Source organism: Adiantum capillus-veneris, chromosome 26 (assembly GCF_014529385.1).
Source record: "Adiantum capillus-veneris isolate H3 chromosome 26, ASM1452938v2, whole genome shotgun sequence".
Classification (NCBI taxonomy): Eukaryota; Viridiplantae; Streptophyta; class Polypodiopsida; order Polypodiales; family Pteridaceae; genus Adiantum; species Adiantum capillus-veneris.
The window spans coordinates 12,961,846-13,086,694 of NC_140956.1; the positions used below are offsets into that span (position 1 = coordinate 12,961,846).

The 124,849-nt window shown below is 45.3% G+C and overlaps 1 protein-coding gene across 6 annotated transcripts; it reads left to right on the forward strand.

The window, feature by feature from the left end:
- Nucleotides 1–17,946: 17,946 nt before the first annotated feature.
- On the forward strand, nt 17,947–104,308 carry LOC147423018 (translocator assembly/maintenance protein). 6 transcript variants are annotated; one of them, XM_086502036.1, is made up of 11 exons: nt 17,947–18,246; nt 18,811–18,933; nt 19,218–19,274; nt 19,358–19,417; nt 19,560–19,628; nt 19,764–19,856; nt 102,882–102,986; nt 103,355–103,432; nt 103,519–103,650; nt 103,736–103,832; nt 103,912–104,308. In XM_086502036.1, exons 2-11 carry the CDS (start codon nt 18,811–18,813, stop codon nt 104,064–104,066), a joined length of 969 nt encoding a protein of 322 aa, XP_086358162.1. In that variant the 5' UTR covers nt 17,947–18,246; the 3' UTR covers nt 104,067–104,308. The 6 variants fall into 6 exon arrangements, with proteins under 6 accessions (XP_086358162.1, XP_086358165.1, XP_086358160.1 ...); XM_086502034.1 differs by lacking the exon at nt 17,947–18,246 and adding an exon at nt 18,253–18,450; XM_086502035.1 differs by lacking the exon at nt 17,947–18,246 and adding an exon at nt 18,253–18,450 and having other exon boundaries at nt 103,915–104,308.
- The last annotated feature ends 20,541 nt before the right edge of the window (nt 104,309–124,849 follow it).

Here is a 124,849-nt window from a genome sequence, read left to right on the forward strand (position 1 = left end):
GTGGAAATTTGACCAAATTTTGACAGACAAAGCCAAAAGACGAGAATTGCCAGACATCCTACCCAAACTGTGTCCAAGGCATAATTTTTGAGACCAAGCCATAGGATTACTCCAAAGGCATGTTCTAAATGTTGTATTGAATGCATGTGAGAGTTTTCAGCTCATTTGGGTGAGAAAATTGGGTTCAAAGCAGACTTTAACACTTTTGACTGAAAAAAGGCAAGAACAGCTAAAAATTGGGACTTTTGAAATCCAAACCAAAATCTAAGCATACCACTGGGTTACTGACATCAAGGGGAAGCTGTGGGACAAGTCTGGGGTCAAACATGCCAAAAAGACATCCTACGCGTAGGATGTCATATGTGTGATTTTGCACTCCAAACTTAATTATGAGCATACCACAGTGATCAACACCTTAAGGAGAGTCTGTGGTTCAAATTTGGGGAAATTCTGAGCAGTTAGACATCCTACGCGTAGGATGTCTACTACATAATTCTAAAACCAAAATTCCACTGTGGACATAGCATGCTGTCATATAGCCTTAGGCAAGCCTCCTAGGCAAATTTGGTCCAATTTGGAGTTGATTTGACTTAGAAATTCATCAAAACAGACATCAGGCTTTTGGAACAGATTCTTGATCATTTGACCAACCTATAGGTGTCAGAATCAAAAAGTAAAAATAGCTGTGAGTTTAGCACATCAAGGGGAAGCTACAGTGCAAGTTTGAGCTGAAACAAAGCAAAAAGACATCCTACGCGTAGGATGTATCCAGTTTGATTTAGGACTCCAAACCAACTTATGAGCACACCATTGTGATCAGCACATTAAGGAGAAGCTAGGGTGAAAATTTCAAGTCATTCTGAGCAAAAAGACATCCTACGCGTAGGATGTCTCAAGGCCATTTTTAGGTCCAAATGAAATTCTGAGCATACCAATGTGTTGTTGGACTTAAGGGGAGTCTCTGGACCAAATTTAGTTAAATTCTGAGCATATAGACATACTACGCGTAGGATGTCTCTAGGCCAGTGTTAGGGTCCAACTGTACTTTTGACCATACAGAAGTGTTCACAGTGTCACAGAGATCCCAAATCTTTTTTCAAATTTGAATTGGGACTCATTTTGACCAGTCTAAACTGCATTTCACTGTTTTGGCCATAACTTTCACAAACGGTATCGGATCGGAAAAGTTTTTATATCAATACGTAGCCTGAGAGTAGCTCTACAGATCTTAGAGCAAAACATGAACTAAATGTATGCCGACGGCAACCATTTAGTTCTATTTTGAAAAAAAACGTCGTTTGAGGCCTCAAAATTCATCCGGAAGTCGGGGGTGTCTAAAAGCGACAATTTGCAAGAATTGTGACGAAACGGTTGCGGTTTTGGACATAGTTTCGACTTTTCCCTAACCAAAGCACTTGAACACAATGGACTAAGTCTACTTGAACCAAGCAAAAGCTCTTTTAAGCCTAGAAATCATGTCTACCCTACATTCAAACGCAGCTTACACAAGATTGGAGATCCCGACGATAGAGGAATATCCTCCCACAATGGATCTTCCAAACTTGCAATTGATAAAGACCCATCTTGTTGAGAGAGTCTGGATGATTGGTCATGAGAGTGAAGTACTATATAGATACATTGACGACAATGAGGTCAATCTTTATAGGTGCTCAGATCCATACCTAGAAGAGATAACGGATTACAAGCTCTTATATGTCTACATATACGGAGTCGACTGTCAATGGAGATCTATAGTTGTCGACAAGTATGGACGAGAATACAGAGTTGTAGAAAGCACAAATCCACAGACTGTACTAGAAAGAGGTGGATATTTGGTCAATGAAGGACCACAAATGCCTCCACCAAACACGAGAATTCCTATAGGAATTCCAAGAAGAGAGCCACCAGGATTCCCTTCAAGAGCGATAACAAGAGAAGGATTGGGAGAGTCTCTGGTTAGACTTGTAGACAATCGACGAGTTAGACCATCCCAAGTCCAGAAATGGGTAAACAGAAAATACTCCGGAGATGAAGATCCGAGAGATCACGTAGCGGCTTTTAGAAGAGTGATTAGAGCAGAGGAAGTTTCAGATTTTGCGACACAGTTTGCAGGATTTGGATTGACTCTAGAAGATGATGCAGCTACTTGGTTTGACTCGGTGGAAATATGGGATTTTGAGACCCTAGATGAGCTGTTTGAGGAGTTTATTGAAGAATTCTCGCCAAAAGGCATTGCTCACAACACTGTCTTGCAAATCCATAGATTCAAACAGAAAGAGGATGAATCAGTACGCAAAGCATCATTACGACTCAAGAGATATGTTAAGCTCTGTCCGAGAGCGGAATTACCTACGCAAGCACGACTGATGCTGATCTTTATCCAGGGAATGAGACATGCGGGCCCTCAGAAGGATCTGCATATGATAAGGAGGATGACGTTAAACGAGTTGATCAAAGAAGCTCTTTATCTAGTGGATAACTGTGGGGCATACAAAGAAAAGAACTTAAAGAGTCAAGGAGATGACACATCCTCTCAGCACAGTGTTTCACGGATAAGTGAGCCCATTGCCAAGCCAACGGCACCTATTGATCAAGAAAAGCTTATCGACGACTTGGTCAAGAGGTTGATTCCTCTTGTAAGGTATGATTCGGGAGAGCCTAAGTGGTGTGAAATTGAGAGAAAATGGAAGAAAATGGACGAACCATACGGGGGAAGTGCAATATAGTGCTATATGTATGTGAAACTAGGAGAGCAGGTATGTGATACAACCTGTTCCAGAAGCACCTACTCCACCTAGATAACGGGGAATGCGCAAGACCAGTAGGAGTTTTAAGGCCACAGCTTGAACAACAACTTCGCTGCCAGGTGCTAGACATGTGAGTGTGATAGAATGTAGATTGAAATGAAACATGCCAATGATGGAAGCATCAAATAAACCAACTGCCAGTACCTGCTACAATGTGGTATAGCAACCAAAGAGAGTACTACCTTCAGAGAAACAAAATGTGAGAGAAACACATGGAGTGGTGAGGCCGGTACAACCTCCACCTCCTGGGTTTAAGTCGAAAGAAAGAAGGTATGAAATGGACGAAAAGACATTGCGATTCATTGCAAATAGCGGCTTATCTAGGTCAAGGCTTGCTTATAGCCAAGAGGAAATACTAAAAGAATCTCCTCAACCAGAGACAGATTGTCACAAAAGTCATGACAACCGCTTGGTCAAACAATGTCCTCATACGGAGATCACTGAAGTAAATGCCTACTGTCTTGAGTGTGGCATCACTCACTTGATCCCCGATTGCACAAAAAAACCAAACCAAATCAGGAAAAGCACGACAAATGTATTAGGGATTGTTCAGCTACCTAGTAGCTCAGAAAATGAAAATGTCGTACCAGTTCAAGTGGTTATGAGAGCACAAGCCCAAAAGAAAGCTGATGAGAATCCAGAGACAAAGAACACGGAAAGTGACACGAGTCCAAAGACAGATGATGGACCAAAGACCTGGACCAAAGACCGACGCACCTGGTCAAAAAACCAAGGGCAAACGAAATAGTTGGAAAGCTAGAAAGACTAGGATGAAAGCACGCAGGGAACGAGAGCAAAAATCCCTAGCTGTGAAGCTTACCGAAGCTGAGGAGAAGATAAAACAACACGAGGAAAAGGAGGTACCTTCTCTTACACAGATGGTTAAACCTCTAGAAGAACCATCCACGGATGAGAAACCGAGAAGTGCTAGTTCAGGAGGATCTGTGTTGGTAGAGAAGGTTAATGAGACATTAGATGCCCTCTTGAAAGCCTATAATGCGAGGCTCAAAAACAACCAAACCCAAGAACAGAGGTGGATGACATATTCCTATGCGGAATTAGAAAAGCAAAGGTTGGAAATGTGCAGGAAAATGATTCAAACAACCCAACCTTTACTAGAACCACCAGGTGCAAAACCTGAGAATGTGATCCGTGTCATGCCTACACAAGTAATTCCACCAAACCAGAAACTAAAAGAGATAGATTCTAGTCATGAGCACAGACCAAAACTCAAAGACCTAGCATTAGAACCAAGGATAGTACTGAATACCACGGATAACTCTTCCGAGGGATTTCACCAAGCTATACTTGAGGATTGTAACGAGATAGATGGTTTTGACGAATTGTGGAAACAAGTCAGAGAGGCCAATGAAGCCGATGACCTAAGAAGACGAGTAGACAAGACTGGTGATGAACGAGGAGTGTTTCTACCACCAATAGAGGAATTTGAGACTAAATCTCAAATGAATCCAGACGTGCGATCGTATTGGGGCGACAAAGGATCTGTACAATCTATGGATAGTCAACCCCATTCTCTAAGAACACTACCGTCCTACATCGGAGAGTACGAGACCAAGTCAGATGTGGTTGCATTCCAATCCATCAAAGAGACTGTCTCCCAACAAGGCCATCGACTCAAAGGGGCTAGTAATATATTCTATCTACCCCAGTCACCTGTACAATAATGTTAGCCGAGTTGCTCAGAATAAGACCAAACATGTGGGCTAATGTGGGTAAATGTCTAGAGAAATTTGGTGTAAAAACCCCAATGACTCAAATCGAGGAAGGCATCAAAGAGCTTGAAATGCCTCTCAACTAAATACTAGGCCAGTTCCACTAAACAAGGTAGGCGAGTATTACGAGGGAGGAGAAGATGGAAACACACCCTTCCTGTGGAATTCAATGGTGTACAAACCATGGCAATCCTTGATAGTGGAGCTGGTGTGGCCATTGCAACCAAAGAGGTTTGGAAAAAATGGGGAAAACCTACCTTGAGATCCACACGAATGACCCTGCAGCTTGCAGACAGACACAAGGAAAAGCCCCATAGGACTGCTAGAAAAAGTACTTGTTACTTCTTGTGGCATTGAATATGAACACACTTTTGCTGTTGTTGACTTTGGGCAAGCAAGAAGAACTACTATGAAATCATTCTGGAAGACCATTCATGCGACAATTGAAAATGGTCCAAGATTGGGGTTATGACCATATATACCTGAGACATATGGAAACCATAACAAAGGTAAACTTAAACTTGAGGACCATAGCTACAGGGGATGTGACAAGAACCCGGTTGAGGAGTTTGATTCCGCCACAGTAGTAGGATCAGAACTTCCAGCTTGGTTAGGTAAGCCTAAAGAACTGTGGATGTGTGGAGCTTCACAATGTGGTAGCTTGAAACGTGAGGAATGTATCCTAGAGCGAGTTATAGAGGATATGGACTATATCCCAGAACCATTTCCTGAAGAAGAGTTAGAGCCTTTTGGATGGGAACACATCTTGGCTACTCTGGACGTGTGCGCCGTGGAGGATGCTCCCACAACAAAGTTTTGTGATGAAAATGGATATGATGTCGTTCCTTATTTTGCAGTGAGTCTAATCCAGGAAAACGAAGAGAACCAGACATCAACAAGCTCTCGAAATAAGGAGCAAACAAAGAAATGTGGAGAATCAAAAGATGAGGAAGACGACGAGTTCTATGACTCTGTAGAACACTTCGAGCTTCAAGAAGATCAACGACCCGGGAATCAATGTCATCGCTACACGAATAAAGTGCATCAAAAGTGGATTCCAAAGTCCTCGGTGAAGACACAACCACCACAAGCATCCTCATACATGGCTCCTAATAAGGATGCAAAGACTCAGCTAGGAGGAATACGACCAGAGCAAGGAGCTAACAATGCTCTAATCAATGAGCTAGAAAAGTCCTCCAAGAAACTACCACCCACGAGCAAACAGACAGTAACTTTCCACTACCAGCCAAAAAAATCAAGGGAAAGAAAGTACAAGAAGTCAACCTTGCTGAGGATAGTAGCGGATAGTGATGAATCTTACAACATTCCCTATCATCAACTCAGGCCATCACTATCACCAACCCCCTTCAACAACAACCATGACAGGTCCAAAGAATAGGACAACAAGTCAAAGCCAAAAAGCTCGACAAATCTGGATACCAAAAAGCCAGATCGGCCAAAAAACAGATATGGATCAAGAAGACAAAGATCTCTAATGACAAATCACAAGATCCAACACACAAAACAAAAACAAGGAAAGCGTGTGCACGAACGGGTAAGAATATCACAAAGTCGCAAGCTTTCAAAACTCAGGTTTGGGCTCCAAAGAAGTTGATTTCAAGTAGAAAAAAATCAGGAATTCATCGGAATTCATTTGGATTCCAAAACAACCACAGTATCAACTTTCAAAGCCTGAATCCCGTCACCAACCAAGCGTACAAGGGCTGAAGCAAAGACCACAGGTGACTCACACAACAAAAAGGTGGATCCCAAAGAAGTCTCTTCAAACACAAACGAAGCACGGGCAAGTATGGGTTCCCAAACGAGAGTCAGCAACAAAACAGTCAATCATCGCAAAGAAATGGATCCCAAAGAAAATCAACAAAACTGCTGTCAGTGCATCGCCGCTTGAATTCTTACAATTCTAATCAAGCAACGATACAGGAGCTCCAAAGACCATTACATTGCTTAGAATAGGAAGCCTCGCCAACAAATGCCAATAAGCAAATTGCTTATACCCACATCTTGCACAACATAAATCTTTTCCATGCATTGACTGTGTATGCATAATAGGGCTACATTACAAGGCCTGCATAGGCACAACTTTTAATTTCCCAAGCACAACACATACCCTTTGCGATACCCTATCGTAAAGGATGACTCCAATAGGAAAGGGGGGGGGGGGGGGGCAATTATGGATGCGGACAAAATCAGCATGGATGGCATTCTGAATGCGGATAGCATTATGACTATTGTGAGGGCATTGTTTTGTGGATTTGCATGAATTTTTGCGTTTTATTGTGATAATTTTTTGATGAAATTTAGAGTATATGCCCTCATAGTAGTGTTTTACAGAGAGTATGGGGACAAAATCCATTATGAGCCCCTAGGGACAGTGTGTTGTACATGTACATAGCATTTAGATTTCTATTTGAATGTTTTTTTTTTGTTGATTTGTTGTTGTTTGTTTTAGGATTTTCTTTGTTTATTATTAAGGAAAAAAATTTCCATAATCCACATGAAGAAAAGACTGACGAGAGGCTGAGCACTACAAAGAGAAGAAGGTACAGGAAAATGATGAAACTTCACGAAGTATGTCTCAGCAGCCACTACAACAGCCGAAGAACTTGTCACAAAGCAGTGTCAACAGGCAACTGATAAGTCATACAAGTCATAGTCGAGTAGCTAAGCCACAAAATGAGTGAGGTGTTAGTCCCAAAACTTCAAGTAATATTCTCTGTGGTCTAAGCGTCTTAGCTATTCTGGTACTACTCAAGCTGGAAGAGTTGAGCATATTTACGTTGTGTCGCTCATGCTGGTATAGGTGAGCAAAAGAGTCAAAGTCTACGATACTTAAGTCTGGTGAAGTGAAGGAGAAGGTCCAAAAGACACTCACGTACTGAGCACAGTTAGATATGAGTGGAGAAACTTCTACATCGAAAACCCTTCTTGGAAAGGTGGAAGCTATTGAGACATCTTTTGATGTCACATGTGCTACATTTATTCCTCGAAACACCCATCATCTCCTTCTTTCACATTGCATGCTTTTATTGACAAATTTCTCATATGCATATAGAGTGTCCTATAATTGGCACTTGCATCAGGCACTCTTTCCGTGTTTCACCCAAGCACTCACCTTTCATGAACATGTACTTCACGTTCAAATGCTCAACTCCAATAAGAGCGTATACCAAAGGCATTTTTTTCCCACCGGGTTTTTTCCCTTTGGTCATCCAGGTTTTAGACCCTAATCTAAAGACACCTATCACCATCCTCTTGTACATATTCCTTCTACATCAACAATAAGGAAATGCTACTCAAATCAATTGACAAATGAATTGGAGCACCAATTTCAGATCATAGCATACTTCTCCTCAATGGCGAGTCGAAGAATGGCCTACAATGACAAAGCTACAGACAACACTAACAACATGATTGCACATGAACAAATAAGTCCCTAATGAAAAAGAGCAGACATAAAAGTAATCAGGGGATCTCAAAAGATGAATGGTTATGCTGATAGATGTCCACTCTAATGGATCATAGTTCTTGTTGTGGTTCGACAAAGATACAAGCAGTGCAACAGATGAAGCCAAAACAACAGCAAAGTGTTGACCTCTGGGTCAACAACGCAACAAAATCCTTACAAAGTTGTCATTGGCTCACAAGATCAGAAAGCCAATCACTCAATTCTACAGATTGTAGAAGTTGTTTCTGAGAATCACAAATACTCTGAATTGACAGATTTGTTGGAGCAAGTGATGGATGGAGCTTTCTCTATCCATGATGATAAGAGTCAAGTTCAACGACATTGGGTTCTTTTTGAATTTAGATATGGCAGTAGACCTATAATGACAGAAACAGATGCTGCAGCTCGGAGCGTGGATGTGAAAGACATAAAGTTCGTCATCAATTATGATTTTCCTGAATCATGAGAAGACTATGTACATCGGATTGGACGAACAAGACAAGCTACTGCAAAGGCTTTAGTCTATACTTTCTTTCCAACAACAAAACGACAGCAAAGACCACATCGCCATCGACAATCAGGTCATGTCGGGGACGACATGAACGCGGAAGGGGGGAATGTTGACCGTTGGGTCAACAACACAACATAACTCAAGTTTCGTACCAAAGTCTTATCTTTTGCGAGTTATGAAATGTTGCGGATTATGGCTATAAACGTCATTTGTAATGAGTAGTTATTCTAGTTTCAGAAGCCGGGGTGCAATGGCACTTCCAGATTGTAAATACAAAGCCATTTGACCCTTTCAACCCCATTTTTGGTTAAACCTAAGGTAGCCTTAGTATATAAGGTACCTAGGTCATTTTGTAAAAGAAGACTTTTAATCATAATCAAAACTGAGCGCTACCGTCTACTGTGTGTGAGAGAGAAAGAGAGTGAGTGTGAGCTTCATCCTCCCGCTACGCCCGACTCGCTCAACGCATTGGAGATCCGATTGCACCATTGTTGTAGGCTCGAGGAGAGCTACGCGATAATGCCAAGCATTCCACGTGAGACAAAGCGCACACGCCGACGCATCTACGAGCTATTTGTGGTCGTAAGTGTATCAAACGATGTCTGTTTTTTGCGTGCTAGTAGTCTATAGAATCGTGGCGACATAAGCTACGCATAGGTACTCATAAATTTCAGTTTCGAGCACTTTCAAAATTCTGCTCTGTCATCCTATGCGTTTTTCGCATACGGGTTTAGAGTGAGGGTTTTGAGTGTAGAAGCTTAGGGATAGGTGTATCCTAGTGAGGGGATGGTGTTCCTTAAGTTTCGTATGAATCTGGCATGATTAGGTGAGTTACCTTCCGTATATGTGTATGTGGTTAGGTGGTGTAGTTGAGAGCAGTGAGGTTCTTGATTGTGGTTTAGTTGGCCTTCCAGAGTGTTGTATGTGTAGGATGGTCTCAGCCTGACAAGCTAAAGAGATTTCCTCCGTGTGCCTATCGTGTCATCTGTGTCCTCGATTGACATTATGTTGATCTAGGTAGTGTTTGCATGCACTTCATGGGTGTGTGAGTCTTTCCCGTCCAACAGTGAATTATCATCCACGAAGGTTAGATATGACCCATGGGACCATACAAAACATAACAGTGTCTCCTTCTAAGTGAAGGGGTTTTGGTAGGATACATATCAATTAAGGATTGAACGTCCACTAGGAGGGTAAAAGAAACGAAAAGCCTAAGGGGAGTCAGGTGAGGGGGGAGTCCCTTTAGGAGTTCGAAACTCCTGGATGATGGCTTTACCACCTCTGTAGACAACCCATTTTCCTTGCTTGCGCACTTCGTGCACTTTCTTGAGTTCTTGTTTTTTAAACTTGAGCTGATTTGTAGTCAGTTCCTGAGAGAGAGAGAGAGAGAGAGAGAGAGAGAGAGAGAGAGAGAGAGAGAGAGAGAGAGGCCTTCTAGAAGGAAGAAGAGAGAGAGAGAGAATCTCTGAACGTATCCCACATTTTTTGTTTTTTAGTATTGGGGCACCCATGTTGGGTTTCTTTATGCGCAGCAGAGAGGACTCCACGCCGTCAGTTTTGGGCGTCTGGTCTACGAGGCTAATATATGGAACATTTGTGTGTGTGTGTGTGTGTGTGTGTGTGTGTGTGTGTGGTGTGTGTGTGTGTGTGTGTGTCTTGTATGCATCAAGCTCTGAGAATGCCGATTGCCCTTAATCAGCTCATATGCATTAGACTACGGGATTAGCAATTACTCTTTGTTTCTCATATGCATCAGACTATGGGATTAGCGATTGCTCTCTCTCTCTCTCTCTCTCTCTCTCTCTCTCTCTCTCTCTCTCTCTCTCTCTCTCTCTCTCTCTCTCTCTCCCCCCTTCCTGACTATGGGATTAGCGATTGCCCTTAATCAGCATTATTTGCACATTTACAAGCGCTATCATGGCTCATTTCACATAGCAATTGCCCTGTGAAATAAGCTCTAACTATACTGTTGGAATTAGGGTTGTAGAGAAATGCACACAGCTTGGAGAAGATGAAGGAAGCTCAAGGCACACAATGGAGAGTGTATTAATTAGTGTGCGATGGAAAGATAGATGGCCCTAGAGTGATGGGCGTATATACAATGCACGCGGGAAAAAACCTCCTAAAGAGGGGAAAAATACCCCGACGGTCCTAGTGTGTTCACACACATCACTACCACATGTATATGGTAACAAATCCCCCCTGGAGTGATGCGGTGAACGAGAGCTGGCACATGAGTAAAGGGAAGTGCCATGCCCTGAGGACATGATCAGTCCACAAAGGGGAGTAAGCCCAAAGCTTTGCGGAAAGCTTCGAGCTCCTCACGAGACAATGCCTTTGTGAAAAGATCTGTAAGGTTGTCCTATGTTGGCACATAAGCCAAGGTGATCTCTCTTGCTTAGAGCCTCTCCTTGACATAGTGGTAATGCACCTCAATGTGCTTTGTGCGAGCATGAAAAACTGGGTTCCTCGCAACTGCCAATGCGCTCTGACTGTCAGTGTTGGCAGTGTCATGTCCAACACCCAAATCAGCCATAAGGCGTCTGAGCCATACACACTCAGCCGTAGCTGTGAAGACTGCCCTATACTCAGCCTCACAACTTGAAGTGGCCACAGTAGGTTGCTTCTTGCTCAACCATGATATACATGAACTGCCAAGCATGAAACAAAAACCACTTGTGGACACTTGCATGTCAAAACAACCAGCCCAATCTGAGTCCGAAAAAGCATGTAAGTATGGAGGCAATGATCCCCCCTTGGGATAAAACAAGCCAAGATGTAAAGTGCCAGCCTACCAATGCTTAGACCCTGGGCAATGCATAAATCTGTTGACCTGTGAGACTGCAAACTGAATATCTGGCCTCGTGTTGCATACATAAATGAGGCAGCCAACATCAGTTTGGTAAAGAGTGACATCAGCAGGATCGCCAACATCATGTAGACTCAATTTCAAACTTGTTTCCATGGGAGTGGCAATAGGTTTGCAATCCTCAAGTCCAAACTTACATAGCAATGTTTCTATGTAACTTTTCTGACACAAGGCAATACCACCATCACGCTGCTTAAACTGTATGCCCAAATAATGATGCAACAGCCCCAAATCTATTATCTTGAAAGTAGTCTTAAATTCAACAATATGTCTCTCATTTGGTCCAGTGATCAGCAAATCATCTACATAAAGAACCACAATGAGAAGTACATCACCCTCACGCTTTACATACAATGTGCTTTCTGTTGGACTGTTACGAAAGCCTCGTTTGACCAAATGAGTGTCAGCTTTCTCATACCAAGCATGAGGAGATTGCTTCAACCCATACAAAGCCTTCTTACATCTGCACACTTTGTCCTCTTGTTCTTTCACGACAAAACCGCGAGGCTGCGTTACATAAACTTCCTCAAATATGTCACCATTCAAGAAAGCAGTAACAATGTCTGATTGATGTACATCCCAACCAAAATGAGCTGCCAATGCACATAGAAAACGCACAGTAGTCATACGACAAGTGGGAGCAAAAGTTTCTTCATAGTCTATGCCTTTCTACTGTGCATAACCCTTTGAACAAGTCGAGCCTTATGGCGATCAACCTCACCATCCGACTTGCGTTTCAACTTGTAAACCCACTTCGTACCAATGGCCTTTTTGCCAAGAGGCAAATCACATAAAGTCCATGTGTCATTTTTTATAAGTGCATCATATTTTGATTGCATGGCAGCCATCCAATTTTTTGAATTTTGTGCTTCATCAAAAGACAGAGGCTCCTCAACATCATGTAAACTAGACATAGCCAAAGCATAACAATCTGATGCATAAGATGCATGGTGAGAGCCTGAACGAGTATGACTAGACAAAGGTGCATCCAATTTATTGTCACGCAAAATGTGCACCAGCCATTTTGGCATACCTCTAGCCTGCTCATTTTCAGCCCTTTCCTCATCAAGTACATCATGTACGTCTGCATCAGTAATAGGCTGATTTGTAACATTTTTGAAAACCCCCATAGGCTGTACATTTGCCTCATTGGAATTTACAGTCGAACTTTCACCACGAAAAAGAGGCAACAAAGTGTCATAAATGTCATGTGAGCTTACATTACTGTCTCTAGTACATGACAGTAAGGGCTGAACAGAATCTTCCACAAACACTACATCCCGTGAAACTAGAATACATTTTGTTTGCGGATGATACAACCTGTAACCTTTGCTTTCAGCACTATAACCAACAAAAATACATTTGACAGCCTTATTATCCAATTTTCTGCGCTGTGTTTGTGGCACCAAAGCATATGCCAAACGACCAAAAACACGCATGTGCTCAATAAAAGGCTTTCTATCATGCCATGCTTCATATGGAGTAATCGATTGCAAAGATTTCGTAGGACACTTGTTTAGTACATAAGTGGCACACATGATGGCCTCAAGCCAAGAGGAATGCGGCAAAGCTTGACTTTTGACCATACATCGTGCCATTTTCGTAAGTGACCTGTTTTTCCTCTCAGCAACACCATTTTGTTGAGGTGTATAAGGAACTATACATTGGTTTTTTATCCCACGAATAGCCAAAAATGCAGTAAATTCTTGAGACATATACTCCCCCCCTCAATCGGAACGGAGGGTGCCCATAGTACATTTTGATACATTTTCAGCCATAGCCAGAAATTGTTTGAAGCACATAAAAACTTCGGACTTTGCTTTAAGCGGAAATACCCATGCATGCCTGGAGTAATCATCAATGAAAGTCACGAAGTAAAGGTAATTACCCAAGGACGGAGTTTGCATGGGCCCACAAACATCACTATGCACAAGTTGCAACCTGCATGTGGCCGCAACTGAACCATCCTTTGGAAACTTAGAACGTTGCATCTTACCCAAAATACAGCCTTCACAAACATTTTTGACAGGTGCTTCAAGAGGCGGCAAAGAAGCAACCATATCAGATTTTTGCAAACGCAACAAATTGGCAAAATTCAGATGACCAAAACGTGCTTGCCAAAGTTTTGCATCTGAAATAGCCCTTGAATCTGCAACAACATTTGCAAAATTTTGTCCACACTTGTCATACAAAGTGAGCTTATATAGCCCACGGCACAAAAGGCCAGATGCAACAATTTCATCACCAAAACTGAGATCATGAACTGTACATCTGTCATCCACAAATTTGACTACAAGTCCAAGTCTAGCAAGTGCGGATACAGACAAGATATTCTTCTTGATCCCAGGTACATAAAGTGCATCAACAAGTGTGAAGGAACTACCATTTGCAGCAGTAAGCACAATCTTTACAACTCCTGAACCGGATAAGAGGCATTGTTGGCACAAGTGACTGAATTCCCATGAGGGACAGACTCGAGAGAGGTGAACAATTCACGATGTGAGGTAATGTGCCACACATGTGAATATGCAGTGACTGATATGCATGCATCATGGACAACAGGATTGTAAGTGCACTCTACGCTAAAAGCCCATTCTGCATCAACATCAGCATTACAATCTCCTTTGACAGAAGACTCAACAATGGCTGCATTTGTAGTGGAACCAACATTTGCAGTGGAACCACCCTCTTTCTTCTTAGCCTCTTTGGCCTTCAACTTAGGACACTGCTTGATCAAGTGATCATTAGCTTTACAATAATGACAACGCATCTTCTTTTTGCCCTTATCACCAGAATCGCCAAACGAAGTGCTGCCAGCAGAAGCATTGGGAACAGAAGTTTTGCCACTCGCAGAAGAACCATAAGAAGTGGTTGCATTGCTGTTACCACCCTTTCTTTGAGAAGCAATAAAAGCCTGTTCAACTGCACGCTGTCTAGTCCTGTTTTTTCTGGAAAGTGACTCTTGCAACAACAATGTGCATAATGCATCAAACTTGACAACACTAGGATTTCCTTGGGTCATATACTCCAAGTACTAGCAAAAGTCTGGTAAGGCATCAAGAACAGTCTGCACAAGGGAACTGTCTGAAATGACTTCACCTGCAAAAATAAGTTGCTCATTGATATCCTTGACACTATCAAGGAAAGTGTCCATATCATCTTCCTCATGCATAATCTTCGACTCCATCTCTTTACGCAACAAAGCGATTTTAGCCTCATTGCAACTTGCATAAAGACCAGCTAAAATATCCCAAGCCTGTTTTGCAGATTTTGTTGAACGGATGTGAGGAACAATGGTGCGCTTCACAGACAATGCAATCAATGCATGAGCCTGCGCATCCTTTACATCTCAACGAGATTGTTCTACCGTAGGCAAAACAAATCTAATAGCAACAACACCTGCAACATCCTCAACATCGCCTACATCGTCAGAACCAGGACGTACATCAATGCCCTGCACAATATTCTAGACGCCCTTTGACACAAGAACGTGTTGCATCATATAAGCCTACATAGGATAATTGTCCCCATCCAACCTGTCCTTAGCGGCATCAAACATCTTGAACGCATTTGTGTTGTTGTCAGCCATGGTAAATGCTGCACCTGATGTGAAAACAACCCAAAATTAGGAGAAACGAAGCAGGAACTACACGTGCTATATAGCACACACCGTAGAAGACTGTAAGGCACTTGTTATGCAGAAATCGGCAATGATAGAAATTTTGCACAAAATGACGAAATTGCCTGTGTAGACCTGCTTGTAGTGGAAACGGAGGCCGAAATGAGTCCAAATTAGAAATCTGAGCAGACTGAGCTCTACGAGTTTCTCCTGAATATTTGTCGACATGCGAAATGCTCGCCAAACCTCACTGTAATCAGAGAAAGTGAGCGGGCGTGTGCTGGAGCAGCTAGCGACTAAGCCCGGGAGGACACAACCTACTCTGATACCAATTGTTGGAATTAGGGTTGCAGAGAAACACACACAGATTGGAGAAGACGGAGGAAGCTCAAGGCACACAATGGAGAGTGTATTACTTAGTGTGCAATGGAAAGATAGATAGCCCTAGAGTGATGGGCGTATATACAATGCATGGGGGAAAAAAACTCCTAAAGAGGGAAAAAATGCCCCTGCGGTCCTAGTGTGTTCACACACATCACTACCACATGTATATGGTAACATATACATTTATGATTCATCCACACCATCATAGCTGCCCCTCGCTCCACTAGTGCTTCATCTATCCTCATCATCTAGAGATCCTGCTCGTGCTAAAGTCTTTGCTTCTGGTTGACACTCAAGAGAGACTAGGAGTAGCAATGAACATGGTAGTATAGCTTCTTTGATGTCTACCTACTGGACAAGTCTTTAAGTCATATTCAATATAGATATTAATATGCTACGAGAAGATATACGGCGTGGGCATGTTTGCAATGACTAGACATACCGAAGTCACAAATGAGATGTTTGCTTCAGTAGCTTAGGTAGAGGAATGCGTTAATGCCTAGCAGAGTCGATGCATCTCCTTATCATAGCAAAGTTGTTGGTTTTTGCCCCTCAATTGTTTCAACCCGTTGCTTGCCTCGCACCTCATGGATGGTACCAACTTGCCATTTTTATGTGATGCTACATAGCTTCTACATGCCATTGCTTAGCTTGACAACTTCCCAGAAGCCCAATCAGCTGCCTGCAAAGCTACACTTGCCATTGCCACTAGGACCAACCAGCTTAACTCCAACTTCTTTGCATTCCAAAACTTATGTTAGTGTCCTTGAGACTCTCAACCATGGTTCTGTTTCTTGTAAGGGTTTCTACACCTCGCCGCATGTGGCACCTTTACTCTGCTGCATTTTGAAGTGGTCTCATCCATGACTAATGTATGGACCCATCTAACATACAAACATTGGTAGGTGTCATGTATGGTACTTGTCTCCAATTCTTGTTTAAATGATGAAATTTGTAACACATGATATTTCTCATGGAGAACACAACTAGTTTTTTGCCACTTACATTCTCAGAAAGATTTACTCAGAAAAAGTACTTTTTCATTTTGTGCTTAAACAAGGGGCTAAATATATTGGTACCCATGTATTTTTTCATTTTGTGCTTAAACAAGGGGCTAAAATATTGGTACCCACGTTAGGCGATTAGTCTATTAATAGGTATCTTTGGAGATGGTCATGCTAAATAAAAACCATGCCTTAAGATTTTGGACCATGTTTAGGTTGCTCAATGCTTACATGTTCCTCCTCCTTCTCTCTCTCTCTCTCTCTCTCTCTCTCTAGAAAATAGGGTTCTTGTTGAGCATTGTCTTCTTGCCTAGGACTTAGTGCTTTTGCTAGCAGAGTATTCTCCTTGTTATGCAAGATTTTCACCTAAGAGAGGTGTCTATCTCTATTTTGTGACTAAACTACTCTTGGTGGCGAGCACGATGTACCCTAGGGTAGGGGGTATAGGCACCATGGAAAGGAGGTGTGGTAAGGGAGAGGAGGCCAAAGTTTCAAGCAAGGGTGCACTAGGTTGGACAAATGTTGAGCTAGTGCTTTCATGAAATGGTTCAGTGATATTGCACGGGAAAGAAAGAGGGGGACATGGGGGTGGATCAGGGAGCACGGAGCTACTCCATTAGCAAGTTGGTGATAAGTTGAGAATACAATGGTAGGAGGTGGCAAGAGGATGAGATGTAAATTGATCTCCCTAAGCCTCAACCTCAGGCTAAGTCCAGGTTCATAAGGGCCGAAAGAAGAGCATAAGTAATAACTCACTATATATGGAACTTTTCTAAATAAAATGTACCCTCCTACCCTTGTACAACCCCCCTTTTGTACACTCATATGGCACCGTACGGTAAGTGAATCCCTTAGGAGGGTGATAGCCCTTTTATTAATTAGCTTGAAATGATGATATCGCCCTTTTATTAATTAGCTTGTAATGATGATGTGATTAGCACAAGGTGTTACTTTTAGCTTTGGGTGATGATGATTAACAAGTTTTTATTTCAATAGGAAGACAGGCCTTGTGATTTTATCACTTGTTTTTTTTTTAAAGTTTAGAGATGTAGAGCTTTTAAAGTGGGATCTAGACTCAAATCAAAGCCTAAAAATGACACCTATTTTTTTTGTCAAGGACTATTTTACCTATCAATACAAGTGCTTAAAAAAAACCTCACGTCATTTGACTGCTAGAATCTTAAAATTACCTATCATTTTTTGTGTTTATACCCTTGAGTTAACGTTATATATAGAAAATTATATAAGTTGATCTCATTACACAAAGCATATGAAAGAGAGCTTGAAAATTTGCATGTCGAAAAAAAATCTCTATTATGCCTGGCAGCTTGGTGATTAGGTTTCCCCAATCTCAGAAAAGTGCATAAGTGAAAGGTGAGTTTAGGAAATGAAAAGACAGATGAAAGTGGAAAGCAAGCAGATATATGAAGGTGGAAAGTCGAAAGACATATGAAGATGGAAAGTCAAAAGACCTTTTGTGTCCATATAAAGAGGTGTTTCTCTTTTCTTTTAGCGTTTTCTTCTCTTCAAAGTGTCCTCTCTCTCTCTCTCTCTCACTCTCAATGTTGTATCCTTCTTTTATAGCTAACATTGTTGCAAATCTTTGTGCTTCAACATTGCCCTTTTAATTTTTTTATCACTTGTTTTCATTTAAGAGTTGTGGTGAACATATTGTTATGATTACCACCCATGAATGGCACTAACAGATAATTATGATTAACAATGCTCTTAAGCAGGGTGGTCTACTTAGCAAGCTTGGTCAAAAATATTGATCGTCACGAACTGTTGCTACGTGCCAGAAGAGTACCCGACCTTAATTGCAGGGCTTCAAGAACGTCTTCCCGAAGCAGGTCAAATCTGCACCTGGTTGTTGAAATTTCTAGTTGCTTCTTTTTTCTCCTTCAGAGGGATTGCTACCTTGCACTCACGCAGCGAGGGCCCAACACTCTTCAGCCAATCATCGTAGCATGCTGCCGTTCAGCTGGTGGCCAAAATACATACATTATGCTAAAATAGCTGCAGGCTGTATATACAATGACCCGTGTGCAAAACAGGTGACTGAAAAATGGGACAAATACCTACATTATACTAAAGTAGCTAAACTCAATATGCAAGCTGTACAAGTAAGCAATGCACCTAATTGTTGCAATCTGATATTCTTCTCGTCACTAGGGTTTGATCTGCCTCATGCCAAATTTTGTAAGTTGTTGACGGTTAAAGTACCCTTTTAGATACCAATGTCTTATATATTGGATTCTGCATGTAAACAGGGTTAATGTTCTTGTTAGTGCATGAGAATTCCATGCTTCTCTTTGATAAATTGTCGTCTCGTACAAGGGTTTTGTAAGCAATACGTTTGTAATAGTAAATGGGTTTTCGCCTGGCACTTTAACTATGTGGTAACCAACTTTTAGATGGCGGACATAAATGCTGCCTTGGTTGCACCGCTGCAAGATTTGCCCCCAGTCGAGTTTGCCTTTGCATATGGATCTGGAGTTTTTCAGCAGCCTGGAAGCTTGAATTTATCAAAGAATGAGGTGGGCTAGTGCATAATTGCTCGACATGCTATTAGCTTTGGTGAAGGGCAAGCAAATGAGTTTTGTATCTGTTTAATGCATTGTGTCAGCATGCTGCTTGCTTGCTATATGATTGTGATTTGGAAGACCCACCTATTTTATGATATAACAACATCAAAACTTCCCTTCAAATGTATCATAATGATGCATAACGTTTTTATGCTGCTTGCAAAACCGGTAGGTGAATACAAGTTGTCTTTAGAAAATAAAGCCTCAGAATGGGACAATCGATGTTGGTTCGACAGGCTCCCATGGTGGATTACATTTTAGGGGTCAAAGAGCCAGAGTTATGGCACTCAGAGGTGAACTCCTGTTTCTCATTTTTCTATTTTGAAAAGCCTTTGTGATATCAGACTATGTTTGCTAATTAGATCCCCCAATGCAGAACTTCAAGAGAAATCTTCATCATTACAGCTCCTGCCTTGCATGGTTTGGTGGAAAAGGGGTAAGGTCACTCACACGAACGCTGTATGTAAATGTCTGCTTTGTTTGATCAAGCCTTTTTTCAGTTCAAGAGCGACTTTGCAGTCTTCTTGGGACTGCTTCTCATAAGCTTCCCCATTTCTCTGTATTCTGGTTCTATGCAGGTGTCTTCTGTTGCTGAAAAAGTTGGTGCTGGTGTGCATTTTAACGCTTTTGTCCCATGGAGGGATAAGGTACTGGCTTATGTTGATGCTTAAATCGTGGTTTCTCTGCTATTTATCTGCTTAATTCTACAGGCCAAATGTTTCTGTTTTTGCAAATTTTCAAGATTTATTCCGGTTGCACTGTAATTTTTCATGGTGATTCAGTTGATCAAGTATGGGGTTATTGGCATGGATCATCTTGCTGAAGACATTCTATCATGGAAATCGTTATACATCAGTGGACGACTTCAAAAACCGGTATGTAATTCTTTATCTCTGCTCGCCTTTGCATTGCAATGCCCGCTTTCCAACATGGGCTTTAAGATGAAAAGTTTCCCATAACTGTTTCTTGGTCTTACCTTTGCAAAGTCAAGAACAATGCGAGTGCTTCTTGAGGAATCTAAGTAGATTGAAAATAGTTCACAATGTTAATATTGAATAGGGGCTGTAAAATAGAGGTAGACAAGTAGCGTTTCTTCGTGTGTCATCCTTGCAACCTATTTTTGATATTAGATTAGTCACTAGACTGCAGTAGCAAGATTTACCCTCCCCCCAGGAAATCTCACCCAATTAGGAATATTCAATGGTTGACTGATCACAATGCAACACAAATGCTCACATATGCATGTTACAAGACACAACGAACAGCTCCGCAGCTCCGCTGAGTACTCCTCCTATACAAACGGTCTTAGGCATGAAGCTACTCAATGACTACCTGCAAATAACCTAAAAAGGTCCGGGCCATGAGCTTAGAGGACGGATACAACCAAACGCTCCCTAGACCGAAGTCTGCATCACTTGGAGGTTTCAAGCATACAACTAAATGCCCCCCAGACACCCGGTGTACATTGTTCAGGAGTTTTCCAGCATACAACCAAACGCTCCCCTCCCCAAATACTCGGTCTGCGTCGTTCCGAGGTTCAAACATTATCAAACAGTAATTCTTCAGTACTCCACCCAGTAGTAAATCACAAATCATCGAAACCAGTAATAAAACCAGTGTCAAACAATTGCCAAATCGGCACCAAGTGTTACCAGGAGGTGTATTTTTCCTGGTGCCTTCTCTAAATATGTACTTCATATATTTATTTATTTTATTTTTACTTGTTTATCCCGGAACCTTTGAAAAGGTGCAAGTGGACATTGCATGGCCAGTGTGAAACGGTTGCGGTCGAACGGGTTTCTCACATCGGGAATTTAGGTCGGTCAGGGACAGGTCGGCATAGTTACAGGGAATGGCCATTTTCAAGTCTCTGTTTTCCCGTTCCCATTCCAACGTCCTGTTCCGAATCCCCGTTCTGTTATCAAATGTGAGTATTCGTAACAAGGAATGGCGTTTCATGCTCGTTGCCGTTCCCATTCCCCGTTCCGAAATCTCGTTCCGGGAAACTATGCAGGTCGGTTCGGTTTGCATTGAATTCTGATGAGTATGGAAGCCTGTGCATGCCAAATGGAATCTTGGCCACTCGGAAAGTCACTTACAATTTTACAAGTTGGTGGGAACTAGGGAATTAACTCAAAGGGGCAAACTGGACACTTGGCATAAGGAGAGCAACCTACAGGACACATCAGCAAGAGGGGTGGGCCATTTTGAGAGGCTGATTTTTGCTCATTCAGTGACCTACAGTGTGTGTGTGAGTAGTGAGTGCAGGTTCACAGCTTTAATGGAAAGCTTGCCTTCTCCTTTGTCTCATGTGCCGTGATGATTTGCTCTCGTGTATCTCTCTCTCCCCTTTGCAAATATGGTAATGCCCCACTAGTTGGGCTACTCAGATGATCATCTACAGTTCTGAGGGTTTATGCGCGTTTGCCAAGGCAAGAGCCTTTTGAACAGGAACCGGATTAGCTAACTGCTAATCCTCCATAGGTACGCATAGTTCCTTCGCGAAAGATTGCATGTTTGGAGAGTTTTCTCGCTTGAAAACTTGTCCAATTCACAGGGGAACTGTCCCATTGCATGCTGGAGCCACTGGGACACGCGTAGGCGTGTTCACTCTGCTAAAAACGATCCGAAACAGAGAATTACAGCCTGCTGTGTTTTTTTGCAGGGTTAGGGTTTCGCACCTAAACTGCAAGGGAACACCAAGGGAGCTCCGTGAGAGCCTTGGGATGTGTGTACAGCGTTTTGGACAGACAGCAGAAAAACAGAGAATTATAGCACGCTGAAATTCAGTTACAGCTCACCAGAAAGCTTCTAAATTGCAAGGGAATCCATTCTAGACAGTCCTTTTGACCTACAGGGGTTCTGACGTCATTATGCTGCCAAAATCAGGTTGGAAACCCGCGTTTTCAGCCCTCGCCAGGTTTGGACAGCTTTGTGAGAGTTTGGTCTAAGTGTGCGGATTGTCAATTGTTAATTGAATTAAGAAATACCGAAAGGGACGCCAGTTTTGGGGTCTACAGGGTGTCGATTTCGTGTGCTCAGTGACATTCTAGTTGCTGGACGCAACTATGTTCTCTTATCTGTGTAAAGTTAACGGGTAATTGAAATAGTACCGTCCTCTAGTGGTGGTCTCGTGTGTGCAGTGACATTCTGGTCGCTGGACACAATTGTGTTCTCTTTTCTTCACAGTGCTCTGTGTAAAGCTAACAAGTAATTGAAATAGTACCGCCCTCTACGTTGTACAGGCCTGTTATACCAAGACAGGTTTAAAAAATATAGAATCCATTTCAAACAAATTTCAAACAACACTTTCCCAAACAAAGTTTAAAAGTATCTAAATACAAAACAATTAGAAAATTCATTCAGATTTTTGTTCAGACAGTCGAACTTAGAGGACGCCTTGTGCAGCAATGTAATAGTACAGTTCCGGATCTCGAGTGTCGGGTCATTCTTGTCGTGCCAAGGCATGCCCAAGAGAGCGTCGCAATTGCCGAACTTCATGATGTGGAAATCGGCTTTTCCTTGGTATCCTTGTATAGTTATGGGAAGAGCACCAATGAGCGGTACCACTTTCTGAGTTTGCCCCGTGGCTAGCTTGGTTTTAAGTTCTCCACCCTGTGCATCATAGTCGAAATCCATCTGCTTGAGGAATTTGGGATGGATGAAATTCTTCGTAGCTCGTGGGTCAGAGAAGATTAGGGCTTTCAAGCTGTTGATTTTACCATAAGCTCTGTATAATTCATTCAAACTTTCAAGTTTAATGCCATAAATATCAATTACAAGTCCAATGATAGGTCTAGCTCTCTTAGTCGGAGGTGGCACTGCGGGTCTATCTGTTGTCTGAGTTGGAGGTTACTTTGAGGACGTCGAGGCTCTATGAGGACATGAATTGAAAGTATGCCCTGTTTGAAATCATTCAAAGCATAGGCCTTCTTGTAACATGGTTTCTCGTTTACGCTGTGTCAAAGGAGGCCTTTGAGGTTGACTTTCACGAGATTCTTGGGGATTTGTTTGTTGTTGCCGAGAGTTCCGATTGTTTGCCGGGGATGCTTCTGTAGTAAACTCTAGCTTCCCTTTCATAAGTTTGTAGCTTACCGCGGCATGGTCCATAATCTCTTGCATTGTCAATACTTGTTTAGACAGACATTATTCTTGTAAAGGTGATGGCAATCCAATGGTGTATCGCTCGCATTATTCTTGTAAAGGTGATGGCAGATATGTCGCTCGCATTGGTCCTCCAAGGGAATCATCGTGAAGAAAGACATCGGAAGGTAGACGTCGAGAAACCTTTGGTTCTAGTCTTCCATGTTCTTTATGGCAAGCATTCAAAAAATTTCAAATAGGGAGGTTATATAACTTCGTGCAAAAATTGTCTTGAAAGCTTGCCAAGTCCTTGGAGCATGTGGTTGGGTCACAATTTGAACTCCACCACTGCATAGCATTATCCTTGAGAAATCCCGCAACTTGAGAAATTTTTGATTCTTTTGTATATTTCGCCAAAGCATAGATATTGTTGAATTGTTAGAGGAATTGCAAGGCTTTTTTCCGATCTTTCACTCTAGAAAAGGTGAAAAATTTGAATGTCGTGCCGCCATCCTTGAAATCCTTTGGCTGGCTAGACACAAACCCCTGATATGGATAGTAAGGATATCCATATGGGCTCCAACCATTGTACCCAAGAGGCGGTGGTGGTGGGGAAGGTGGTGGCAATGACGGTGGTAGAGGCGGTTGCTCTGGACAAGGTAGATGGCTGCACCATGTTCCTAAAAACTCGCCCAATTGAAACGGACGGCTCGTCCTCCAGCACCAGAAAGTGCAAGAGCCTCTAACCAGCAGCCTCCCTGGGTACCACCTGGGGCATCAAAGGGGGTAACATGTAATTTTTGGTAGGGCTGGTATGCTTTTAGAAAAGCACACGATTGGAGCTTTGATACCACTGTAACGGAAAGGCACCACGTGCCAGCGAAAAAGAACAGAGGAAACAAACTTTTAAGCACTTCAATAACAACTGAACTGAAAGAGTTGCACGACACATGAGACGTGGAGTGGCGGAGTTTCACCCCAAGCGAGCACTGGCCTCAAACCTTGGTCTCCTTTCGGTATTTCCCTATATTGCTTCAACACTTGAGAGTTCAAGCAACACCTCTCTGCACCTTCCACGTGGTAAGATGCCAGAGTGAGTCCTATGGTCATATTTAAAGGCTCTTGGCCCGAGAAGCAGTTTATAAAAGCATCAAACTTAAAGCCTTTAATCCAAAAGCTGCCAGTGCAAATTCCGTACGACTGCCACGTCAGAAGGTCAATACAAAAACCTGATCGTTGTATGGTGCCACGTCAGCATGTTAGGGTGATTTGCGGATCAGCTGTTGTCACAAATTGGTGCCGTGTCATTGGCCCTCGGCAAGGGTGGCAACAGATACACACACACACCCCTGGCTAGCTCCCAGAAAACCTGCAGACATGCTGACGTGGCAGTGTACGGACCTCCGTGATTTGCGACGAGAATTGCGGAAAAGCAGGCTGACGGTAGAGCATTACGCAAGCTGAAAATAGAAGCTTTTGGGGGATTGCTTTTGTTTAAAGCTTAATCTTCAAAAGATGGCAGCTTTTGGGGCTCTGCTTTTGGCATCCCTTGTAAACAAATAAATAAGTGGTTTGGGCTCCCACTCTGCAGAGCATCTGGACGCAGAGTCTGAGAGTGAGAACCCTCCCACTCCCTTGTACTTTGAGCACAGATTAATATGAAAAGAAATACCGAAAGGGGTGCCATTCTTTGGGGCCAAGATCTCTAGGCATGGAACTCTGCCGGGCCATGTCGAATCAATTGTGAACTGTGAACTGTTTTGAAGCGAATCTCTGTTGTGGCGCGGCCGATTTCTCTTCTACCGGGAAATCCCATCCTTTTCTCGCGACACTTATGGATTCAAATAGAGATTCATCGACTTCCTCTGCATGTGGGGATGCGGGAAGAGATCACGAAGAAGATTCTCACGAGGAGTACGGCCCGCCTCGGCCTACTCAGGCGGAGATTGAAGAGATGGAGCGTCGACAATTGGTTGATGATGCGACAGAGATGATGTTCAATCTTGCGAAGGACTCGAATTTGTTAAATTTTTGACTCAGACATCCTTGGACGAAGTGCACTCTCAGTGGCGTAAGGCCACAGAACCACCTCTCAAACCGGCACTCAAGAAACCTCCTACTCCGAGGATGTTTACAAACCAAGAACTAGAAGAGGTGGTTGAGACATGGATTACCCAGCTTTTTGACGCAACCCAACAAAGCCAAAAAGCACGACAAAAAGCAGAAGAAAGGAACTGACTTCCTGGGTTATTTGGGTCGTCAATCTACTTTTGCCTCGACACGAAAGCAGAGGAAGCATGTGCGATTTGAAGGAGTATCCAGTTCTTCTTCTTCTTCTTCTTCTGACAGTTCTTCTAGCTCTTCTGACTCGAGCGAAGCAGACAGGAAAGGGAAAAAGCGAAGCAAAAAGCAAAGCTTCGGAAAGGGCAAGAAAAAGGCAAAGAAGCCTAAGTTTCGCCCAGTTTCTAACAGTTCTACATAGGACTCGTCTTCAGATAGTTCGGACTCCGATGATCACATATTTTATGCAAAGAAGAAGAATTTCTATAAAGCCAACCAGTATGACTTTCTGGAGGATAAAAGCAAGAAAGTTCAAGAATTTAAAGAAGGTGGACGGTCAGTAAAATTTGACACTTTTTCTGGATTCCGAGATGCTTCGAGGGCTTTGGCCTTCATACAACAGTTTGATATAGCTTTCTTTGGAGGACATTACTCAGAGCACTCCAAGATTCGGAGGGCTACCTCTTACTTCAAGAAAAATGCTCGAACATGGTGGTCCACTCTTCTATTGAACAAAAAAGCGCCAGTTAAATGGCTGAAATTTAAAAGGCTTTTTATTTCTTCTTGGTTGACTCGGGAGTACGAACACGACATATGAAGTGCTTGGAACCATCTCCGGATGACCAAGAAAGATACTTTGGACGCATATTGCGAGAGATTTTGGAGCTCTTTTCTACCCGCTTCTTCATTTAAGAAGATCTCGTTTAAAGAACGGATTGAGCCTACGGAGATCCGAGATCACTGCTTAGAGCAAAAGTCAGATTCTATTCAAGAACTGATAAGTCATGCAAAACGGGGCTTTGCCATACACCCTTGCAGTTTGGCTTACCCCACATATGAAATCATGACGCAGAAAACAGAGCAGACTTCTAAAAATGAAAGTAGAAAGAAGAAGAGCCCCCAAGATCAGAAAGATAAGGGTGCACGACCCCGGCTCACTCTTTAGAAGAGAGCCAACTACATCAAAGAGGGGAAGTGTTTTACATGCGGGGAACCTGGGCATATCTCCGCGAAGTGCCCTAAAAAGGCACAGAAAGAACAAGACGAAGGAAGGCCAGAAATTTCGACAGCAGCTGAGGAACGTGGACGAAAAGGCAAGATGAAAGCAGGACTGGTTCTTGATTGCATGGGTACTGACCCAAGCACGATTGATGAGAGTACAAAACTTTGCCGAGCTTGGGGCAAAGTGAAAGATCAAGAAGCCCTGATTTTCTTTGATGGAGGAGCCAAGGCCAACTTCATTTCACCTGAATTGGCGGCGCGGCTGGAGATTACACCCGATCGGATGGGACCACAAGTAGAGGCAGTTCTAGCGGCACCCGAGAGGGATGTATCCATTACACTTGTCATTGGCAAACTTCGGTTGCATTGTCAGGGGTATTTGGGGTACGAGGACTTCTACATAATGCCCTTGGAAGGTTGTGATGTCCTGCCAGGAATTCCCTGGTACCATAAGAATAACGCCGTGGTCGACTATCGGGCGAGAAAAGCGACTTTGACTGCAAAACTTGATGTGAAACTTAAGGGCGAATTTGTCCCTATTGTATCGGCTTTGGCCGTTTTAAAATTAATGAAATCCAGTCTGTTTGTTTACTCAATCTTTTTGAAAGAGTTTAATGATGATCATAGGACAAATATGTCTGATCTAGAAAAAGAATGCCAAGATTTTCTCCACACTCATGCCAATTGCTTTTGTGAGGGCCTGCCAGGCGAGTTGTCACCAGCTCATCCCGAGGATCATACCATTGATATGATACTTGGAAGCACACCATCGAATCGTCCACCTTACCGTGTGAGCCGAGCCCAGAATGAAGAGATTATGAACCAAGTGAAAGACCTCTTGGAAAAGGGTCTTATCCAACCGAGTACTTCACCTTATTGCTCTCCGGTGTTGTTGGTTTTGAAGAAAGACGGATCTTGGAGAATGTGCATTGACTATAGAGCTCTCAACAAAATCACCATCAAGAATAGATTTCCGATTCCTAGGATCGATGATATTCTAGACCGACTACAGGGATCCTCTTGTTTTAGCAGGATTGATTTGAAGAGCTGGCGACGGGAGATGTCTACAAGACAGCTTTTCGGACGACCTTCGGTTTATTCGAGTTTTTGGTGATGCCTTTTGGGCTTACCAATGCTCTAGCGACCTTTAACCGAATGATGGATAGGATTTTCAGAGAGTACAGATCTTTTGTGGGCACTTTCTTTGATGACATTATTGTCTTTTCCAAGGATGAGGCAGAACATAGAGAACATCTGCTACAGGTCTTTCAGGCATTGCGAGATCACAAGTTGGTGATCAATGCAAAGAAGAGTGAATTTTTCCTACCAGAGATACACTTTTTGGGACACATCGTCTCAGTAGCAGGAGTGCAGATGGACCCGGCCAAGATAGACACTATCCTTGATTGGCCCGATTTGAAGAATGTTCATGAAGTTAGAAGCTTCTTGGGCTTATGTTCTTACTACCGACGGCTCATTAGAAAGTTTGCAGAGTTTGCTTCCCCTTTGTATATGTTGACACAGAAAGGAGTCCCTTTCTCGTGGGGATCCATAGAGGTGATTGCCTTTCAAACATTGAAAGAGAAATTGTCTACAGGACCAATTTTGATTTTGCCGGATTTGTAGAAGTCATTTAAAGTATATTGTGATGCTTGTGGTCGTAGGCTGGGTGCGGTCTTAATGCAAGAAGGCCATGTCATTGCCTACGAGAGCCGATTGTTCTCAAGGCCGGAATTGACAGCATAGATATATGAGAAAGAGCTTTTGGCGGTTATCCATGTCCTGACTCAGTGGCGACATTATCTACTCGGAGCCGATTTTACGGTCTTCACAGATCACCAGAGTTTACGCTACTTCTTGTCACAGAAGCAGCTATCGGAAAAGGAGATGAGGTGGGCAAACATCTTGTCATAGTTTCACTTCCAGATTGTCTATGTGCAGGGACAAAAGAATTTGGTGGCAGATGCTTTGTCCCGGAAGCCGTTGGTTTTGGCTATTTCCGTGATACATCATAGGAGCTTCGAGGATATGGTCGATCAGTATGCCACAGATACAGATTTTGCAGATATTTTTACTCGGATATGGAATGGGAAAGTTGTAGCGGGATATTCCATTTGGGATGGCTACTTGATGAAGAAAACGATGATGTGCGTTACACACCCGTTGAGGGAAAAGGTTCTAACTGAATGCCACTATCCACCATTTACTGGTCACCGCGGCATTGCTACCACCTTGAAAGTGTGGAGAGATACTTCTTTTGGCCGACACTCAAAAAGGACGTGGACGATTTTCTACGTAGTTGCGTGGTATGCCAGAAGGTCAAGTTTGACAGGCATAAAGCATAGGGATTGTTACAGCCTTTACCCATATCCACCCGCCCTTGGGAAAGTATTGCAATGGATTTCATTTTTGATCTCCTGAGAACATAGAGTGGGCACGATGGTATCTGGACTGTTATTGACAGATTTAGCAAGCAAGCTCATTTCATTTTAGTGAAGAAGATAGTCAAGCTGGATCACTTAGCGAGACTATTCATTGCCCAGATATTCAGATTACATGGCATGCCTGAGACAATTGTCTCTTACAGAGATCCTCGATTCACGAGTTTGTTTTGGAAGACTATTTGGGAGAACATTGGCACGCAGTTGCAGTTCTCGTCATCTTTCCACCCGCAGACAGATGGGCAATCGGAGATTGCAAATTCAGTCGTATTGGATTTATTGAAGTCTTACATCTCGGATCAAAAGACTCAATGGGAAAAGTATTTGCCCTAGGTGGAATTTGCCTACAATAACACGATTCACTCTTCGACGGGGAAGGCGCCATTTGAGATTATTGAAGGTGCTACGAAGGTTCCACACTTCCTAAGCACGAAAGGTAAGATTTTTGAAGCCGACCAGCACACACGGGACTTGGACAATGCTTTTGCGAGGAATCTCAGGAAAGACAGAAAAAGGGAGCAGATCGACATCGTTGCGATTTGAAATTAAAGGAGAACGATTGGGTGCTCTTACGCTTTGAGAAGGCACGCCTGAGAAAGGAAAAGGAAAAGGAGCGGCTTTTTCGAAAGCTTAGCATGAGATACTATGGACCTTTCCAAATTTCCGAAAAGATAAATGATGTCTCCTTTAGACTGAAGCTGCCCGATACTTGGAGGATTCACAATGCTTTTCATGTGAGTCTCCTGAAGCCTTTTAAAGGCGATGTGCCCGATGATGGGGAGCTAGATGAGCAACCCGAAGTGGAGGAAAACAAGGAGATACTCGTTCCAGAACAGATTTTGGCACATAAAGATAGAAAGGTAAAAGGTAAAATGATAAGACGGTTCTTGGTTAAATTCAAGAACTATCCCGCATTGGATGCGAAGTGGATGGAGGAGGGGAGGACCTGGCAGATACTCCTGAGATTGTGAACCTTTACCTTGAAGCATTTGGTTTAGCATAGTCTATTCCAAATCGAACCCCGAACTCAGCTTGGGCGGAATTTGGTGCAGCGGGTATGCACAAGAGGGGAGTCGCTCCACTCCTTTGTCAATAGATTGCCCCGATTTTTGATACTAAAGTCACTGATGTCTCTTTTGAGTTTCAGGGATACTGTGGGCTGATAGTATTCTGCTGTATGACTTTATGAACTGGAATTTCCTATGATATGATACTGATTTGTTCTTGACTTGTCTAAGTGCAGGAACTGATAGATGAAATGATTGCAGCATTTCGGTTTGAAAGATCTCAATAGACATGGTTGCAATAAGGATTGGTTGATCGGGCATCTATGATGTCCCGAGTGGATCTGGATGTGATTGCTAAATACGTTGCCGATTAATCATGGTCTGAGATCCGAATGAAGTTTTGAATGTGATTTGTCATGTGATGTCCTATGATGTGACTGTCGATTGGTACATGTGCTAGATGTGTGTTCCTAGTGCGTCGGTACTAACAATCAGTGTTTGGTAAGACAGTTTATGGTTTCTGTCTGTTTTGCAGGCGTAATCGAGGGCGATTACAATACTTTCAAGAGGGGGGTATGTCACAAACTGGTGACGTGTCATTGGCCCTGGGCAAGGGTGGCAGCAGATACACATACTTACCCTGGCCAACTCCCAGAAAACCCACAGACATGCTGATGTGGCAGTGTACGGATCTTCGTGATTTGCGGCGAGAATTGCAGAAAAGCAGGCTGAGAGCATAGCGTACGGAATTCCGTGATTTGCGGGACTGTACGGACGTTGCTTTTGCGCAAGAAATCCTACGCAAGCTGAAAAGAGAAGCTTTTGGCATATTGCTTTATTTTTAAGCGTATTTTTAAAAGATGGCAGCTTTTTGGGCTCTGCTTTTGGCATCCCTTGTAAACAAATAAATAAGTGGTTTGGACTCCCACTCTGTAGAGCATCTGGACGCAGAGTCTGAGAGTGAGAACCCTCCCACTCCCTTGTACTTTGAGCATAGATTAATACAAAAAGAAATACCGAAAGGGGCGCCAATCTTTGGGGCCAATATCTCTAGGCACGGAACTCCACCGGGTTGTGTCGAATCAATTGTGAAATGTGAACTGTTTTGAAGTGAATCTGTGCTGTGTTGCGGTAGAATCTTGACTTGGAGTGTCCAAGTTTGTTACAGCCGAACAACAATGCCACGCCATCATCTGAATATGTTGGTCCTTTGTGTGTATGTGTGTGACTTGCTTTATTTAATTTGGGCCCCATCGGATGGGGTCCCATAAGTTGATAAAACCTCTTCTAATAATTGGGCCTTTCGGCGAGGAACTGCAAGTTGGTGAGAATTTCTTTTTCTTCTACTGCTTCTAGGGTTTAGGCCCCTCAACCAGGATCTGTGTAGTATTTTTAGCTACAACTACAGATAAATGAAAATGATTCATGTTCACATAGAACTTATTTATGAATTTATTGGCACCAATTACTAATTTAAATGAACGGGTATATTTTCTGGTGCAATGTGCCATTTGGAAATTTATTCATGTCTAGATAGTATAAGTAGAACAAAGCCGGATGTAGTGCATAACAGATCAAAGCAAGCACATGAATAAGATAGTGTCCCTAGTTCGCTTAGAAAAGTTGCGATTTAATATTTTCATTGAGGCCACCCAAGAAAGTGGCCGGCTGTACACAATGTAAACATGTCCCGATGGGAGCTGGTAGATTGAGCAAGGAGAACCATGGAAACCAACAGGGCAAACTTGCTGCAGAGTGGGCAGAAACTCTCGTTCAAACTCTTATTTTTAAATTCTAAGGTTTAAAACCTTTAAAAATGAGTGGCCGGGTCACTATGAAAGTGGTTAAATTTAATAACATTAAAATAACACTAAAATAATCAGCAACTAGCGTGAGATTTAGAAAGGGCGCAGCGTGGGCAACTTTGCGAGGCTTCTCTCTCTGCCCTAAGCGCCATTTGGCATGGAAACATCCTACGCAATGCAATCAGAGATGTAGTGCTACCAGTTGCAGGCCGTTGCTGACAATTTATACACATAGAGCTTTCTCTCTAAGCGCTTAGTTCAGCCCTCTCTCTCTCTCCCACCGGCAATTTCTTGCTCAGAGTTCCTGTGAGGGTCGTGCAGAACATATGCAGCTTGTGGTGGAGGTGATGGACAACCATAGAAGCTTGTGTGCGTTACCGCGGGGAATAGCCACACTCAGACAAGCGTAGTATTGGCTGTCCGCTCAGTTTTCAGCACTCTCGAATTTAAGTCGTGAATCTCAGCCAAGGCGCTTCCGTTCGGGTACCCCATAAGTGAGCAAACAATAGCAGAGATTGCTCCTGCCAAGAAAACTCTAGAACGAAGCAAAAATATTCGTTCTCGGCTATAAGTATGCCAAATTTCAGCCAATAGGTTCATGAACACATGCATTTTAATGCATCATAATAGACTCTGGGATAGGAAACAATGTGCCGATGTAACAGACTTGGACACCCCAAGTCTAGAATCTGGCACGACACATGAGAGAGAATCACTTGAAAATAATTCACACTTAATTCACAGTTCAATTGAGTCAACATGGCCCGGCGTAGTTCCATGCCCAAAGAGATTGGCCGCAAAGATTGGCGCCCCTTTCGGTATTTCTTTTTGTATTAATGCTGAGCAAAGTACAATTGCCTGCGGGTCTTCTCTGCTCACTGGCTAGTCAGCATATGTGAGCCAAGAGAGGCCCAGGGGTCTTATTTAAAGGCCCTTGGCCATGGAAAAGCAATACATGAAAAGCTTCTAAACTCAAAAGCACTTGGCTCCCCAAAAGCTGACGCTAAAATCAGCCCAGCGCAAATTATGAAAATCCGTATGCTGCCACGTCAGCACGGCTAGCGGAAATCACGGGTGTTCGTACTGTCAGTCAACGCATTTCGCAGGAGATCCGTACAGCAGTCCGTCAGTCCCTTTATTTGTGCTAGTGTCCCTAGGGCCCTGTCGGCAAGTGTCCATAAGTTGATTAGTGGTCCTTTGGTTTGTTAGGCATGCCACGTCATCAGTTTGTGACATACCCCCCTCTTGAAAGAATTGTAATCGTCCTCGATTACGTCTGCAGAACAGACAGAGGCCATAAACTAGTTCATTAGACACTCACTCTAAGTACCGACGCACTAGACAACTTAAATCTAGCACTTGCACAAAGACGACTCCGTCAGTGCACATTCATATCATATGAATCACATAAAAATTGATTCTAGATCTAAGACCATGATTTTTGGCAACGTATTCAACAATCGTATCTAGATCCACACTGGACCTCATTGATGTGGGATTAGCTAATTCTTATTGCGATCATGTTTATAGATTCTCAAGACCGAAATGTTGCAGTCATTTCGTCTTTCAATCCTTCACTCAAAGAAAATCACATGAGAGTACACATCAATCAGATTCAAATTCGGGATTTCCCATTCTTTAGTTTCCTTATTCAATGATAGAAGTGAGCATAATACCTTCAACACTTGAAGAGCGATGCACACTTCTATTGCACTGAATCCGCATTTACATTTGATGTGCTAGCTCCATCATCATCCCTTCTTTGAACACGTTGGGTTGGGGCATACGTAGGCTGTAACCCAAAGGCCTCAAGGTAAAGATGCAATACAATTGGTGACTACAGTTCATGCTCTTCCATCCACTTTTCATCCATAGGCGGATAGTTCTTGAACTTCACCAAATAGCGTCTTGCAACCTGTCCCTTAACTTTTCTTTCTTTATGTGCCAAAATCTGCTCAGGTACCAAGATTTCATCAAGTTCATCGACTTCTGGCTGAGCTTCCTGTGGCATATCTTCTGGCACATCACCCACAAAGGGTCTTAGAAGACTCATGTGAAAGGCATTATGATTCTTCCAAGTGTCAGGCAATTTGAGCCTATAAGCAACGTCGATGATCTTATCAAGCACTTGAAAAGGCCCATAGTAACACATGCCGAGCTTTGGAAACAACCTTTCCTTGCCCTTCATCTTCTTTAACCTTGCCTTTTCAAACTGTAAAAGTACCCAATCAATAGGTGAAAACAATAATTCACGACGGTGACGATCAACAACCCTTTTCTGCTTTGCCGGAGTCTTCTCCAAGGCAACTCTGATTTTCTTATACATTTCATCCATGTTTTCAACATATCGATCTGCCTCAAAGATCTTGTCCTTCGTATGCAAAATGGGAGGAACCTTTTGGCCACCTTTAACAATCTCAAAAGGTGCTTTGCTTGTGGACGAATGCACCGTATTGTTGTACGCATACTTAAGCATAGGCAAATATTGTTCCCACTTGCCCTTATTATCTGACACATAACATTTCAACAGATCCAAGACAATAGAATTAGCCTCTTTTGATCGTCCATTAGTTTGTGGATGAAACGAAGACGAGAACTTGAGTGAGTGCCCATGTTCTCAAATAATCCTCTCCAAAACAAACTCGTCATGCGAGGATCACGATCACTGACAATCGATTGTGGCATACCATGGTACTTAAACACATTGTACATGAACAACTGTGCCATCTGGTCAGATTTTATCTTCTTCCTGACAGGAATAAAATGGGCCTGCTTGCTGAACCTGCAAATAATGGTCCATATACCGTCATTCCCTGTCGGCGTTCTTGGAAGATGTCACAAGACGGGCACCACGTACCAATAGAAAAGAACTGACTGAACATACTTTTAGTACTTCAATAACAAGTGAACTGAAAGAGAGAGACGACACGCAACACGGAGTGGCGGAATTCCACCCCTGAGAGCATTGGCCCCAAACCTTGGCGCTCCTTTTGGTATTTCTTTATATTGCATCAACACAGTACAAGCCGGTACTCCACGCTCTGTACCTTCTCCCAGAAGAGTGCCAGAGAATGAGCCCTGGCCTCATATTTAAAGGCCCTTGGCCATTAAAAGCAGTTACAGTGAAAAGCTTCAAACTCAAAAGCAAATGGCCTAAAAGCTGGTGCTGAAAATCAGCCAGTGCAAATCACGAAAACTCGTACAAGCTGTCAGCGTGAAACGCGTAAATCCGTAAAGGTTGCCACGTTAGCAGTCATCGCAAAATCAGGGCTGTCCGTACAACTACCACGTCATCAGTTTTTGCGCAAGTCTGTGTGTGTGTGTGTGTGGATCTTGCTTTATTTTATTCTCTTGTGTCACTTGGGCCCCATCGGCATAGTAACAAGGGACGCCTTTTTCGGGTCCCGCCCTCTTTTTTACACTAAAAATCCATTTGAGCCCCGTCCCGCGTTCCCCGTTCCCCGTCCCGGAATGCGTCCCTTGTGACTATGCCCATCGGACGGGGTCCCATAAGTTGGTAGAAACTTCTTCTTCGTCTGCTTATTCTTAGGGTTTAGGCCCCTTGGCCGGGACCTGCAAGTCTGCTCAGTTCTTTAGTGGCTTGACACGTTAGCAATTTGTGACATCCCCCCTTCTTGAAAGAAAGTAATCGTCGGCGATTACAACTTATTTGCAAAACAACTCAAGCTAGCTCAAATTTTTTTACTGAGGGATATTTCGAGGGACAATCAATTTGCTTTTTTTTTTTGGTTAAGGAGTTGGCTTCTCCTTTCGGCTCTTTTGATCAAGGAGTTGGTTTCTCCTTACGTCCATATCGGAACTCTTGATATTCCGGCGTAGTAAAATTAGTCATCACACCCAGACTGCACCGATCTTCCACGGGTGTCTTGATGCACTAAAATTACATACCCAGGCAATCTCATCCAATAAGGAATATTCACTGGTTGGCACATCACAATGCAACACAAATACTCACGTATGCATGTTACAAGACATAACGAACAATGCCGTTGAGCACTCCCCCGAGACAAACGGTCTGCGGTATGAAGCTACTCAACGACCACCTCGTCACTCCCCACGTAAATAACCTAAAAAGGTCCGGGCCATGAGCTTAGAGGGCTGTACAACCAAACGCTCATTCAAGGTTTTGTTCAGACAACCGAACTTTGAGGATGACTGGCTTGCCCTTCTGTATCACGGTGATGGTTCGGTTTCGAACCTGGAGAGTCGCATCATTCTTGTCGTGCCAATGCATGCCCAAGTGAAGCCGGCCCGTAGGGCGGTAGACGTAGGCTTTCACCCGAAACTTTACTTTAGACTTTAGGACACACAGAAACTTTGCAAATAACAACCTGTAACGAGAATTGATACTTCAAACACACACGGCTTGGAAGCTAGAGTGCTACCATGCAGACGCCGACACCTGTTGGCCCCAAAGACTGGCGCCCCTTTTGGTATTTCTTTATTGTTATTGCGAATAGACGACCCAAACACTTTCACCTATCTCTCACCAAGCTGTCCAAACCTGTCCATGGCTGTGATTGCAGGTTTTGGACCCAATTTCGCCAGCATAACGACGCAAAATCCTCTGTAGGTCAAAAGTACACATCAAGGGGACTTTCCCTTGCGGTTAAAAAGCTTTCCAGTGAGCTGCAGGTCAATTTCAGCGTGCTGTAATTCCCTGTGTTAACACTGTCAGGTGCCCAAAGCCCTGTTTAAGCATTTCGAGGCTTTCTCGAGGCTCTCCCCACGTTATCCTGTAGTTTAGGTGCGAAACCTTAAACCTGCAGAAAAACACAGCAAGCTGTAATTCTCTGTTTTGGATCGTTTTGGGCGGAGCGAGCACGCCTACGTCCGTCTCAGGTGCTCCCGCACACAATGGAACAGTTCCCCTTTGAAACGGACGAGTTTCCACGCGAGAAAACTCTCGGTTTTTGCAATCCTTCGTGATGGAACTGTGCGTACATGTTGGGGACTAGCAATTAGCTATTCCGGTTCCTGTTCAGAAGGCTCTTGCCTTGGCAAACACTCATAAACCCTTAGAACTGTACGTGGTCAACTGAGTAGCCCATCTAGTGGGGCATTACCATATGTGCCAAAGGGGAGAGAGATGCGCGAGAGCAAATAGTCGCGCTACATAGAGCAATGGAGAAGGGAAGCTTTCCATTAAAGCTGTGATCACCTGCACCCACTAGTCACACATACACACACACTGTAGTCACTGTGTTGCAAAATCAGCCCCTCTCAAATTGGGCGCCCCCTCCGGCTGATGGATCCGGCAAATTGCTGCAGAGCTGCCATGTGTCAAGTTTGCCTCTTTAGAGTTAATTCCTAGTACCCACCGACGTATAAGTAGCGAGGGGGCCTAAATGACTTTGAGCTGAGCCTAGACACCCTTTTCCTGCTCGGATTCTAGTGCCGGTCGGCCTGACCAACTCGTGGTGACAAGGCCTTCTCGTCTGCGGGTGAAACTCTCGGCCATCGGCCATTTCACACTGGCCACACAATGTCCGGCCATTTGCAACTTCAAAAAGAGGGTCCCAAAAATTAAATAAAAATCATTGGATAGAAACCAACAACTAAGGTTAGTAGTTGCCACGTCCTCGTGATAGTAATTAGCAGTTGCCATGTCCTTGTGACACCAAGAGAACGTCGCAGTTGTTCAACTTCATAATGTGGAAATCGGCTTTTCCGTGATAACCTTGGATAGTCATTGGAAGAGCACCAATGAGCGGTACCACTTTCTGAGTTTGCCCCGTGGCTAGCTCAACTTCAATTTCTCGACCCTTTGCATCATAATCAAAATGCATCTGCTTCAAGAATTCTAGATGGATGAAGTTCTCCATAGCTCCGGAGGATTGGCCTTCTTGTAACCAGGCGTCTCGTTGACTGTGTGTCAGACGAGGCCATTGAGGTTGGTTTTCACTGGATTCTCGAGAATTTGTTCGTTGTTGTCGGGAGTTCTGGTTAGTGGCCGAAGTTGCTTCCGTGGTAAACCTTTCCTTTCATCATTTTGTAGCCGACCGCGGCATGGTCCATAAGCTCTTGCATGGTTGAAACTTGCTTGGACAAACAATATTCTTGCAATGGTGATGGTAATCCAATGGTGTAGCGCTCAGACTGGTCCTCCAAGGGAATGAATTTAAAGGACATCGGAACTTGGAAGGTAGACGTCGAGAAACCTTTGGTTATAGTCCTCCATGGTCTCTGTGGCAAGTATTTTCAAGTTGCCCCATTCTGACCTAATCTGGACTTCGAACATAGAAGTCATGTAACTACGTGCAAAAACTGTCTTGAAAGCTTGCCAGGTCCTTGGACCATGCGGTTGTGTCGCGATTGAGCTCCACCATTGCATAGCATTATCTTTAAGAAATTCCGTTGCTCGAGAAATCTTGGATTCTTCTGTATAGTTCCCCAAAGCATAGATGTTGTTGAATTGTTGTAGGAACTGCAATGCTTTCTTCCGATCTTTCACCCCAGAAAAAGTGAAAAATTTGACTGTCGTGCCACCATCCTTAAAATCTTTGGGTTGGTTAGACGCGTATCCTGGGTACGGATAATAAGGGTATCCATATGGGCTCCAACCATTGTAGCCTGGTGGTGGGGGAGGTGCGGGCAACGGCGGTTGCACTAGATCAGGGTCAGATGGCTACACCATATTCCTGAAGACTCCCCTGATCGACACAGACGGCTGGGAAGGTTGCCGATTGGAAGCGGGAAGGAGGTACCACGTGAGGCATCAGAGGGGGTAACATGTAATTCAAAAATTGTTGAAAACTTTGCAGCATCGGGAGGTGTAACAAACTTGGACACTTCCAAGTCACCGCGACATAGCAGAGATTCACTCCAAAACAGTTCACAAAAGACGACATGGCCCGGCGTAGTTCCGTGCCAAGAGGTATTGGCCCCAAAGACTGGCGCCCCTTTCGGTATTTATTTTTATATTAATCTTTGAGAAAAGTACAATGAGCCCGCGGGTGCTCACTCTCAGACTCTGTGTCCAGATGACCTAAGAAGTGAGGCCCTTGGGCATATTTATTCTTACAAGAGATGCCCCAAAAGCAGAGCCCCAAAAGCTTTAAAACTCAAAAGCAATTGATCTCCAAAAGCTTTAAACTTAAAAGCAAAAGTTCCAAAAGCAACTGGTTCCCAAAATCTGCCAAAAGCAGCCAGTGTAAATTACATAAATTCTGTACAACTGCCACGTCAGCATGTCAACGCGAATTGCGGGCGTCCGTACAACTGCCACGTCATCAGCCTGCCACGTCAGCGTGTCAACATCTTTTCCCGGCATCTGCCATGTCAGCAGCTGTGTGTGTTTGTCTCAGGGCCTGCCATGTCACCCGTTTGTGATATACCCCCCTTTTGACAGAATTGTAATCGCCCTCGATTATGCTTGCAAAACAGATAGAGGCCATAAAGTGTCTTAGTAGACACTGACTGTTAGTACAGACGCACTAGACACAACACATCTAGCACTTGTACAAATCAACAGTCACATCACCGGACATCACAGGACATTAGTTGACATCACAGGACATCACATGACAAATCACAACAAATTCATTCAAGTCTCAGACGAGGATCAATTGGCAACGTATTTAGTAATCGCATCTAGATCCATTCTAGACCTCACGGATGCCCGATTAACTAATCCTTATTGCAATCATGTCTATAGAGATTTATGAGACCGAAATGCTGCAGTCATTTCGTCCTTTAGTTCTTGCACTCAAACAAGTCAAGTACAAATCAATCATTTTCATTTTCGGGAATTCCCGTCATAAAGTCAATGAGCAGAATACTATTAAGCCCTTTACTATCCTTGAAACCCAAAAGGGACATCGGTGACTATTCAAAATCGTGGTAATCTGTTGACAAAGGAGCAGAGTGACTCCCCTCTTGTGCAAACCCGCTGCACTAGATTCACGCTTGCTGAAATCGGGGTTCTATTGGAGTAGACTATGCTGAACCGAATGCTTCAAGGTAAAGTTCCAGAATCTGAGGAGTATCTGCTAGGTCCTCCTCCTCCATCCTGTCACGAGGACGTGGCAAGTGTTAACTATGTCACGAGGACGTGGCAACTGCTAACCTTAGTTGTTGGTTTCTTTCCAATGATTTTTGTTTTATTTTTTAAACCCTCTTTTTGAAGTTGCAAATGGTCGGACATTGTATGGCCAATGTGAACGGTAGTTTCACCCGTAGACAAGAAGTTGGTTGGCACTGGAATTCGTACAGTAAGAGGATGTCTAGACTCTAGGCTCAGTTCAAGATCATGTAGGTCCCCCCGTCGCACTTAGCAAGTTGGTGGATACTAGGAAGTGAACTCAATAAAGGCACAAAGCCAAGGTGGGGTCACCAAAGGAAAGTACTCGACAGTTGGGCCACATTGCATTTTTGGATGTTGTCCCAATGGGGATAGATGGTCAGAAGACCAGTGGGAGCCCAACAGAAGCATCTCCTAAAAATTGGGGAACTGCTATTTTGGGCCATAAAACCTATTCATGTCAATGTTTTGAGAGCCATTCTCTGGAGAAGGCGACGTCAAATTGTATATGGCCAGGTCTATCTATACCCTTTCTACTGAGATGATGTGTCTCAAGAAATGTATCTCAGGCAAGAAAAATCCGCTCTTTTTTTTCACATTTATAAGCAATTTATGCGTCCTCAGTGTCTGGAAAACCCACAAATAGGTATTCTGTGAAAATCCAAAAAGTCGTCCTGAAAGCTGTCTTGTAGACGTCTCTAGGAGCAATACAAATCTGATGGTAATCACTCTTCATATCAATTCGACAAGTAGAATTCTGAAGTCTGTGGAGTATATCATTGATCCTCTGGTTCATTGTTTCTTTATCTTGGCCTCGGCTAATTGTGTAAGGTGGCCGGTTTGGTGGTGTACTACCACGAATCAATCATGTGATCTTCAAAACGTAAAGGAGGTAATTCGCTTTGTACGCCTTCAAAGAAACAGTCAACCCCTATTGCAGAAAATCTTGTCGTTCTTTTTTGAGGTCAAACATATTCGACCTTCAGTCATCATTCAGTTCTGAGTAAAGAAACTAAATTTCATCAAGTACAATCTCTTTGCCCTTCATTTGTCAAAGTCGCTTTCTCAGCACGATAGTCAACCACGGCATTGTTCTTATGGTACCAAGGGATTTCGAGGAGGACGTCACAACCTTCCTAAGGGCATTACGTAGAAGTTCTCTTGCCCTAAATACCCTTGACATTGCAAACGAAGTTTGCCAATGATCGGTGTAATGGCAACATCCCATCCGGGTGCCGCTAGAACTACCTCCGCCTGTGGCCTCAGCCTGTCGGGCGTAATTCCAAGTCGAGACGCCAATTCAAGTGCGAAGAAGTTGGTCTTGGCTCCTCCATCAAAGAAAATGAGGGCTTCCTGATCTTTCACTTTGCCCCAAGGGTGGCAAAGTTTTGTACTTTCGTTCATCTGATTCGGTTCAGGCCCCACTCAATGTGGTACCAATTTTGCTTTCATCTTTCCTTTTCTTCCGCACTCGGCTGTTGCTCTGTAACTCTCAAGTGTATCTTCTGGTTGTCCTTTGAGTTCTGGTCCATCTCTTTCTGTGTGTATAGGTTCCGCTTTTTTGCACTCGTCTGTCCTTTCGGCTTTCCTCCATACCTAAGAGGAGAAGCAATGGCTACATGCCATCTCGAGTAAATCTTATCAATCAGGCAGGTGTCTCGCCAATCTCGGGTCCCTGGAGTACTAAATCAATCTATTCACACATATGCCAATCTGTAGTTGACGTTTGTACTCCGTTCTGGCAAACGTGTCAGATTTTTTTTTTGGCCCAAATCTTCATTCTTTTCTTCAGTTCCCGTGCGAGATTTTCAACTTTTCTTTGCCTTCCCACTGAGAGGTGTCATCTCTGTTAGATTCTTCACAAGAACCCATGTGTAATCTGGGATTCTTTATGGCTTTATGCCCTGTACGAGAGAGCGATGAAGACGGGAGCGCGCCCGATGCGCGATGTATGAAGGGTGGGAGTGGTTAATAAGTCCGGCGTGCGTGTGTTGCAAAAAGGATCGGATCCTCCGTAGAAGAAGAATCTTTCTGTGCTCTGATACCACTGTAACAAACTTGGACACTCCCAAGTCAAGATTCTACTGCGACACAGCAGAGATTCACTTCAAAACAGTTCACAAAAGACGACATGGCCCGGCATAGTTCCGTGCCAAGAAGTATTGACCCCAAAGACTGGCGCCCCTTTCGGTATTTCTTTTTATATTAATCTTTGAGCAAAGTACAATGAGCCTGCGGGTGCTCACTTTCAGACTTTGCGTCCTGATGCCCTGAGAAGTGAGGCCCTTGGGCGTGTTTATTGTTACAAGGGATGCCCAAAAGCAGAGCCCCAAAAGCTTTCAAACTCAAAAGCAATCGATCTCCAAAAGCTTTAAACTTAAAAGCAAAAGTTCCAAAAGCAACTGGTTCTCAAAATCTGCAAAAAGCAGTCAGTGCGCAAATCACGAAAATTCCATACAGTTGCCACGTCAACATGTCAGCACAAATTGCCACGTCATCAGCCAGCCACGTCAGCCTGTCGGTGCCTTTTCCCGAGCATCTGCCATGTCAGCAGTTGTGTGTGTTTGTCTGGGAGCTTGCCTTGCCACCAGTTTGTGACAGAAGGTTGTGCTGAGGATGCCGCGAAAGAATGTCGTGAACTCGTTGAGAAGAAAACTACAAATATTCTGTTGAATCCATGAACGCCATGTCTTGGGTTCTTTATGGCTTTATGCTCTGTAAGATGGAGCGATGAAGACGGGAGTGCGGCCGATGTGTGATGAAGTAAGGGTGGGAGTGGCTAATAAGTCCGGGGTCGGAACACTTTAATATCAAATTCGAGTAGTCTCTGGTTTGCTCTGTCTACTCTTTTGTAGGACCAGTATGCTTTCAGAAAGGCACACGCCTGACGCTCTGATACCACTGTCACAAGACGGGCACCACGTGCCAATAGAAAATAATAGACTGAACTGACTTTTAGCACTTCAATAACAAGTGAATTGAAAGAGAGAGACGACATGCGACACGGAGTGGTGGAATTCCACCGCAGAGAGTATTGGCCCCAAGCCCCAAACCTTGGTGCCCCTTTCGGTATTTCTTTATATTGCATCAACATAGTACAAGCCGGTACTCCACGCTCTGCTCCTTCTCCGAGAAGAGTGCTAGAGAATGAGCCCTAGCCTCATATTTAAAGGCCCTTGGCCATTAAAAGCAATTACTTGAAAAGGTTCAAACTCAAAAGAAAATGGCCCAAAAGTTGGCACTGAAAAATCAGCCAGCGCAATTCACGAAAATCCATACAGGCTGTCAGCGTGAAACGTGGAAATCCGTACAGGCTGCCACGTCAGCAGTCAGCGCAAAATCTGGGATGTCCGTACAGCTGCCATGTCATCAGTTTCTGCACAAGTCTTTGTGTGTGTGTGGGTCTTGCTTTATTTTATTTTCTTGTGCCACTTGGGCCCCATCGGATGGGGTCCCATAAGTTGGTAGAAACTTCTTCTTCTTCGTCTGCTTATTCTTAGAGTTTAGGCCCCTCGATTGGGATCTGCAATCTGCTCTGTTCTTCAGTGGCTTGACACATCAGCAATTTGTGACAAAAGATCAAAGATAAAACCCATAGCAATGCTTTCCCAAGGCTTATCCAGGATTGGCAGTGGCTGTATTAACCCTAGTGCCTTTTGCCTGTCAAACTTGACCTTTTGGCAAATCACGCATGCTCGCACAAAGGCATCCACATCTCTCCTCAAAGTAGGCCAATAAAAGAACGTCTATACCGCTTTCACTATCGCATCAATTCCACGATGGCCTTCATACGGTGGACATGACTTTCTACCATGACCTTATGTCATAATGGCCTAGTGACACAAAGTCTTCCATGTATCATCATAAAACCGTTTTTGAGGAGGTAGTGCTCATGACGTTGCCCATCTTGCAACTGTTCAAGGATCCTTGCAAAATCTTCATCAATAGCATACTGTTCCTTCATGTCATCAAGCTCATGATGATAAGGAATTGACATAGCTGAAATTTGTGGCTTCCTTGATAACGCATCAGCCACAACATTCTTCTTGCCTTCCACATGCATATTCTGGAAGTGGAACATAGAAAGAATGTTTGCCCATCGCATATGCTTTTCGGATAACTTTGACTGTGTCAAGAAGTATTGCAAGGTTTGATGATCTATCTGGACAACAAAAGCAGCACCTTACAGGTAGTGCTTCCAACTAGAAAGCGCATGAATGACGGCCAATAGCTCTTTCTCATAGATTTGCATAGTCTTTTCAGACCTTTGCAAGATTCTGCTCTCGTAAGCTACTACCCGACCATCTTGCATTAGCACTGCTCCGATGCTATTGCCACACGCGTCACATTGGACCACAAATGACTTCCTAAGATCTGGTAAAACAATCATGGGATCTGACGTCAACTTTTCCTTTAAGAGACTGAAAGCTGAAATCTCTTTTTCGGTCCATCTGAAAGCGACCTCTTTCTTTTGCAAAGGGCGAAGAGGTGAAGCTATCTCTGCAAAATTCCTGATAAACCTTCTATAGTATGAGCACAATCCCATGAAGCTTCAGACATCATGCACAGTCTTTAAGTCTAGCCATGTCTTAATAGATTCAACCTTTGCGGGATCCATTGAGACACCATCCTTTGACACTATGTGGCCAAGAAAGTGGATCTCTTCAAGAAGAATTCACTTTTCACAAGTAACTTATGACTGCGCAGCTCTTCGAGCACAATGGTCAATTGACGTCTATGCTCCTCTTCATTCTTCGAATAGACTATCATGTTATTAAAGAATGTGCCATCAAACTTTTGATGCGAGCGGAAAATCTGTTCCATCATTCTATTGAACGTAGCAGGAGCATTTGTAAGACCAAATGGCATCACTAGGAACTCATAAAGTCCAAACGTCGTTCTAAACGCAGTCTTGTGCACATCCTCTGCCCTTATACGAATCTGATGGTACCCACTCTTAGGTCTATCCTGCTGAAAATTGCAGCACCCTCTAACGGTCAATAATATCATCAATCCTTGGGATAGGAAACCTGTTCTTGATGGTATTCTTATTCAACACACGGTGGTCAATAACATGCACCAAGAACCATCCTTCTTTTGCACTTGAATTGGGAGCAAAAAGGTGAAGAACTAGGCTGAACCAGCTCCTTCTCTAAAAGCTTCTCAACCTGGCCTACAATCTCTTTTTGTTGAGCCGCACTAACCCTGTAGGGAGGTCTGTTTGGTGGGCTACACCATGGCACCAAATCTATCGTATGGTACTCAAGCCTCTCCGGCGGCAATTGTGACGGTAATGAGTCAAAAAAACAGTCATTAAACTCTTGCAAAAATGTTGACCTTTCTTTATTAAACACATATAAATTTGACTGACAATTATCTGAAACATCATGTGTAAAAATCAAGTACGCAGAAAGATGATTTTGCATTACAGAAGTGATAGCCGAAGCAAATACAATAGGGACAAACTCCCCTTTGAGCTTTACATCCAAAACATGAATTTTGCCCCTATGCTGAAGGGCGATCTTTTTGTCGAAGACATCCAGCACGCCATGTGTTCGGAACATCCACAAAATTCTCAACAGTGCATCACACCCTTCCAATGGCATGACATAGAACTCTTCTGTGTCCACATGTGACTGAATATGCAGACGCAACTTTCCAATGATGGGAGTAACACACACTTTGAGTGGCCAAGACATGCCAACCCTGCCTCTGTCGTTTACCCCATCTCTTCAGCTCCGATGCCCAGCTTCATAGCTAACTCTGGTGAGATAAAGTTCGCTTTGGCACCTGGATCAAAAAAGATAAGTGCCGCTTGGTCTCTGAATTTACCCCATGCTCTGCATAACTCGCTGGCGTGCTTGGCCTGTCACCATGTGTGGCACTAAACATGCCGTGGGCTTGGGCTTCTTTCCTTTCTTGTGCTCTTTATCATCTGAGTCAGTTGGTCTTTTCCTTTGTGGACAATCTGCAACAAAGTCACCAGGCTGCTCGTATATAAAGCATTTATTCTCAGCCATCAAGACCTTTTCCTCGAGCGACTTATGCACAAAAGGCTTCCTTTTCTGTTTCTTTGCCTGCGCTCTAGAAGTCCCGTCTGAGTCCTTGTCCTTGTTGACCTTTTCTGACCCCTTTGACGCTTCAAGAGCCACAAAGGGCTTCTTTACTGAATTTTTCTTTTGCTGCCCCTATCACCAGCGTGTGACTACTATTCATCCTTTTTGTTGATTTCTTTCTTATTATCTATTTACTTTCACTTTTTGGAAACACCCCTCGGGAAATCTAACTGCCCTGCATTGCATAGCTAGTGTGGAACTGTCCAGAGGGAGTCCAGGACTGAGGGCAAGAGAGCACTAAGGTTGGACAAGGACTATGGTTAGCCAAGTGGGTCATTGACTAGCCAAAGTGGAATCCTTTGCTACAGAGGCTACATTTCAGTTCTGGATGTGGCCACAGTGTACAAAGAGGGTCGGATGACCTAGAAAGATACAATGGCAGCATCTCCTAAAATTTAGGGAACTGCTATTTTGGGACCTGAAAATGTGTTGGCGTCATTACATCCGGAATGACAAGGGGAACATTTTCTTACTCTGCCGTGAAGTCAACTGGGCAACCGGTTGGGAGATTTTTAGGCGGCAACCCCGAAACGGGAAAATGCTTGTAAATGTGCCAAGTGGCACATTCTGGTGCAGTTTCTAATGCAAGAGAGAGTTGGCGCTGAATTTTAAGCTGGGAGAGGCTCATTTGCAGCTTTTGTCACAGGTTAAGAGCTATGGAGTGCTTGCTTTCCCTCTTATGCACAGTGCGGTGCCAGGAGTGATGCCCTGCACGCTACGCACTGCCCTCTCTCTCCCCTTTGGCAGTATGTTATGCCCCTCTAGTGGGCTCTTCATTTGATCAATGTACAGTTGTGTGGGTTCATGCGCGATTGCCGAGGCAAGAGCCTCTTGCACAGGTACTGGATTAGCTAGCGGCTAATCCCCCCGCAGGTACAGGTGAATTCGGAGAGGTTTCACGCCAGAAATCTCGTCCGATTCAAAGGGCAAGTAGCCCTACAGGTGCAGGAGCTCGAGGACTTGCTACGGATGCGACCGGCACGTGAAACGGAGCCCAAAACAGCAAATTACAGCCTGCTGTGTATTTTTGCAGGTTTAGGGTTTTGGCCCTAAACGGACCCTAATACCCCCAGGAGGTTCGGGGACGCAAGGGGACCGCTGTACAGGTGATCTGGCGCAATTTCAGGGCTGAAAACAGAGAATTCAGCGTGCTGCAGATTCTCGCCAGGTTTTGCAAAGTGCCCGTATGCGTCGGGAAAGTCGGCCAATGCGTGGGAATACTGACTGTGAAGGGTTCTAGTACAGTTATGCTGCCGAAATCGGGCTGGAACAATGGAAATTCAGTCGAGTTTGTGCGGGGCAGCTTGTAGGGAACCACAACGTTTATTCCCTCTTTTGAACAATAAAGAAATACCGAAAGGGGCGCCTAAGTTAGGGGCCAATCTGGTGTCCGTCTACTCATACAGGTGCAATCTAGCAGCCTGTATCCCTCTCCCCTTTGTTGTGTCTTGAAAGTACAGGTACAATAGACGACTAATAATGGGTGAAAGCTAAATCAAGGTTTAAAGTAAAGTCTACCGCCCTTTTTGGATTGAACAGGCCGGTTTCATGGTTCCATCGACGGGATTAAATCACTTTTTCCCATAGAAGTGAGCCTTGGTCAGTTTTGGGCTTGAAGACACAGGGGATCATAGACCAGACACAGGGAATTGCAATTATGGCTGACAGACCAGATGATGTGACTGAAGAGGTTTCCTCTTCACAGGGTCAACAGACACATGAAGTGGGTGAGTCCTCAAGACCACCACAGACAGATGACGATATATTCAGGACCCAGTTGGCTACTGCTGTGGCTATGTTCACACAAGTAATGCAGAACCCGAGGTTTTTAGCCTTTCTGCAACCTCCTGTTCCGTCTCAGCAAGTTGGGTCACTGGATCATATTCAAAAGCCTGTTAAGGCTCGAGCACAGGTGATTCATACCGCACAGTCAATGGAAACACCTGTACACTTGACGGAGAACATGCAGTCTCCACAACCTATCCCTAAGGTGCAAGAACAGGTGGCTGAGATGCCAGTCTTTCAAGCTGCACCAGTTCAGCCCGCCACCTTTCAGCAGCCTATACCTGGTTCTAATGGGCAGGGAAGCAACCTACAGGCTATGCAACAGGTCTTCCCACCACCTTCAGTACACCCTGGCTATTTTGGAGGTGGATCCGTATTCCAGAGCATGGCTGGTCATGCACCTGGAAATCAGTTTTATACGCCAGGAACAGTGTTCGGGGGTGCTCAAACGATGATGCCTAACCCCATGTACAGTGTCATGGGTATGCAACCAGGGTTTCAGAGCACTCAGGGCCAATTTGGGATGCCACAGGCAAATTTTGGTATGGCTGGAATTACAAATCAGCAGCCAAATATGGCGTTTCTAGGTCAAGTTAATAGCGGCCAAGGAACACAGATGAACCCTAATAGTGTTCCCATGTTTCAGTCACTTCCATATGACAATTTAACGCCGCTGGAGAGGCCAACTCCGTACAAAGAAGGTGGCAAAGGTGTGTCATTCACGACCTTTACAGGGTTTGATGACAGGAAGAAGGCTCTCTCATTCCTCCAGCAGTTTGACAAGGCCTATGCAGGGGGAAACTTTACAGAGGCTTCAAAGGTCCGCAAGGCAACCACTTTCTTGACAGGGAATGCGGGACAATGGTGGACAACTTTATTGCTTCAAGGGCAAGCTCCGTCCACATGGATTTACTTCAAGCAGATTTTTGCAGCAGCATGGTTATCTGATGATTTCGAAGCAGATGTCATGACAGAATGGCACCAGCTAAATGCTGCCACTTGCAGAAATCTGGATGATTACAATCGGAAGTTTTGGAAAGCTCTACTTCCAGTAACTTCCTATAGGTTTGTGCCATTGACAGAACAGATTGAAAAATACTGTTGTGGCCTACCCAAAGGATTGAGAAAATACTGCACGAAGACAAAAGTCACTACTTTGACGCAGCTCATCGAGGTAGCAAACACTGGCAATGGTTTGCTCAAGGGAGAAGATTGTGAATTTAACACTGGCGTCAAGGCAGGATCAGGCAAGAAAAATTCAGCCAAGAAGCACGTTCCCAATGAGGCTCCTAAAGGGACTTAGGAGTCAGCCAACGCAGGGAAAGACAAAGCTATGGCTGAATCAGAAAAAGGACCAGCAAAGAAATGGAAAAGACGTTTTCCTCGCAAGTCAGAAGAGCAAAAGAAGGTCCTAAGGACAGAGAACAAATGCTTTATATGTGAGCAGCCTGGCCACATTGCTTACAATTGTCCTACAAAGAAAAGGCCAGCTGATTTTGATGACAAGGAAGACAAGAAAGGAAAGAAGCCCATGGCTGGTCTAGTGCCAGATATGGTGGGCGACAAGCCAAATTCAGATGCAAGTGAGCTTTGCAGAGCATGGGGAAAGGTCAGGGATCAAACAGTGCTTATCTTCTTTGATCCAGGTGCCAAAGCCAACTTCATTTCCCCAGAATTGGCTTCAAAGTTGGGAATCAGACCTGAAGAGATGGGGTATACAGCAGAGGCAGGTTTGGCATGTCCTGGCCATACAGAGGCTGTGACACCCATCATTGGAAAGTTGCGTCTACATATCCAGTCCTATGTAGATGCTGAAGAATTTTACATCATGCCACTGGACGGATGTGATGTGTTGTTAGGTATTCCTTGGTTGTTTCGTGTACAGGGAATCATGGATGCCTACAACAAAAAGATCACTGTACAGAGCAGGGGAAAGACTCACATTCTGGATGTAAAGCTTAAAGGAGAGTCTATTCCTACTGTATCAGCTTCTGCTATTACTTCTGTAATGAAAAAGCATCTTTCTGCGTACTTGGTTTTTGCACGTGAAGTGTCAGATTGTGATGAATCAAATTTAGCTGTGCTAGATAAAGAAAGGTCAATGTTTTTACAACAGTATAGTGACTGTTTTTCCGATTCATTACCGTCTCAATTACCGCCAGAGAGACCCGAGGACCATGCAATAGATTTGGTGCCAGGCAGTAGCCCACCAAATAAGCCTCCGTACAGGGTTAGTGCGGCTCAGCAGAAAGAGATAATGGGCCAAGTTCAGGAGCTGTTAGAAAAGGGGTTGATTCAGCCCAGTTCATCTCCATTCTGTTCTCCAGTGTTGTTGGTGCAGAAAAAGGATGGCTCATGGCGTATGTGCATCGACTACCGTGCACTGAACAAGAATACCATCAAGAATAGGTTCCCTATACCTAGAATTGATGATGTTATGGACAAATTAGAAGGAGCAGCTATGTTTAGCAGGATAGATCTAAAGAGTGGGTACCATCAGATCCGCATTAGATCAGAGGATGTGCACAAGACTGCTTTTACTTGGCCATTGTGTTCAAAGAGCTACGCAGTCATAGGTTGCTCATCAATGCAAAGAAAAGTGAGTTTTTTCTGGAAGAGATTCACTTTCTGGGACACATTGTCTCAAAGGATGGTGTCAGAATGGATCCTGCAAAAGTTGAAGCGATCAAGTCATGGCCAAATTTGAAGACGGTGCATGATGTCCGAAGCTTTTTGGGACTATGCTCCTATTACAGAAGGTTTATCCGAAATTTCGCTGAGATTGCTTCACCTTTACATGCTCTTCAAAAGAAGGCAGTCACCTTCAGATGGACACAGAAAGAGATTTCAGCTTTTAATCTCTCAAAGGAAAAGATGACTTCAGATCCAGTCATTGTGTTGCCAGATCTTAGGAAGTCATTTGTGGTCCAGTGTGACGCCTGCGGTAGTAGCATTGGTGCAGTGCTAATGCAAGATGGCAGGGTAGTAGCCTATGAGAGCAGAATTTTGCAAGGGCCAGAGATGACCATGCAGGTCTATGAGAAAGAGTTACTGGCTGTGATTCAGGCGCTCTTAAGTTGGAAACACTACCTGCTAGGTGCAGATTTCGTTGTCCAAACGGACCATCAGACCTTGCGATACTTCTTGACACAAACAAAGTTATTTGAGAAGCATATGCGATGGGCAAATATCTTGTCCATGTTCCATTTTCAGATTGTGCATGTGGAAGGCAAGAAGAACGTTGTGGCGGATGCCTTGTCAAGGAAGCCACAAATTTCAGCTGTGTCAATTCCTTATCATCATGAACTTGATGATATGAGAGAACAGTATGCAAATGATGAAGATTTTGCAAGGGTCTTCGAGCAGCTAATGGATGGACAACGTCATGAACACTATCTTCTTAAAGACGGGTTCATGATGATGCATGGTAGATTGTGTGTCACAAAGCCATTGCGACGCAAAGTTATGGAAGAGAGTCATGTCCCACCGTATGCAGGGCATCGTGGTATCGATGCTACAGTTAAAGCGGTTGAGACATTCTTCTACTGGCCTACATTGAGAAGGGATGTGGATGCCTTTGTGCGAGAATGCCTAATATGCCAAAAGGTCAAGTTTGACAGGCAAAAGGCACCAGGGTTATTGCAACCACTACCATTCCAGATAAACCATGGGAAAGTATTGCTATGGATTTTATCTTTGATCTTCCGAGAACGCAGACAGGAAACGATGGTATTTGGACCATTATTTGCAGATTCAGCAAACAGGCTCATTTTATTCCTGTCAGGAAGAAGATAAAGCCAGATCAGATGGCACGCTTGTTTATGAGCAATATTTTCAAGTATCATGGCATGCCACAGTCGATTGTTAGCGACCGTGATCCACGCATGACAAGTTTGTTCTGGAGAGGCTTGTTTGAGAATATGGGCACCACGCTCAAATTCTCTTCGTCATTTCATCCTCAAACAGATGGGCAGTCAGAAGAGGCAAATTCTACGGTCTTAGATCTGCTGAAGTGCTATGTGTCAGAGCATAAAGGAAAGTGGGAGCAGTATTTGCCATTGGTGGAGTATGCATACAATAATACAGTGCATTCATCAACTGGCAAGGCACCCTTTGAGATAGTTGAAGGTGGCAAGAAAGTTCCTCCCATACTGCATACAAAGGACAAGATATTTGAAGCAGATAAGTATGTTCAGGACATGGATGAAATGTACAAGAAGGTCAAAGTGGCCTTAGAAAGGACTCAGGCAAAACAAAAGAAAGCAGTTGATCATCACCGTCGTGAAGTAGTATATTCACTTGGTGATTGGGTGCTTTTACGCTTTGAAAAGGCAAGGTTAAAGAAAATGAAGGGCAAGGAAAGACTGTTTCCAAAGCTAAGCATGCGTTACTATGGGCCTTTTCAAGTGTGCGACATAATCAGTGATGTTGCATATAGGCTGAAATTGCCTGACAGTTGGAAGATTCACAATGCGTTTCATGTGAGTCTTCTCAGACCCTATGTGGGTGATGTGCCAGAAGATATGCCAGCTGAAGATCAGCCGGAAGTCGAGGAACTTGACGAGATCTTGGTCCCTGAACAGATTTTGGCACACAAAGAAAGGAAAGTGAAAGGCAAGGTTGCTAGGCGTTACTTGGTAAAGTTCAGAAACTATCCACCAATGGATGCTAAGTGGATGGAAGAAGGTGAACTTGCAGAGTCACCAACTGTGTTATCACTTTACCTTGAAGCCTTCGATTTGCAACCTACCTTGGCCCCTTGAGTTTCAAAGCTACATGGATTGTCAGTGTGACAATAGCTTCTGAAACAAATGATGTAATGGTATTTAAAGTGAGCTCAAATGAAATACCTGTTACATGAATGCTAGAGCTGTACAGATTGTCAGTTTGGCAATTGCTCTTATGGAATGTCCAAAAGTTTGGTTAGTGCTATAGAAGTGAGTATTTCTTGTCAGTTTGTCAAGGATACAGTAATTGCTTCTATTGAAGAGTACATGTGTAACTGCATTCTTAAACTGTCGGTTTGGGTATGCTCGAAAGTGTTACGGGATCCAACGTGTACTATAAGACAGTGGCAAAATGTGCAGCTACCATTTTATCATTGGAAAGTTAGTGACTCAAAGCAATGGCAGAGTGCGCAGCTACCACTATGTCATTGGGACAGGGTTCACAAGCAGGCAATAGATGAGTCGACGAGGTGTTGAATACACCAGGGTTGACAATGAGCATGTATGTGTCGTATATGTGTCGACAGGTGTTGAATACATCAGTGTTGACAGTAAGCATGTACGACATAGATGCAAACGAGGACGTTTGAGATTTCAAGAGGGGGGTATGTCACCAGCGTGTGACTACTATTTATCCTTTTTGTTGATTTCTTTCTTATTATCTATTTACTTTCACTTTTTGGAAACACCCCTCGGGAAATCTAACTGCCCTGCATTGCATAGCTAGTGTGGAACTGTCCAGAGGGAGTCCAGGGAGTCCAGGCCTGAGGGCAAGAGAGCACTAAGGTTGGACAAGGACTATGGTTAGCCAAGTGGGTCATTGACTAGCCAAAGTGGAATCCTTTGCTACAGAGGCTACATTTCAGTTCTGGATGTGGCCACAGTGTACAAAGAGGGTCGGATGACCTAGAAAGATACAATGGCAGCATCTCCTAAAATTTAGGGAACTGCTATTTTGGGACTTGAAAATGTGTTGGCGTAATTACCTCCGGAATGACAAGGGGAACATTTTCTTACTCTGCCGTGAAGTCAACTGGGCAACCGGTTGGGAGATTTTTAGGCGGCAACCCCGAAACGGGAAAATGCTTGTAAATGTGCCAAGTGGCACATTCTGGTGCAGTTTCTAATGCAAGAGAGAGTTGGCGCTGAATTTTAAGCTGGGAGAGGCTCATTTGCAGCTTTTGTCACAGGTTAAGAGCTATGGAGTGCTTGCTTTCCCTCTTATGCACAGTGCGGTGCCAAGAGTGATGCCTTGCACGCTACGCACTGCCCTCTCTCTCCCCTTTGGCAGTATGTTATGCCCCTCTAGTGGGCTCTTCATTTGACCAATGTACAGTTGTGTGGGTTCATGCGCGATTGCCGAGGCAAGAGCCTCTTGCACAGGTACTGGATTAGCTAGCGGCTAATCCCCCCGCAGGTACAGGTGAATTCGGAGAGGTTTCACGCCAGAAATCTCGTCCGATTCAAAGGGCAAGTAGCCCTACAGGTGCAGGAGCTCGAGGACTTGCTACGGATGCGACCGGCACGCGAAACGGAGCCCGAAACAGCAAATTACAGCCTGCTGTGTATTTTTGCAGGTTTAGGGTTTTGGCCCTAAACGGACCCTAATACCCCCAGGAGGTTCGGGGACGCAAGGGGACCGCTGTACAGGTGATCTGGCGCAATTTCAGGGCTGAAAACAGAGAATTCAGCGTGCTGCAGATTCTCGCCAGGTTTTGCAAAGTGCCCGTATGCGTCGGGAAAGTCGGCCAATGCGTGGGAATACTGACTGTGAAGGGTTCTAGTACAGTTATGCTACCGAAATCGGGCTGGAACAATGGAAATTCAGCCGAGTTTGTGCGGGGCAGCTTGTAGGGAACCACAGCGTTTATTCCCTCTTTTGAACAATAAAGAAATACCGAAAGGGGCGCCTAAGTTAGGGGCCAATCTGGTGTCTGTCTACTCATACAGGTGCAATCTAGCAGCCTGTATCCCTCTCCCCTTTGTTGTGTCTTGAAAGTACAGGTACAATAGACGACTAATAATGGGTGAAAGCTAAATCAAGGTTTAAAGTAAAGTCTACCGCCCTTTTTGGATTGAACAGGCCGGTTTCAGCCCCCCCTTTCACGTTGCTTGGAAACCCACTGTCCTCTCCCTTCAACAAGTCAAGACCAGTGTTGGCAACTTCCATAAGCTGAGTGAGGGTAGCCACTCTGTTCTTTGTACAGTAATCTCGAAGCCCTTTAGGCAGCCCACAACAATACTTCTGAATCTGCTCTGTCAGTGGCACACGCCTGTAGGAGGTTACTGAGAGCAACGCTTTGCAAAACCTTTGATTGTACTCATGTAGGTTCTTGCAAGTAGCCGCAGTGAGTTGGTGCCAATCCGTCATGACATTGGCTTCAAATTCATTTGACAGCCACGCAAATGCAAACATTTGCTTGGAGTATACCCATGTGGCAAGTGCCTGTCCTTGCATCAACAATGTCGTCCACCATGTAAGCGCATTGTCTTTCAAGAAAGTGGCAGCTTTCTTGACCTTAGAGGCTTCTGTAAAATTCCCTCCTGCATAAGCTGTATCAAACTGCTGTAAGAGCCGTTGCCTTATCCTCAAAGCCGCTGAAAGTGCTAAACTTTACAGTTGCACCACCTTCTTTATAAGCTTTTGGCTTTTCGAGTGCCCCCAAATTGTCATAAGGAATTGTCTTCAACATGGGCACTGTAATAGGGGTTATCGGCATTACTTGACCATTGACATTTTTCGTTGTAAGTGCCATATCTAGCTGCTTTCGAGAAAAACCAGCCATGCCAAAATTGCCCTGTGGCACCCCAAACTGGCCTTGATCGCTCTGAAAGCCTTGCTGCATGCCGATATTACCATACATGGGGTTTGGCATCATGCCTTGCATACCCCCAAACACTGTTCTTGGCATATACTGCTGGTTTCTAGGCGCATAACCAGCCATACTTTCGAACACAGATCCACCCTTGAATTACCCAGCATGTATCGTGGGAGGTGGAAAAACCTGATGCATTGCCTGGAAACTGGTTCCTTGTCCATTTAATGCAACATGTGGACTCTGAAAGGTGGGGGGCTGAACTAGCAAAACCTGTGGAATTGGCGTCCTAACCACCTGTTCATGGACGAGAGGAACCTGTCTTCGAGCCCCTGACTCCGCAACGTGGGAGTGCTCCCTATCCTGCTGAGACACATGAAGTACCTGGGCTTTAGCCTCATCGGGCTCTATTGGCTATGTGAGTTGCCTTGTCTGCTGTGGCACTAGTCGAGAAAACACATTCACAGCGGCAACCAGCCGAGTCCTGAACGCATCACCTTCAAGTTGCCTAGTCATAAAGCCTTGCACTAGTGAAGCATTCACATCAACAAGAGGTCAAGACAGACGTGGCCGTGAACTCTCGCCAACCTCAAACATTGTAGGAATTTTCTGCCTGTCCTGTGAAGAGGAACCCTCTTCCATAATGCCTTTCCCTTTGTCGGCCATAGTGTAATCCCACGTTCATGTACTCTGTGTCTTCGCCGCAAACCAATGGAGGCTCACTTCTTGAGGAAAAAGTGACTTTGTCCTAGCAATGGAACCATGAAACCACCGCAAACCAATCGAGGCTCACCCGAAACTTTACTTTAGACTTTAGGACACATAGACACTTTGCGAATAAAAACCTGTAACGGGAATTGATACTTCACACACACGGCTTGGAAGCTAGAGCGCTACCAAGCAGACGCTGACACTTGTTGGCCCCAAAGTGGCCCCCTTTTGGTATTTCTTTATTGTATTCAAAGAGGGAATAAGACCTATGATTTCCTACAAGCTGCCCCGCATAATCCGGGTTGAAAATGACCTGTTTTGGCCCGATTATCGATTACGGCAGCATAATAGTACTAGGAAGCTTCATGGATAGTATCTCCACGCAAAAAGTGACTTTCTTGACGCATACGGACACTTTGCAAAACCCTGGCAAGAATTTACCAGTGCGTCAAATCACTTGCACATCGGTCCCCTCGCGTCCCCGGACCTCTTGGGGGCATTAGGGACCGTTTATGGTCGAAACCCTAAACCTGCAAAAATACACATCAGGCTGTATTTCCCTATTTTGGGCTCCGTTTCGCGAGCCGTTCGCATCGATAGCAAGTGCTCCCGCAGCTGTAGGGATTCTTGCCCTTTGAATCGGATGAGATTTCTCGCGTGAAATCTCTCCGAATTCACCTATACCTGCGGGGGGTTAGCAACTAGCTAATTGAGTACTTGTGTAGGAGGCTCTTGCCTCGGCAATCGCGCATGAACCCACACAACTGTACATACAGATGAAAAGCTCTCGAGCGGGGCACCATGTTTTTGTATTCAAAAGGGGAGAGAGGTGCATGAGAGCAGAATCATCGCGCTACATAGTGCAAGGGAGAAGGCAAGCTTTCCATCAAAGCTTCATCACCTGCACCAACTACTCACACACACACTGTAGAGCTCACAATGTGTAAAATCAGCCTCCTCTCTTGATTTGGGCGCCCCCTCTGCCTTGTGGCTTGGCATGTTTGCTTAGGAGCCGCCATGTGTCCACTTAGTCTCTTTTGAGTTAATTCCTAGTACCCAATGACTGATAAGTGTAGTGAGGGGTCCTAAATGACGTTGAAGTGAGCCTAGACGCCCTTTCATTGCTTGGATTCTAGTGCCGATTTTGGCCCGACCATCTCGTGGCAACCTGCCCTTCCCAACTGCGGGTGAAACTCTCGGCCATCGGCCGTTTCACACTGGCCATGGAATGTCGGACCATTTGTGACTTAAAAAAGAGGGTCCCAAAAATTAAATAAAAATCATTGGAAAGAAACCAACAACTAAGGTTAGCAGTATCCACGTCCTCGTGACATTGGCTTCCCTACTTCATACAAGATGATCACGGTGCAGACAGCTTGGTCTGACCACACCTCTTCTTAGAGGCCCTTCACAGCGTAGACTGTTGAGTTTGGCTTTCCCCTCATACCCTACCTACTGACATGACACCATCCGATGGTGGTTCGTGCGGTCTATCTCGCTAGAATCCATGTGTGACGTAGAAAAAGCGATCGGATTTCTCGGTAGAAGAGAAATCGATTGAGCTCTGACACCACTGTAACAGACTTGGACACCCCAAGTCTTGAATCTGGCATGACACATGAGAGAGAATCACGTTAAAATACTTCACACTTAATTCACAGTTCAATTGAGTCGACACGGCCCGACGTAGTTACATGCTCAGAGAGATTGGCCCCAAAGACAGGCGCCCCTTTTTTTTTCCTCCGAGAAAAAGATCCTTCTATTTGTTAATGAAAGTGCCCATAGGGCTACAACCACCTCTACTAGAGAGGGCTACAACAATCATAAGGGGATACTCTCTCAATGAAAAAACAACATATGCACAATGAGGGCTAAATCAGGAGATGGGAGGAGGGAAAAGCCACAAAAGTGGACGGTAGTGCCATCTGAGCATACCTTGGACCATGGTGAAGAAAGGCCCAGGGCGCCAGAGTCGAAGGAACGCCTCTCTACGCTCCCGCATGCGGTCGGAGCTGCCCTGAAGTCTCTCGAACTGTCCCCTGAGAGTATGGATCAGCTCCAGCCAAAAATCTCGAACAGTCTCTGCTGGTGGCACAAGGCGAGCCTCAAAGAGCGGAAGCAACGAGCCCGCCAGATGAGCTAGAGTGTCAGGCCACAGATGAGCTCCCAACACACCTCTCTCTCACTGCACCACTTTCATGGAGTAAGGTCTGTAGCAGGCTGGAGTGTAGGTCGACCCCCCTTGTATCACTATCATCCTGCTGGTGGAGGATAGCTCAAACTGTAATGTAGGGCCCGTGAGAGTGGACCAAGCAGTTGCCCCCCAAGTGTACCGTCGTGCTGTGGAAAGAGCTAGCATCAGTCGAATGACCCGAAGCCACACCTGCTGTGCCATAGGGCAATCCCAAAGACGACGACGATGACTCTCCAAAGGATGGTCACAAGCTGCACATGCTGCGGAGAGGCCACTATGTACAAGCCAGCTCCCCACTGCTGTAGCTCTATGTGCAACCAACCACTGGAACAACCTGACTCGCCATGGCTGTTTGGCGTCCCACAACCTCACCCAAAAAACTGACAAGAACTCAGCTGTGAGACCCTCCTCCTGCCAATGAGGTGCTGTAGTAGGACGAGCCTGCCTCCGTGTTGCTAGTCTGTGACGTCCCAGTCGAACAATGTACTGAAAGAAAGGGACGCCTGGATGGTCGGCTGAGGAGAAAGGGTCCCTCCAAAACCACTCTCCAGGATCCCACTGCACTCGTGTCAATGGACAACTCTCCCAAGCCCACAGCCTCCAGTGGCCTCTCTCAAGGGCTACTGGGTCATGATCTATGACACAAGTCCTCCCACAGATGCCCACAACTCGGATCCTTTGAAAACAACACTCTCCAACCTATGGGGCCTCTACTGAGACTGTGTGTAATCGACCCTCGCCCTATAGCTCGAAAAACATGGAGGGTACAATCTCTGAGCAAGCCGGAACTGCGATGAGGACCTCCAGTCGCGTGAAGGCCCCCATCCATGTGGGGGCTGCTCACTCGAGAAGTGTACGCCACTCAATTGGTACTGCCTCTGTGATGTCCTGACACATGCTCTGCACCCCTCTCATGCCCTGTAGCTGAATGCTCTGAAGCTCCTTTGACAAACCTGAGAATTGTAGCCAGTCACCTAAAGTGCGTGCTTGTAAGGTGCATTGGAAGTGAATGTTGAACTTTGCTCCGAACTGTGCTCAAGGGTTCCTTTTACTTACGGAAGGGAGAGCCTTCTGTTCCTTTAGTGAGAGAGTGCAATGATCACAAACAAAGTGAATGACACTGTGAATGATGGTGTTGAGACTTAGAGAGAGGAAAGAATACGACACCAGACGGTTCTCAAACCCTCCTCCAAGGGCCCCCCTCTCTATGGCGAGAGAGGTCTATGCTATTGATTGCACAAATCTGGTACAATGGTCTAGATGCAATGGACTTGCCGACGATGTCGACGACAATGACGACGACGAGGAGGACGGGCTGAAATCTGAAAACGCTAGGGCTGAAAATCTGAAATCTGCTAACTGCTGAATATTGACACTGTGTCAGCGAGGACGACGATGGCGACAACGCGATGACGATGCGCTGAAAACGCAGATGCTGAAATTTGCGGACATCGGGCTGAATCTGAAAATGCTGGCTGATCTGACGGCACCACCTCCGTGCTTATCACCTTTACGCAAAGTATCCATTCCGCTTCAGGTGATGACCATACACTGAGATTTGGGTACATAAGTTCGTGAGGAACTTGGGGTCTTGAGGTTCTTGGGTTCTTGAGTTCTTGAGGTTCTTGAGGTTCTTGAGGTCTCGAGGTTCTTGCGGTCTTGAGGTTCTTGAGGTTGCAATCGGTGCTAGAGAAGGCTTTTCTCTTACGCGAGCTCGACTCTTCCTTGCGGGTGCACCCCTTGGTGGCCTTGCGCTCACACCAAGGTTGCTTTTTCCCACCTCACGTTGATTGGCCTGCCGCTAAGTGCACGATCCACTCTCAATGAGTGAAAAGAGGAACAAGGGGAGGCTGGACAAGCCTTTCCTTCTTCGGTTACTGTCACTATTCAAAAACACGATTAGGAATCGACACACCCAAGTGGACTTGGGTTACGTGCGACCGCTGTCACAAGACGGGCACCACGTGCCAATAGAAAAGAACAGTCTGAATAGACTTTTAGCGCTTCAATAACAAGTGGGCTGAAAGAGAGAGACGACATGCGACATGGAGTGGCGGAATTCCACCCCAGAGAGTATTGGCCCCAAACCTTGGCGCCCCTTTCGGTATTTCTTTACATTGCATCAACACAGTACAACCCGATACTCGAGACTCTGCACCTTCTCCAAGAAGCATGCCAGAGAATGAGGCCTAACCTCATATTTAAAGGCCCTTGGCCTGAAAAGCAGTTACAGTGAAAAGCCTTCAAAACTCAAAAGGTTTTGGTCCCAAAAGCAATGCCAAAAGCTGCCAACGTAATTTACGGAAATCCGTACAGCCTTCCACGTCATCAGCCAACGTAATTTCCGGAACTTCCGTACAGTTGCCACATCATCAGCTTTGCGTGAGTGTGTCTGTGAGTCCTGCTTTATTTTAATCCCTTTATGTCATTGGGGCCCCATCGGACGGGGTCCCCATAAGTTGGTGGGACTTCTTCTTCTGTCGTTGCTTGTTCTTCTTAGGGTTTAGGCCCCTGGGCCGTTATCTGTAAGTTGGCTCCATTCTTCAGGGCTTTGATATGTCAGCAGTTTGTGACATCCCCCTTCTTGAAAGAAAGTAATCGTCCGCAGATTACAACATATCTGCAAAACAACTCAAGTTAGCTCAAAAATTTCCGAGGGTCATTCTGAGGGACAATCACTTTGCTCTTTTTGTTAAGGAGTTAGCTTCTCCTCTCAGGTTTTTTGATCAAGGAGTTGGCTTCTCCTTTCGTCCATATCGGAGCTCTTGATATTCCGACGTAGTGAAATTAGCCATCACACCGAGACCGCATTGATCTTCCACGGGTGTCTTGATGCACTAAAATGACATACCCAAGCAATTTCATCCATTTAGGAATATTCAGTGGTTGGCACATCACAATGCAACACAAATGCTCACATATGCATGTTAGAAGACATAGAAACATAAAGCTGCCGATGAACACTCCCCCCGCAAATAACCATCCAGGTCCGGGCCGGGAGTTACAACAACAATTATTTTACAAGCATACAACCAAACGCTTCCGAGGCATCGGCCTGTGTCGTTCGGAGGTTTTCTAGCATACAACGGAACGCTCCAGACAATAGAAAAACAATATTTCTCACTTCTCTACCTGGGAGTAAAATCACCAATCAATGAAACCAGTATTAAAACTAGAGTCAAACATTTCAAATCGGCACCAAAACAGGTTCAAAACAGATACCATCCATTTCAAACAAATTCCAACAGGATCACCAAACAAGTTCTCAAACAGATTTCAAACTTAAAAAGCAATCTCGACATCACTCGAGCTTGAAAAGTCGACTGACTTCCCATCCTGAAACCTGCACAAAAAATTAGGGTTAGGTTCATTCCATATGGTCGTAGCTGAGCACAACATGGTCCATCAGCTCTTGGACAGACAGTGTTTTCTTTGGCGGCGATGTTAGTCCCAAGATAGCTATCACACTGGACCTCCAAGGTCATCTGCTCGTGAAAAGACATCTATTGGGAGATGTCGAGAAATTTCAAGTTATAATCTGCTAGGGTTTCCATGGCAAGCATTTCAGCCTTCAGGATACCCCACTCTGCGAGAAGTTGCACTCCGAAGGAAGATGTTAGAAACCATATAACTTCGGGCAAAATTTTTCTTGAAAGCTTGCCAAGTCCTTGGTGTGTGTGGCTTGGTAGCTATAGATATCAACATCTGCATGTCACTGCTAGAGAGAAAAAAAAAAAGTGACTTGAAACAAATCTTGGATCCTTCTCTTGCAAGTGATCTTTATGGCTTATGCCCTGTAAGACATGAGCGGTGAAGACGGAAGCGCGCCCGATGCGCGATGAAGTAAGGGTGGGAGTGGCTAATAAGTCTGGGGCTGGATCACGAAGCTAAAATTTCCAATGAGCTTTTGAAAGTGCAATCTTGCTCTGTCTGCTCTTTGGTAGGACCGGTATGCTTTCAGAAAAGCACACGCCTGATGCTCTGATACCGCTGTCACAAGATGGGCACCACGTGCCAATAGAAAAGAACAAACTGAACAGACTTTTAGCACTTCAATAACAACTGAACTGAAAGAGAGAGACGACACGCGACACGGAGTGGCGGAATTCCACCCCAAATAGTATTGGCCCCAAACCTTGGTGCCCCTTTCGGTATTTCTTTATATTGCATCAACACAGTACAAGCCAGTACTCCGGACTTTGCACCTTCTCCAAGAAGCATGCCAGAGAATGAGCCCTAACCTCGTATTTAAAGGTCCTTGGCGTGTAAAGCAGTTACAGTGAAAAGCCTTCAAAACTCAAAAGCTTGTGGTCCCAAAAGCAATGCTAAAAGTTGCCAGCGTAATTTACGAAAATTTGTACAGCTTGCCACGTCATCAACCATCGCAAAACACGGAAATCTGTACAGCCTATCACGTCACTAGCCAACGTAATTTTCGAAACTTCCGTACAGCTGCCACGTCATCAGCTTTGCGTGAGCGTCTGTGAGTCTTGCTTTATTTTAATCCCTTTATGTCATTGGGGCCCTATCGGACGGGGTCCCCATAAGTTGGTAGGACTTCTTCTTTTGTTGTTGCTTGTTCTTCTTAGGGTTTAGGCCCGTGAGCCGTTATCTGTAAATTGGCTCCATTCTTCAGGGCTTTGACACGTCAGCAACAGTTTGTGACAACCGCAATAAGCAAAAAATTTCTTGTCGTTCTTTCCTTGAGTGATACATAACACTGCCAAAGCTCTGATACCAATGTAAGGTGGAGCAGAAGTGAATGTTGAACTTTGCTCAAGATGAGTGCTCTGAACTTTGCTCACAAGTTCCTTTTACTTACGGAAGGGAGAGCCTTCCGTTCCTTTAGTGAGAGAGTGCAATGATCACAAACAAAGTGAATGACATTGTGAATGAAGGTGCTGAGACTGAGAGAGAGAGAGAAAAGAATACGACACCAGACGGTTCTCAAACCCTCCTCCAAGGGCCCCCCTTTCTATGGCGAGAGGTCTATGCTATATATTGCACAAATCTGGTACAATGGTCTAGATGCAATGGACTTGCCGACGATGTCGACGACAATGATGACGACGACGAGGACGGGCTGAAATCTGAAAACGCTAGGGCTGAAAATCTGAAATCTTCTGAATACTGATAGTGTCAGCGAGGATGACGATGGCGACGATGCGCTGAAAACGCAGTTGCTGAAATCTGCAGACAGCGGGCTGAATCTGAAAATGTTGGCTGATCTGATGGTACGGCGAGGATTTGCTGCGGGTAGGTGAGATCTATGAGGCTATGGACTGGATGAGCGGTGTCTAAGTGCTGAAAACTAAAAACGCTGATGCAATGGGGTTGATCTGACGCCGGAAAACTGCAAAACGCTAGGCAATCTGCAAGATGCAAAAACGCTAGGCCTGATCTGCAATTTGCTAACGCCAAGTGCTGGAATCTGAAAACGTTGGCTGATCTGGGATGTTCAAAAACGCCAAGTTTGTCTTGTGGCTGAAAACGGTAAGTCTCCTGCCGGTCTTGCTAAGAAGGTGCACTGCAAGTCACTGGAACTTCTGCTGCCTCTTCTGCCAGAAAGTGCTAGCGCTAGGTTTCTTATATACTAAATTAGCAAATTTGTCCTACCCAGTTTTCCAACAAAGGTCACTTATTAAATAACAAGTGAAAAATGGATAATTAGGGAAAATGGGTTCTGTGCACTATAAAATGCTCATGATGGGTGCTGACTATCATGTTGATGATCACACTGTGTGCAGCCAGAGGATATGCAACTACTCTAAGTGCCTGGACATGCACAGCTTGCGCATAGCATAGTTACATGGGACGGCGGGTCAGGGTCGAGAACGGGGACGGGACGGCAAAAGTCAAGAAACGGCGACAGGGGTCGGGACGGCAAAAAAAAGAAGAGAGTTTTTTTTGGCATTTTTTGACCTATACACATGCCACACACATAGAGCATCACTTTGACCACAAATTTACACTAAATAGACCAAAGAACATGAGTCATATAGATGCAAATGTGCTAATAAAACATCGAGAAATGAGGACCCAAAGGGTGGCTTTTATAGCCATTGGGGTGCTTGAAGTTCAAACATATGGCTATTGGAGAGAAACTAGCCTTTAGAAATGATCAGGTTTTCAAATTTTTAAAAAAGTCCCCTCCCATCCCCTGCCGTCCCCTCCCGTCCCCTGCCGTTCCCTGCCGTCCCCGGGACGTTTTGCCTGCATTCCCACTTGGTAGCTCTTTTTCCGTCCGTCCCCACCCGTCCCCATCCCGGAAATGGGCGTCCCCCGTCCCTAGGGTCCGTCCCCTCCGTCCCCTGTTACTATGGCGCACAGGCTCACAAAGGTTCCAGAACACTTCCTAAGATGACGTGAACCCTAGACCTGAGATAGCTTGTTCACATGACAGTGCCTTACCCTCTGCCATGGGACCCCAAGAAACATGAGGCCTATTGTCACGAGGACGTGGCAGCTGATAACTGTCACGCGGACGTGGCAACTGCTAACCTTAGCTGTTGGTTTCTTTCCAATGATTTTTTATTTATTTTTGAGACCCTCTTTTTGAAGTTGCAAATGGTCGGACGTTGTATGGCCAATGTGAACGGTAGTTTCATCTGCAGACGGGAAGTTGGTCGGCACTGGAATTCGTATAGTAAGAGGATGTCTAGGCTCAGTCCAAGGTCATGTAGGTCCCCCCGTCGCACTTAGCAAGTTGGTGGATATTAGGAAGTGAACTCAATAAAGGCATAAAGTCAAGGTGGGATCACCAACAGAAAGTATCCGACAGTTGGGCTACATTGCACTTTTGGATGCAGTCCCAATGAGGATAGATGGTCAGAAGACCAGTGGTAAGCATCTCCTATAAATTAGGGAATTGCTATTTTGGGCCGTGAAATGTGTTCGCGTCATTACCTTCGGAATGACAAGGGGAACATTTTACAACTCTACCGCAAAGTCAACTGGGCAACCAGTCATGAATTTTTAGGCGGCAACACCAAAACGGGAAAAAGCTTGTAATCGCGCCAAGTAGCAGAATTCATGCACTTGCCTCATACAGAAAAATGGGTGCTGATTTTTAAGCTGGGAGAGGCCTCATTTTGCAGTTTGTCACATGTTAAGAGCTATGGAGTGCTTTCTTTCCACTCTATGTACAGTGTGGTGCTAGGAGTGATGCCCTGCACACTACACACCGCTCTCTCTCCCCCTACATGCAGTTATGTAATGCCCCACAAGAGGGCTCTTCATTTGACTGATGTACTTTTGTGCTGGGGCAAGAGCCTTCTTGAGCAGGAATAGGGGTAGCTAATTGCTACTCCAAAGCAGGCACCGGTGTGGGTCATAACCTCACCGTATAGGTGCGTTTTCAGCGCTGTGTATGCGTTGTATTTTGACTGTTTTTCAGCCGTACGGACGCCAGAACCATTGGGAATAGTGTCCCACTGACAGAGGACATGACTGTTTAGGGCTGAAAACAGGGCAAAAACCAGTAAATACAGCGTTCTGAATTTACTGTTTTTGGACAGGAATCAGAGGGTTTATGCCAGTGGAAGTGAGTTCCAGCAGGGGAATTGGTTTCGCGCAAGTTTTGGGGCTGTTATGCTACCGAAATTTAGCCAAAACAGGTGGTATCTTGTTGGATACAGGTTAAGGATTTCCAGGACTCTACTTTGTAATTTACCCTCTCAAAGTATGAAGAAATACCGAAAGGGGCGCCAATTTTGGGGCCTACAGGTTGTCGGCGTCTTCTCGGAGCATTCTAGCTTCCAAGCCATGTGTGTGCTTAAGTGTTAATTCCCGTCGCAGGTTTCCTTTGCACGTTCTCTGTGTGTGTGTCTAAAGTAAAGAATTTCGGGTGAAAGCCAAAGCCTACCGCCCCATGGGCTGGTTTCAAGGTTCCGTTGCTGGGACATCAATCACTTTTTCCTCAAAGAGTGAGCCTTGGTTGTTTTGGGTAAAGACACAGAGTAAATGAACGCGGGATTACACTATGGCCGACAAAGGGAAGGGCATTATGGAAGAGGGTTCCTCTTCGAAGGACAGACAAGAAACTGCTATGGTGTTTGAGATTGGCGAGAGCTCACGGCCACGTCAGTCTGTACCTCCTGTTTATGTGAATGTCCCTCCAGTAGTATAGGGCTTTATGACTGGGCAACTTGAGGATGATGTGTTTAGGACTCAGTTAGTTACCGCGGTGAATGTCTTTTCGCATCTGGTTTATGGAGTTCTTGCAAGCGCCACCAGTGCAACAACAAAATAGGCAACCTACACGGCGTACAGAGCTTGTTGAGGCTCAAGCCCAAGACCTTCATGCGACTCAGTAGGATAGGGAACACTCGCATGTTGCAGAGTCAAGGGCTCTAAAACAGGTTCCTCCCGTGCTTGAACAGGTGGCTAGAACGCCTATTCCACATGCCAGTTCAGCCCGCCACCTTTCAGAGCCCGCATGTTGTCTTGAATGGACAGGGAACTGGTTACCAGGCAATGCACCCAATTTTTCCACCACCCACGGTACATCCTGGGTATTTCGGGGGTGGATCAGTGTTCCAAAGTATAGCTGGTAATGCGCCTGGAAGTCAGCTGTACATGCCAGGAACAATGTTTGGGGTATGCAAGGCATGATGCCAAACCCCATGTATGGTAGCATCGGCATGCAACAGGTTTTTCATTGCAACCAGGGCCAATTTGGGGTGCCACAGAGTCATTTTGGCATGGCTGGTTTTTCTGGACAGCAGCCAGATATTGCACCTCTGACGCAAAATGTTAATGGTCAAGATGTGTCGATGATGCCTACTACAGTGCCCATGTTGCAGACTATTCCTTATGACAATTTGGGGGCACTGGAGAAGCCGAAAGCTTACAAAGAAGGTGGTGCAGCTGTAAAGTTTAGCACTTTCAATGGCTTCGAGGATAAAGCAAAGGCTCTCACTTCCTCTAGCAGTTTGATACAGCTTATGCAGGAGGGAATTTTACATAGGCCTCTAAGGTCAGGAAAGCTGCCACTTTCGTAAAGGACAATGCGCTTACATGGTGGACGACATTGTTAATGCAAGGACAAGCACCCGCCACTTGGGTTTACTTCAAGCAAATGTTTGCATCTGCTTGGTTGTCAAATGAATTTGAAGCCGACGTCATGATAGATTGGCATCAGCTTACTTCGGCTACATGCAAGAGCTTGCTGGAGTACAATCGGAGGTTTTGTAAAGCGTTACTCTCAGTGACCTACAGATTTGTGCCATTGACAGAGCAGATAGAGAAGGACTGTTGTGGGCTGCCTAAAGGGATTCGTGATTACTGTACCAAGAACAGAGTGGCTACCCTCACTCAGCTTGTGGAAGTTGCTAACACTGGTCTTGCCTTGTTGAAAGGAGAGGACAGTGGGTTTCCGAGCAATGAGAAAGGAGGGCAGCAAAAGAAAAATTCAGCAAAGAAGCCCTTTGTGAAAACGGCTCCTGAAGCGTCACAGGGGTCAGAAAAGGCCACCAAAGACAAGGATTCAGCCGGGACTTCTGGAGCGTAGGCAAAGATACAGAAAAGGAAGCCTTTTGTGCGCAAGTCGCTTGAGCAAAAGAAGGTCCTAGTGGCTGAAAATAAATGCTTTATATGCGAGCAGCCTGGTCACTTTGCTACCAATTGTCCACAAAGGAAAAGACAAGCTGACTCAGATAATAAAGAGGACCAGAAAGGCAAGAAGCCTAAAGCCATGGCAGGTTTGGTGCCAGATATGGTGGGTGATAGGCCCAATACAGATGCCAGTGAGTTATGCAGGGCATGGGGTAAAGTTAGGGATCAGATGGCACTCATCTTCTTTGATCCAGGTGCCAAAGCAAACTTTATCTCCTCAGAGTTAGCTATGAAGCTGGGCATCAGAGCTGAAGAGATCGGGTACATAGCACATGCAGCGTTGGCATGTCGGCCACTCAAAGTGTGCTACTCCCATTATTGGAAAGCTACGTCTGCATATTCAGTCGTATGTGGACACAGAAGAGTTCTATATCATGCCATTGGAAGGGTGCGATGCGTTACTTGGAATTCCGTGGATGTTTAGAGTGCATGGCGTGCTGGATACCTTCGGCAAGACAATCACCCTTCAACATAGGAGCAAAACTCATGTTTTGGATGTAAAGCTCAAAGGGAAGTCTGTCCCTATTGTATCTGCTTGTGCTATCACTTCTGTAATAAAGAATCATCTTTTTGTGTACTTGATTTTTGCACGTGATGTCTCAAATAATTGTCATTTATTTGTGTTAGATAAAGAAAGGTCAGCATTTTTGCGAGAGTTTAGTGACTGTTTCTCTGATTCATTACCGTCGCAATTGCCGCCAGAGGGACCTGAGGACCATCGAATAGATTTGGTGCCAAGGTGTAGTCCACCAAATAGACCTCCCTACAGGGTTAGTGCGGCGCAACAGAAAGAGATTATGGGCCAGGTTGAGGAGTTATTCGAGAAGGGGCTGATTCAGCCTAGTTCTTCACCCTTTTGCTCTCCAGTGCTCCTAGTGCAGAAGAAGGATGGCTCATGGCGCATGTGTATTGATTACCGTGCGTTGAATAAGAATACCATCAAGAATAGGTTTCCTATTCCTCGAATTGATGATATTCTCGATCGTTTAGAGGGTGTTGCAATTTTCAATAGGATAGACCTTAAGAGTGGGTACCATTAGATTCGTATAAGGCCAGAGGATGTGCACAAGACTGTGTTTAGAACGACATTTGGTCTTTATGAGTTTCTAGTGATGCCGTTTGGTCTAACAAATGCTCCTGTCACGTTCAACAGAATGATGGACTGGATTTTCCGCTTGCACAACAGTTTGTTGTGACGTTCTTTGATGACATGATAGTGTGAGAATGGCGATGGAGAGAGAGAGAAAGTGCCAATGCTGGAATAGAGAGAGAGTGGGTAAACGGGTTCCCAATGGAACCTCTCTACTATAGTAAGTGTACAAAGATGTCGAATACATGTGGGGTGGGCCTAGCATATATACTAGGCCCCAAGGCCCCCACGACCTCATGAGATAACAACCCACGACCCAACAATGGGATAAATACCCTAAGGTATAAAACCATCCAAAGTGGGTGTGATGAATGAAAAAAGAAGTGACCATGTGCAATGTGCACATGTGACCCTAGGCTCTAGATGTGACATGGGTGGCCAACCCGGACCATACTAGCCGTACATAAAGTGTGTGATATGCAGCCGGAGATGTAATCTCTAACACCCCCTCTCAACACCGGATGCTGAACAAACAGAAAGAATGCGGTGAATAGAAGCCAAAATCTGCTGGGAAACAGCCTTGGTGAAGATGTCTGCAGCATTGTCCACCGTACGGACGTACTCCAATCGCAAATCTCCAGCCAGAATCCTCTCGCGTACATAGTGATACTGCACCTCGATGTGCTTGGTCCTCGCATGGAAGACCGGATTCTTGGCGATGGCGATGCAACTCTGGTTGTCGCAGGAAAGAAGTGTCGCTGCAGTCTGTGGGAACCCCAGCTCCCCCAGAAGTCTCTGTAGCCAAATGCCCTCGCACGCAGCATAGCAAGTTGCGCGGTACTCTGCCTCTGTAGATCAGAGTGCAACGGTAGGTTGCCTCTTGCTGCTCCATGAGATAGGTCCTGAGCCAAGCGTGAAAACGACTCCAGTAGTCGAGCGCCGAGTGTCGGGATTGCCAGCCCAATTCGAATCGCACCATCCACGAAGTGTGGAACCGCCTGAGCGACGATAGAAGATCCCCAGATCAATGGTGCCAGAAATGTACCTCATCGTACGAAGAGCACACTTCCAGTGTCGCTGCCGAGGCTTGGAGGAAAAAGAACTGAGTATGGAAACAACGTAGCAGATGTCTGGGCGTGAATAGGGAAGCCACAGTAAACAGCCTACGACATTGCGGTACTGTGTCTTGTCAACCCGAGCTGAGGGATCATGGATAGAAAGGTTCTCCCCGGGCTCAAGTGGAGTGCCTATAGGTCTGCCTTGTCCCATTCTGTGTCGGTCAAGTATATCCGTAGCATACTTCCGCTAAGAGAAGAAGATGCTGTGAGGTGTCTGGTAAATCTCAAAACCCAGGAAGAAGTGTAGCAAGCCGAGATCCGTCATCTCAAATGTCTTTTCCAAAGACTGCATGATGGAGCGGATCCTGATTGTCCAAGAACCTGAAAAGATCAAGTCATCAACATATACAATAACAATAGCAACCAAACTTCCCTCTGATGCTACATAGCAGTTCGCGTCACCATGTGTACGCTTCAGCCCGAGACTAATGAAAAACTCATCAATCCTCTGATACCAGGCCCTGGAAGCCTGCTTCAGGCCGTATATCGCTTTGTACAGTCGACAGACGTAGTCCTCGAAGCCAGGTTTCGCAAAACCCGGCGGCTGCTCAACATAAATCTCCCTTGTAAGAGTACCGTTGAGGAAGGCACTCTTGACGTCCATCTGATAGATAGGCCAGCCGTAGTGGGCTGCTAATGAGAGTAACATCCGTATAGTAGTCATCCGAGCGGTCGGAGCGAAAGTCTCGTCGAAGTCAACGCCAGGGCGCTGTGCATAGCCCTTGGCCACAAGTCTCGCCTTGTGCTTCTCGATGGAACCATCAGCTTTGAACTTCGTCTTGATGATCCAGCGCGTCCCAACAATCTTCCGCTTCTTAGGTCGAGGAACAAGCTTCCAAGTACCATTCCGCTCAATAGCGTCGAGCTCCATAAGCATCGCAGGCTTCCAAGAGTTAGACTCAAGGGCCTCTTTCACCGAAGAGGGCTTTGGGGCCGCAGAAGAAATCTGTGTCATGAGAGCAAAGTTCACGAACTCGTTGCCCTCGTATACCTGCCTTTGCTGCTGAAGGCGTGCTGAGCGTCTAGGTTGCCCAGGCTCTTGCGGCTGTGGTAACTCCGTCAATCCAGAAGAAGAAACTGTCGAATAAAGCTAACCAGGTACAAGTCGCTCTTGAGGTGTTGCCGCTACATCCTCTTGAGGGTCCTCAGCATCATCTGCAGACTGGAAAGAGTCAGTGTCAGAATCAGCATGATCCAAGGTAGGTATTGGCTGCTGTCGTAGAGGTCTAGGTAGTGGTGGAGGTGGAGGCCTGACTGGTGCGGGAAGGGAGAGAGGTGTCGATGTAGAAGGCTCCGATGTAGACGCCCCGCCCCCTCTGAAGAGCCTATGAACTGCTCATCAAAGACAACATCACGACTCACTGTAGTGGCCCTGGTGACCGGATCATGAAGGCGAAATCCACTGGACTCCTGACTGTATCCAACGAAGATCATCTTCTTGGACTTAGGATCCAGCTTCATCCGCTTCTCCTTTGGCACATGCACGAAGGCCGGACACCCAAACACGCGTAGGTGTGCCACAGAGGGCTTGCGCCCATAGTAAGCCTGATAAGGGGTCATAGATGCTACTGCTGATGTAGGCGACTTGTTCTGAAGGTAGACCGCCGTGGAACAAGCTTCAGCCCAGAAAACCCAAGCCAGAGAAGCATGCTCGAGCATCGTCCGAGCCATCTCAACAATAGTCCGATTCTTCCGCTCGACCACTCCATTTTGAGATGGAGTGTAAGGAGTAGTCAGCTGGCGCTGTATGCCCTCCGACTTGCAAAACTGCGCGAACTCCTTGGAAGTGAACTCACCTCCGTTGTCTAAGCGAAGAGAGACAATCTTTAAGTCCTTCTCCTTCTCCACCATAGTCTTCCAATCCTTGAAGTAGGATAGGCACTCCGACTTGAGTTTCAAGAAGTAAACCCAAGTGTACCTCGTAAAATCATCCACTAGCACCAACATGTAGAGGGCTCCGCTGAAGGAAGGAGTGGCTTGAGGGCCACAAATGTCGGTGTGGATCAAGGCTAGTGGTCTCGAAGCTCTGGTTTCAGCCTGCTTCGGAAAGGCGTCACGATGTTGCTTGCCCATCTGGCAAGCTGTGCAAACACCCGTAGGAGAGCGAATGCTAGGAAGCCCATCAACCAAGGACTCCCTGGATGCCTGCTGCATGTAGGAATAGTTCAAGTGGCCATATCTGGCATGCCACAATGAAGAAGATACCGAGCCATGTGATAGTAGTGCTGTGAGCTTGAAAAGGGCGCCGTCTCGCTCACCATGGGCTAGCACTGTGCCAGTAGCAGAGTCGGAGATAACAACCTTACCTCCTCCAAATAGTACTTGTGCCCCTTGTGAATCAAGTGAAGCCACTGAAAGGAGGTTGAAGGCTAAGTCAGGTACATACAAAGCCTCCAAGCACTGTATCGTGGGTCAGTCGAAGATCTGAAAATGGGTATGTGGCCTGTACCAGAGACCGGTACCGTGTGGGAATCACCAAGAGTGAGTCTGATCTGACGTAGCTGTAAGGGAACTGAACCAGTCCCTCATAAGAGTCATGTGGGCGGTAGCACCGCTGTCCACAATCCTTGCTCCTGACTGAGTAGAAGTCAATGCCGCACCGGTAGCAGCAACAAGAGAAATCTCCTCAGATGGCTTGGCAGTCGTCACCGCCGTGGAAGCTATGTTCTTCTTAGCTTTGTCAGCCTCGTCCCGCTTCTTCTTCCGACACTCCGCTTGCTTGTGCCCTTTTTTCTTGCAATAATGGCACTCGATGTCTTTGTTGTTGTTGTTCTTCTTCTTCTTCTTGTCGTCCGACGTAGAAGGTTCGCCCGAATCTGATGTCTGGGCCTTCTTTCCCTTGTCCTTGCCCTTAGCCAGCAATGCACCATCCGCGCCAACAGCTCCTCCGGCCCGAAACTCGGAGTGGCTCTCAATCTGCATGAGCTCGGGAAGAACCTCTTCCCACGTAGGCGGGGCTGCGGGGCGTGAGCGTATGAACCCCTGGTAGTAGGAATCAAATCGAGGAGGGAGTTTGAAGAGCAAGTGCTTGGCCATCTGCTGTGTGGTCATGCTTCCTCCAGTGGCAACGAGGTCGTCCCAGATCTCCCGCATCTTGCGAGTCAACCCCAGAAGTGAGTTGAACTGGTTGAATTGCAAGAGGTAAAGCTCCTGCTCTAGCTGAAGACACCTGGCGACAGATTTGTCCTCAAAACAATTCCGTAATGCGTTGCCAAAGCTTGTGTGCGTGCTCCTCCGCTTTAACTTCCTGTAGAACCGTGTCAGAGAGGTTCATAAGAAGAAAAGTGTACACCCGACGGTCAGTGTCGACCCATGAATCAATATCTGCCTGTGAAACAGATCCTGGAGTAAGAACCGGCTTCGTAGCCAATGTGCTGTCCTGAAGCCAATCCCAGAATCCATTGTAGGTGATCAGGATCTTCACCTTCGTCTTTCAAACAATGTAGTTGGAATTATCCAGCTTGGAGGTCTCTGCGAAGACCGTAAAACCATATGCTGCAGGGGCAGCCATGTCTTGTAAATCTCCGTGCGGAAGCGTGTGTCCAGGAACTCGAGAAGATCAAGTCGATGTGAAGGTACCGTAATCCAAAGCTATAGCAGTCCTGCTGACCGCAAGAACAACCACCGGATGGTGTCCTGAAAAGCAATGGGATGTCAACCACGCAATGAAGGAAAGGTGTAACAAGCTGTCCACCCAAGAATCAACCGCAAAGGTGCTGAAAATTCCTGCTGTACAGCAAAAAACAGCAAGGTTGAATGCCGCCGACCAAGACGGGAGCAATGCAGAAGACGGTATTGAGTAACTCTGTGTATCTCAGCGCAAAAGAGGCTGAAATGAGAGAAAAACAGCAAGTGAACTAGTCCAGAAAATGCGTCGGAAGGAGGGGTTAAACCCGCCTGATGATGAGGGTACCGGAGAACCAACAAGATCAAGAGCCTCGCCTCGTGTGTGCGCTGAAAATGCAGCAGACCTGAAAAAACAGCAAGCAAGACAATGTTGCAAGCTCCACAGGATGAGGTGAATGCCTTGCCGATTAATGCACGCAACGAGGGTGAGTGAGGATTGGAGAGGGAACGCTGATGTAGAGGAATCAGCCGAGGTCCTGTCCAACTGCTAAAGAAGCAAGCAATGAATCAACGATCGTGGGTGAGGTAATAACCGGAATGGTGTGAACCTCCTCTGCTTGGCCAACCAACCAACGATGGTGGGAAAGGACTATGTAGCAGGCAAAAACACAAGGGCAAGAAAACGTAGGTGGCTGATTGGCCCCCTCTTCGCGATGAAAGGAGGTGAAAACCTGTTCGCTGCCCTGTAGAAGGTAGATCGCTGATGTGTAAAGCTCCTGAGCCTAGGTGTATGATACCATGTGAAAATGGCGATGGAGAGAGAGAAAGTGCCAACGCTGGAATAGAGAGAGAGTGGGTAAACGGGATCCCAATGGAACCTCTCTACTATCGTAAGTGTACAAAGATGTCGAATACATGTGGGGTGGGCCTAGCATATATACTAGGCCCCAAGGCCCCCACGACCTCATGAGATAACAACCCACGACCCAACAATGGGATAAATACCCTAAGGTATAAAATCATCCAAAGTGGGAGTGATGAATGAAAAAAGAAGTGACCATGTGCAATGTGCACATGTGACCCTAGGCTCTAGATGTGACATGGGTGGCCAACCCGGACCATACAAGCCGTACATAAAGTGTGTGATATGCAGCCGGAGATGTAATCTCTAACAGATAGTCTATTCGAAGAATGCAGAGGAGCATAGGCGTCACTTGACCATTGTGTTCGAAGAGTTGCGCAGTCACATGTTACTTGTCAATCCTAAGAAAAGTGAATTCTTCCTCGAAGAGATCCACTTTCTCGGCTACATAGTCTGAAAGGATGCTGTCAGAATGGATCCCGCAAAGGTCGAAGCTATTAAGACATGACCAGACTTGAAGACTGTGCACGATGTCAGAAGCTTCTTGGGATTGTGTTCCTACTATAGAAGGTTTATCAGGAATTTTGCAGAGATAGCATCACCCCTTCACGCTTTGCAAAAGAAAGAGGTCACTTTCAGATGGACCCAAAAAGAGATTTCAGCTTTTAGTCTCTTAAAGGAAAAGTTGACTTTAGATCCAGTAATTGTTTTGCCAGATCTCAGGAAGTCATTTGTGGTCCAGTGTGATGCGTGTGGCAGTAGCATCGGAGCAGTGCTAATGCAAGATGGACGGGTAGTAGCTTATGAAAGCCGAATTTTGCAAGGGCCAGAGAAAACTATGCAAGTCTATGAGAAAGAGCTCTTGGCCGTGATTCATGCGCTTTCTAGCTTGAAGCACTACCTCTTAGGTGCTGATTTTGTTGTCTAGACAAACCATCAGACCTTGCGATACTTCTTGACACAGTCAAAGTTATCCGAAAAGCATATGCGATGGGCAAACATTCTTTCCATGTTCCACTTCCAGATTATGCATGTGGAAGGCAAGAAGAATGTTGTGGCTGATGCGTTAACAAGGAAGCCACAAATTTGAGATGTGTCAATTCCTTATCATCATGAGTTGGACGCATGAAGGAACACTATCCTACTGATGAAGATTTTGCAAGGATCTTTGAACAGTTGCAAGAGGGGCAACATCATGAGCACTACCTTCTCAGAGATGGTTTTATGATGATGCATGGCAGACTTTGTGTCACTAGGCCATTGCGGCATAAGGTCATGGCAGAGAGTGATGTCCCACCGTATGCAGGGCATTGTGGTATTGATGCGACAATTAAAGCAGTAGAGACATTCTTCTATTGGCCTACCTTGAGGAGAGATGTGGATGCCTTTGTGCGAGCATGCGTGATTTGCCAAAAGGTCAAGTTTGACAGGCAAAAGGCACCTCAAGAACCTAAAGACTCAAGAACCCCAAGAACCCAAGACCCGCAAGAACCCAAGTTCCTCGTGAACTTCAGAACCCAAGACTTCAGTGGATGGTCATCACCTGAAGCGGAATGGATACTTCACATGGAGGTGGTGAGCATGGGAGTGGCGAAGAAGAGTTTTCCCCACCAGGAGGTTTTCTTGACCCTCCCCTTTCCCCCTCTACGCCAAGGATTGCACTACTCCTATGGAGGCTTTCGACAAGATGATGATGGACATGAAGTTAGAAAGCGAAGAAAGAATAGCAGCATAGAGCGCAAATATGAAGAAAGAATGGCAGCCATAACACGTGAGCACGGTAACCACCCTTGGAAGCCAAAGTAAGAAAAGCCAAATTGGATCGTGAGCGCGAAGAAAGACAAGCATAATTTGATCGCGAGCACAAAGAAAGACAAGCAAAATTTGATCGCGAGAACAAAGCAAGAAAAGCGATGAGCGACCAACACATGAAGGAGTTGTTGCGACTTTTTTCTAATGTTCAGGCACAGATTGAACAGACTCAGGAGAAGGAGGCTCTCTCAGTCTCTTCTTTTCCAAAGCACGACACACATGATTTGCTTGATAATGATAAGCATGATAGTTTGCATGATCAAGATGTGATTATTCACGAGCATGATAATGATGTGATTATTCACAAGATGTGATCAAGATGTGATTATTCATGAGCATGATAATGATGTGATTGTTCACAAGGATGATGGTTAAGTTGCTTTTTCTAGCGAAGCTAACCTCGTTGTAGAATCGATCAATCACGAAGAACCGATCTTGGCTTTCGAGTCTAGGTCCAAAGAACCCCCACAGGAAGATTCGATCAATCACGAAGAACTGATCTTGGCTCTCGAGTCGAGGTCCAAAGAACCCCCACAGGAAGTATTATGTGTACGAATGATTAGTCAGCACGCATTGTTCGAGTGTTTCATTCGTGATGCTTTCCTGTATTTTAGTCACCGTCCTTATGTGATCCCTTTTCACAGGCATGATATATTGTACGATGAACATGATTCACTCATGAATGAGCACGGATGTATGTGCATTACTCATGAAAAGATGAAATGTTTGCACCCAAGGAATACACATTCCATGTCTGTTCCTTGGCATGACACAGTACCCGAAAGAGCACAAGAAGGATTGAGCATCAAGCATCGGCATTTTCATTGTGTTTTGCCACAATTGATTGATTTAGATCAAAAAGATAAGTTTCGACCCCTTTGTTTGTGTGTGTTTGATGAACGGTTTGGCACTCCGTCACTTTGTTCATTTGCATTGTATACAGAGTCTTTAAGGAAGACTAGAAATTTTCCAGTCACTTTACATGGAATGGGTATGTTCATGTTTTTGTGTTGGAAGTGGTATTAGGAATTTTCATCCTCTGAGATTCTTGAAGAAGGTAGAAGCATGACTATAGACAAAGTTGAAGCATTGAAGGAGCTACAGATGACTTTGTCTCGCTTTCGGCGCGGCCCAAAGAAGCAAGCGTTGCAGACCTTTATGAAGTTCAAGTATCGCATGACCCACGCATCAAAGTGGGCCGGCGAAGAGTCCTTTCCAGGATTCCAGACGTTGATGGCGATCTCCCTCGACACCATACAGTTCGGTACCAGTACCTCACTTTGAAAAGGAGGAGATGTCACGTGCACATCTAATCCTATGTGTACGTGGACAAGCTACTTCATGACATGGGTTCAATTTAGTTAGATTAGGAAGTGTATTGGCACTTTTGTGAGTCTGTTCGCAGACCGTGCATGTCCAGACACTTAGATTAGATGCATATCCTCTAGTTGCACACATCATGATCATTAGATTTCTACCAGAACCCATCAGGAGCATTTTTACAATGCATAGACCTATTTTCCCTATTTTTGACATTTTTCACTTGTTAGTTTTAAGTGACTTTCGTTGGGAACTAGGTAGGGCAAATTTGACAAGCATATATATAAAAGAAAACCTAGCGCTAGCATTTTTGGCAGAAGAGGCAGCAGGGACTTGACATCCAACAATGCACCTTCTCAGCAAGACCTCCCCTCGGCAGGAGACTCAGCGTTTTCAGCCAAGAACAGCCAGCGTTTTGCATTGCAGACCAACCCGGCGACAGCAAGACACCGCATAAGCCTAACGTTTTTGCAGAAGACTCCAAATCAGCCCTAGCGTTTTTGATTTGCAGATCAGCCCCTATCTTTTTGCAGATTCATCGCGACGGAACCTCAGTTAGCATCAACGTTTCCAGTTTTCAGCATCAAGACTCCGCAATAGAGCCCCCAAACCTCGTAGATCTCACCGTCCTGCAACAGATCCTCGCTGTACGGCAGATCCTGCGTAGTTTTTTTTTCCGAGAAAAAGATCCTTCTATTAGTTAATGAAAGCTGCCCATAGGGCTACATCCACCTCTGCAAGAGAGGGCTACAACAAACATGATGGGGAGACTCTCCCAATGAAAAAACAACATATATACAATGGGGCTGAATCAAGAGATGGGAGGAGGGAAAAGCCACACAGGTGGACAGTAGTGCCATCTGAGCACCCCCTGGACCATGGAGTAAAACGACCCAGGGCGCCAGAGACGAAGGAAAGCCTCGCGGCACTCCCGCATGCGGTCGGAGCTGCCCTGTAGTCCCTCAAGCTGTCCTTTGAGAGTATGGATCAGCTCTAGCCAAAAGTCACGAACAATCTCTGCTGGTGGTACAAGGCGAGCCTCAAAGATGCGGAAACAACGGGCCTGCCAGATGAACCAGAGAGCTAGGCCGCTGATGAGCTCCCAACACTCCGCTCTCTCATTGCTCCACTCCTGTGGAGTAAGGTCTGTAGCAGGCTGGAGTGTAGGTCGACCCCCCTGTATCACTATCATCCTGCTGGTGGAAGATAGCTCAAACTGAAGTGCCGGGCCCGTGAGGGTGGACCAAGCCGCCGCCCCCCAAGTGTACTGTCGAGCCGTGGAGAGGGCAGGCATCAGCCGAAGAACTCGTAGCCACACCTGCTGGGCCGAGGGACAGTCCCAAAGACAGTGTCGCTGACTCTCCACCAACTGGTCACAGGCTGTACATGCGGCCGAGAGACCACTATGTATAAGCCAGCTCCCTACTGCTGTGGCTCTGTGTGCAACCAACCACTGGAACAAGGTGACGCGCCTCGGCTGTCTGGAGTCCCACAGCCTCTGCCAAAAAGCTGCCAAGAACTCAACTGTGAGACCCTCCTCCTGCCAATGACGTGCTGCAGCGGGGCGGGCCTCTCTCTGTGCTGTAAGTATATGACGTCCAAGCCGAACAGTGTACTGAAAGAAAGGGACTCCTGGGCGGTCTGCAGAAGAGAATGGGTCCCTCCATAGCCACTCACCAGGATCCCATTGTACTCGTGCCAGTGGACAGCACTCCCAAGCCCATAGCCTCCAGTGTCCTGTCTCAAGAGCTGCTGGGTCAGGGTCTATGACGCAAGTCCTCCCACAGATGCCCACAACTCGGATCCTCTGGAAACAACACTCTGCCACCTGCGGGGCCTCTACTGCAACTCTCTGTAATCGTCCCCCACCCTGAAGCTCGAAGAACAGGGCTGGGACAGTCTCTGAGCAAGCCCTGACTGAAATGAGAACCTCCAGTCGTGTGAAGGCTCCGGGGTGCTACTGGCTCGAGAGGCGTGAGCCAATCAGCTGGAACTGACTCTGAGATGTCCTGACACATGCTCTGAACCCCTCTCATGCCCTGTAGCTGGACAACCTGCACCTCCTCTGACAAACCTGTGAACTCTATCCAGTCACCTAGAGAGCGCGCTGGACCTGCTGCCATGGGACCCCAAGAAACATGAGGCCTACTCCCAACCAAGTGGCCTCTCTGAGTGCTAACCATGGGGTTCCAGACGAGAGGCTGCCGTAGGCGCTCCTCCGTGCACGTCGGCTGTCGCTGCTCTAGGCCACGCTGCAATAGCTCCCAAGAACGAAGCAAACTCACAGCGAATTGGTCCTCCAGTCTCCTGCTCAAACCAACTGGGCGCAACTCTGTAAAGATCCATCTGGTCGAAGGTTGTCAAGGGCCTCCTGACTGAGGCACCCTGGCACGAAGCCTCTGCAACAAGAACTCCTTCCAGGGCTCCTCGCCTGGAAGAAGTCCTCTGACGACGAACTTCCCAAGAAGGGCTCTGCTCTGCTGTGCTGGATCAATGATCCCAAGCCCTCCCTGAGAACAAGGAAGTGTGATGACCGACCAAGCCACCTTGGCTCGGGCAATCTGAGTGTCGCGACCAGACCAAAGGAAGTTCCTGATCAGCCTCTCTACCTGGCTGATGCAAGAACTCGAGAAGATCCAGCAAGAAGTGATGTACCACATAGTCGCCAACAACACCTGGTTGGCAACTACTACTCTACCAGCCAGCGAAAGTCGTGCTGAGCTCCAATGTAACAGCTTTCTCCTGATGGACAGGAGAAGAGGAGCAATCTGCTGCTCGGGGGACAAATCCAAACCAACCTGACAACCCAAGTACCGAATTGCAGTCCCTGGAGGAATCCACCTGAAACCCTCTCCTGGCATCCAATCTGGCACAGGAGCACTACCAACTGAGAAAGCCACTGTCTTTCTCCAGTTGATCAGTGCGCCCGATGCACAGCAGAAGGTCTCCAAAGCCTGCCCACATCTGTGTAAATTGGCCTCCTGGCCCTCTAAGTACAAGGCTGAGTCGTCGGCAAACTCAGCGTCCAGAAGCTCATCTCCCCGTATAGGGAGTGCTAAGCCCCTCAAACCAACTTGCTGTGACACCAAAAATCTGCTCATCGCCTCCGCATAGAACAGAAAGAGAAAGGGGGCAAGAGGACAACCCTGTCTGACCGATCGTGTGAGCATGAAGCGCTCACCTCTACCTCCTGCCAAAAGCACCTGACTGTGGGCCTGTCTGTACAAAGCTGACACCCCTCTGATCCAAGCCTCTGAGAAGCCCATCCTACGTAGCGTGCCCTCTAGAAAGTCCCAGTCAACTCTGTCGTATGCCTTCTCAAAATCGAGAAAAAGAATCACAAGGTCCTCCCCACGGAGCCGTGCAAGGACAGAAGCCTCCCAAAAAGTGAAGATGTTGTCAAGGATACTGCGTTCCTTGATAAAACCTGTCTGAGTCCCATGTATAAGGCTCTCCAAAAGTGGCTGAATCCTCAAACTCAGAGCCTTGGCAAGAATTTTGTAGGCTGAGTTGAGAATGGTGATGGGACGCCACTGTCGAATCTCATCCAAGGAGCCACCCTCCTTTGGAATGAGGTAAATCAGGCCCTCACTCATGCTATCCGGCATCACTCCTGTGTGCAGAATGTACTGAAAGGCACTACAAAGATCTGGGCCAAGCAGGTCCCAGTACTCCAAGAAGAAGCTGAAAGTCAGCCCATCCTCACCTGGACAGCTACCACGAGGGAGGGCCCTAAGAGCCGTGTGCAGCTCCTCAAGCTGAAGAGGTAACTCAAGCCTCTGCCGCATCTCCTCAGTCACAAGACAAGGCATCTGTGCCCAAACCTGCTCCCTGCATGCATCCTGTCTCTCTGACTCGGGCTCAGCCGACAGTAGCTCACGGTAAAAGTCAGTAGCAACTGCACGCATATCCTCTGGCTCACAAACAACTGACCCATCGGGTCTCCTCAACTGATTGACCTTGGTATGCGAGTGCCGAGGTCCCACTGTCTCAAAAAAAACACCTGTCACTCTGTCACCCACCTGAGTCCACTGAGATGCCTGTCGGTGGAAGGCAAACTCATGGCGCCTCTCCTCTGTGCAAGCAAGCTCCTGTCGAGCCTGCTGTAGCTGCTCCTCCAACCATGGACTGTCTGGATGCTGCTCCTGCATCCTCTGTAGTGAAGCAATGCCTCGTCTGAGACACTGCTCCTCCTCTCTCGCTGCAGCCCGTCGAGCCAAAGACTCCTAGAGAAAGAAGTGGCTAAGCTGAGCTAGGCCTGAGGCCACTCTGTCTGCAGGTGGAGCCTGGCTGTCCATGCCCTCTGTCCATAGAGCCTCGACCCTCTCTCTGAGTGCTGAGTCCAACAAGACCCGCTCTGGGATGCGAAGCATCGTGCTCCCACTCCTCTGCCTGTCTGCCACTGTGAGGATCACTGGTGCATGGTCCGAGAAGGATGTCCCTGCCAGGATGCCCACTGATCCCCCCAAGTCACTGAAGTGGTCACTAGTGTAGAAGCGATCTATGCGCGATAGATTCACTCCTCCCACTCTGCGGTCCGATCTAGAGAAGGCAAGACTCTCTGGAGGCCTCACAAAGCCAGAATGCTGCCATGTATCCGAGACCCTCAACGTCATACAAAACCTCTCCCAAGCTGCTAACTCGACTCCATGCAAAGTAGCATGGTTGCCTCCGATCCTGTCAGAAGGGTCCTCCAACATGTTGAAGTCCCCTCCTACACACCACCGGTCAACGTGTGGCAAAGACTCAACAATCTGTGACCAAAACTCTGCACGAGCACTCGCCACATTGGGCGCATAGATGTTCAGGAAACCCACAAGGCTACCCTGAACCTGCATAGTAATCCACTGAGCCCTGCCTGGTACAATAATCCCTCTGCCCACAATGGCCTGCTGTAATGAGTCCGCAATAGTCATACATACCCCACCCTGGATGCCTCCAGGTCCAAAAGCAGCTGACCAAAAGGTATCATAGCGTCCACGCAAAATCTGACCACATTGCCGAATGCGGCTCTCAGACAAATGGTGCTCCTGAAGCATAAGGAGATCAATCTCTCCTCCCACAAGGCAACGCTGAAGCTCCTGACGCAATCGGCCCCGCTGTCGCTGAAACTGGGGCCCACCTAGTCCCTGCACGTTCCACGAGACGATCCTCATGGGGAGCGAGAGAGAACAGATGCTGCCGCAGCAGCAAGACGAGCTATCTTCGAAGCAGGCTTGGATGGGGAGTAATCCGCATCCGAGCGTCCTCTAGATGGGCGAGACTGCAGTGAGTGCCTGGTCCAAGCCCAAGTAGAGCGAGCCGTGCGTAAAGCAACCTCCTCTGTCCAGGAGTCCTCATGAATGAATACATAGCAAGGCAAACACTGCGTATCAGCAAAAAAGTACACCACAATGTGTCTACATCCTGCTGAATCTGGGGGTGTCACCGCAAACTTGGCCAGTGGCCACAAAGTCTGCAGCAAATCTATAACGCCAAGTTCTCGCATGTGGTGAGAGAACTCGAGAACCTGTGTATGCAACCATCCCACCACTGAGTCGAGGGACCACTCTGTCTCAGTCCTGCCACAGAGGGGGAAGGAGAAACCAACTGCTGAGTCCAAGGCCTCTGTCCCCCTAGCGGCGAGGAACAAAGCGTGGACTCTAAAGCAGGCTGCCTCGTGGTCTGCTGCGGAATCGCCAAGAAAACGAGTAAACCCGTAATCGAAGAAATCCCAGCGGCGTCGGAGGTCAAAGCTCGTCAAACCACGAGGGATAGCTGCAAGAGGAGATGTCTGAATCTGCAGTGGGGGCCGCATGAAGGGCTGACCCTCTCTTGCTAGGCGACTCGTGGCGAAGGCGCTGCCAAGAGATCTCTTGGCCGCCGGCAAGGGTCCAGTCTCCTGAGCCGACTGTGGTACTGAAGCAGGAGGAGGGGGAGAAGGGGCTGGGGGGGGGGGCGGGGGAGAGGAGAAGCGGGGTGGGGCGGCAGAGACATGGGGGGGGGCGAGGTGGGGAGTGAGCGGTAGCAAAGGGCAGGGGAGGGCATGAGGAGGAGGAGGGGAGATCGGAAGGCGGAGCGGCTGGCGAGGGTGAAGCGGAGGTGGTGGCTGGCGTAGGGGGCTCCTCCTGCTCAAGAGGACCAAAGCGGTTCCCCGTGGGAACCCACTGCTGCTGAGTAGGCACCTGGGGGCCACTCTGAGTGCCAGGCTGTCGCCCCTGGCGTCGACGGCCACGGGCCTGCTGCCACCCCTTCTCCGCTGGAGCCCCAGGCTCGGAGGGTGGCGCTGAATCTGTGCTCTGTGTCGCTGGCTGTGGCTGCGGCCCAGCCTTGGCAGGCTGGGGCTGAGGCTGGGGTGCGGGTCGTGGTCTTCTCCGTGGACAGGCCTTCGCTAGGTGGCCCATCTGTCTGCAAATGAAGCACTGGTTCGGGAGACCCGAGTACTCCACACTGTCTAAACCAACCCCCACTCACCCGAGGCAGAAGGATGACCTTCGGGAGCGTGTGGGTATCTCTGACCAAAACTCGAACTGAAGGGATGCCAGCCGCCTTGGCAGCTACTGATGCTGCCGTACGAGGTGTCTCCAGGACAGTTCCGATGGCGGAGCCAATCCTGGAGAGAAGTGGAAGGTACTCCCTCCGTAAACCCGGAAAGCAGACTGAGATGGGGATGTCCGCCTCCTCTACTAGCACATCCGAAGACGGGTCAAAACCATGTCGCCACTGTCGAAAGTGGGCGCGTGATGCTCGGATGGCCAATGGACTCATAGCTATGACCTTGGAGGCCATCTCGGAAGTCTCGAACTCAATCTGGTAGTACCCCCGTCCAAGAATCTGGACATCCAAGATCTTGCCCACCTCTGCGAGGAGGCGGGCCTGGAGAAGGTCTCGCAGCTCTCCTCTGCTGGGACGAGTGCCGAGAACCTTGCAGATGACAGAAGTCGCCTGCAAGCGTTCTACCTCTGTGGCAAGGCTCGCTTGCTCTGCCGGCGTAAGAGCAAGTCGAATGGTGGGCTCAGCGGGGTCGGGCGAGGGGGCTTCAGGCGAGTCCCTCTGAGGTGAAGCTGGAGCCTCCATCTGTGTCTACTGCTGAGTCGAAGAAGCGGGCGGCGAAGAAGAAACCTGCAAACGAGTCAGCCAGGCACTTTTCCGAAGAGAAAGTGCTGCCGAGCCAGGTGCAGAGGGCCTTCGGGAGCGAAGAGGATGGGGGGGGGGGGGTGATGAGGAGACAGCGAAGGCGAAGAGGGCAGCTGTGCAATGTGCGGGTGCACAAGCAGCAGCGAGCGGGGGGGATGGAGCGGGGAAGGCAGAGCGAGAGGAGGGCAGCGGGCTGCGGCAGCTAAGGGGCAGCGCGCAGACAGGGGGGGGCAGCGGGCTGCGGCAGCTAATGGGGCAGCGCGCGCAGATAGGGGGGGGCAGCGGGTGGGTTGAGAGGCAGTGCGCAGGGGCTGAAGGGGGTGGGGGGGCAGCGAAGGGGCAGCGGGGGGAGGGAGGGGGGGGGGGGGGGGGAGGAGAGCGATGGCGCAACAGCAAGGGGGGGGGGGGGGGGGGGGGCGAGCAGCAGTAGCGGGCCTTCAGATCCTGCGTAGTTTGCAGTTTCAGCCCGGAAAACGCAGATTTCAGCATTTGCGTTTTTAGCGCGTCGTCGTCGCATCGTCGCCATCGATATCGTCACCGACATAGAGTCAAAATTCACTAGATAAAGATTTGCAGATTTCAGCCTTTAGCATTTTCAGATTTCAGCCCGTCTGGTCGTCATCCTCCAAGTATAAAGCTGAGTTGTGTGCAAACTCAGCATCCAATAGCTCATCGCCCCGAATAGGGAGCGCTAAGCCACATAGACCAACCTGTTGTGAAACCAAAAATCTGCTCATCGCCTGAGCATAGAACAGAAAGAGCAAGGGGGCAAGTGTAAGGTGCAGCGGAAGTGAATGTTGAACTTTGCTCAAGATGAGTGCTCCGAACTGTGCTCAAGGATTCCTTTTGCTTACGGAAGGGAGAGCCTTCCGTTCCTTCAGTGAGAGAGTGCAAATGATCACAAACAAAGTGGGTAAACACTGTGCATGAAGGTGTTGAGACCGAGAGAAAGAGAGAGAAGAATTCGACACTAGAATGTTGTCAAACCCTCCTCCAAGGGCCCCACTCTCTATGGCGAGAGACGTCTATGCTATTGATTGCACAATCCTTGTACAATGGTCTAAATGCAATGGACTTGCCGATGAGGTCGACGACGACAAGACGGGGTGAAAACTGAAAACGCTATGGGCTGAAATCTGCAAATCTTGTATCTGCTGAATTCTGACTCTATGTGGAGACGACGGCGCGACGACGACGCGCTGAAAACGTAGATGCTGAAATCTGCGAATAGAGGGCTGAATCTGCAAACGCTGGCTGATCTGACCGTGCAACGAGGATCTGTTGTGCAGGGAGGTGAGATCTGCGAGGTTTGGGGGCTACGGTACGGAGTCTTAAGTGCTGAAAATGCAAAACGTTGATGCTCCATGTTGATCTGTCGTCAGGAATCTGCAAAACGCTAGCTTGGGCTGCAATCTACAAAAACGCTAGGCATGGTTTGCTGTTTGCTAAAACGCCAGGGCAATCTGTTGGAATCTGCTAACGCCAGGCTGATTTGCAATTGCTGAAAACGCTAGGTTTTTCCGCCGGGGGTCTTGCTGAGAAGGTGTACTGCCAGGCACTGGGTCTCTGCTGCCTCTTCTGCCAAAAAGTGATAGGGCTAGTTTTCTTATATATTAACTTCCCAACTTTGCTCTACCCAGTTTCCCAACGAAGTCACTTATTAATAATAAGTGAAAAATGGCTAAATAGGGAAAATAGGATCTGTGCACTGTAAAATGCTCATGATGGCTACTGACTGTAATGTTGATGATCATGGTGTGTGCAACCAGAGGATATGCAACTACTCTTAAGTGTCTGGACATGCATAGCCTGCGAACAAACTCACAAAGGTGCCAGAACACTTCCTAAGCTAACTGAACCCTTGTCGTGAAGTAGCTTGTCCACATGCACATAGGGTTAGATGTGCACGTGATAGCAAGAGGGCAGCCCTGTCTGACCGAACGTGTGAGCATGAAACGGTCTCCTCTACCTCGTGCCAAAAGCACCTGATAGTGTTCACGTCTGTAGAGAGCTGACACACCTCTGATCCAAACATCTGAGAAGCCCATCCTACGTAGAGTGCCCTCCAAAAAGTCCTAGTCAACTCTATTGTAGGCCTTCTCAAAATTGAGAAGAAGAATCACCAGATCCTCACCACGGAGGCGTGCGAGGGTAGAAGCCTCCCAAAAAGTAAAGATGTTGTCAAGGATACTGCGCGCCTTGACAAAACCTGTCTGAGTCCCATGTATAATGCTCTCTAGAAGTGGCTGAATCCTCAAACTCAGAGCCTTGGCAAGAATTTTGTAGGCTGAGTTGAGGATGGTGATGGGTCGCCACTGCCGAATCTCATCCAAGGAGCCACCCTCCTTGGGAATGAGGTAGATCAAGCCCTCACTCATGCTGTCAGGCATCTCTCCTGTGTGTAAGATGACTGAAAAGCGCTGCATAGGTCCGAGCCAAGCAAGTCGCAGTACTCTAAGAAAAAGCTTGGAGTCAAACCATCCTCGCCGGGACAACTACCAAGAGGAAGTGCTCTGAGGTCTGTGTGGAGCTCCTCTAGCTGAAGAGGTAGCTCAAGCCTCTAGCGCATCTCCTCAGTCACAAGATAAGGCATCTGTGCCTAAACCTGCACTCTCCATGCCGCCTGATGCTCTGACTGAGGCTCTGTTGACAACAGGTCACAGTAAAAGTCAGTAGCAATTGCACGGATGTCCTTTGGCTCTGAGGCAAGTGACTAGTCAGGCCTCCTCAACTGGCTGACGCTAGCGTGTGCATGTCGGGGTCCCATTGTTGCAAAGAACGCCCCTGTCACTCTGTCACTCACCTGGGTCCACTGAGATGCCTGTCGATGGAAAGCAAACTCATGACGCCTCTCCTCTGTGCAGCAGGCTCCTGGCGAGCCTGTTGCAACTGCTCCTCCAACTAGGGACTGTCTAGGTGTTGCTCCCGCATCCTCTCCAAGGAAGCAACGCCCCGTCAGAGACGCTACTCCTCTCTCGTTGTAGCCAGGCAGGCCGTAGACTCCTGAAGAAAGAACCGACTGAGCTGAGCAAGTCTAGAGGCAATCTATCTGAGATAGAGTCACTCCTCCCACTCTGTAGTCCGAACGAGAGAAGGCCAGGCTATCTAGGGGCCTCACAAAGCCAGAGTGCTACCAAACATCTGAAACCCTCAAAGTCAGACATAGCCTCTCCCAAGCTGCCAACTCAGCTCCATGCATAGTAGCATGGCTACCTCCAATCCTGTTAGAGGGGTCCTCCAGCATGTTGAAGTCACCCCCAATGCACCATTGCTCTGCCTGCGGCAGAGACTGTACAATGTGAGACCAAAACTCTGCATGTGCACTCGCCACATTGGGCGCATAGATCTTCAGGAATCCCAAGAGGCAACCCTGAACCTGCATAGTAATCCACTGAGCCTTGCCAGGCACAATAATACCTCTGTCCACAATGGCCTGTTGCCAAGAGTCCGCAATAGTCATACATACTCCTCCCTGGATACCATTAGGTTCAAATGCAGCTAACCAAAATGTCTCATATCGCCCACGCAAAAGCTGACCACATCGTCTAATGCGGCTCTCACACAGATGATACTTCTGTAGCATAAGAATCAATCTCTCCTCCCACAAGAAGCTCCTGACGTAATCGGTCCCTCGGGTGCTGAAACTGGGGTCCACCTAATTCCTGCACGTTCCATGAGATGATCCTCATGGAGAGCGAGAGAACTGATGCTGCAGCAGTAGCTAACCGTGCTATCTTCGAGTCGGCTTGGATGGGGAATAATCCGCATCCGAGCGTCCTCGAGATAGGCGTGACTGCAAAGAGTGTCTAGCCAAATCCCAAGAAGAACGAGCCGTGCGCAAGGCAACCTCCTCTGTCCAGGAGTCCTCATTTATATGTACATAGCATGGCGGGCTCTACGTGTTAGCAAAGAAGTGTACCACAATGTGTCTACATCCTGCTGAGCCTGGAGGTGTCACTGAGAACTTGGCCAATGGTCACAGAGTCTGAACCAAGTCTGTAACCCCTAGGTCTCCCTTGTGGTGAGAGAACTTGAGGGCCTGTGCCTGCAGCCAGTCCAACACTGAGTATAAAGTCCACTTAGGCTGGTCCCTGCCACATAGGGGAAAAGAGAAGCCAACCGCTGAGTCCAGGCTGGTGGCGTGGCTAACCCGAGCATACACACATACCCTGCTGATACAAAATCTGCCCGGAAAATGCGTTGACAGCAGACACGTGGCAACCCAAAAAATGCAGCGTAGAATACGTTGGCAGGTTGATGTGGCAAATTGTACGGAAATCCGCTTTTTGCGTTGATTGCTGATGATGTGGCAACGTACGGATTCCTTGAAATTACGCTGGCTGTTTATGGCAGCTTTTGGCCAGTTTTTATGGCAGCCTAAATTTTGACCAGTTTCTTACAATTCTACGAAGGACTCATCCTCACATAGTTTGGACTCCGATGTTCACATGTTTTATGCAAAGAAGAAGCATTTCTATAAAGCCAACCAATATGACTTCTTCCAAGATAAAAGCAAGAAAGTAAGAGAATGCAAAGAAGGTGGACAATCAATTAAGTTTGACTCTTTTTCTGGATTTCGAGATGCTCCGAGGGCTTCGGCCTTCATACAGCAGTTTGACATAGCTTTCTCTGGAGGGCATTACTCAGAGCACTCCAAGATTCGGAGGGCTCCATCTTTCTTCAAGGGAAATGTTCTAACATGGTGGTCCACCCTTCTATTGAGAAAGGAAGCTCTGGTTAAATGGTTGAAATTTCAAAAGGCTTTTTATTTCTTCTTGGCTGACTCGGGAGTACGAATGAGATATACGAACTGCTTGGAATCATCTTCGGATGACCAAGGGAGATTCTTTGGACGCTTATTGCGAGAGATTTTGGAGCTCTTTTCTACCAGCCTCTTCATTTAAGAAGGTCTCGTTTATAGAACAGATTGAGCGATTTTGCTACGGACTTCCTACAGAGATCCGAGACGATTGCTTGGAACAAAAGTCAAATTCTATTCAAGAATTGATGGGTCATGCGAAATGGGGTTTTGCCATACATTTGGGCAATCTGACTTACCCCACTGATGAGATCTTGACTCAGAGAACACAACAAACTTCTAATAATGAAAGTAGAAAGAGAAAGAGTTCCCTAGAGAAGAAAGACAAGGATTCACGACCCCGGCTCACTCTTCGAGAGAGGGCCAACTACATCAAAGAGGGGAAGTGTTTTGGATGCAGGGAACATGGGCATGTCTCCGCAAAGTGCCCTAAAAAGGCACATCAAGAACAGAATGAAGACATGCCAGAGAGTTCGAGAGCAGCGCAAGATGAAAGTAGGACTGGTTCCAGATTGCGCATGGGTACTGACCCAAGCACGATTGACGAAAGTACAGAACTTTGCCGAGCTTGGGGCAAAGTGAAAGATCAGGAAGCCATGCTTTTCTTTTGATGGAGGAGCCAAGGCCAACTTCATTTCACCTGAATTGGCAGTGCGGCTCGAGATTACACCCGATCGGATGGGACCATAAGCAGAGGCAGTTCTAGCGGCACCCATACGAGACGTGGCCATTACACCTGTCATTGGCAAACTTCTGTTGCATTGTCAAGGGTATTTGGGGCACGGGCACTTCTACATAATGCCCTTGGAAGGTTGTGATCTCCTTCTTGGAGTCCCTTGGTACCATAAGAACAACGCCGTGGTCGATTATAAGGTGAAGAAAGCGACATTGACAAATGAAAAGGGCCGAAAAATTGTACTTGATGTGAAATTGAAAGGAGAGTCTGTCCCTATTGTATCGACTTCGGCCGTTTCGAAATTAATGAAATCCAGTCTGTTTGTTTACTCGATCTTTTTGAAAGAGTTAAATGATGAACACAGGACAAATATGTCTGAACTTGATAAAGAACGCCAAGATTTTCTCCACACTCATGCAGATTGTTCCCTAGACATCTTGTCTGCGTCATTCAGAGGTTTTCCAGCATACAGTGAAATGCTCCCCAGACATCCTGTCTGCGTCAATCCCAGGTTTTCAAGCATACAACGAAATGCTTCCGAGACATCCCGTATGCGTTGTTCCGAGGTTCAAACAATATCAGAAAAGCATTTCTCAGTACTCCACCCGGGAGTAAAATCACCAATCATTGAAACTAGTATTAAAACATTTCAAATCAGCACCAAGATAGGTTCAAAACAGATACCATCCATTTCAAACAAATTCCAAACAGGATCACCAAACAAGTTCTTAAACAGATTTTGAAACAAAATTCAAACTTAAAAAGCAATCTCGACATCAATCGAGCTCAAAAAGTCGATTGACTTTCCATCCTCAAACCTGCACCAAAAATTAGGGTTAGATTCCTTCCATAATGTCGTAGCCGACCACAGCATGGTCCATTAGCTCTTGGACAAACAGTCTTCCTCTAGCGGTGATGGTCCCAAGTGATAGCAATTACACTGGACCCAGGCGAGTTGCCACCAGCTCGTCTTGAGGATCATACCATACTTGGAAGCACACCACCGAACCGTCCACCTTACCGTGTGAGCTGAGCCTAGAATGAAGAGATTATGAACCAAGTGAAAGACCTCTTGGAAAAGGGTCTTATCTAGCCGAGTACTTCACCTTATTGCTCTCCGGTGTTGTTGGTTTTAAAGAAAGACGGATCTTGGAGAATGTGCATTGATTTAGAGCTCTTAATAAAATCATCATCAAAAACAGATTTCCGATTCCGAGGATTGATGATATTCTTGACCGACTACAGGGATCCTCTTGTTTCAACAGGATCGATTTGAAGAGCGGATATCATCAGATCCGAATCACGCCGGGAGATGTCTACAAGACAGCTTTTCGGACGAGCTTTTGTTTATATGAATTTTTGGTGATGCCTTTTGGCCTTACCAATGCTCGAGCGACTTTTAACCGAATGATGGACATGGTTTTCAGAGAGTGCATGTCTTTTGTTGGCACTTTCTTTGATGACATTATAGTCTTCTCCAAGGATGAGGCAAAACATAGATGACATCTGCTACAAGTCTTTCAGGCATTGCGAGATCACAAGTTGGTGATCAATGCCAAGAAGAGTGAATTTTTCTTACCGGAGATACACTTTTTGGGACACATCGTCTCAGCAGTAGGAGTACAGATGGACCCGGCCAAGATTAAGACTATACGTGATTGGCCCGATTTGAAGAATGTCCATGAAGTTAGAAGCTTCTTGCGCTTATGTTCTTACTGCCGGTGGTTCATTAGAAAGTTTGTAGAGGTTGCTTCCCCTTTGCATATCTTGACACAGAAAGGAGTCCCTTTCTCGTGGGGACCCACAGAGGTGACTGCCTTTCAGAGTTTGAAAGAGAACTTGACCACGGGACCAGTTTTGACTTTGCCAGATTTGCAAAATTCATTCGAAGTATATTGTGATGCTTGTGGTCGTAGTCTGGGTGCGTTCTTAATGCAAGAAGGCCGGAATTGACATCACTGATTTATGAGAAAGAGATTTTGGCGGTTATCCATGCTCTTACTTAGTGGCGATATTACCTACTTGGAGCCGATTTTATGGTCTTCACTGATCATCAGAGTTTACGCTACTTCTTGTCACAAAAGCAGCTTTCGGAAAAGCAGATGCGGTGGGCTAACATCTTGTCACAGTTTCACTTCCGGATTGTCTATATGTAGGGACAGAAGAACTTGGTGGTAGATGCTTTGTCCCGGAAGCCGTGTTTTTGCTATTTTCGAGATTCATCATAGAAGCTTTGAGGACATGGTCCATCAGTACGCCAGAGATCCAGATTTTTTAGATGTATTTAGTCGAATACAGAATGGGGAGGTAGTAGCGGGATATTCCATTTGGGATGGCTACTTGATGAAGAAAACGATGTTGTGCGTTACACAGCCGTTGAGGGAAAAGGTTCTAACCGAATGCCATTGTCCACCATTTTTGGGTCACCGCAGCATTGACACCACCTTGAAACGTGTGGAGCGATACTTCTTTTGGCCGAGACTCAAGAAAGACGTGGATGATTTTGTACGCAATTGCTTGGTATGCCAGAAGGTCAAGTTTGACAGGCATAAAGCACAGGGATTGTTATAGCCTTTACCCATTCCCACCCGCCCCTGGGAAAGTATTGCTATGGATTTCGTGCCCACTCTGTGTCTTCCAAAGACACAGAGTGGGCACGATGGTATCTGGATTGTTATTGACAGATTTAGCAAGCAAGCTCATTTCATTTCATTGAAGAAAACAGTCAAGCGGGATCATTTAGTGCGACTGTTCATTGCCCAGATATTCAGATATTCAGATTACATGGCATGCCTAAGACAATAGTCTCTGATAGAGATCCCCGATTCACGAGTGTGTTTTGGAAGGCTATTTGGAAAAACATTGGCACATGGTTGAGCGGGATCATTTAGTGCGACTGTTCATTGCCCAGATATTCATATATTCAGATTACATGGCATGCCTAAGACAATAGTCTCTGATAGAGATCCCCGATTCACGAGTGTGTTTTGGAAGGCTATTTGGAAAAACATTGGCACATGGTTGCAATTCTCTTCATCTTTCCACCCGTAGACAGATGAGCAATCTAAGATTGCAAATTTAGTCGTACTGGATTTATTCAAGTCTTACATTTCTGAACAGAAGACTCAATGGGAAAAGTTTTTGCCCTTGGTGGAATTTGCCTACAATAACACGATCCACTCTTCGACGGGGAAGGCGCCATTTGAGTATTGAAGGTGCTACGAAGGTTCCACCCTTCCTAAGCACGAAAGATAAGATTTTTTGAAGCCGACCAGTACACGAGGGACTTGGACATGGCTTTTGCCAAAGTCTGGGAGGCTTTAGCAAAATCTCAAGAAAGACACAAGAAGGCAGTAGATCGACACCGTCGCGATTTGAAATTAAAGGAAGATGATTGGGTGCTCTTACGATTTGAGAAGGCACGCCTAAGAAAGAAAAAGGGAAAGGAGTGGCTTTTTCCAAAGCTTAGCATGAGATACTATGGACCTTTCCATATAAAAGAAAAGATAAATGATGTCTCCTTTGGACTGAAGCTGCCTGATACTTGGAGAATTCATAATGCTTTTCATGTGAGTCTCTTGAAGCCTTTTAAAGGCGATGTGCCTGATGATGGGGAGCCAAATGAGCAACCCAAAGTGGAGGAAAGGGAGGAGATACTCGTTTCAGACATAAAGATAGAAAGATTAAAGGTAAAGTGATTCGGCGGTTCTTGGTTAAATTCAAGAACTATCCTGCATTGAATGCGAAGTGGATGGAGAAGGAGGACCTAGAAGATACTCCTCAGATTGTGGAACTTTACCTTGAAGCATTCGGTTTAGCATAGTCTACTTTGATAGAACCCTGATTTCAGCTTGGGCGAATCTAGTGCAACGGGTTTGCACAAGAGGGGAGTCACTCCGCTCCTTTGTCAACAAATTGCCCCAATTTTTGATATAGTCACTGATGTCCCTTTGGATTTTAGGGATACTACTGGGTTGACAATATTCTGCTGTATGGCTTTATGAACTAGAATTTCCGAAAATGAATATGATACTGATTGATTTGTACTTGACTTGTTTGAGTGCAAGAACTGATAGACCAAATGACTGCAGCATTTCGGTTTCATAAATCTCTATAGACATGATTGCAATGTGAGGTCCCGACTGGATCTAGATGCGATTGCTAAATACGTGCCGATTAATCATGATTTGAGATTTGGAATGATTTTGAATGTGATTTGTCATGTGATGTCTTGTGATGTCAAGCGATGTCCTGCGATGTGACTGTCTGTTAGGTGCAGTGGAATGAATGTTTGCGCTTTGCTCAAGATGAGTGCTCCGAACTGTGCTCAAGGTTCCTTTTGTTCTTATGGAAGGTAGAGCCTTCCGTTCTTAATGAGAGAATGCTATGATTTCAAACAAAGTGAATGGACACTGTGCGTGCAAGTGTATGAGACTGAGAGATAGAGAGAGAAGAGAGATACGACACCAGAGACAATGTAAAACCCTCCTCCGAAGGCCCCACTCTCGTCGACGAGAGTGGTCTACTTATGATTGCACAAAGTGGTACAATGCGGATGCAATGGATCGATGCAACTTGGGACTATGCCGCCGACGACGACGGTGACGACGACGACTTTAGGGCTGAAATCTGTGGTCTTCTAACTGCTGAAAATCTGCAAATCTTTGGGCTGTTTTGGGTGGCTGAAAATGACTTTTTTGGCTGCGTTTTTATGGCTGAAAATGGGGGTTCTTCTGCAACCAACTAGGGATGAACTGTCTGCTGCTGAGGCTTGCTGAAAACGCTGTGTATCTGCTGCAGGTTGGGCTGAAAACCAAAAACGTTGGACTGTGGGCTGAGCGCTAGTAAAAACGCTGGCAGATGGGGAAGCTTGGCTGGGATTAGGAAACGCTAGGGCTGCTTGCTGATGAAAACGCCAAAGGAAGTGGGAGGCTTGATCTACTGCTTGAAAACGCTAGGGTGCTGAGGGGGGGGGGGGGGGGGGTTATTGCTGAGAAGTTGCCTGTTGAGCAAGAAGCTCCTGCTGCCTCCTCTCCAGAAAGTGCTAACTTGGGTTTGCTTATATATTAACTTACCCAATTTGCCCTACTGAGTACCCAACAAAAGTCACATAATAAATAAGTGAAAAATGTGAAAAATAGGGAAAATGGGATAAAGTCACTTGAAAAATCCCCAAACTGACTCTGATGGAAATGCTTATGCTTATGCAGTGTGCAACCAAAGGATATGCATCTATACTGAGTGACTGGGCATGCACGGTCTACGAATAGACTCACAAAAGTGCGTGATCACTGCTAATCTAGACTTGACTGGACTGACTGAACCCTGTTATGCTGTAGCTTGTCCACGAACACATAGGGTTGGATGTGTCACGTGACATCTCCTCCTTTTCCAAGTGAGGTACTGGTACCGAACTGTATGGCGTCGAGGGAGATCGCCAAAAGCATCTGGAATCCTGGAAGGGACTCTTCGCCGGCCCACTCTAATGTGTGGGTCGTGCGGTACTTGAACTTCATAAAGGTCTGCAATGCTTGCTTCTTTGGGCCGCGCCGAAAGCGACACAAAGTCTTCTGAGGCTTCTTCGATGCTTCAACTTCATCTAGAGTCATGCTTTCTTCTTCTTCAAGAATCTCCATGGCTGAAAATTCCTGAAACCACTTCCAACACAAAACCATGAACATACCCATTTCATGTAAAGTGAAGGAAAAAAATCTTGTCTTCTCTAAAGACCGTGTATGCAATGTAGATGAACATATAGATGGAGTGACAACCCGTTCATCAAACACATGCAAACAATGAAATCGAATCTTTTCTGTTTGATTGAAATCAATCAACTGTGGCAAATCACAATGGAAATGCCCATGCTTGGTGCTCATGTGCTCGTTCGGAAACTGTGTCATACCAAGGAAGAGACATAGAATGTGACTTCTTGACATACAAACTTTTGAGCTTATCATGAACAATCCGCATACATTCGTGCTCATCCATGAGAGAAACGTGCTCAACATACAATATGTCATGCCTAGGAAAAGGGATCACATAACGATGCTGACTAAAATACAGGAAACGATCACGAATTAAACATTCGAACAATGTGTGCGTATCAATCATGCGAACACATAATACTTCTTGTGAGGGTTCTTTGGACCTAGGCTCGAGAGCCAAGATCGATCCTTCGTGATTGATCGAATCTGCAACGAGGTTAGCTTCGCTAGAAAAAGCATCCACTAACTCATCATCCTTGTGAACAATCACATCTTGATCATGCAAATCATCATGCTTGTGCATCTTGATCATGCAAAACATCATGCTTGTCATTGGCATCCAAATCATCATGCTTAGCAATATCATTCAAATCATCATGCTTATCTTTGTCATCCAAATCATCATGCTTATCATCATGCAAATCATTGTGCTTATCATTGTCAATCAAAACATCATGCAAGTCATTGTCAATCAAATCATCATCATGCTTCACACAATCATGCAAATCCTGTGTGTCATGCTTTGGAGAAGAAGAGACGGAGAGAGTCTCCTTTTCTCGATCCTGTTGAATCTGTGCCTGCATTTGAGAAAAGAGTTGCAACATCTCTTACATTCTTGCTTTGGTCTCGCAGTCATATTCTGCTTGTTTTGCTTTGGCTTCCAAGCGTGCTTGCTCGCTCTCACGTGCTATGGCTGCCATTCTTTCTTGGTACTGGCGCTTTATGGCTGCCATGTCTTCTTCGTAGGCTTTTCTTTCTGCTTCTTGTTCGGCATCTCTTGCTTTGTCTTCTAACTTCTTGTCCATCATCCTCTTGTCGAAAGCCTCCATAGGAGTTAGTGCAATCGGTGTCGTAGATGAGGAAGGGTCAGAAAAACCTCCTGGTGGGGAAAATTCTTCTTCGCCTCTCTCATGCTCATCACCTCCAAGCGAAGTATCCATTCCGCTTCGAGTGATGATCATTCTGCAATTGTGGGTGCTTGTGGGTTCTTAAGTTCACGAGGAACTTGGGTTCTTGCGGGTCTTGGGTTCTGTTCACGAGGAACTTGGTTCTTGGGGGTCTTGGGTTCTTGAGGTTCTTGAGGTTTTCTTTCGCTTGCAAACCGTGTTTGAGAAGGATCTTCTCTTCACCCGAGTTCTACTCCTTTTTACGGGCGCACCCCTTGGCGGCTTTGCACTCTCACCAAGGTTGCTTTTTCCCACCTCACGTCGATTGGCCGGCCGCTAAGTGCACGGTCCGCTCTCAATGAGTGAAAAGAGACACAAGGGGAGGCTGGACAAGCCCTTCTTTCTTGGGATTCCTGTCACTCTTCAACAAAACACGTTTAGGAATCGACACGCCCAAGCAAACTTGGGTTCGTGCGATCTCAACAAGCAAAAAAAATTCTTGTGGTTCTTGTGGTTCTTTCCTTGAGTGATACAGAACACTGCCAAAGCTCTGATACCAATGTTAGGTGCAGCGGAATGAATGTTTGCGCTTTGCTCAAGATGAGTGCTCCGAACTATGCTCAAGGTTTCTTTTGTTCTTATGGAAGGTAGAGCCTTCTGTTCTTAATGAGAGAATGCTATGATTTCAAACAAAGTGAATGGACACTGTGCGTGCAAGTGTATGAGACTGAAAGATAGAGAGAGAAGAGAGATACGACACTAGAGACGTTGTAAAACCCTCCTCCGAAGGCCCCACTCTCGTCGGTGAGAGTGGTCTACTTATGATTGCACAAAGTGGTACAATGCGGATGCAATGGACTGATGCAACTTGGGACTATGCCGATGACGACGACGACTTTAGGGCTGAAATCTGTGGTCTGCTAACTGTTGAAAATCTGCAAATCTTTGGGCTGTTTTGGGTGGCTGAAAATGACTGTTTTGGCTGCGTTTTTATGGCTGAAAATGGGGGTTCTTCTGCAACCAACTAGGGATGAATTGTCTGCTGCTGAGGCTTGCTGAAAACGCTGTGTATCTGCTGCAGTTTGGGCTGAAAACCAAAAACGCTGGACTGTGGGCTGAGCGCTAGTAAAAACGCTGGCAGATGGGGAAGCTTGGCTGGGATTAGGAAACGCTAGGGCTGCCTGTTGATGAAAACGCCAAAGGAAGTGGGAGGCTTGATCTACTGCTTGAAATCGCTAGGGTGTTGCTGAGAAGTTGCCTGCTGAGCGGGAAGCTCCTGCTGCCTCCTCTCTAGAAAGTGCTAACTTGGGTTTGCTTATATATTAACTTACCCAATTTGCCCTACTGAGTACCCAACAAAAGTCACTTAATAAATAAGTGAAAAATGTCAAAAATAGGGAAAAATGGGATAAAGTCACTTGAAAAATCCCCAAACTAACTTTGATGGAAATGCTTATGCTTATGCAGTGTGCAACCAGAGGATATGCATCTATACTGAGGGACTGGGCATGCACGGTCTACGAATAGACTCACAAAAGTGCTTGATCACTGCTAATCTAGACTTGATTGGACTGACTGAACCCTGTTATGCTGTAGCTTGTCCACGAACACATAGGGCTGGATGTGTCATGTGACACTGTCGATTGGTACATGTGCTAGATGTGTTGTTCCTAGTGCGTCGATACTAATAGTCAGTGTCTGCTAAGACAATTTATGGCCTTTGTGTGTTTTGCAGGTATAATCGAGGGCGATTACAATTATTTCAAGAGGGGGTATGTCACAAACTGGTGACGTGGCTGACCTTGGGATACACAAATACCCTACCGATACAAATCAGCTCGGAAAATGCGCTGACAGCAGACACGTGGGAACCCGAAAAATGCGGCGTAGAATACGCTGGCAGGGTGACGTGGCAAATTGTATAGAAATCCGATTTTTGCACTGATTGCTGATGACGTGGCAGCGTACGGATTCCCTGAAATTACGCTGGCTGTCGTTATGGCAACTTTGGATAATTGCTTTTGAGGATATAAGCTTTTAAGTTTAATGCTTTTAGGGCTTTGCTTTTGGGCATCCCTTGTACCAATAAATAAGTGGGCTAGGCCTCACTTCTCAGAGCATCTGGACGCAGAGTCTGAGAGTGAGCACCTACCCACTCACTTGTACTTTGAACACAGATTAATACAAAAAGAAATACTGAAAGGGGCGTCAGTCTTTGGGGCCAATACCTCTAGGCACGGAACTACGTCGGGCTGTGTGGACTCAAGTGTGAATTGTGAACTGTTTTGAAGTGAATCTTTGCTGTGTCGCGGTAGAATCTTGACTTCGGGTGTCCAAGTTTGTTACACCTCTATCCCGCTAGCTGCAAGGAACAATACATGAACTCTGAAGCAAGCTGCCTCAAAGTCTGGTGAAGGGTCGCCGAGAAAACGTGTGAAGTAGTAGGCAAAAAAGTCCCATCGATGACGAATGTCGAAGCTCGTCAATCCACGAGGAACTGTTGCAAAGGGAGACGTTTGCACAAGAAGGGGGGGTCGCAAGAAAGGATGTCCCTCTCACCAAGCGACTTGTGGCAAAAGCGTTGCCAAGAGATCTCCTAGCAGTCGAGCCTTGGGTCGGTTACGGGAGGAGAAGTGGAAGCAAGGGGGCTAGCGGGAGAAGGAGTTTTGGGGGGGGGGGGGGCGTGGAGCGGCAGAGGGAGAAGGGCGAGGTGGGGCGGAGGAGGAGGGAGGCAGGGGAGGGGCTTGGACCTCTTCTTGCTGAAGAGGGAACCCACTGCTGCTGGCCTGAAGCATGGGGACCACTCTGAGGGCCAGGCTGATGGGTGGCCCCTGTCGATGCTGACCACGAACCTGCTGCAAAGCCCTCCTCCGCCTGAGCCTCAAGCTCGGAGGGTGGCTTTGCCTGCGTATCCTGTGACTCTGTCTGTTGTTGCTGGCCAGCCCTTGGAGACTTGGGCTGAGCCCGAGGTGAAGGTCGGGGTCTCCTCCGTGGATAGGCCTTTGCAAGATGGCACATCTGACGACAAATAAAACACTGATTCTGGAGGCTTGAATACTGCACGCTCTAACGGAACCACCCACCACTCACCGTAGGTAGTAGGATGACCTTCGGGAGAGAGTGGGTGTCTCTAACCAAAACACGTACTGTGTGAATGCTGGCCGCCTTGGTAGCTACAGAGGCTGCAGTGCAAGGAGTCTCCAGGACAGTCCCAATCTGTGAGCCTATCCTAGAAAGGAGCGGAAGGTACTTCCTTCTCAGGCCGGGGAAGCAGACTGAGATGGGCAGGTCTGCCTCCTCGACAAGAACGTCGGTAGCTGGGTTGAAACTATGATGCCACTGTCAAAAGTGTGCTCGAACTGCTCGGATGGCCATAGGGCTCTTTGCAATGACCTTGGATGCCATCTCAGGAGTCTCAAACTCTATCTGGTAGTAGCCACGCCCAAGAAACTGAACATTGAGAATCTTGCCCACCTCTGCTAAAAGGCGGGCCTGGAGGAGATCACGCACCTCCCCTTTGCTAGGTCGGGTGCCGATGATCTTGCAGATGACGGAGGTCGCTTGGAGGCGCTCCATCTCTGTGAAGTAGGCTCGCTTGCTCTGTCGGCGAGAGAGCAAGTCGGATGGTGGGCTTTGCAGGGTCGGCGGACGAGGGGGCTTCTGGAATGTCCCTCCGGGGCATGAGCCTTGTGTCTACTGCTGTGAGTGCGGTGGATGACAAGACCAGACAACTTCTGAGGAGCTCCGACTGTGAAGGACAAGCCCTCAAGGTCGGGGTGCAGGAGAAACCGACGGCACAAGGGGGAGGGGGGGGGGGGGGGGGGGGGGGGGGGGGGGGGGGGTTTGCACAAGAGAGAATCGGGAAGGGGGAGCTGGAGGTGATCAGCGATGGCAGGGGAGCTGGAGGTTGGCGCGTGGGGGCAGAGGGCGAGTGGGCTGCATGCGAGGGCTGGCAGCACCAACACGCAGGGCAGGGCAGAGGGCAGCGAAGCTTTGGGGGGGGGGGGGGGGGGGGGGGGGGCAGCGTACAGCAGCAGCGAGCGAGCGCTGGGAACTCTGACTGGCGCCTCTTTTGGTATTTCTTTTTGTATTAATGCTTCAGCAAAGTACAATTGCTTGTGGGTCCTCTCTGCTCACCGGCTCGTCAGCACATGTGAGCCAAGAGAGGCCCAGGGGTCTTATTTAAAGGCCCTTGGCCATGGAAACGCAGTACATGAAAAGCTTCTAAACTCAAAAGCACTTGGCTCCCCAAAAGCTGGTGCTAAATCAGCCCAGCGCAAATTACAGAAATTTGTATGCTGCCATGTCAGCACAGCCAGCAGAAATCATGGGCGTCAGTACTGCCAGCCAGCGCAATTCACGGGAGATCTGTACAGCAGCCTGCCAGTCCCTTCATTTGTGCTAGTTAGTGTCCCCAGGGCCTTGTCGGGAGGTGCCCATAAGTAGGGACAACTTATCAGTGGTCCTCTGGTCCGTTAGGCATGCCACGATATCGGTTTGTGACAACGGAATCCTACGTGGAATAGTTAAAGTAAGTCTAAAGTATTTAAGTGCATGCTTCCGTTTTCGTGACAGTCTGCAAGTCGGCTAGGGCTAGATCTGGAAAACTCTAACCCGCCGGGTCTTCAGTGGCTTGACACATCAGCAGTTTGTAGCAACCAAGTTCCAAGTTGCACAAATAAAGGAAGAACGTGTGCAGATGCATTGGCCCCTAAACTAGGTGTCCCTTGCAGTCTTTCCTTTTATTGCTCAAAAGTTGTGCTGGTTACAAATGCTGGCGAGCCCATTTGTGCAAGTCGAAGTGCCTTGGCTCACCCTTTGGCTAGGCACTTGGCCAACCCCACAAAGCAAATAGCTTTTACAACTGCTTTCCAAAGTGCGAAAAGCATGAAAGTAAACTGCTTTGAAAACTGGTCACCAAAAGACCTCCAGGGGTAAAATCTGCGCAGATTTTGGTGCAGGTTTTTGGCTTTCTGTCCTTTTTTCTCTTGGTCCTCCTCGTCAGGCTGGTAGGCTTCACATTCGCTGAAAGCAAATGAGAGCTTTCTGACCCTGCCTCTGGCATATCCTGCAAATTGTGCATTCCAAGACACTGCATCCAGAAGAGACCATGGATACCACATGCCGTATATGTCAACAAAGCATCCCAAGCATCTCTATAGCAAAGAGCCTCATGTGATTCCCTTTTCCATGTTGTTTTAGAATGCCCACGTAAACTTTACCTTGGTACAGCGAAGCGGCAGTGTGCTATTTGAGTGGCAAAAGAGGATAGGCTACTGGTCGGTGATTTGAAAAACGCTCAAGTGCTTCCCTGTAATTATTGACAACATATAAGAAAAGAGTTAGTCAGAAGCCCAAAATCTCATACTACCATACTATGTGCCACGCCCTAGGCACAAGTAAAAAATACTAAACAAGAATTTGGAGGAAGCTGTCGGCTACTAGTGAAAGAGAGGCGCGTAAGAGAGACAGTAGCCTAATGAAATGGATGGCGTGAGATGCTTGAGGGAGAGGTCTGGGACTGTAGGGAGAGGCACTTCTATAAGACTCACTAGTCTTAAGGCCAGTAAGGGACTCCAACAGCTTGAGAAGGGAAAATGATCAGAAGCTGGTCAAAATATTTAAAATCGTCAGAAGCAGCTGGCAGGCAGATGGAAAGAAATTGGTGTTTTATGAGGAATGAATCAGCACAATTATTCAAAGTACAAAAAGTATGGTACCAAAATGAAAATGAATGCTACCGTGGGCGAGAGTAAGAAGGGGGGAGGGGAGAGAAACGGGCGGGGGGGGGGGGGGGGAGGAGCGCAACAACGGGGCAGACTCAGCAACCAGGAGAAAAACTAAAAGGTCTTGAAATACTCAAGAAGAACATATGGCGGAATAGAGGCAAAAGTGGTGGCTGTCCTTGTCTATACATAGGAAAAATAGCTTTTATGATGTTTTTTGTTCTTTCTTGAACGAACTAGCAAGGTAAGATGCCTTTTGCAAAACGATGTTTGCCACTAGTTTGATTTTTTGTGCAGGTGAAAATACTCGTTGATGACTGGGAAATGGCAAGAGTCAATCAAGTTAATCTTCAAGCAGCAGCTTCAGCGGCATTGCTGCTTCTTCCTGCTAAGTTCTCAGAGGTAGTCATTTTTGTAAAGTCAAGTTGCTCGAATGTAGGTTTTGCAAAAACGGTGTTAAATTGAGATCATGACTCTTGCAAGCAGAGCCTGTTTGCCTTCATGTTTAACAATAGGGAAAGATTTCTAGATCCCATTTATGCTGAAAAGAAGTAAATGAACGTTTTTCAAATCTGATAATCATGTTAGCAACAAAACATTCATTGCAAATTTCAGTCTTGAATTGGACAGTGGAACTCAAGCTCATTCAGAAAAGAGTATGAGAACTTGTTATATTGTTTCCACGGCCTCTGGGTCTGCTTTCCTGGTCTGTTTGGTGATAATGTTTGGGCTTAAAGGAGATGTAACGGTTGAAGTTTTCATGGTTTCAGGAGGCCTTCTATACAAAGATTTGTAGCCTTTCATACATGGGGGATATCAGGATGCTGTTTGCCGAAGACAAGAATAAGGTCGACTGTTTTATGGAGCATACCCGATCAATTTTTGTGAATATTAGCAGGGCGACCGAATTAAGAAACAATCATTTTATCATCAGGTACAAAGAATAGTCAGAGGCAGTGCAGCACAGTTCCGTCGGTTGTATAGTACCCCTCTTTGCCATTTAGCTGCAATGGGAGTTTTGGAGCTACCTCGAACATTCGGAGGTCTTGATTCTTTAATGAGAAGGGTAGGTTTTGAGAAAGGAGTCATGGGTTTGTGTGTTCAATCAGAGAGGTGGGAGAGAGCATGACCAGAAATGAATTTCCACACAGGACTGCAGTCCTCATGGTGTTGAATCACTCGTAAGCTCACTTCCAGCAACTGTGTTGCAAAAGTTGGCTCCACATGTAAGATCAATGAGTAATCAAGGTACGCTCTTGTGCAATGCACCTGCGTTTTCTGGTTTTCTCTTTGGATTAACCATAACTAGGATTGATTATTTCATCAGCAGAGCCATCACAACATGTGCAGAGGGCCATAAGCAGCATAGTTCGCTCTTCCAGCATGAGACAGATGCTTTCAGGTTTGTTGGCAGCAGGAGCAATGAATTCAATGCGGTATGTTTGGAAGAAGGCAATGAAGGCCTTTCAATCAACAAGCTGAATGCTAAGAAAGCCTCTCCTTGAGGCCTGCCTTGTACACTTTTGAAACTCTGTATGCGATACCTAGTCTACGCTCTACGCTGACAGCTACCATTCCTTATGACCTTACAAAAATCATAATCACTTTGTATAGCTGCACTGCCATCTACGATTGTCTGTCACTCTACAGAAAATTGAAGCTGTAAAAGCTCACAATATATACACAGGAAATGCTTTTTAGTATTGTGCCTATGCCATTCTTCAGCCTGATAATGTCTCTTTGAGAGTGAGACTGGACTTGTTCTTGAACAAAGGACCATGTTTTAGGGTGTTCATATTGATTCCGTTAGACATATGAACGTCTTGGTTAGGAATCAGGCAAATGTTGGGCACTTGTTATTTGGGTCAGTTTTGGCCTTTTGCAGATAATAACTTTTTTGTTCTCCTTTTAGTTTCTTGTATTGGTGACTAGCATGGTGGCATTCACTGATCTGGTTTGATTGGTTTCTTTGAGGCCCGCCTTGTACACTTTTGAAACTCTGTATGCGATACCTAGTCTACACTCTACACTGACAGCTACCATTCCTTGTGACCTTACAAAATGCATAATCACTCTGTATAGCTGCACTGCCATCTACGAATGCTTGTCACTCTACAGAAAATTGAAGCTGTAAAACATCACAATATATACACAGGAAGTGCTTTTTAGTATTGTGCCTATGCCATTCTTCAGCCTGATAATGTCTCTCTCAGAGTGAGGCTGGACTCGTTCTTGAACGAAGGACCATATTTTAGGGTGTTCATATTTATTCACCATATTTTAGGGTGTTCATATTTATTCGGTTAGACATATGAAGGTCCTGGTTACGAATCGGGCAAATGTTGGGCAATTGTTATTTGGGTCAGGCCTTCTGCAGACAATAAACTTTTTGTTCTCCTTTAGTTTCTTGTATTGGTGATTAGCATGGTGGCGTTCTCTGATCTGATGTGAATGGTTTGCATCGGGTCAATCCGAAGAACTTTGAAGCATTTGGACATTCGGCTCATGCCCCCCTCCCCCTCTCGCCGCGGCCCTGCCTCCTGCTGATTGGAAAATCTGATCGGACGGTTCTCTGGAATGGGAAGATTCTACTTCACGTTCTTCAACTTAGGCCTTTGTCCCACGCGTGTGCCCAGACAAGCCCAAAAAGAGTTGTTTGGGTGGTGGCAGAGGAATGCAGGAAGCGGCTTCAGAGCCAATCTATTCTTTTTGCACACCTCTTGTTGAGCATGTCTGCTGCCTGCTTCGCTTGGTTTGGGCGAGGGGTCACCACGGGAGTACCTCAGCCTTCGGTGACATCTGCAGCAACCGCTCCTTTTGTGTCAACTCAGACTCACACATGTCCAGGCAACTCAGACTCCTTATTTACAAGTCTATTTTGTATCAACACTATGGTGGGGAAGGTGCTGCAATTGACAGCACACAGTAGCTACAGATAGATTGCACATGATGCTTCTTCAATGTGGACTATGACAAAAAATATTTGAAGATGTTTCTCCTTGATTGATCTGTAAGCTTTGGGACTCTCAATTGTACCTTGCTCTTTAACAAACTATGCGCGTTGACGCCATGGCCTAGGGTAGGAAGTCTAACTTCCTACTTAGAACATGCCATTGGGTCTATTGTCTCTCTTTTACTCTATTGAGAACTGATTGGAAATCTCTACTTGGTTCATTGTTTTGTAATGTATGCATGCATACCTGCTCTTGCTATAACATATTTGTGACTAATAAGGAGCTCTTCCAACTGTGCATTTACTTGGTGGTATGGATTATATACAGTAAAATACTCACCAGATGGTGAGATTTGCAATTCTCGAATTGACATGGGAATCCCCCTAACCCTAGCCAGCCACCATTCTGTTCATTGATCTAAGTCTTGAGCAATTAGGGGGTTCAGTCAGCCTAGACAAAGCCCAAACAGAGGAACTATAATCGCAAAAATTTCATACTTGTTATCTACTGCTCCCCTGCAAATGTGACTAATGCATGCGCATTGCGCACACAAGGATGTACACATATACATAACCACCTCGAATTTGTATGTTTTCCTTTAACACTGTCAGTCCATCATGCCGTTTCCTATGAATATTTTACATCAGGGAATTTCTATGTCATAGGTAGTGAGAGTGATGGTTGCAGTCTTGACTGATTTTGCTTGCCTGTATAGTAATGGTTATGGGCTTTTGGACGTACTAGCATTTTGATGCAAGCTTGGTTCTTTGTTGTATACAACAAGTCGATTGGTTGGATTATATGCAGTTGGCTCGTGGATAATACAAACTTAGTTGAAGCAGTTTTGTATCAACTCCTGTGTGCTTTAGTTTAGTGCCTATATTTGTGGATCTGGGTGACTCAATGCCTATAACTGGGGAGAATTAGGCTTATATCTTTTGGCCTGTACTTCCTTGCAGGTTCGACTCATGTTGGACCCTATACTTGCCTTTTGTCCTAATTTGGTTGCTGGGTAGGCTTTGCTGTACAGTAACGGTTAGGTTTGATAATGCTATATCATAAATTTGATCATCCGATGATTACCTTACAGTTTAGATGTTATGTCCTACGTATATCTTGCTTTATATAGCATTGGTGGTGACTGTCATTGGTACATTCAACCCTCCCTTGTTGGTTAGGACATACGCCGTTTGCCTTACTGACTTGGATTATGTAACAATCATACCTTAAGGTGATCCCACATTTTAGGTAGAGAGCAAGCTGCTACAGATTGTAGTACTACGATTCATTGGAGGGCTTCCCTGGCCTTGCACAGCAAAAACCAGCTTGAGATTTTTGTGAAAAACTTGTAATTCATCTCAAGGGAACCTTTCTTGACCCATCAATTGCTCCAATTAGTTCCCTAATACTCCACTTTTTCTCGATTGTGGAAAATCTGCAAAGTAACGTTGAGGGAGCAAAGCAATTAGGGGATTAAATAAAGGAAAGCTATGGTTTCCACATTAGTATTGCATTAGGGTTCATTATCATCAGCTGCTCAGCTTTTTTTTATAGTTAATCTAGGATTATGTACCAGATGTCACAATATTACTCTAATTTGAGCTACCTCTTTACCTCTACATTCTTGGCAGAAAGGGAGCTACTGCAAACTCTAGTACTACATATATGTGAAGAGGTGGGGAATCTCCCTCACCCCCATTGTTCCGGGCCGGAACAGGCGAGGCGAGCTGAGCTTGTTCCGTGTCCCGGAACAGTGGGGGTGAGGGAGATTCCTAGCCGTCATGCCCAATCGTAAGGATGCACGTGTCCACATCACAGACTGCGACCTCATCATAGACTGCTCATATTTACAGTGGGCTAATTTGTGCTCTGTATTTACAGTGGGTTATTTGATACAGTGTGTAGGTGTTGTAATATTTTCCTAATCTTGCATTTGATTGGCTAGAATTTGGTTTGTGTGATATGATTGGTTGGAATTTTCTCTAGGTGAATTCCATTGGTGGAATCTTGTTGAGTGCATTGTTCTTGTTCCGTTCACTGTAAGAATGTTAATGTACTGGACGGTTGAGATTGCTAGAATACACAGGCCCAAGGCATGACAAATTCGGCTTTACATTCTATGGTCTATTGTATCTAGTGGAGCAATGATGTTGAATATAGAATCTTGCTTGCATTGTTATATATCATTTGCATTTTGATAATTTATGTATACTCTAGGGTAGCAAGGCTGTACTCTTTAAAACTCTCCCTCTCTCTCTCTCTCTCTCTCTCTCTCTCTAGTAGACATCTTAAAATCTAGTATGCTTACGTCACTTACCTAAAGTTTGGCTTCACTAGTTCAATGGAATTTTTTCAATGGGGTTAAAAAATCTTCCAACTTTTAGGGGGCTTGGTGTGAACACAACACTGTTGTAATCTTCCAAAAACTCTTGCTTGCTTCACCCTCCTAAAATTGTGCCTCACTAGTATGATATTGTATTTCTTATCAAACCTTGGGTGAAAAACCTTCCTTGAACATAGTGTGAATTATGTGTGGATGGTTGTTGTGCTATGTCCTACAACATCCACATCTCATCATTCCTCACCATTCTGACAAGGCAAGCGATGCATAAGCGTTATTTTCCACCTTATATATATGGTGAGCATCATTAATCCTCACTAAGGCTTGGGTGCACTTAGTTTTTTTCATTGTACCACATTCATACACTCACAGGGATCACCTTGAAGACATTGTTGTGAGCTCTAACTTGAAAGTATTCTTACTATTTCATCATACATGAAACCCTGAAAAAAAAATTTGGGAGTGAAGGATGCCTTAATAATCACATGTTGCTACCGATTATGTTCATTTTGCTTCAAAAATGTGTTGAATCTATACAATTGTCACTCTTTCCATTTGTTGACCTTACATGGTAAGGTTTAGGGGACTTCGTGATAGTTTCTAAGTGAATTAAGTGGTTAAAAAACATCTTCACATAGAAGTTTTGTTGGTGTTTGTTTTCTAAAGAAATACAGATGTTGATTTTACTTTTAGTAGGAATACTTGTTTCTCTCTATATTGCACGCAACATACATAAGTGGATAACAATTATCCTCTAAATGTCTTTGGATTGTGGCGCCTCGTCACTCCAAGCAGATAATGAAAATAAGGGTACATACTATTAGAGTGTTAACTGATTGGGGCCCTTCCCTTGAGAATATTGTGGACGTCTTGCCAATATTGGTGGGTTGAGTAGCTTTTATTAACAACTACAATATTGGATTGTGTGGCTTTCATTAACAACTAAACCCAAGGTAGCTTTCCTTGGCGTGTTTTGATAGTCTTTTTTCCAGCTTCATAATAGTTTGGGCTGTAGGTATTAGTTTGAAAAGCTAGTCTGTTGATAGTGTTGAGTGAGAGATATGAAGCTGTATTGGTCTTATTCCTTGTGAAACTAGATATATATGTAAGTATTCTTGTTACCATTGTTTGATTCACTAAAGCACTTTTATGAGGCAGACTTATGCCTTGGGAATCTTCTGGTAGCCTTACTTCTGCACACACTCACTTTTCACTATAGGTGGCTCTATCTGGCTTATGCATGATGGAGCTGATGGTTATATTGTCTTATGGGTGATTACCATGAGTCTTTACCTTGCACACACAAATATGTGCACAAAATTACCATGCTCCTCACGTTCTACTAATTTCTCCCCACCAAATCTGGGACTACAGAGCGGTTTGCTCTTTGTTGGACTTGCATAGTTGCTTACCTTATTGTATAATACTATCTATAATTTGCGTTTTTTCATCCTCCCTCTGCAAAAACCCATCACTTGGATGCTTTTTGTACTCTAACCCTTGAAGGGTGCTTGTTCAGTGGGAACTTCTACTTTTAATATTTTTACCTACCTTCCTTGAGATGAGGGAGGTATTTGATATCGTCAAGCTTTTTGTCTCTTTGGAAAGCAGTGATAGCAAGCGTTCTGCCTAGCTATTTGCAGCTTCTTGTCCTTTCTCTTCACCTACTACATCGTTGACATGCTCGGTTTTCTTGTTGGTTCTAAGACTTGTCGTCCTATCGCAAAGATTGATCATTCATCCATGATATAATTTTATATTGATCATTCATCCATACATTATATTGGAAACTGATTGATCTTCTGCGGTTAATTCTAATGGACCGTGGGTATTCTACTCCTTGAGGGAGTAATCTTCTTCTTGCTCCATGACCTCATAAAATTAGGTTTAGGCAGGATACTAAATTCTTGATGTTTCCTTGGCTAGTATATATGATCATGATTGTGCTTTCACTTTGAAATTATCTTTGGACTAATCTCTTTTTCTTTAAACAAATGGAATCTGCCAGGCCTCTTAATCTTGATTGGAATAATATACCTAAATGTACAATGGTATGCCCGAACATTGACTAGAAGCATACATTTGGTTTACTATGTCTGAATTTTTCCAAAGAGGTATACTGAAAAGGATGTCACTTGGTTAAAAGTATCTGTGCATATATTTGATCTAACTAAGCTATTGTTATTGGTCTGTCTCACTAATCGGGGACTTGCTCTGTTGAGCTAAATCCTATATCTAATGAATGGAGTACCTCGCTAAGCTCCTTGAATTTTTTCAATGGGTATTCTTTCCCCATAGGAGGTCAATACTATATTGATGGATGTGAGTGGTAAAGGATACCTTGTACTGCTAAGGATGGTTGAGAATGGTAAAACGCTTTTTAAAAATGAAGTTGGCATGGACAAATGAGTCATGGAACACTATGGCTTTGGGACTCAATATTTATACTGACTGGTTAGATTTTGAAATTAGCATGGCACCAAATTTTTGGGAATGATTCTAGCAACATGAACTATTGCTATCGAGGTTGGCTATTGGTTTTCTTCTATACTAGGAGCCTAGAGCATATTGTTTCCTCTACTACCTTGAAGATATTTAAGGCATAATACAATGCTTCAATGGAATTTTGTATTGAGAAAATTTTGATCCTCTTCTAAAAAATCTCAAATAAATGCACATTGGCTTTTTGCTGGGAATATTTTGGACTCTTAAATCAAGCTATAGACACCCTGTTTGGTCTCCTTGACTTGAGTAGTTTACACATGGTCATGACTGTACTTGTTTCACAAAGATTCTGGCAGGGTTTGGAATACTTAGCTAGCTAAGTGCCTTCATTGGTTGACACTCTTTGGATTGTACTCCAAAATTGTTCTCTGGTAGTACTTTAGTGTTATTATGTGCTTTTGTAAAGTGTAAATAGCATGATATTTTTGGGATGCTTAGCTTGAAATATAAGGTTTTAACTAATTTGGGTGATGTTTCCTTCTCACGAAAGTCTCATTTTGGTCCTATTCTAATCTTTACCTATAGAAAAGGAAAGTTTTGATTGATGTCGTCAGGAAGGAGCATGATGCTAGCTTTGATGATTGCATGATTGAACTTTTATGGAGAGTGCTGTTCTCTTGACTTTGAATATTTCTTTTGACTCTCACCTTTGGAAATTGATAATGGGTTTTGAAAAATGCATTGCTTATGGGTTACTCTTATGTCATTGTGAAATAAATATAACCATGAAAGGATACACGACTTAATGAAATTTGGAATTTTTTTTTGTTCCTAGACATAAGTTGTCTCTTGCACTTGATTAATTTTATCTTTGTTCTAAATAACATGTGGTAATTGTGATAATTAGTTTGCTCTACCTTTTAGGAGGCTTCACCTAACTTTCACCATCCGGTTAAGATCATTTCATTGATATGGGCTTTTTTCTTCCTACTTGGGACTATGCAAATGCACTCAATGGGTGTTCCGCGAAGTAAAGATACCTAGGGAAAAGGTATGTTGATACCCACTTTCGAACTCCATGTGGTTTACCTCAATTTTCTTTAAAGGGTTTTGGAGTTTACTATACTCTCTGTGGTTTGAGCTAACAAATTTTACATTTTGTCCTTTCTCACTTGAAATATGAATGGTAATTGCTACTTTGCTGGCTTTTTTGGTGCTACTTGGCTAGTTGCCACCTTACACTATCATCCTGTTCTTTTGAATCTATTGCTTGACATAAGCTACACAAAGTAATCACTCTCTAGCAAGTTGGAATTTTTGGCTTTGAATCTGTCTTACTACCTAACACTATACACTCTTCTACATATGGTCTCTTCTATATAGGGTATGCTACCTTCTTGGTGTCTGGTAAGAATTTTCACCTGGTTGACCTAGCCAGATACTATGATCTTTGATATGATACTTACAGATTGCTAATGTATTGCTGGTAGGTTGGATGCCCTTTTATTTTTAGGTGCCTCCTGGTTTGTTTGCTATATTATGAGATTACAAGCTTCTAACATACATATGAGCCTTTGATTGGAAGAAATTTTCTCTTGGTTTCTGGCACCTCTACTAATTCTTGCTTCCCTTTGATCTCACTAGCGAAAAGTGTTTTTGTATTGGTATTGATTTATTGAGGTATTCATTGCTCTTGGGAATACCTTTCTTACCTGCTATGGTAATTTCAAAGGTGCAAAGTTGCTACAATACAAGGATTGTTGAATCCTTGCTTAGAAGAAGAAAATCACTCCGTCCCTCAAGTGGTCTAGCTCACTGACCTCTCGTAACGACTCATTCACCTTTTTTTCTCACCCCTTATCTGTCTTTCATTTCTAGTATTGGATGTGGAAAGACTAAAAGCTAGTATGTTGGTACAATCTTTTTTCCATTTGTTTTCAGCTATACTAGAAGAGGAAGAGGGAAAGGTACTTGAAGGTTTTGATTGATGTATGAGGCAGAAGAAAGCTACTTGAACATCTGACCTTGGAAGGAAAGGTTTGAACAATGTACTAGAAGGAATTTTATCCCAAGGCTACTTTTGCAAAAGTATTTGCATAGTACTTTGCACACTTTTGATTGAACAACCTACTTTTCCCCCAAGGCTATTTTTACGAAAGTATTTGAGTAGTACTTTGGTAATTGCACACTCTCTCAAAATGAAATCTCTCTCAAAATGTTAAATTAAATGAGAGAGTATGTATGTAGTACCAACGTCTGCATTAGATGGAATTTAAAGAGATCCCTTGGCCTCGGGCTCAAGAGAAAAAGGGAAGGCCAATTTTTTTAAAAAAAATCTTGCTTTCCACGTGCGAGGTGAAAAGCTATTGGAAACATAAATTTTAAAGGCAAGATAAGCGCGACATGTGACAACTGTGAGATGACTTGACGCGTGAAAACACGAAGCATGGTAGCCAGGGGGGAGTGGAAGGGTAGCTCGCATGCCACAAAATGCAGCATCAAGGGACAGGTGGCCCAGAGATGTAGTGGATGCACAAGGGGGTAGGGTCAAGTTTTTTTTATAGGTATGGGGTGACAATGTGAGCATCGGAGGTCTAAGGTGGAGTGGTTTAGGCTAAAGGCTCCATTGCCATTGTCCAGGTTGTGGATTCGACTACATGCATCGTGAACCTTAAAATAATCGAGATAGAGAATGTATGCTTTGCAAAAGTGACTTTATCGTGAAGTGGAATGCCATAGAGATGGAATCCCATGGAGACTTCATGTAATATAATGATTAAATGAAGTTGAGCTAGATGGACATTAAAGACTAGTTGAGTGAGTACTCAGATTAAATGAAGTTGAGCTAGATGGACATAAAAGACTCGTAAAAAATTTCTTCATAGTAGGTTTGGATAGAGCCCTCCATATCGCCTCTTTCCTTAGCCCAAAAAAAAAAAAAAGGCTTGGCATACAAATTTAGATAGGCTAGTGGCCCAAGAATTGCAAAAACTCAACATAACAACTACCCCAAGCATGGAGATGCAATTGAGCTACGTGGCCTTAAAAGTAGAACACACTAGCAATGGGCAGCCTGGTGATTTTATCACTTGTTCAACGTGGCATAGGCTACAAAATGTGATCATATTTGTCCACCTTCTAAGGTCCTAAGAGCACACTCACAATGACACACTAGCCAAAAGTCATGTTGCATTTTTGTCCAGCACAATGATTATACGTAGCTTCTACCACCATAGCCTTGCCACTCAGATGCTTAAAATACCAATGGGGTTTACATTGAGCACACAATGGGGGCATTGCCTCAACACTATCTCACACGGGCATGGGCTGGATGGGATCAACGGCCCACGTCTATTTCCCGGGGCGGGTGCATCATGGGCCGTTCGATGTTGTGACGTGCCCGAATTTACCAATTTGCCCGAGTTTATTAAACTGACTCGAATTTACACAGCGGTAGGTTCATCATAAGAGAAGCCTTTCTCCCTATGCTTTTAACAAGCACACGCAGGTGAGGTGGTTAGGCTTGCAAAGGTGATGTTCTGGGTTCGATTTCGGGGGAGGAGAGTGGGGGAGAGAGGGGGGCGCCCGAATTTACCAATTTGCTCGAATTTACACAAACCACATCGGACGGCTCAAATCGCACCCGCTCCGAAAAATAAGCGTGGGCCATTGATCCCAACCAGTCCATGCCCGTGTGAGATAGTGAGGAGGGGGGCATTGCCTTCAAGGATAACTTTGAAGTCCCATCTATGGTGACAATGAATAGCTCACGGAGTTTCTCACAAGGAGATGTTTAAAGGAAAGGTTTTCGTGAGTCTAAAATGCCATCAATTTTTATGCCATGGCTGACTTAGCTTCTTTGCAATCAAGAGGAATGGACACTTGAGAAGCTAGCAGTGGGTCCAGACTCCACAAGCTTCTCAGATGAGAGATTGTGACTCTCAATTCAAAAGTAGGATAATATGGGTAGGTACTAGGAACTCTTGCCTGGCCTGGTCGGAGCGATGTTCTTACTGATTGCCGGTAGTTGCTAGGTGGTTGCGGCCCCCGGTGTGAGAGGTGCTTTTGTCTTATTCTCGTTTGCTCTTCATGTGATGTTCTCTAAAGTAGTGGATACTTGTGTTTGTTTGGTCAGATGCTCGTGGATCTTGGAGGCCTCATACTTGTGGGTAGTGGGCTATGCATGGTGTCGAAGCCTTTGGGAATGCAGTTCTGATGGTGTCGTTTGGTTTGGGATGCGCTGGTTCTTGTTTTTGCAAACTTTTGAACTTTTTTGTTTTGTTCCTAGCCTCTTGAGGCATGGCGTGCTCTTGTGGCAGAAGAGTCTATGTGTGGCATTCTCAAGCTCCTATTGGGTGATGGGGACTATGGGCCCGACCCCCTTTTTGGCATGTAAGTTGTATGGTTTTTCATCGAGGGTGGCACCCTGTTCAACCATGGTTGTTGTTGCTATGGTCAGTCGGGGTGGCTCCCCATTCTCAGTCAATGTACTTGGGCTATTGTGGTTACTTGTGCTATGGTGGATTGGATGTATGGTTGTTGATCTAAGCACCCTGGCTTGATTATGAGCAGGTCTTCTTCTATAAACTTTATGCTTTATTTTAATAGAATATCACTCACAATTTGTGAGTTTTGCCAGAAAAGAAAAAGGTGTATTCTTGTCAAGTTTTTTGTCTAGCAAAGATACATCCAAAACTCAATAGAACATATGGAAACTTGGTAATGCATTGGAAATGCTTGTACTCAAAGTATTTTACCCTCACATTGGTTGGAGGAACTCATCATCTCTATTGGTTTTGCCATTGCTCTAGATATATAATTTTCTGCGGCACATAAGCCTTTGTTCATCATAAGAGAAGCCTTTCTCCCTATGCTTTTAACAAGCACGCGCAGGTGAGGTGGTTAAGGTGATAGGCTTGCAAAGGTGATGTTCTGGGTTCGATTTCGGGGGAGAGAGGGGGGCGCCCGAATTTACAACTTTTGCTGCACCCGAATTTACCAATTTGCTCGAATTTACACAAACCACATCGGACGGCTCAGATCGCACCCGCTCCGAAAAATAAGCGTGGGCCATTGATCCCATCCAGTCCATGCCCGTGTGAGATAGTGAGGAGGGGGGCATTGCCTTCAAGGATAACTTTGAAGTCCCATCTATGGTGACAATGAATAGCTCACGGAGTTTCTCACAAGGAGATGTTTAAAGGAAAGGTTTTCGTGAGTCTAAAATGCCATCAATTTTTATGTCATGGCTGACTTAGCTTCTTTGCAATCAAGAGGAATGGACACTTGAGAAGCTAGCAGTGGGTCCAGACTCCACAAGCTTCTCAGATGAGAGATTGTGACTCTCAATTCAAAAGTAGGATAATATGGGTAGGTACTAGGAACTTTCTCAAGACATTAAAAAAGGCTTGGCGGGCGGCCCGTCTCCTCTTCGGAGTGCAAATGCTTGCCTGGCCTGGTCGGAGCGATGTTCTTACTGATTGCCGGTAGTTGCTAGGTGGTTGCGGCCCCCGGTGTGAGAGGTGCTTTTGTCTTATTCTCGTTTGCTCTTCATGTGATGTTCTCTAAAGTAGTGGATGCTTGTGTTCGCCCAAAAAATCATGACTCTGGTGGAGCACGAAGCCGATGTCATGACAATCCCTCTCTAGTGGCTTGCTTCTCCTACGCTCTGTGCTACTTTTCTGCCACCCTCCCCACCTCCAACGCTGCACGCTTCCAGGTTGAATCCCAATTTGTTGCACACATTTGCAATATTCTCGCCTCTGAATATGGCCAACATTGCTTTGAGCGCTACCAACCACTCCGCTATTAACACCACTCTACTGGCTTTTGCTCAACCGCCACTCTCCCCTTCCTGCCGCCTTCAAGCCCATCTCTTGATGTTCTCCTCTAGCCCACGACTCCTCTCCTCAGGCAACCTTGAGAGCATGCTCACCATCACTTGAGCTTGACCACCCCCTCGTAACAACCTCGGCTTGGATCCCAACTTCCTCTTGAATTATGTGCCATTCATCAGTATTTGCCTCTATATATTATGGAGCCTCATGTAGCCACATGGAGTGCCCGACCCGTGCATCTCACCCCCTTCTTCCTGTACCAAGCATATTGGTACACTATCCCGCGCCAGCGTGGGACAGTTTCATGGAGTGCCCCAATATGCGTAGGAAGAGGGGATGAAGATCGACCAAGCCCTTTTTAATTATAACATTAAATAAGGTTATAACCAAGTCCAGCACCTGGACAACAAAAAATAAGAAAGCAAAAAACAATATTTGAATATGCCCTTTCTCTCTCTTTCATATCTTGCTCCCATTGTGCCCCCCCCCCCCTCCTCTCTCTCTCTCTCTCTCTCTATATATTATATATATATATATAATTTACTTATAGACACACCAAGCATATTCCATGAAATTGTCCCGCACCGGCGTGAGATAGATTCATGGAGTGGCCCCATATGGTTGGTAGAAGAGGAGGGGGGATGAAGATCAACCAAGATCCTTTATAGTTATAACATTAAATAAAACTATAACCAAGTCTAGCCCATGGGCAACAAATAATAAGAAAGAAATTAAAAATATTTGAAGATGTCCTTTCTCTCTCTTTCATATTTTTCTCCCATTCTCTCTCTCTCTCTCTCTCTCTCTCTCTCTCTCTCTCTAGTCTTGCTCGGTTTTGTTAGTCGCTCTGTTGCTCGATATCTGGTAAGACTCATTCTACACCAAGGTTATTGGTTGCATCAGCACATCGCTTTGTACTATGGTCCTAAATGAACTCGAAATTATATATGGACATAAACAAAATAAATGTAAACCATTCATGGCTACAGACGCATGAGTTTTTTTGCCCCCTAGCCTCGCTGAGCGGCACATGCATCGTGATACACCCACACCCTCCATCCGGTTCTTTCATGGCCCTATTTTGGCAAAAATGTACCTCACAATCACCCTTGACCACCTAGATTGTGTCCTTTGTGGGGGTTTTTATGGAAATTGTTTCAGCTACGCGTTGCTTTAATCAAAGTTGTACAAAAAAATGAACAAATTAAAGAATATATAGTACAAAATGAAATATAAAGACAAAACAAAAGGCCAATTTTATCTCTATTATCTTTGAAATAACATCGTGTATTGTTTATCTTTTTGCAAATTACATTAGTTGGTATGGGACAAATGGGACAAATGGTGGGCCTTATGCCAAGGTTTTTTACATTAGTTGGTATGGGACAAATGGTGGGCCTTATGCCAAGGTTTTTTACAATCTCTTTCACCCCTTGACCTATGCTTAGGGCATAGTGGGCTTAACATGACCGAGGGTGCTTACATGCAAAGGCATATGGGGTGGCCTTGCAATCCACTAGTATACATTTATTTGCATTAAGAAAGAGGGAATATTTGATAAGGACAACACTCAATGCCTTGCACTTAAGTAGATCCACAAAACCATGCTTTAAGAACTATATGTGAGAAACTCAAAGCATCAATGGTCCCGAGCTGCTCAGGTAGTGCCACAAGAAGCTATTCCTACCGATGTGCATGTTGTTGCAAGAGCCTCTAGTTCACATAAGAAACTTATCAATGTGGTATGCAACCTACAAAACATTCTAAAGAACATCACCACTAATTGTAAGAAAAGCGCAGACAATTATTTAGGTCTTAGAATTTTTACCTCAGTATCCTCATCCATTTCTTCAAGAACAAGCACTTTTGGGCATACTCTCATAAAAGGAAGCACACTACTTTATCTCCACTAGGGTGCTTGCCTTTGTTTGCACCAAAATTTTCTCATTTTCATAAGGGAGATAGGAGAGTCTTGTCGAGAGACTTTGGTCTTTAATGTCGATTTCAAATTTTGATGGATCTTCCTTTCCACTTGGATCCTTCATATCCACATAGATCATAAGCACAAAGAACGACTCGTCTTTTCTACATCCAAGTCTTTTCTACATCCAAGTGTCTTAGCAATGTTCTCAAGGAATAGAAATTGATGAGCCTCCACCACCACTACATGCAAAGTGAGTAATTGGAAGTTAAGTACATCCTCCAACATTTCATCTCCCTCTATCATTCAATCTTTCTCCTTGATGGAGATGGATCTTGTAAGAGAATAGCTTCCATGGGTGATTCTATCTACTCATTAACCTCTTTGACATTTTCATTTGACTCTTCCACAATGGATACAAGGTCGTTCTTGCTAGCCTTTTCATTTGATTTACTCTTGTCCATTCCCTTGAGCTAGAACCATGTCCCAAGCTATAAATTGGGTGACTATGCACCCCATGCCCAAGTCTATGAGGTCATCTTCATCCTCTATCTTGTAGTCTTATTCATTGATCCCTTTGATAAACCTCAAAAGGTGAAAGAAAAATTTCTTGTTGGCCATGTAGAGGTGTTTGAAGAAATCGTGTTTGAAGAAATCCACTAGCAACAATATCATGTCGGACCCCCTCAACTTGAGGGGTTCACTACAATTAAAATTTGCCTATCACATGGGTTCAAGATTAGGGTTTTGGTTTATTCTATATTTTCTCATAGTTTCACATACAAAAGGGTATTGAAAAAATGACCTTGAAAAAGATTACAGATTGAATGGAAAAAAATCCCTTTTATTGGTGAAAAATTCATAGCTAAGGGGTTTTATAAACAGTCCTTGATTGCATGTAATATATAGGTTTTACATATAGTGACATGCCCCCCCCCCCCCCCCCCCCCTCTACGACTGCCTCAAACACAATGACGTATTTGGCCATGTGCTTCTCCATGTAATAAAAAATGCTTTGGAAGACCTTTGCATGCAAGTTGGCATTGGCTTGCAGGTCCATAGAGCCCTTGAACACACTCACAAGGTCATGTGCTGGATCAACAAGGCCAACCTTTTCCAATGGTGCAAGGAGTGCATCACACGATGTTGTCAAGGGTTTTTTCGTGAGGAAGATGCCAAGAGAGCTAAGAGCTAGAGGTTTGCGAAATTGAGAAATGAACTTTAAAACCTTAGAAAGTGACTTACATACCCAAAATTACTTTCTTTAAAAAAAAACCTTAAACATAAAAAAAAAGTATAAATTTGAAAAGACTCACGATACAAAATAACACAAAACACCATCTGAAGTGGTTGACATTCTCAATCAATCAAGTTGAGAATTTCCACTCAAAACTTTGAAAAAAAAGTATAAATTTGAAAAGATTCACGATACAAAATAACATAAAACACCATCTAAAGTGGTTGACATTCTCAATCAATCAAGTTGAGCATTTTCACTCAAAACTTGTTAGAAAATGAACTGCTCTAGAAAAACTTAGAAATTTACAAATATACATAGAGTTGAGATACAAAACACTATTTTTATTAATAAGAGGAAAATTTGCATTAGTTTCAAGATTTTGTAGTGATATATTGCAAGAACGCAATGTCCTCATAAAGAAATCCTTTTTCTTTTCTAGACCAAACAACTTTTTCATTGACAACAAAGAGTTACAACTTGCACAAGATGACCATAATCACCACTATGAACCTCCACATGCAAGTTGGCTCATTAGTAATATGGCAAGCATAGCTATGAGTAGATAGGTAATAGGATGCTTTTTACCTAACATAGGGCTGTTGGAAGATTCCAACAATGGATACAAGCTCTGTAAAGAAAAGTGTCCAAGAAGATTTGTATGCCTTTATAATGAAAAATGATTGTAATTATGTTTCTCAAAACTATTAGCTCTTTGTCCACTACATAATCATGAAAAATTGAGAATTCTAAGCTCTTAACAATAATTTGTGCTATTCTTGAAGTAAATCCATCCCTTGTACATAAAACCCGGAGCCAAGGTATAAAAGGCAACTTTTGTAAATTTTGAGGGGAAAAACTAGCCTACATCGCTTTGGAAGAGATGGCACCTTGTTTCCCCATGTTTGATGCTTGAGAAATGCATTGTGTCAAGAAGGAGAATTCACTGGAAGAGCTCGGTGATGGAAACCCAAGCTTGGATGAGAGTGATTGCACGTGTGTTTGTTTCAAATGAAGGCTCTCTTGCAAAGGTTCCCTGTGCACATGAGGAGATGTAATAGCTTCAAGGTCATCCACTCGCTACATGGTTACTCAAATTTGGGCCATAAATGCCCCACTCCTTTAGTGCCTTGGAAAAAGAACATCCATTATTAACCTGTCCCTCATGCATTTTCCAATCCTTGTAATCATTATCAACTTGATTCACAAAATTATTTTGTTTTTAATGCTCTACAAGTTACCATTGACCATTTCAAAATTTGGTGCTTTGGTCCCTTCAAATACAGGTGCCCTCTTTTATTCCCATGTCTGATGAGTTCCAAATCCCTATTATCTTTCCTCACCTCAAATCCTAATAGGAATAAATTCATGAAATTATATCTTGCATTTGATGTTTCTAATACTGCACCTGATTGTGCTTGAGAGTGGAGGCTCTTTTGGTGTTGAATAGTAAAGCTTAATTTGGCTTCAGTGTATACTAAAGATAGGTGACATGAGTCCATATAAATCCTTAACCTGATTGTCCTGTTTGTTTTCTGAAACTCCTGCACCTTTGACTTGTTTTCATGCCAATGTTTCTTTTTTTGTTGCACCACCTCTTATTCCATCCTTGCTCTCTTCTATTGCTAATTTGAGACTGGTAACAACGAATTCCATGGCTCCAGTAGCTTATGTATCATACACCATTTTGAAAGGTTTCATTCTAATTGTAATCTTAAGCATTGCTCTATATACCCAAAGTGCTATCTGAAGTTCCGTTTGGACTTGAAATTTACAAAGATTGATTACTAAATGATGAGTGTGACCAATGATATCTTGATTCATCAAGGTATGACATATACTACTTATTCTAGTGGTATGGGACACTATTTTTTCTAGACTGGAACACTCGAAAGCTCAATCCATCTAGAGGCTTTCACCATTAGCTTCAAAAGCTCAAGATTGGAAGTCCCATCTTTAATATTTGGCAAGAAGATTGCTAAGCTAAGAAACCAGATCTCATGAAAACCCATAAAAGGAGGTATAAAAGTTACAATTGACTTATTTGAGATCAATAAAAAGGTTCTGGGGATAGAAAATTTCCAGAAGAAACAATTTGAATCTCCACTCAAGGATTTATTAGCTAAAAGACGTAGAAGTAGTCCTTGGAGCATGTGGCTGGCTATTGAACTCCACCACTGCACAATACTATCTTTGAGAAATTCTGCGGCTTGAGAGATCTTTGATTCTTCAATGTAGTTTCCTAGGGCATAGGTGTTGTCAAACTATTGCAAGAACTGCAAGGCTTTCTTCGTATCTTTCACTCAAAACATGTAAAATTTTTTATTGTAGTTTCCCATCCTTGAAATCCTTTGGTTGATTTGGTGCAACTCCAAGATGTGGATAATAATAGGGGAAACCATACAAACTCCAACCATTGTATTCAGGGGAGATGGTGGCAAAAGCGATGGAGAAGGCAGTTGCACTGGGTACACATAAGGAGATTAAACCATATTCCTGAAAACTCCCCCAATCCGGATTGAAGACTGGGTAGGTTGTCGATTTGAAACCCTCGTGCTTTCTGGTACTGGAGGAGGAGAAACACCTTGAGGCAACAAAGGAGGCAACATGTAATTCAAGTATTGTTTGAAGCTATGTAGAATTGGGAAATTCTGTTGAGGATGCTTTGAAAGAATGTCGTGAAACTCATCAAGGAGAAATTGCAGATACGTTGTGGAATCCAGAAATGACATCTTGCTCTGCATGTTCTTGGAAGGAACGGTATGCTTTTACAAAAGCAGACAATTGAAGCTCTGATACCATTGTAATGGGACGGGCACCACATGCCAACTAAAAGCACAAACTGGCACTTCAAAACAACTGAACATAAAGAGAGAGAGAGAGAGAGAGAGAGAGAGAGAGAGAGAGAGAGAGAGAGAGAGAATCCACACGACATGGAGTGGCGGAGTCCCAGTTCTAGAGGTAATGGCCCCAACGATTGCTCCCCTTTTGGTATTTCTTTATAATGCTTCAATAATGTACAACTCTGTGGGTCTAATCTACATCTCCCACGGGTAGAAGGCTAGAGAGAGAGCCAACGAGATATTTTAAAAGGCCCTAGACCCATCCAAAAGAAGTTACATGAAAAGAAGCATGTTCTAAAAGTATCTAGTCCAAAAGCTAGCAAACATAGGGAAAGTTGGAGGCAAGGGTGTGAAGGACAATTGTAATAGAGATTTGCAATAGAACAAGCCGCCCAACTTACAAACAGACATCTGCACTTAATGGTAAAATCGACTAGTAGAATTAACAATATTTATGTTTATGTAGTAGTCCCACTTCACCTTTACTAAGAAGAGATTTTTGGAGAATCTCTCAAAAAATTGGAAAAGAGGTACACATGGTTTGGATCATGAATCCTCCAAGAAAAAGGAAGAGGTCAAGCTTGAATTTTTATTGGATAGTGCCCTTCTCAAACCTCCTAATACCAAGCCAAACGAGAGGATTAGTAATTTTATGCGTCTTAAGGGCTTGTCTCCTACGTCCCCACCAAATTGTCAAAGACATTGCATGACCATATTTGAGTAGCATTTTCATAATTCGACTAGGAGCCCTTGGATGCATCCCCATTTAATGAATTCAATTCCCACAAATCTTCGTGGATGCCTTCCAGATTCCTTGCAGTCTTCGCGATGTAGAGTAAAACTTAGATTTTGGTTGGAAGCGAAACTGTAGACGTCAAGAGCTACGGCCTTGGTTATTTCCCGCTATCCAACACACCAACGCGATGGTGTCCAGCTATGTCGCCTGCAATATCATTATTTTTTAAAAATCACCATGCGATGCCCGAGTTATGTTTGCTGTAGGGCACGGTTATGCATGCTTGAGGGGGGCGGGTGCTGCATCCTGCGGACACCAAGCTCACCCTGCTAGCGGCAACAAACGTTGCGCAGCGTCCCCCGCCCCGCCCCACCCCCCCCCCCCCCCCCCAAAAAAAAACCCCTCATTTTCGTTTTTCTTTTCACTGCATGCAGAATCTGCATTTGATTTTCGTCTGATTTTCTTTTTCCCAAAACGTAGGCACATATTTGGCTCATTGGATTCCATTCCTATACCGTCAAGGTCGCTGGTCGGCGGGCAGTGCATCCTAGCGCTTCATCAACTGTATTTTCTGGAGCGGAATCATTGTTGCAGCCGACAGATTGACGACAGGTAAGCAGGCGTAATAATCCAGCAGCAGCCTCTCAATCATTGCCAATGATTGCGAGCCCCGTCAGCAGCCATAATTAATCATCAACTGGTCGCGAATGATAGTAAGCCCCGTCAGCATGTGTAATCTTCTCTACGCTGCAGGTGTCCTCTGAACTGTACCCTGCGCAAGCCTAGCAGCAGTTGAGAACCTGTGTGCAACTCTACAACCTTCGTCAGCATCAGATCAGCTAATTGGCCCGCCTCCCAGCGACCCTTGACGGTCGGGAATGGGAATGGACACTTCATAATACCTACTCCCCCATGGCTCCCGGCCTCCGCCGGTCGCCAAGGGGTCGCAGGTATTATGAGGAATGGACACTTAGTGTAAAAAATATTAGATTGTGATTTGACTTCAACTCTTTCGCTTAGGCTTTCTCGCCTTCTTCACTTCAAGCCTTTGAACCTGTTTAATTGGTAGTTGTGTAATTTTGTTGTATACAATATTTCAGATTCTGATCTAGCTTCACCTCTTTCGCTTGGGCTTCCGCTTATCTGAAGCTTTTTTCACTTCAAGCCTCTGAATCTGTTGAATTGGTGGTGGTTTGGCCACCACTTGCTGATGGGGAGTGCTGGAGGTTTTGTTTTCCTTTTGGATGATTCGATAAATGGCCTCTTGCTCGAGTTGCTCCTCCGTTCTATTAACATCTCCACCTCACAAGGTGTCAGGGCTTTGTGTCTAGATCATATAATGTCTTCTTACCCTTTGTTAGCCTTGCCCTGCGAGGTGGATGCAGTCTCGATCCACCCAAGTGGTCTAACTGATTAGCTTTGCTCCGTGCTTCAAACAGTAACTCAGACATCTCTCTAAATTGAGGTTGTGAAGTGGCTTTGCTGGCAATTCTTTTTCAGGGATTTTGAAGCCTCAACTAACAGCTGAAGTAATTCATTTGTGTACCTTATTAACTAGTTTGTGTACCTTATTAACTAGCTGACCTGATATTTCCTTTGGGTCATCATGTTGCTGAAGTTGATAAGGTCATCTTTGAGCTCCGAGATTGTGTCTTTCTGTAAGTGTCGCTGTACATCGACTTCCATGCCGCTCATAAAGCAAAACTTTGCTCGTGCCATTCTTTGATATGATCTATAATCTAGATATATCTCATTTTATATACTGATTGTAGATCGGATATAGAACTGAACAAAAGTTCTCCTTCATGAACAAGGCCTACATCAGACCAGAAAGATTGGCACAGCTTCAATATAGTTCAGCACAAACTGATTTTTTTGCAGCATATCTTTCTAAGGACTCTGACCAGATAGAATATAAACTCTTCAAGGCTTGTTCCTGCTCTCTGATTAT

Bases quoted from the DNA above. Each gene is read 5' to 3' on its own strand.
- LOC147423018 (XM_086502034.1), top strand. From the start codon at position 18,364: ATGCTGCCGTTCAGCTGGTGGCCAAAATACATACATTATGCTAAAATA. The intron at 18,934-19,217 runs GTGGGCTAGTGC...TTGGTTCGACAG, and splicing joins TGAATTTATCAAAGAATGAG to GCTCCCATGGTGGATTACAT. The intron at 102,987-103,354 runs GTAGTCATTTTT...TCATGGTTTCAG, and splicing joins TTCCTGCTAAGTTCTCAGAG to GAGGCCTTCTATACAAAGAT.